Genomic DNA, 144,179 nt, shown 5'->3' on the forward strand with positions numbered 1-144,179 from the left:
CTGGATCACTGTCAGTGAATGGATTCATTTCAAATCAAAACTGATTTGCTGCCGCCTTTTCTTTGATTTACTAGTATGTTTGTCTGGCTGGAGTAATTATTCACCCTGACGAATGTGTACAGTAAGTGAAAAAAATCAGAAGAAAATAAAATAAAAAGCTTTTGTACTTTTGTGTAGGGTTTATGTTAAAGGTTGTGACTTGATTTTTAAAACTCGCAATTGAAAATAATAAATACGAAATAAGTATTGTAAGGAACCCGCTATAATCGGTCGTGAAGCCGGTTCTAAACAGCAGTTATTTTATTAGGTGCATTTTCAGAGTCGCACAACAGCTGGACAGGACTTTCTCAGCACTTCTCTATCCCCTCCACCCAGAGTAGCTTGCAGGCTCTCCTTAAACCCCCCCAGTATACAACAGCTGCAGCATTTTACACGCTACAAGGAATAGAAGCATTTTTGTTTTGCTTTATTATTGCTATCTTACATATTGGACATTATATTAAAACCTGCTAATAATTGTTGGCAATAACTTACTGGTGGATCGCCGAGCCCGTTGAGATGCACCAAAATGGATCGCAGTGTTTGGTGTATTGGCCACCACTGCACTAATGAATTCCATGCGGAGCAGTCTCTGCGGCTGTTGCAAGCTCCTGGGTCCCGTGTGCTGAACATGGTTGAGTCACGGGGCAGTCTACTGGAATTTCACAGGCAAAGCTGCAGGCTCCTCGCACCACTCAGCTCTGCAACGAGCTCAGAGTCCTGCAGTTCCAGTGCGCCTTTTGAACAGTCTCGCAATGCAACACAGACGTAGCGCGAGCGTGTGCTCGTCGTTACAGTATTTTGAAAAGAAAATTAAAAACCTGAAAATGTATTTGTGTTGTGTGGGGTTTTTTTTTATTTGACATAGAGTAGTCAACGCATATAGAAACACCCTTGTTGTGAAACACATTTTTCGCCAATGGAAATGCTCCGCCTAAGGAACAGGAACTTTGCTTAAACAAACACCTTTTTGGCACCGATAGCGATTCGTTACTGATACAGTACTGTTTTGACTGTCCTTCCAAAGGTACCACCAAATCATTCCTGTCGTTTTGTATTCTTTCCACGAGTGCAAACTTCATCGCTACAGCGAAACAAAAAGTTGGAATTTTGTTCGAGCTCCAGAAAAAAAAAATCATTCTGTTAATATTTTTGTGATTTTATTGCTCCTGTACTACTGGTATTAAAAAATAAATCTAGAGCTGCTGCAGCATTTTTTTTAAACGTGTGCAAGGGGGGGCTGTGTTAATTTCATGACAGTTAGTTTATTAACGTTAGTTTGTCAATTACTTTGTTATAGTTTATTAACATACACTTGCCTATTGCTTTTCTCTTATTCTATTGATTTCATATGCCGATGCATGTACGTCAAGACAAGTAATATTGTGTGTTATTTATTTATTTATTTATTTATCGATTGATTCAGATTGTGTCTAGTGGTCAACTCTGTCTTCAAGAGTACTTCAAACACAAGAGAACACTTTCCTTCCTTCCGAGGGGTGCTTACTTACTTCAGTATAATTGGGTCTTCTGATTTTCTGTTTTAACTGATTAAACACTGATAAAACACCCCTGATACAAAAAACAAAAAAAAAATATTCGGTGTATATCCAATAAACACAGGAAAAACACTGGTAATGGTTACTCAATTCACGTTGACACTCCTTCCTGACATATCTAGCATTGATTTGTTCTGAATATTTTAAACCCACCCCAACTACGGAGTGCCAGCAAATTCCAGCATTTCTATTGGAGGCAACAGACAGGGAGGATTGTAATTTGCTTGTGATATTTAAGAGATTACAGTTTAATATGGAGGTGTGTTCTTGCTCACGGGGTTTGGATTTACACTTTCGTGGGATTTAAAACAGAAATACAACTTGTGGCGAAATTAAAAAAAAAAAAAAAAAAAAAAAATGCCTGGACACACAAAACCCCCAGAAGAAAGTGCCCGTGCCCATTACGATTTCGTTGTGGAAGACAGCAAAGGAAAGAAGGTTTGGGGGGAGAGGGGGTTGGGGGGGAGAGGGGGTTGGGGGGGAGACATTTCAGGGCAACCTGAATACTGCATCCTTCATAGGTGTAGATGTCAGGATATGCACAAAGTGATGTGCGGGTGCAAAACCTCCATAAAGCTGCCATAAATCGTGTTTAGCTGCTGTAGAGTCTGATTTTACCGCTCGCTAAAAATGCAGCGTATGTAAAGAATGGTGTTCACCTGGCATTCTGCACCTGCTATCAAATTTGCTCTTTGCCATGTTTAATCCATTACAATTATATTGAATTGCATTCAAATGAAGAAAAGAGCATGAAATTGTACGGGATCTGGATACTAAGTGAGCACAAACATTATAATGTGATAGAAGGATTTTGCCTGGCACTTAGGCAGTTGCTCACCTTCCAAAAACTTTACAGCTGCAGACACCTGTCATTAGCTTCAGGATGGCTGCTGTGTTACACTTCCTGATGCAGCGACACTTGGCTCTTGTTGAGGAGAGGCAAGAACACGTTCAGAGGAGAGGGGCAAGACGAAGAAGACCTTGCATATTCAATCCCAGGGTCACTTTGTTTTCGGATGCCAGAGGATGCAGTGCTAAAGCGTTATCGTCTCACTCCACAGGTCATCCTAGACCTAATAGCTGAATTGAGGGCTGAGCTAGACCCCAGCATCTATCTAAGGACTGCTATCCCTGCACATGTGAAAGTGCTGTGTTCTCTCCACTACTTTAGCCTCTGGTTCCTTTCAGACTACAGTTGGAATGTCTGGAGGGATCGCCCAATCCACCTTTTCTAGAGGGCTAGGCAAATTTCTGGATGTCATGCTAAAAAGGGCAGGCCAATACATAACATTTCCTAAGGATATTTACACGTAATTTTGTTGCGCATGGCCCTTTTTGTGTCGCCCCTTCCCAGCGATCAAGCAATTTGAGTCAGCTAACTTGTGCTCTCTTGCAGGCTGCTTAGCTTAGGTAGTACCGCTAGTTATATATATATATATATATATATATATATATATATATATATATACAGCTCTGGAAAAAATTAAGAGACCACTGCAAAATTATCAGTTTCTCTGGTTTTACTATTTATAGGTATGTGTTTGGGTAAAATGAACATTTTTGTTTTATTCTATAAACTACTGACAACATTTCTCCCAAATTCCAAATAAAAATATTGTCATTTAGAGCATTTATTTGCAGAAAATGACAACTGGTCAAAATAACAAAAAAGATGCAGTGTTGTCAGACCTCGAATAATGCAAAGAAAATAAGTTCATATTCATTTTTAAAAAACACAATACTAATGTTTTAACTTAGGAAGAGTTCAGAAATCAATATTTGGTGGAATAACCCTGATTTTCAAGCACAGTTTTCATGCGTCTTGGCATGCTCTCCACCAGTCTTTCACATGTTGGGTGACTTTATGCCACTCCTGGCGCAAAAATTCAAGCAGCTCGGCTTTGTTTGATGGCTTGTGACAATCCATCTTCCTCTTGATCACATTCCAGAGGTTTTCAATGGGGTTCAGGTCTGGAGATTGGGCTGGCCATGACAGGGTCTTGATCTGGTGGTCCTCCATCCACACCTTGATTGACCTGGCTGTGTGGCATGGAGCATTGTCCTGCTGGAAAAACCAATCCTCAGAGTTGGGGAACATTTGTCAGAGCAGAAGGAAGCAAGTTTTCTTCCAGGACAACCTTGTACTTGGCTTGATTTCATGCCAAAGCTGCCCGATTCCAGCCTTGCTGAAGCACCCCCAGATCATCACCGATCCTCCACCACATTTCACAGTGGGTGCGAGACACTGTGGCTTGTAGGCCTCTCCAGGTCTCCGTCTAACCATTAGACGACCAGGTGTTGGGCAAAGCTGGAAATTGGACTCATCTGGGGGTGCTTCAGCAAGGCTGGAATCGGGCAGATTTGTCTTTGTGAAGGACGCATGAATCCAGCCAAGTACAAGGTTGTCCTGGAAGAAAACTTGCTTCCTTCTGCTCTGACAATGTTCCCCAACTCTGAGGATTGGTTTTTCCAGCAGGACAATGCTCCATGCCACACAGCCAGGTCAATCAAGGTGTGGATGGAGGACCACCAGATCAAGACCCTGTCATGGCCAGCCCAATCTCCAGACCTGAACCCCATTGAAAACCTCTGGAATGTGATCAAGAGGAAGATGGATTGTCACAAGCCATCAAACAAAGCCGAGCTGCTTGAATTTTTGCGCCAGGAGTGGCATAAAGTCACCCAACATGTGAAAGACTGGTGGAGAGCATGCCAAGACGCATGAAAACTGTGCTTGAAAATCAGGGTTATTCCACCAAATATTGATTTCTGAACTCTTCCTAAGTTAAAACATTAGTATTGTGTTTTTTAAAAATGAATATGAACTTATTTTCTTTGCATTATTCGAGGTCTGACAACACTGCATCTTTTTTGTTATTTTGACCAGTTGTCATTTTCTGCAAATAAATGCTCTAAATGACAATATTTTTATTTGGAATTTGGGAGAAATGTTGTCAGTAGTTTATAGAATAAAACAAAAATGTTCATTTTACCCAAACACATACCTATAAATAGTAAAACCAGAGAAACTGATAATTTTGCAGTGGTCTCTTAATTTTTTCCAGAGCTGTGTATATATATATATATATATATATATATATATATATATATATATATATATATATATATATATATAAAACTATTTTATTATTATTTGAATTGTAATATTGCTATTGTTTTCTGTGAGGTTTTCTCATGTGGTGGTGGTGGGTGTGTGGGTGTGTTTTTTTTTTTTTTTGCAGAAACACAAATGAACGAAATACGCACTTCGGCTGAGACCGCTTGCAGTCTCTGCCACAATATTTCGCTGCCGTCTTAGTGACTGCTTGTAGCATCATTCAAAGGCTGTCAGGGCTCTTAACAGCAGGCTTCTCTCAGTCTTGTATGCGTTCGGACTGTTTGGGTTAGCCAAAAGCTATATAGGTGGGCACCCCTGTATACTGCTTCTTGCAGTAACGCGAAGCATGTAGACCTGTGGGTCACCGACCCATTCCGTTCACAACCTGGCACCCGCCGAACAGGGATTGAGGTTATCACACTGGTACCATTCAGACTCGGTGCAAGTCACTGCACGTGTACCGTACCAAGGGCACCGTACCGACCCGCTGCAAGTCACTGCACGTGTACCGTACCAAGGGCACCGTACCGACCCGCTGCAAGTCACTGCACGTGTACCGTACCAAGGGCACCGTACCGACCCGCTGCAAGTCACTGCACGTGTACCGTACCAAGGGCACCGTACCGACCCGCTGCAAGTCACTGCACGTGTACCGTACCAAGGGCACCGTACCGACCCGCTGCAAGTCACTGCACGTGTACCGTACCAAGGGCACCGTACCGACCCGCTGCAAGTCACCACATGGGTACCGTACCACCCGGTGCGAAGGCACCAAACCAGTACTGAACCGACCCTGCACCGTCCCGGTTCCATCTCCGTTACATACCGTTTGACTCGGTGCAAAGTCACCGACCCAGTTCCCACCATCCCTGGTCTAGTACCAGATGACTTGGTTCGAGTTTTGAACTGCCTGTTAGTTTTTTTATAGTACTGTACACTGTGCTGTTATATACAGTACTGTACATTACTGTGCAGCAGCGTTGCTGTTTGAGTAGACTGAGGCAGCAGTTTTTACGGTACTGTACACTGCGTTGCTGTTTGCATCATGCCGGGGTTTTATCTCTGTGACATATGCAAGGCCAGTCTCCCTGTGGAGGATAGCACGGCAGCTGCTCTTCCTGTCTGGGACCAGAGCAGGCAAAACAAGCACTCACTGACCGCAGCTTTGTGAAGCTTTGTTGTCTCAACAGAGTGCTTACAGTAGTGGCGTTCCAAAGGGCTTGATGGCAGAAGCTTCCCAGACCCTTCCATTGGGTCGCCTGCACATGCGCCCTCTGCAGGCCTGGTTCAGCAGCAGGGTTTTTCAGCCCACGTTGAACTGCAACCGCATATTGCAAGTGTCTCATTACTGTCTAAAGGCACTGTCTTGGTGGAAACAGCCGGCCCATCTACGCCTAGGCATAGAGCTGGTGGGTGTCACCAGAAGAGAGGTTGTCACCACGGAGGCATCCAGTGTGGTGTGTGGAACCCCCCCTTGGCAGGGTCTTCACATCAATGTTTAAGAGCTGCAGGGAGTTTACCTGGCCTTGCAGAATTTTTTGCAGTAGGTTCGAGGGAGACATGTGCTTGTCCATAGAGACAACACAACAGTGGTGGCTTACATCAACCGCCAGGGCGGTCTCAGGTCACCCAGTCTCCATTGTGTGGCCCACAGACTTGTGCTGTGGGCGCACAAGAATCTCCTCTCACTGGGGGCAACATCTGCCCGGGGTGTTAAACTGGGCAGCGGAGTTCCTCTCAAGGAGAGTTCCCAGTAGCTCAGAGACCTCTTTGCCTCCCAGGAATCAATCCACTGTCCCCTCTGGTTCTCCATAAAAGGGGAGATGGTGACCCATTGGCAATAGATGCCTTGGCACACAAGTGGCTGAGGCATCTGTTATATGCCTTTCCACCACTTTCCATGCTCCCACTGTGTCTGGAGAAAATCGGTCAGGACCAGGCCAAGGTGCTGTTAGTAGACCCATATTGGCCCAGGAGAATCTGGTTTTCAACTCTAATATTGACTTGGTCTCCCCAGGAGATCACTTCCTGGCAGGGCAGTTTTTAAAAGGGGCTTGGCGGCTTTGTCTGCCTGTGAAGGACCTTATTCCTCGCTGGAGGCTAAACGTGGTGATTAATGCACTCATGAAGCCTCCATTTCAGGCTCTGCATTCAGCTCAGCTGAAATTTAAAGTGGCTTTCTTGCTTGCTATCACCTCTGCAAAGCGGGTGAGTGAGATACAGGCATTTTTGATAGCGAAAGCCTGATTCATTTTTACAGAGGCCAGGACTAAGGTTACGCTCCGTACCAATCCTGCCAATTTGCTGAAGAGTATCTCTGTGTTTTCATGTCAACCAGTCTGTGGATTTGGAGGTTTTCCATCCACCTCCTTTCCAGTCTGAGCGACAGCTCCATACGCTCCGCCCAGTTCGGGCCTTGGCGTACTATGTTGCCAGGAAAAAAAGTTTGTTCAATTTTTGGGGGCTAAATCCCATGGTCAAGCCCTGTCTAAGCAGCGGCTGTCAAAGTGGGTAGCAGACACGGTCAGGACTGTCCAACTTGCCCCCTCCAGAAATGCCCACTGCCCATTCCACCAGGGTCATGGCAACTTTTGTGGGCTTTATTCCAGGGTGCATCAGTTGGAGACATTTGCAATGCAGTAGTGTGGGCTACTCTCCATACCTATACTAGCTTCTACAGACTTAATCATCAAAACCCTGGTTTTGGAACTAGTGGTAAGTGTTCTCAGTCGACCCTTACAACACAGGCATAGAGGTGAGTTCTCCCTCAGTTTTTTCACCCTAGCTACTTGTTACTGGGGTTCCGTATGGTAGAGCACAAGGCAGCCTCTTGGTCGTTGCGTCCATGATTGCAGCAGTCTTGAAGGAAAAATGATGCTGGTATCTGTGTGTGCAGTCTTCTTATGCCCTCGGGGGTGGGACATGATTGGTATACAATATTCAGGTTTCCGGTCTTTATTAGGTAATACGGTAATGGTTACATTTCTATTACAGGGAACTTTCCTTACTGTGTTCCAGCTACTCTAACATTTTAAAATATTCAAGAATGCAGTCGGTTATCTATCGTCAAAACCTCGAACACCACATGCAGGATATTGGGGTGAGTAAAGAAGTTCAGCTTGCTTTGGAAATCGGTGCATGTTTTCCTATTTAATGAGAAATCAAGGCAGTTTTCTTACTAACATTATAACTGCATCTCTGCTGGTTTGTGGTGCTTGGGGTGGGATATTTGTCAATTTTAACCTCGAAACTCTGATCTTTTATTTACTAAATATCATCTTATCCTTAAAATAGATAATTTTCTTGTTTTCAAATAAAATATGCAATGCCTTTGATACTTATGAAAGCAGAATGACTTCTTTCTGCACTGGCGTGCCAAGACTGGCCAACATTCAATACGATACCTGTCGTGGTAGTCACCATTGCAGTAAGACATATTTTAAAACGAAGTAAGATTGACCCACCCAGTCATTCATATAGTGCATGTTTATTAAAATATTTTGAAGAGAGAACGATTATCTCTTCACCAAGATAATTAGATAACAATGGTTCTGAGGGGGATTAATGGGGACCCTTCGTCCTTCATCATTCCTAGTAAATGGATAACATTTTGGATACCGCTGCTCTTGTATCATAATTAAGTTTAATTAAAATAATGTGCTTATATTTGAAGAGGAGTTGATTTATATATTCAGGGATAGCAAGATATTTGGGCAAGCGGCTGAGTTGTGTAATAAGAGGAACCTCCCCCCCCCCCCCCCAGCAGTAGGTGTGATCATCACATTTCCTAGAGCATTACTGATAAAGCTATAGGTAACTGGTCTCTACCCACATCCTGTGAGCACAACCTGAACTGTTTTACTAACCGTGGTGTATCACCACAAAGGAAGACAATGTCACAGCACAGTTAAAACGAAAGACTCCCCCTGCCCCCAGGCTTAAGAACATTTGACTTCTGCAAGTTACACAGGAAGTGGTGCACATGCTAATCCTTCCTACCAAGTTCTTCATGACTCATTCATGACTAGTTCCAATTGAGATCAGCAGGTCTCTAGTAATCCAAGGTTCGATATCCGCGTCCGTCACACATTGTGTATTTCATTTTTAGAAATGTTTTAAACTGTGTGAACTCTATGGAGTTTGAGAAGTAGCCCTGCCATATATGCATTAGCAAATAGATACAAAGGAAACTTAACATGGTACAATTATACATGTCATGACTGAAGGGGATATAATCAAATGACTTCTGACAGCCTAGGTTCTTTTCTGCCTTCTGATTGGGTGAGACTCGTATGTCGCTCCCAATCACAGTACAGCAATGCTTCCAGGTGCATTAGATAGGCAGCATCTGCCATGTGTGCTCACCTACGGCCATTTTGGTGCTTACTGTACTGTAAACAGCAGAGAGGGTAGAAAATAGCTATGGTAACCATATAAATCACACCCAAAATAAATAAGTGACAGTGCAGGTAAGTTTCTGAGGGATGTTACTAAAGCTGTACTGGTTTTATATGTCTTTAAAACATTTTACAAAACATCTGTTTTATGGGGATCTTGCATTAATTTTTAATTTAAAAAAGAAAAGGGTTTAATTGTATCTTGATGCATGGTAACCCTGATTTCAATTATGCATGTGAAATGGTTCATTTTAAATTTAAATAAAATGTTAAGATGGGAATAGACTCTCCTTTGTCACTGTAAATATCTCTGATCGTTTAAGAGGTAAGAAGGTTTACTCTTCTATGAAACGGTTTGATTTGAGACATGTGATGTTGCCAAAGGTCTACAAGATGATTTTCTTTGTTTTTCTCTCGGCCAAAAAAACAAATTTCCAAACATTCCTGTGTAAGAGGCAGACGGGCCAGGCTCCCTGCTCCCTCCTCCCTCCTCCCTGCTCCCTCCTCCCTCCTCAAGCTCACAGTTCCAGTGACAGTGCTGGCTCTCCTCCCACACCCGACATGTAATCTCAGCCTTGTGAAGAGGAGTTCAAGCTCAATGTGTGAACGCAACAAACAAACAAACAAACAAACAAAACTGAAAAACGACTGTACTGGTAGTGATTCAAGTTTAAAAAGAACAGTCTGTGGGTGAATAATTGTCTTGGCTACTCCTAAAATGTACATGTTTTACAGTGCCTATAGTAAGGATTCACCCCCCTTGGACGTTTTCACAGTTTGTTGTGTTACAACCTGAAATCTTGATGCATTTAAATGGGATTTTTTTTTTCTTTTGATTTACACAACCTACTCAACACTTGAAGAGGCAAGATAATTTTTATTGTGAAACAACAGTTAATGAAAAATAAAAAACTGAAATGTCTTGGTTAGATAAGTATTCACCCCCCTGAGTCAATACATGGTAGAACCACCTTTGGCAGCAATTACAGCTGTGAGTCTTTTGGGGTAAGTCTCTATCAGTTTTGCACATCTGGATCGTGCAGTATTTCGCCCATTCTTCTTGGCAAAATTGTTCAAGCTCTGTCAAGTTGGATGTGGATTGTGGGTGAACAGCAATCTTCAAGACTGGGCCACTCTAGGACATTCACTTCCTTGTTTTTAAGCCACTCCAGTGTCTCTTTGGCTGTGTGCTTGGGGTCATTGTCCTGCTGAAAGGTGAATTTCCGTCCCAGTCTTAGGTCTTTTGCAGACTGAAGCAGGTTTTCCTCAAGGATTTGCCTGTATTTAACCATCCATTTTGCCCTCTACCCTGACAAGCTTCCCAGTCCCTGCCGATGAAAAGCATCCCCATAACATGATGCTGCCACCACCATGCTTCACAGTAGGGATGGTGTTACCTGGGTGATGTGTTGGGTTTACGCCAGACATAATGCTTTGCATTTAGGCCAAATAGTTTAATTTTTGTTTCATCGGACCACAGAATCTTTTGCCACATCTTTTCAGAGTCTCCCACATGCCTTTTTGCAAATTCCAACCAGGATTTTTTTCAGAAATGGCTTCCTTCTTGCCACACTTCCATACAGGCCAGATTTGTGGAGTATCTGAGATATTGTTGATACATGGACAGTTTCTCCCATCTCAGCCAGGGAACACTGTTGTCATTGGCCTCTTGCTGGCTTCTCTGACCAATGCCCTTCTTACCCGGCTGCTCAGTTTGGGAGGACGGCCTGCTCTAAGCAGATTCTGTGTGGTGCCGTATACCTTCCACTTCTTAATGATTGACTTGACTGTGCTCCAAGGGACATTCAATGCCTTTGAAATCTTTTTATACCCCTCCCCTGATCTGTGCATTTCCACAACTTTATCCCGGAGATGTTTTGAAAGCTCCTTGGTCTTCATGGTAGTATGTTTGCTTTGAATGCACTACCCAACTGTGGGACCTTACAGAGTCAGGGGTATTTAATCTGAAATCATGTGAACCACTTTTATTGCACGCAGATGGACTCCATTTAACTTATTGTGTGAATTCTGAAGGTAATTGGTTGCACCTGAGCTTATTTAGGAGTGTCATAGCAAAGGGGATGAATACTTCTCTAATGATGACTTTTCAGGTTTTTATTTTTAATTGATTAGTTCCCCCCCCCCCCCCCCCCATTTTTTCACACATTGAAAGTGTTGAGTAGGTTATGCAAATCAAAGGGGAAAAAAAGTCAATTTAAATGCATCAAGATTTCAGGTTGTAACACAACAAACTGTGAAAACATCCAAGGGGGGTGAATACTTACTATAGGCACTGTATATACATTACACATACAGAATTAAATATGTCACAGCTTTAACGTTGTATGCTTATTGTGTCCTTTTTAGTTTAATTGTAAAATATGTGACAAAAACAAAGGGAATGACTGAAAACAGGGACTATATAAGTACATTTTGTTAGCTCAATTGTTCAGTTACACAAACATGTGTTACCTGTAATCTAATCCTGGGTGCAAGGTTCAGTTAAATTGTAATTACTGTCAGGGAAGCTGGACCTTGGTCTGCTGTAAGCATCATCTCCAGAGATTATCTTTGAAAAAGACCTGGTAGAATCGAATATATTACGTTTAATACATTTCTTTTCTGGTAGAATTGAATATATTACGTTTATTACATTTCTTTTCTGGTAGAATTGAATATATTATGTTTATTAGACTTATCTTAGTCCTATAGCCAAGTACAGAAGAGAGCTGCAGAGAATGAGCGAATGTTTTCTTGTGTAGGGCGTGTGTCGAATGACATTTCATTTAAAATTTCATTTTTCAAACCCGCCGTGGGCCAAAAAAACACCTTCTTGATGCACCTTCTCTGAAAAGGATTATGGGAAAAGCTGCTTAAATTGTCGGTTTAATGTGTCCCACAAATCAGTATTTCAATGATTTTTTTTGCAGACCAGGGCTATGTATTTTAACTTCAAGAGGTACCCCAGAATTTGTCATAACATGGTGACCCTTCTGAAGTTACAAATATATGACATTAAAATATTTGTGCGTTATCCAATGAGAAACCCTCTTGTGCCTGTCCGAGCCAATCAGTAATGCAAAAAGAAAGGCATCTCATTGGCCGTTCTATCAGGTGAGCCCTGAACGCAGTGTCTTTTCTTTGTTGTGCAATGTCCCGAGGGGGTTGGTGCTTCCACTCTCGTCCCAATCACATGTCTGGCGGATGACATCACAGGAAATCAGGAATCCAGAGGGAAGTCTTAGGAAGCACATGTGGGCTACAGTACAAGGGAATCTAGTTTGAAGTCTGCCCCTTGGTTTAACCCAGTATAGTAACATGGCCCAGTAATGCAGTGCTTGAATTCAGGAGGAAGCTGCCGGCAAGAAGGGTGGCTTACTGAATACAGCGGTGGCCCTGCCAGACTGCATTTATAACTGAGCACTGGGAGGCAGTGCATATCCTTGTGTTCGAGCTGAGGGACTGGGATACAAGCAGTGTGTCCCAGTGGATAGAGCTGAGGGACTGGGATAGAAGCAGCGTGTCCCAGTGGATAGAGCTGAGACACTGGGATAGAAGCAGTGTGTCCCAGTTGATAAAGCTGAGGGACTGGGATACAAGCAGCGTATCCCAGTGGATAGAGCTGAGAGACTGGGATAGAAACAGCATGTTCCCTTCTCTGGAGGTTTCAGCTCAAGTACCCCTTTACAAGTTTCTCTTTTTACTGAATGGTAACACAGTAGACATAAAAGACAGAATAATCTGAGTGACAGATTACATCTTTCCTCGTATATTGTAATATATAATTTGTCACAACAGGGACTCTGTATAGCATTCTGTGGCTTTGCACTTTCTGTAGACACTTGTGTTTTCTTCCCTTTTTGTTTTTGCAAATAAGAAATGTATCCATTTTTGACTCTAAACCATACACAGGATAATCTGGATTTACACTACTCTGCAAACACCGAAAACACTTTCAACCAGCTGCTATTGCTGTTAATAAAATGTAGTTGCGTCTCATAAATAAAATAAAAGCATTGTATTGCATTGTGATTGTTTACCTGAGCATTTATACTTCAATGCAAATAGGCCGTGCTTCACTGATTTAGCATGCAATTATACGAGAGTTGAAAGTTGAAGTTCATGAGCAATGCAGAGCTCTCCATAAGCAGAATCGCCAAACGCCTGCTTCACCCACCCTAATATCAGCGTGGAATTCCGCTCAATCGAAATCATGCAATGCGTACAGGTGGATGATCATTTTGAAACTACAGTATAGTCCAACTATAACCTTTGAGCTGCTCAACAAAAATGAAATGCATGCACAGTGGTTTAGTGATATAAGAAAAAATTAAGGATCTTTTTTATTTTTGCATTTCGTCCTGCATACCCACTGACTCTTAGAAGTACCCCCGGTTGAAAACCTCTGTCCTGGTGGATAGAGCTGAGGGACTGGGATATAAGCAGGGTGGGCTAGTGGCCATTACTAAGGGGCTGGGAGACACCATGGCCTAGTGGTTAAAGTTAAGGACTGGGGTGAGGTATGCATTGTGTCCAAGTGGTCAGAGCTGAGTGAGAGAGAGAGGGCTGTAGTGGGCCCTGATTAGAAGTGAGATGGAAGGCAGTCCAGTCATTGTGCTTTGGACCTCCATAGCCTGTATTTTTGTGCAAATTAGAAGCCAAGTAAGGAACTCTGGGAGTGGGAAGCACTCCATGATGTAATTTTAATTTGAACGTGTCTCGCAGTGCAGTGCAGATATGGTATGAGACTGTATGAGAATGCGTTAGTATCCCAGGCAAGATGGGGTGCAGTGTTTTTGTTATACTGTATTGAATTCAATTGTTTCAGCAGTGGTTCTGTGCCAATAAACATCTGTGCTTACGTTTCTATCCTCACGCGCGTACAATGCATTTACATCACGAGACGTTTGCATGCTTCGTTGGTTCGATGACAGCGAATGCCATTGGTAGGCACCAATAATGGAAAATTACACAGTATGGAGAAAAATGTATGACAGGGAGGGTGCGCATTAAACACCACAATCACTTCAGGTCGTGTGTGTGTGTATATATATATATATATATATATATATATATATATATATATATATATATATATATATATATATATAATATATATATAATATATATATATATATAATATATATATATATATATATATATATATATATATATATATATATATATATATATATATATAATTTGTTTTTTTTAATGTAACTGGTATTTTTTTCTGTATCAATTTTTATAACTGTCGACAGGTGTCTTATGTAAGTAATCATTCTGACTTAAAATGATGTCGAGTATACAGTATGAGGTTATTTGTTTTTGGTTTTAAGAGATGTTAATCCTGTAAACAAACCAATACTGTATGAACATTGCAAATGTGTACTTCATAATATTTGTAAGATGTTTACAAATGTTTTATAGTAAAAAGGAAAATAACAATGAGGCCATATATAATCTTTTACCAGTTCCCTTTAAAAAAAATAAACACGGCATTCGAGAAAGCTGAAACGTCTCGGTTCCACCTTAAATGACGCTGCCTCTACTATTCTTCTGTGCGCTATCTCTGTCGATCCTCCTTAAACGCACGCTGTGGGCAACGCAGGCGTACAGCAAGGCTTCCGCTTCATTCCCAGCCGGGCTCGGACCGGATCGGAGCACCTTCGTCACGTCGGAGAAGAAAGCAGCACACCGCACACCTTAACCGAACCAAACGCGCCACCATGACCGAACCTAAATACCGGGAGTGGATTCTGGAGACCATAGACTCGCTGCGCTCAAGGAAAGCCCGGCCAGACCTTGAGAGGATTTGCAGGATGGTCAGGAGGCGACACGGGTCAGACCCGGACCAAACCCGGACAGAACTGGAGAAGCTTATCCAGGATCAAACCGTCCTGAAAGTCAGCTACAAGGGCTCAATCTCGTACCGCAACGCCGCCAAGGTGCAAAGGAAAAGCAGAAAAAAGCTGGTGGAACCGGAGGCAGGCGGTGACAGTGCAGCCGCTTCTTCAACTGGTCGGACAACGGGCGCAGAACTAGCCAAAAATGCAAACCCAGCTCTTAACAGTGCTTGCATTCCCGCAGAAATAAAGACATACAGCTGCAAGGACACAGCATGTCCTGGGGAGGTGCAGTGCAATGACCCCCATTCAAACAACACGGGAGAAAACAGCGTGAAGGATGCGGGAGACGTGGACCCGGGTAGCGGAAACAGTTCTTGTATGTGCTGTGGCGCAGCGGGCTGCAAAAGTGAACCTCACAATAATGGTACTGGTTGTACTAGCAGCAGCAACGCGAATGGCCCGAAAGACAAGAAGCTGCAACAGACTAGCGCTTTGAGTAACGACACGAGTACTCCTGTGAACTGTGGGAATAATATTAAAACACGGGGTTCCCGCGGGCCAGAGCCGGGCGTGTGCAGAAGTGCGTGCAGCTGCACGGATCATAAAACTTGCAGCCACCGGCACAACAAGCAAGCGCCGCTCAAGAAGTGTAGCAGCAGGGTCACTTACAAAGCCTGCCGCAGCGGCGCAGCAGAGGCTAAACCTGATTTAGGGGACCGGCTTGTGGCGTCTGTTCGAAGTCTTGCAGAAAAGAGTGGACCCTCCGCTAGTAAGACGAGTCACACACCGCTCGGTCTGAAGGAGATCCTGGGGTTCCTGAGCTCACAGGAGCGCCTCTCCCAAGAGAAGCTGACCCGCAGCAAAGTGAAAGTGGTCTTGGAGAGAGAGGTGGCGAAGGGGCGGCTGCGGAGGACGAGGTTCGGGAATATCACGCTCCCGTTGCGGGGAGAGGTGAGGAAGCCAGCCGCTAGACTGGTGAAGCCTCCGCAAGGCAGAGGCGGCAGAAAAATAAAGGTACATAATTCGAAACACGTCGGGTTTTATTTTATTTATTTAATTATTTTTATTTTTGTTTTTATTTTTAATTTGCATTTAATTAGCACAACACGTCGATATACAAGAAAACAAATAATTAACAGATCACAAAAGCAGCTGTTGTAATACACCAGCGAAGACCACAGAAACATAATACTCTTTAAGAATACATTTTCCCCCGAAACAACATATGCATGTGTTTTTATCCTGGTTTTATAAGTGTTCTGAATTTTTATAAATCAGTTTTAATTAACCTTAAAAATGATTTATATGACTTCAAAGTGATGCACTTTAAATACCCTACGTGACCATGACAGTCCGTTCATTTACATCATGGTTCTAAGAGGAGATCTACTGGTATCGTATTACGTGTGTGTGTAATATATATTTCTTCATGACGTATATTTAAGTCATTTAAATGACGCTGGTATAAAAACACACTTTTATGGAAGTCCACGTGCGATGTCCACAAAGGGTAGCAGATACTGTGGTGCTTAATTTAAAATAAAAATAAAAAAATAAACCTAAAGAGAAAGCCGCACTTGTATTAATTGTGTTAAGCACGCGTATTGAAGTACAGTGTCATTATTGTTCTATTGCACATTGCCTTGAGACTGTCTGTCTAGTATTTGCAGACCGGAAAGCTGCATTCAGACACGCTGTACTGGTGTGCGCAGGCAGCTGAGACTGTTTCAGACGCCTGTTCCGTTTATTTTTAGACGCTGAGGGAATTGCACTGGGTGTGTCTAGGGCAGACCGGCCGGCAGCATTTCTAGGTGAGAATGGCTCTAGGTGTATTGCAGTGGCAGTGCCGGCCAGCTGTGAATGGGCCTTTTAGATTGCTTAACATTTTCTACCGAATGAAATCCATAAATCTGAACAGCTGCGTTTGTTATGTTAATGGGAAAGAAACGCATGTTACAGCAAACACGTATAAGAGATATCTAGTACTGTATGTGTAACGGTTTAAATGCCCTATTGAATCATTAAAGCAGCTATTGGGTCATGTGCATGGCAGGTAAGAGTGATGCGATTATTTTATTAGCTGTCTGGTGACCGTGCCAGAGATCTGAGTTTTACATTCACTGAATTGTGGGCACAGTTGGGGCTTTTCATTAGCTAGATATTAAAAACGTCAGAAAGCAGCGTTTTTAAAGGAGCGCACATGCCCAGTTAAGCATCCCTCTAAAAGGTTTAGAGTTTTTTTTGTTTCCTCCACATTAGCAGTTTAGAGGCATGTTGACCGTCCTGTGGATAGGTAGAGGTGTCAATGCAGGGAGATAGGGAGAAGGTGTCAATGGAGAGAGACAGAGAGAGAAGAGAGGGTGGTGGGTGTCAGTGGAGAGAGGAGAGGATGGGGGTGTCAATGGAGAGAGGAGAGGGAGAGGGTGTCAATGGAGAGAGGAGAGGAAGAGAGGGTGGGGTGTGTCAGTGGAGAGAGGAGAGGATGGGGGTGTCAATGGAGAGAGGAGAGGGAAAGGGTGTCAATGGAGAGAGGAGAGAGAGAGAGAGGGTGTCAATGGAGAGAGGATAGGGAGAGGGTGTCAATGCAGGGAGAGGAGAGGGAGGGGGTGTCAATGCAGGGAGAGGAGAGGGGGTGTCAATGCAGGGAGAGGAGAGGGGGTGTCAATGCAGGGAGAGGAGAGGGGGTGTCAATGCAGGGAGAGGAGAGGGAGGGGGTGTCAATGCAGGGAGAGGGAGAGGAGAGGGAGGGGGTGTCAATGCAGGGAGAGGAGAGAAGAGGGTGTCAATGCAGGGAGAGGAGAGGGAGGGGGTGTCAATGTAGGGAGAGGAGAGGGAGGGGGTGTCAATGCAGGGAGAGGAGATGGAGGGGTGTCAATGCAGGGAGAGGAGAGGGAAGGGGTGTCAATGCAGGAAGAGGAAGAGGGAGAGGAGATGGAGTGGTGTCAATGCAGGGAGAGGGGAGGGGGTGTCAATGCAGGGAGAGGAGATGGAGGGGTGTCAATGCAGGGAGAGGAGATGGAGGGGTGTCAATGCAGGGAGAGGAGAGGAGATGGAGGGGTGTCAATGCAGGGAGAGGAGAGGGAGGGGTGTCAATGCAGGGAGAGGATAGGGAGAGGGTGTCAATGCAGGGAGAGGAGATGGAGGGGTGTCAATGCAGGGAGAGGATAGGGAGAGGGTGTCAATGCAGGGAGATAGGGAGAAGGTGTCAATGGAGAGAGACAGAGAGAAGAGAGGGTGGGGGGTGTCAGTGGAGAGAAGAGAGGGTGGGGGGTGTCAGTGGAGAGAAGAGAGGGTGGGGGGTGTCCGTGGAGAGAAGAGAGGATGGGGGTGTCAGTGGAGAGAGGAGAGGATGGGGGTGTCAATGGAGAGAGGATAGGGAGAGGGTGTCAATGGAGAGAGGAGAGAAAGAGGGTGTCAATGGAGAGAGGATAGGGAGAGGGTGTCAATGGAGAGAGGATAGGGAGAGGGTGTCAATGGAGAGAGGATAGGGAGAGGGTGTCAATACAGGCAGAGGAGAGGGAGGGGGTGTCAATGCAGGAAGAGGGAGAGGAGATGGAGGGGTGTCAATGCAGGAAGAGGGAGAGGAGATGGAGGGGTGTCAATGCAGGGAGAGGAGCGGGAGGGGGTGTCAATGCAGGAAGAGGGAGAGGAGATGGAGGGGTGTCAATGCAGGGAGATAGGGAGAAGGTGTCAATGGAGAGAGACAGAGAGAGAAGAGAGGGTGGGGTGTGTCAGTGGAGAGAGGAGAGGATGGGGGTGTCAATGGAGAGAGGAGAGGGAAAGGGTGTCAATGGAGAGAGAGAGAGGGTGTCAATGGAGAGAGGATAGGGAGAGGGTGTCAATGGAGAGAGGATAGGGAGAGGGTGTCAATGCAGGGAGAGGGAGGGGGTGTCAATGCAGGAAGAGGGAGAGGAGATGGAGGGGTGTCAATGCAGGAAGAGGGAGAGGAGATGGAGGGGTGTCAATGCAGGGAGATAGGGAGAAGGTGTCAATGGAGAGAGACAGAGAGAGAAGAGAGGATGGGGGTGTCAATGGAGAGAGGAGAGGGAGAGGGTGTCAATGGAGAGAGGAGAGGAAGAGAGGGTGGGGTGTGTCAGTGGAGAGAGGAGAGGATGGGGGTGTCAATGGAGAGAGGAGAGAGAGAGGGTGTCAATGGAGAGAGGAGAGGGAAAGGGTGTCAATGGAGAGAGGAGAGAGAGAGAGAGGGTGTCAATGCAGGGAGAGGAGAGGGAGGGGGTGTCAATGCAGGGAGAGGAGAGGGGGTGTCAATGCAGGGAGAGAGGGAGGGGGTGTGAATGCAGGGAGATGAGATGGAGAGGGAGAGGGTGTCAATGCAGGGAGAGGAGAGGGAGGGGGTGTCAATGCAGGGAGAGGAGAGGGGGTGTCAATGCAGGGAGAGGGAGAGGAGAGGAGAGGGAGGGGGTGTTAATGCAGGGAGGGGGAGAGGAGAGGCAGAAGGTTCCCGGTTCAAATCACACCTCAGCCACTTTCTCATTGTGTGACCCTGACTTAACCTCTTTGTGCTCCGTCTTTTGGGTGAGACGTAATTTTAAGTGACTCTGCAGCTCATGTGTAGTTCACACACCCTAGTCTCTGTAAGTCGCCTTGGATAAAGGCGTCTGCTAAATAAACAAACAAATAAAGAGGGAGAGGAGAGGGTGTTAATGCAGGGAGAGGAGAGGGAGGGGGAGAAGGTGGGGTTGTTCATGCAGGGAGGGAGAGGAGAGGAAGGGTGTGTCAGTGTAGGGGGAAGAGAGAGAGAGAGAGAGAGAGGGTGTCAATGGAGGGAGAGGAGAGATTGGGGGTATAAATACATGGAGAGGAGAGGATAGGGAGGGGGTGTAAATGCGAGGAGAGGAGAGGAGAGGTGGGGGCATTTTGCTTGTCTAACCCAGTCAGTCCACCTGCATACTACATCACATGGTATTCCTGAATAGGTGTTCCCCTTTTCAGAATCAGGGAAAGGATTTCAATAAGCAAGCTGTCAGAATGTGCAGAATGACAGCACGGATGTCTGTTCTGGTAGTAAATGGCTAACATTCATCACTCCAGGTCTTTGTGCTAACCATGCCTTTAATAATTCACATGAAAAAAATAAATCCAGATTATAAAGTGTTAAATCATTTAATTATACAGTAAGACTTATACAACTGTGTCAAATGCACAAATGTTGGGCTACTGCTGCCGTCAACATATTTAATAATAACATTGTAGGAGTATTTTGATTCGAGTTAGGTATGTGTAGCCTGTGGGAGCTGTGTGTGAACAGCACCCATCATTGTGATCAGACTGTGATAGTGGCAGGGATGGGTGGGGGGGGCGGCAGGGATGGGTGGGGGGGGGGGGGGGGGGCGGCAGGGGTGGAGGGGGGGGCGGCAGGGGTCCTGAAGAAAAGGAAACTAAATAGGAAAAAGGAAAAGAGAGAATTGAAAGTAAAAAAAAAAAAACTTGCTTTAAGTAAGGAAAATCTTTTACTGCAGTGTTGTGACTTTGTTAATTCGGTAGGGATAATGTGACGTGAACTGTGCAATTAATTCTTGTTGTTTTTGTTTACAATCGTCAGTTGTCCTACAAGCAAGGACAGAAGTGGATACCTGCTGTCTAAATCAATGATCATATTGTGAGAAATGTAGTGAGGCTGGTGTAGGTCTGGAGGTGAAGCTACTGGTATTGTATCTGTGCTTTTGTTTTCAATTGTACAATACCTGTTAGTCTGTAATGGAGCTCACGGTCTGGAGTTGCCTATCCCTGTCTTACACAGCACAGCACACAACACTCTCCACACAGGGGTTTATCACCCATAGAACAAACAAAGGCAAGACTTATCATTGGACTGCTGTCCTGCAGTGTTTAATTCATTTTCTTTTTTCAGGAAGAGAAAGTCATGGAAGGAGGAGAAGAACCAATGGAAACTGAACCAATGGAAACCGACTCCTGCGAAGAGGAACCAACAAGTGTGTCTGGAGACCAAAACCCAATCAAACCGCCTTCAGAGGACCAATTGGAAGAGCCGAAAAGTGATGTCACCGGCACAGAGGAGTGTAACACAAACCAGGTTCCCCCTGAGGAGGACGACATTAAAAGTCTTCCCTTGGAATCTCCTGCTGCTGAACAAAGTTCCGCCTGCCAAGAGGCAGCACCAGTACAGGTAGTCAACCCCTCTTCCCCTCAGACAAAGGAGTCCAGCTGTGAAACTGGTCAGTGCAATGAGGAGCCAGAGGAAGAGAAGAAAGCTCCTGGCAGTAACAATATTCCTTCTGAACAGAGTGCGGAGTGCCTCCCTTTAAGCAACATTGTGAAACCATGCAGCAGTGAAACAAGCCCCCCTGAGGAGTGCCCCACCGAAGCCTCTAAAACTGAAGAAATGCCCCTAGAGCTGCTGGACAACACAGGTAAATAACCCTGCTGGTTGTGTACAATGTGTGCGATTCTCTCATTACAGTGGCATTGGCTTGAAAAATGTATTTGACAGTGCAGCCCTCGGCAAAATGTGAACCCTTTATTTATGGAGCTTGTTTTGTGTTGAAGACTAATAATCCCTGCTGTGGCTAAAGGAACTTGAACCCAGGCTACTGAAAAGCATGCAAGATTAGAAAGTTAGTGTGCCTTCTGTGCAAGTATTTTATTTACTAATCATCCATTCTGTGAAAATCGTATATCTCTTGCACTGACAAGCCTATCGTTGTGATGAGGGCTTTGTCCCAACACACAGAAATGTAATCATTGGAAAGTAAACTCTGATTTCTGATTTATCTGAACAACCCCTTGGTAAGCCCTCTTGTTTGCTTTTCTAAGCCTCAGTCTCTGCTATTTACAGAACAGTTCAGTACTGTATGTTTTCTTTTCAAAGGTAAAGTGCTGAACTGCATCTATTTGGGAGGCTTCTTGGTTGGGAAAGTCATATAAAACAGTCTGTCAGTTAAAAGCACAGTTTGATAATCAGAACAGCCCCTGCTCCCAGTTAGTTCAGATCCGAGAGGTTTTGCTGTCGTTTGATACTGACGTCTTAGTCAGAAACATTGTGCTGGTTACATGTGTGGTCGGAGGTGCCGTGTTTTTGTTTTCTGATTACTGCTTGATTGTATCTTCAGAGGAAGCAGATCCCAGCCCGGTGGAGACCGAGAGAGAGGCAGTCTGCCTCCCTCTCCACCGAGCCGTCCAGAGCAGAGAAGAGGAGCTGCAGACTGAGAGCAACAGTGTCCCTGCGGGCACTGCAGTGGAGGTGAGACGGAGTGTGCTTCCCTACAGCAGGGTGCAAACTAGGACCGCGAGACATTTATATCCTTTATATACCGACCTGCCAAATAGAAACAATAGGCACTCGTGTGTGAAAATGTTAGACCACTTTGTGCTTTAATTAAGCATTTTAACCCTTTGTGGTCGCAATTTTCCCTTTCCGGTCCAATTTCGGACCCTGTCCGACATCATCAAAAAGACGCAAAAAACAGGTCTCCAGTAGTTTTTTCTTCTGAAAAAGCAGAGAAAACCATTCAATGGCCGAGTGAGACGGATAGGAGCCGAGAGAAGTCGAAAAAAAAAAGGGCGTATCTCATGAATACTGATAGACCCGGCATCACATAGATAACACGGACATAAACAAACAAGATAGCTGCTACCGCATCCAGCGTGCAAAAATGATTTCCATTACATGAGAGTAGATGTTAAAACTTCATGCTGATTTGAACTCGGCTCTCGCCAAGATAAGCACCAACTAAGACGTAGCTTTACAGTAAACTAATGTGATCCATATGTGTCTCCATCCATTTGCGCTTCCTTCCATATGATGTAGATGTCCTTCTGTCTGGTGTTGATGGCTGAAGTGTAATGCTGGCTCCAGGGATCAGCTTATTTTGTCTCCCTAGCGCATCAGCACACACAACGGCTGCGATGCTGGCTCCGGGGATCAACCACAGTGCGGTCTCCCCAGCGCATCAGCATGACAACCGTCTGGATTGAGCTAAGTAGGGTTCATCTCTGGGGTCTTCAAGTGGGCACCTTCCATCCTCGGTGTTTCGTCGACTAGCCCACGACACCTCAAGAGGGCTCGACGGTGATTCTGGCGTCCCAGCATCATCCCCCTCCGGCCCCCACTCAACTCAGCCCAGCTTACTTACCCGTACATCAGCGTTTCTTTCTTTCTATTGTGCTTGAGATCCCCAGCCAGAATCTTTCCGTCTCAACCACAGCCAGTTGCTGCTCCTCTCTGCTGCTTCAGATAAGTTCTTCACTGTGCAACGCAACTCTTGGCCACTGAATCCGACATCTCTGAGAAACCGGGTTGTAGAGTGTGCCACAAATCCTCGACAACCCACCTCCCCTGGGAAAACCGGGACTCTCCATCCTCGCTGTTCCGCTTCAGTGGCTAGTTGAGCATACCGCAGTTTCTTCCTCTCATACGCCTCATCTACAGCATCCTCCCATGGCACTGTTAACTCTACAAGGTGAACAAGGCGTGCTGATCCAGACCACAAGACAATGTCTGGTCTAAGGTTAGTGGTGGCAATCTCAGGTGGAAAAATAAGCCGTTGCCAGCATTTTCCAGTCTAGCAGCTTCCAGTTGTCCTGGACAAGGATTGGTTTTAACACCTTTTCTTGGTGGTTGCTCTCCTGGGCGGAGGAATGTTGTCTTTTGTGTGTAATGTTTTGATGGAACAGGTGGCAACTTATTGGTCATGTTACGCTTGTCTTCCAATGCTAAGGCCAAACATCGCAGCACCTGGTCATGGCGCCAAGTAAACCGTCCTTGGCTAAGAGCCACCTTACATCCTGTCAAAATGTGCCTTAATGTTGCAGGTGATGAACACAAAGGACATGAGGGATCCTCTCCTACCCAGAGGTTTAGGTTCTGTGGTGATGGGAGAACATCATATGTTGACCTGATGAGGAAACTGATCCTGCTCGGTTCCATTGACCATAGGTCTTGCCAGCCAATCTTGCGTTGTTCCACACTCTCCCTTCTCATCCATTCTACCTGCTTGGCCTGGGAAATGGCCTTTATACACCTCATCCTCTCCTACTGCTTTTGCACCTTGTTGACTACCAGCTTCCTCCGTTGAGCTGGGGCTGCCTTGTGCCATGTAGGAGGAGTTGAACTGAGACCAAGACCCCCTCTTCCATGCTGAACTTGCCCCATGATATCACCAATTCGAAGGGCAGCCTTTGCATTCTCCACAGCTTTCTTTGCCGCCCACTTTCTTCCAGTTTTCAACACAGGTGCTGCCTCCCTTATGCATTTGTCGCGTGACTCTACTAATGTCATTTCCAGTCTGACCTTGGTGCACTTAAACTCCTCGGTTAGAGCGGAGACTGGTAGCTGCAGTATTCCTTTACCATAAAGTCCCACTTTGCTGAGGCAGCGTGGAACTCCTAACCATTTCCTGATGTATGAACTGATTAAAGCTTCCAGCTTCTATACTTCAAAGAAACCTCGTACACAGTCAGTGGCCACAGCAACCTCGGCAGTAGACCAAACTGAAAGCACCAGAGTTTTAGTTTGCCTGGTAAAGCGCGGCTGTCTATGCTCTTCAACCCTTCCACTGCTTGTCTAACTTCTCCCACACGAACTGTGTCCTTTAGATCCCCGTCGTACCATCTCCGAAGACTCTTCACTGGCTACTCAGACACTGTTGGTATTGCCTCACCATTAATGAAGAACGTTTTATCTACTACTTTACCTTTAATTATAGAGATGCTCCTTGATTTAGTGGGCTTGAATTGCATTCATGCCCATTCAATGTTATTGGTTAATTTGCCTAATAACCGATCAGTGCAGGCTACTGCTGTAGTCATGGTTGTCATGTCATCCATGTATGCTCGAATTGGTGGTAGTCGCATTCCAGAAGCCAAGCGCTCTCCTCCCACTACCCATTTTGATGCCCTAATGATTACTTCTATTGCCATGGTAAAAGCCAGTGGAGAAATGGTGCATCCTGCCATTATTCCAACTTCTAGGCATTGCCATGTATTGCTGAATATCACAGACATTTGCAGAGCTTTTTTTAGATGTTGTAGTAATAAAATAATGACTTGGATCGCATTATTGAGGAGTTTGGTGATAAAACGAGTGATCAAGAGATGATTTATCGGTATGCACTATTAAGAGTTATTTGAAAAATATAGCGAACGAGGGGTGGGACGAGGCTGGAGATGCAGCACTGAGTGTCCTGTTGATATGCAGTGCCTTTTAAACCTGTTTTACTGTGAAAAAAATACTTTTAAACAGCGCGTCTAAAATAAACTGCACGTGTGAAAATAAATTGGACGCGCCTGACAAGCGCTGAATAAATGGACCGCTAAGGTTTAAACAACGTCTGAAAAATCTGTATTTTACCATTTGTGGCTATGTGTTCCTTTTCTGTTTAGTATTTTAAATGAATTGCATGTGTGGCCTATTAAAGTCATCAATTAGATAATCACTAATTTGCCTATTTTTGGTTACAGTTGTTTGATTTCATATGAACTCAAAACTACAGAAGCATTGGGGTGTTCTAAAACGTTTGCACACAACTGTATAGCTGTGGATGAGCTCAGATCATCCTTCACTTGAGCTGCAGCAACTCATAGATTTTACTAGTTGACTAGTTGGTGCCAGTAGTTGAGAGATACCTGACTAATGTGTTTCCAATTTCAGAAGCTACAGCTTTGTGCTCTGCAGTTGAAATTTTAAAAAGTAGCTTTTGGGTTGATTTTGTTTTAATTCAACCCACTAAAATCCTATATTTATTTCAAATGAATATAAAATTAATGAAACACTGGGGATATTAGCTTTTTTTACATACGTAATTTTTTTTTCACAATTTATGCACACCTTTTAAAAGAAGGCGTTTTAAATCGTAAATCAGAGGCCTAAACAAGTTTAACTGTCTCTACTTTCGTATAATAAACGTTCTCTAGCAGAAAAGCTGACAAACACATTTGCGTGTCACCCTCGTATTTCACGTGACGTTGGTTTCTTGGTAAATTCAGAGACAGAGTGTTGCCCTGCAGTGTGTACTGTAGTTTACCATAGTGTAACGGGCATTCATTTGCATATTATTGAGGATGATGGAGTGGTGTGGGGAATGCATCAAAGAGTGTTATCTAAAAAGAGTGTTGTCTAAAGCCCCTTTCACACTGGCACTGCTACCCGGATCCTGGCTACCCGGGTCACAATCCCACGTTGAGTGAAACCACGTACCTGGGTCGAGCGAGACAAAAATGCATGATGGGCATTCGTAAGCAGATGAAGTAACCAACAGCCTCGCCTGCGTGGAGGTTTCACTCCCCCAAGGAACATTTCTGTTTATTCTGTTTAGCTATATTTCTGTTGATTGAGACACACCATGAGCCAGATTGCAGCAGGGATGAAGAAACATTTGCTCCGACGATTCTGAACAGATGAAAGGGTGGTCATGTGAACGTTGGTGTTCCGGAGCATTGCGTATTACGGACTTGCATCTTCAAAAAGCAGCGTGAAATCTCGTTGCGACCCGGGTAGAGCATGCCAGTGTAAAAGATTATGATTCGTTTTTTAAATTTGCTGCGTTTCCTGTGAATGTGCTAATACCATATTGTTTACAGTTGATGTCCTGTCATACTGGCCAGTTCTTGAATTAACTGATTTTAAGGAAGAAAAAGAAAAAAAAAAAAAAAGAAAACGCTGAATTTAAGCACATTGCTGAGCTCATTGTTCGTGTCTACAAGCAGATGATCCCGTTTCCTAGGTGATCAAAGACATGCACTCTGGTTGTCTCCAGTCTTTCGTGTTACATTGACTTATACAATAGATTATAACAGTGGTTCCCAACCTTTTTCAATGTAGGGACCACCTTGGTGTTTGGATTTTTCCAACGGACGACATGCACACATTTTTTCACAACAGCATTTCTAAATGAATGTTTGTGTATACAGTGCCTTGCATAAGTATTCACCCCCCTTTGGACTTTTCCACATTTTGTAGTGTTACAATCTGGAATTAATGGATTTAATTGGGATTTTTACCATTTGATTTACACAACATACTTAACACTTTGAAGGTGCAAAATATTTTTTTTATTGTGACACAAAAGTTAATTCAACAAAAAAAAAGACATTTGTTGGTTGCATAAGTATTCACCCCCCTGAGTCAATACTTGGTAGAAGCACCTTTGGCAGCAATTACAGCTGTGAGTCTTTTTAGGTAAGTCTCTACCAGCTTTGCACATCTGGATCCTGCAATTTTTGCCCATTCTTCTTGGCAAAATTGCTCAAGCTCTTTCAAGTTGGATGGGGACCGTTGGTGAACAGTAATTTTCAAGTCTTGCCACAGATTCTCAATCGGATTGAGGTCTGGGCTTTGACTGGGCCATTCTAAGACATTCAGGTTCTTGTTTTTAAACCACTCCAGTGTAGCTTTGGCTGTGTGTTTAGGGTCATTGTCCTGCTGGAAGGTGAACCTCTGCCCCTGTCCCAGGTCTCTTGCAGACTGAAACAGGTTTTCCTCTAGAATTTCCTTGTATTTGGCTCCATCCATCTTGCCCTCAATCCTGACCAGTTTCCCAGTCCCTGCTGATGAAAAGCATCCCCATAAAACGATGCTGCCACCACCATGCTTCACCGTGGGGATGGTGTTCTCAGGATGATCAGCAGTGTTGGCTTTGCGCCACACACAGCGTTTTGCGCTAAGGCCAAAAAGTTCAATTTTGGTCTCATCAGACCAGAGAACCTTTTTCCACATGTTTGCTGTGTCTCTCACATGCCTTTTGGCAAAATCCAAATGGGATTTGATATGGGTTTTTTTCAGCAATGGCTTTCTTCTCGCCACTCTTCCATAAAGCCCAGCTTTGTGGAGCGTCCGGGTTATAGTTGTCCCATGGGCGATTTCTCCCATCTCAACTGTGGATCTCTCCAGCACCTTCAGAGTTACCATTGGCCTTTTGGTTGCTTCTCTGACTAATGCCCTCCTTACCTGGTCACTGAGTTTTGGTGGACGGCCTTCTCTAGGCAGAGTTGCGGTTGTGCCATATTCTTTCCATTTTTTAATAATGGATTTAACGGTGCTCCGGGGGATGTTCAAAGTTTAGGATATTTTTTTATAACCAAACCCTGATTGTTTGCTTCTCCAGAACTTTATCCCGGACTTGTTTTGATAGCTCCTTGGTCTTCATGATGCTGTTTAGTTAGATATGCTCTCTAACAAACTCTGGGGCATTACAGAAACAGGTATATTTAATCTGAGATCATGTGACACTTTAATTGCACACAACTAATTATGTGACTTCTGAAGGCAAGTGGTTGCACCAGAGCTTATTTAGGGGTGTCACAGCAAAGGGGGTGAATACTTATGCAATCAAGACTTTTCAGTTTTTTATTTGTAAATAATTTTGAAAACTATGTAGATTATTTTCCCCACTTCGACACTATTTTGTGTAGATCAGTGACAAAAAATCCTAATTAAATCCATTTTAATTCCAGTTTGTAACACTACAAAATGTGGAAAAGTCCAAGGGGGGTGAATACTTATGCAAGGCACTATACATGTAGAAAGTAAAGTATGTATATAACATACATAACTTAATGAGATTCCTGGGCTTAAGTCTTTGCTATCAGGTCAGCAGGAATGTTGGCATTTTGCACATTGAAAGTTGCTGATGGCAAAATTGTTGTGTTTTTTTTTTAAACTTTTTTTTCACATTCCGAATGCTTTTTAGATATAGCGTCTCAATGTTGCAGGTTTAAGAGTTTTGTTTGACAGATAATGTACTGGGGCTTTGGGTTGTCCTCGGATCCAGTAAATGTAAATATCAGTGCTGGTCCCTGCAACCATCGATTGGAGAGTGTACAGGATGTTTCTTCCCACTTCTTGTGGGCTGCGATGTGTAAATCGAACAGGATTGGTGGCACACAGCATTGTAGCATGTTGCGTCAAGAACACATTATTTCCAGAAGTAGTGTTAATAGAATTTGGCATGTAGTCTTGTGAGATGTTAACCTGGCTGAATAAACCCATATAATAACATGGAGCTCAAATCGATCATTCACACTACGGTACAGTTCACAAGTCAAGCTACAAATGTAGCCTCTTTTTGTTTCACATTAACTTCTGTTACTATATGCAGCTAACCTCTCCAAAAACATATGGAGATACAGGTCTATTCCTATATCCCTGGCAACACTGTAGCACATGTTTCATATCGTTGAAAATGAAAAGTAATTTATTCATTCCAACCGGGTTCGGAATATCCAATGAAGTGCGCTATTTTTATGCAGAACGAAAGGCTGGGAGAAGCAGATTATGTTTTTTTTTTTCCCTTCCCTGAACAGTGGACACATCGCAGTAGATAGCATGAGCACAGATTAGAAATATGTGCATTTACATGAATGCTACATGTAAACACATTTAAATAATGCTGGCTAAAAAAAAGTAATCTTGACAGACAAATGTGCCTTCATAATGTGTAAGTTATTTAGTTAGTATTTGTTTTGCATTAGAAAGCTGTTTCAGTGAATGGCGGCTTTGAAGGCGACGCTTGGTATTGCGTCAAAGGGAGCCGTAATGTTAATTTTATAAACACACCTGTAATAAAAGAAAACAGATAAAGGGGAAAATGCAGACTACATACATATCTTAATTATATATCACGTGGTTAAAGGTATATGTTGTGTTGCTCAATAATATTAGTAGCACAACGTGTGATTGTGTAGAAATGGGTTTTTGCATGAACTGCGTACCTGAATTTCAGTAGTTGTTTGCGGACCACCTGGAGTTTACTCACGGACCACAAGTTGGGAACCACTGGACTATAACAATGCTGGCAGGGTACTGTGCATTAAAGATAGGACATTGCATTACATTGTATTTCAGTACAAATACAATATTGTTGCAACACGGTTTGAACATGCATGTGTTTCGATTTGTTTTTTATAAAACTTGATGCAGTTTTAAAGTTTGCAAATGTTAGAAGCAACGTAGTACACACTGGGCTGTGTTAAAGTGTAGCAGGACCACTGTGGAATAGAGATGGTGGTGCAGGAGATCACTGCACTGCAACACAGTTCTGTGGCACAGCTTTATAAATACATAATGTATACAAAAACAAAGCCAACTAGTCAACTGCTGATTCTGCACATCGGCTTCTCCTCCAGTCAACTTGTCCACTTTTCCACCAGTTGTTGCAGCTCTACCTTTCACTGTCATGCTGACCCTACGACACCCAGCTCATAATATCAGCACGAGCAGAATGATCACAGAGGGACATTGGGTTTTCATGTTTGTTTGTTTGTTTGTTTGTTTGTTTTTTCGAAATGCAAAGGAATATTCTTTAAAATGTTAGGACACATTATTTTACTGTGCCTTTTGAAACCTGAGCCACGTATTCATGTAGGTTTCACAGCAGTGTTTTGGGTCGCAGTATAATTGCTTGATTCTGTTTTGTATTTTAATGTAATTTTACTGTGCTGTCCCTCCTTTAGGATGAGAAGATGCTCCATAGAGAATGTGACACGCTGGCTGCCTCGGTCCTGTCAGTACCGATGGAGAGCTGTGAGTATCTATATCAAATCTGTAGTATGTGGATGTTAGCATGATGACCCTGACGTGATACTGGAGTGGTGGTGGTGATGTGTGTTCCTGACATACACGTCGCACACTCTTACACTTGGCACAATAAGGATGCTGCCTGTTCAGCTCACAGGAAATGCACAGCACTTTAATCACTGTGATCTTGATTAGCTGGAGTATTGGTATCAAGCTCCGGAGGGACTCATTAACGAGAATAAAGGAAGGAATCTGTCCAAAGAAGTCACTGTTTTGGAAACAGCCTTAAACTATAGAATGATTTAAAGACGTGCTTTATAGCCTCTAAATTGTCATACGAGTTGAATTTCTTACCTGTTTTATCAGGGTTACTAACTATTCAAGCAAAACTTCCCTTTTTAGTCCACTTCTTAAAGTACACATAGCTAACAAAATAATTCCAGTAACTCTTTTCTAAAACATCTTGGCATCACTTCGTCGATCACGCATATTCCTATATGAAAGAAGGCACACATGTTAAACGTGTATTTTATTTTTACGTTTATTTAATCTCATTCATCTTTCCCATGCGGCGCTTCTCGTTAAAGGAACGAATCCGACACAGTTGCTTCTGGGAGTTTGAGTCCTTGTAGGAAAAACGATTCAGAATGTTTCAGTTCTTTATACAAAGGCTTCCTGAGAGCATTTCTTTAATGCATTTCTCCAGAAAAAAAAAACAAAACATTTGAAATGTTTGCCATTCATTTTCTTTTAAAAGAACTTACTCACGGAAGGTAGACGCATCTGTGTTTCCGATGACTGCCGTGTTTTCCAGTTGACCGGGAGTACAGCATTGAGCTCTCTGCAGTGAGCGTTGATGAATATTCTGCTCTTCAAGCTGCCTGTGTTGCTGTGTTCCCTCAGGTGGCTGTGCAGTGGAGGCGGGCGTGGCTCCGTGTTTGCTCACCCCCTCCGCGTCGCCGGGGGAGACGGTGGGGACCGAGCAGCGAGTCCTCAACGGAGACGTGTGAGTGGATGCTTTCACTAGCAGAGCGAGGCACTGGGAGTGTCATGCAGAACCATTCTGCTGCATCACAGAGCAGAATGGTGAAAACAGTGGTTAACCAAGGCAAAACAAGTTCAATGTACAGCATTAGCAGCAAAATTACCTTGCAAATGTAACTGGGTCAAATGTGTGAAATTATCCTTCCCCAATCTATTTGTCACCTTTCATCCCAAATGGCTGGTTTCACAGACCCAGATTAGCTCGAATCTTGGACTCCCTCATGTTGTCTGAGATCAGTGCCAACTGGGCTCTGTGAAGCGCATACACTATTGGTCGAAAGAAAACATTCAATAAGAACTGTCAACGCTCCTTAAAATTGTTATAGCAAAAATACGTTTTGGTTGTGAACAATTTAGGTTCAGAGTCTACAGTTCAAAGTAGGTAAGTGTAAGAAAATTCCACCAGTTAACACAGGGTTCTATTTTTATGGTTTGAATGAAGTATTTAATTGTTTTTAAAGCTGAATTGATCAGTTTCCGTCAGTACCGTTCAGTTGGTAGCAGCAGCCTGTGTAAATGACACATGCCAGAAGTCCATCGGTTAATAGAGGGCATTGTATCTTACAGGATCGGACAGGATTAGTTCTGCTGTATTTTTTATATTGCTAGATCTTTGGTATTCTCATGCCCTGTGTTTTCTAATCCTATTACTTTTAAGGTGGTTCAGGGTTCTATTTTAATGATTTAAACAGTGGCAGGTCTCAGTACTGCTGTCTAATGTCATTTCTGATGGGTCTAGATCTACACCCTTCCATGCTCCACATGCTCCCTCCATATTTCCTGTAAATTGCCTTTCTCTACAGCAGAGACAGTCTATGGTTTTGTTGAAGCATGTCCAGTCAAAATGTAAATTGATGCGTTTTTAAACACATAACATGATTCCTGAGCACAGAACATTTGATTCTCGGCCTTTTTGGATTTAGGAAACTAATCCTATTTACAGTTTATTCCAGTTCCTGTGATTTTCTGTTTCATTATGCGCTTCATTGTCATCAGTGTGTCTCTTTTAGTAAATCAGGCTGGGCAGCTCCTGTCCAGATAATTACACTGGGCACCAGCAGAGTTAATACATCATGAGAACATAAAGGCTTGAATGTTCCTGGGGTTTTTAGAGGCTACTTCGTCGTTTGCATAAGAGATGTCCTCTCGCGCTAAAACTGTGCAAAATGACAAGAAGAGACATGGAACACACATCGCATGAACTTATAAGAAAAACAAAACAGATTGTACTCGGGAACTACAATTAAACAGAACTGTCTGGTTTCACAAACCCCACTTAGTCCTAATCTTGGATTACGTCATATTACTATAGGTGTGGTAGTCCAAGATCAATGCTAATTAGGGTCTATGAAACTAGCCAAAAGTGTTGTTTGTTTTTAACTTTAAAATCGTACCTTCGGTTCTGTGCCTGGGATGACCTCTGTAAACAGGGTAAGATGTACTGAAGTTCTGACAGGTCCTGAGTGAAGATTGGTTTATTTCTCATATGTGGTGTATTGTTTGTGTCCTCTGCATGCAGCTGTGTGAAGGTAGAGAAGTGTGCTGTGGACCCCGTGGACTGGAGCGTGGCGGACGTGGTGAGCTACTTCACTGCAGCCGGATTCGGGGAGCAGGCCGGAGCCTTCAAGAACCAGGTCAGTGTCTGCAGTGCAGACGTAGGTCACGTGATTCACTTTGGTACTAATAGCACCAGGGGATGAACGTCACCGACAGGTTGTTGTGGGTGTTTGGATTGCTGCTGCTGGCCACAAGAGGGCAGCACACACACATTACAATTCATATTGGTATGATCATCATTACTGTGGGTAATCGCAGTTCCACTGTATGCAGTGGCCCTGCTCTCCAGTGGAGGACAGAAGCACACCTTTTCCTTTCAGTTCTACAGTACCATGCCGAAGTTCTGTGGTATGGGGTTTTCTGAGTTGAAATCTAGGGATCAGGTAGCAGACTGGATTGTACACCCAGAACTTTAAACACCCAATCATAAGATTAAGTAGAAGCAAGTACTAAAAGAAACTAGGAGAGTGACATGGTCCGCATTCCTTCAGGGCTTTCTTTCCTGTCAGTAACTAACAAGCTGCTTCCCCTTATGACCAGCATGCTTTCAGTCACTAACAAGCTTTGACACCGCTGGGGTGAAATGACAAAACCAGTAAAGCAGTAACAGACTTCCTGGAAGGGAAGGCAAGCAAACTAAGAACTTTCTCTCACTTAGTGTTGTACCAGATGTCATGTTTTAAAATGAAAATGCATGTGTGCTATATCTCCACTTCAGGGAATGAAAGGCACAACAGGTGAGATTTATGACATTTTGTGAGCTACAACCACTATAAAGAAACATTTGTGAACTCAACCCCTCTGTTCTGAACCCAACAGGAAATCGACGGCAAGTCCCTCCTCCTGATGCAGCGCAGTGACGTGCTGAAGGGCTTGTCAATCAGACTGGGCCCTGCCCTCAAGATCTATGAGTTTCACATCAAGGTGTTGCAGAGGAGTCACTTCCAGGTGGAGAGCGCCCTCTGCTGACAGTCCAGGGGAATGAACAGGGACACTGCTGCAGAGGGAAGCCTGGACACCTTAAACTCTTTATACCAGCGGGATGCCATCGGCGCAGAACCATTTTTTTTTTTGCAGTTGTTGTTTTGAAACCCTGCAAGCCGTCATACACCAGCAGAATCTCCTCCTGTTTACACTGACTCTGTTTACAGACTCGCCCGCTAATCTGGGATTACGCAGCGGACAAGCGTGCTCAGTAATGCTTTTCAAATACGAAGACAAAACGATAATAATCTAAACATCAGCGACTCTGAATACAATAAAAATACAACAATACATCCATTTTAAATGTGTTAGTGGTGTTAACATCTGCTGCTGTTTAGACAATTACAAAATATCCCAGATGGTGTCATTCCAGGCTTTGTCAGGGGTATGTAAAAAGCTTGCACCCGTTTTTGTACGACAGAGAAATGCTTCACCCTTGACGTGCGCAGTCGGCTTCCGGAACCGTGATTTTAAAATACGGGCTGATTTTTATTGATATATAAAAATGTTCTTTTAAACTATGGAATTAGTGTTTGTGTCAGTAATGCTTCTTTTTGAGAACTCAAGTGATCTCTGTGAAATATAAAAACAGCCAACGCCCATCCCCCTAAACGACCTGGGCATTCGCTGCACAGACCTGCCGCGTGTGGAAGAGAAGGGGGTCACAGCTCAAATGGTAGAGGATGCAAACCCATTAAAGGTTAGAGAAAGTCACATCCAGACTTAATCATTTTTCTACAGCATGTACAGAGGGCTGACTCTTGCTAGTTTTTTTTTTTTTTTTTATTGTCGCTGCTATAAACAAACAGTACCTATGCCAGAGAAACGTTAGGATGCCAGGGACTGTTAATCAGAACATGTTTGATTTTCCAATGTCTTCCATCTTCATACAAGTTCAGTTTCATTCTCACAAATCCACGACCTTCCCTTCGATAGCTGCAGGGCAACACTGTAAGAGAACCCCCCTTTTTGACTGCGTTCACACAATAGCCTTTAACCCCTGTTGTAATTTGGTAGGAACTTCTAGATTAGTCAGTTCATGAATTCAGAAGTTTGCGGGACTCGCTACACAATTGGCCCCTGTGGTGTGAAGAGGCACAGTCGCGTTGGGGGGCTCGAGTGAGTACCTGCATGTGGGGAGGGCTGCGAAACAGAGTTCTACTATCACAGAACTGAAACCAACAGTGACACAGAGGGCAGTAGAAGTGGTACTGAAACCTTAAGTGACTTTACACTTAAATAGAAACAAACCAAGCACAACGAAACAGTAACGCGAGGAAGCCAAGTTCTCCTGAAGCTTCCATATTGTCCTTAAATGTTTTAAAAACATTTCCTACCTTTTTGTTATAGCAGCATTATCATTGGTCCCCATTTATCATTGCGCTGAAGATCCTCTCGTCCTTTGCTTGATTTTTTCTTCTTTCAAGTACTGCACGCCATGTATGCTGTTTTAAATGCCTTCACCCCTCCCTGTACTGTAACTGATCTACAGTGGGAGTACGGTCTGATCTTGGGTGTAGAGATGTCCTGCAGCCTAAGAAGTGATGAGGTACCATGAGGGATACCTTTATGTTTTTTAAAAATGAAATGTCGTATATGTATAATGAAAATGAGAGTATACAACACAGATGCTAGAGGAGTAGCAGTAATGTTGCTTAATACTCCTAAGTGTTTAGAAACGTGTTAATGGAGAGGGATTTAAAGCACAGCATTTTGAAATGCTCTCTTTGGGGAATGTTTGTTTTGTTTGTTTCAGTGCGTTCAACCCCATACTCGTCCTGTCGCATTATATTTTGTAAATGAGCTGCTTTTTGTTTTAACATGTTCTGAATCTCTTGCCCCACAATGCATTGTTAAGAAGACTGCAAGCAGGGGTACCGTGACAGAGACTGCGAACGTTCTCAACAGAGACTCAAATACCTTTCCATTTATACTCGTGAAATTATTCATTAAAGTTGTTAACTGTTGTGTGACTTGTTTCCCTGGATTTCTTTATTTTATTTGTAATAAATAAATAAATAAACAAAACAAAAAAAAGCTTTTTAATTCAAATCTAATTGAAATAAAGGTAAGTTCCAGATGAACGAAGTATTGTTTATGCTTTCTGAATTTCTGAAGTGTTGTATTTGAATAATCTACATGTCCTTTTTGAAAATCCAAAGCGAGCAGAGAGTGTTGTATTTGAATAATCTAAATGTCCTTTTTGAAAATTCAAAGCGAGCAGAGAACAATACTGTGCTAGTTATAAGATGTTAAGCATTTTGGGAACAAGAGAAGCCTGTTCAACTGGCAAGCACATCATTTGCTTCATTTAGGTGAATCAAATGACAGCTGTATTCATAGAGCTGAATCTTTTTATTTTTCATTTTCTTGTGTTTTTAGATGTTACTATTCGACATTGTAAACTCTTCTATGAATTTATAACTGCGTAAAACAAGAATTGTTTCACTGAGGATGGATTAGACTCTAGATTTGGAATGAGAGGCATATTGAGAAACAGCACTTGAGTTTTTATATTCATTTAAACGCTCTCTCGATGTGGGAAATATGCATTTGGCCAAGTATTCCACCTTCTTGTTAGGTTATCTGATTCCTTTGTGTTTTTTTTCATATGAAATGCTGTAAATTAAATTCCAGCCAAGAAAGTACTACTTAAATAACACCGACTTGATTTCAAAAGACTGCAGAAATCAAGACTTGTTCACTGCAGTAGAAGAGTGGCTTAGCAACCTGAGCAGCATCTGTAAAAGTTAGCTCGGGGGAACGTTTTATCGTGGTGTGCCATGCCGGGAAGAATGCTGATGGTAATTCCAGGCCTGAAGCCAAAAAAGTAAAAAAACAAAACAAAAAAAAAACCTTATATATAACGTATACAAATACATTTGTAACGACTGGCACCCTAGATAAAGCCCAAATGATCCACATCAGAAATGAAAGCATGCTTAGAATAAGGTGTGAAATCTCTAGTGTTACTCTCGTGGTATGTGAAGAGACACCAAGACTATATTAGAAGAACCTAGGGATACTAGTGTAACCTTAGGGGAGGATGTGTCTTGCAGGTAACTGAAATATTTTTTTATATGGAAAACTACAGTGGTAGACAGAAGTATTCACCCCCTAGCAATAATGTCACATTTTGTTGAATTACAAATAATGTATGCACAGTTTTTCAAACAAACTTTTTATTCAAAGCTGTAGTGGTTAAACTGAACACCTCTATGAGGAGGAGGTTAAATGTCAAAAAAACTTGCAAAGAAAATGTACAAAATGAAATTTACTGGTTGCATAAGTATTCCGCCCCTTAAGTCAGTACTTGGTAGAAGCACCTTTTGCAGCAAAGAGTCTTTTTGGATAGGTCTCTACTAGCTTTGCACAGTAGGATGGTGACATTTTTGCCCATTCTTCACGGGAAAATTGCTCCAGTTCTGATAAGTTTGTTGGGGATCGTCGATGGACTGCAATCTTCAAGTCTCCATAAATTTTCGATTGGATTCAAGTCAAGACTTTGACGGGGCCACTCAAGAACATGAATTCTCTTCTTATTCATCCACTCCATTGTGGCTTTGGCTTTGTGCTTCGGGTCATTGACCTGCTGAAATGTGAATTTCCTCCCCAGTTTCAGAGTCTTGGCTAATTCAAACATGCTTTCCTCAAGGATTTGCCTGTACTTTGCACCATCCATTCTCCCCTCAATCCTGACAAGCTTCACAGTCCCTGCTGAAGAGAAGCATCCCCATAACATTATGCTGCCACCACCATGCTTGACAGTTGGGATGGTGTTGGGCTTGCGCCAGACGTAACGCTTGGAATTTAGACCGAAAAGTTCAATTTTTGTCTCGTCTGACCACAGAACCTTTTTCCACATATCTGCAGTATCATCTTCATGCTTTTTCGCAAACTCCATACGTGCTTGAAGATGAGGCTTTTTGAATAATGGCTTCGTTCTTGCCACCCGTCCATACAGGTTTGTGTCTCAGACACAGAACTTTGCAGATCTCTCAAGGTCATTGTTGGCTTCAGAGTAACATCTTGAACCAGTTTCCTGCTTGCCCGGCTGGTCAGTTTGGGAGGGCGACCTGATCTGGGTAGTGTCTGGGTGGTATGATGCATCTTCCACTTCTTAATGATGGACTTCACTGTGCTGAGAGGGATAATCACCTTTGAAATTTTCTTGTACCCTTCTCCTGCTCTGTGCCTCTCTACCACTTTATCCCTGACTTGTTTCAAAAGCTTCTTGGTCTTCATGGTTGCTTTGTTGGTCACTATTTGAGTTGTAGCTTGAAATTCTTTATGTACCTGAGGGAAATTATCTACAAGTTAAAATACTTTGAGTACACACAGGCTGAAACTATTTCACTATTTTTGTGACTTTTCAAACAAATCATTTGCACCTAAGCTGATTTAGGGCTGCAGTAGCAAAGGGTTTGAATACGTATGCAACTGAGATTAATCTGTTTTTTTTCTGTAAATCTTATTTATGTTCTATATGCATTTTTTTACTTTATCAATGTGGAGTAGTTTGTGTAGATTCTACATGTAAGTCTAATTTGAAAGCATCATGGAGTACACTCAGGTGCCAACAAAATGTGAAAACTTTGCAGGGGGTGAATACTTCTGCAAACCACTGTATATTAGCGTAACATTATTCAGCAGGTTTCATTCGACTTTATGAAGCAAAATTAGTTAATTCTATAGGGTGATGCAACACTTTGGCTTTAGCTGTGCACTGGGCAGTGGTAGCTCATGCAGCCAGGTTTGTTCTAATGCTATTGCTGATCAATGTGGTTTATAGTACAGCTAAATGGCTGATGAGAGACTATCCTGTGTAAACGATTATAGTTTTGCTTTTTCAGAAATAAATGTTGTCTAATTGGAGCGAAGTGCCTCCTCACTTCATTTAAACGTGCAACACTATGCTGTGAAACTGTTTGTATTTTTACTGAGATTGACATGGCACCGTTTTAAGAGATGGCAATTGAGAATTGTAAAAAAAAAAAAATGAGATAGCAGTGTTGTTGACTTTGGAATAGTAAAACTTATTTTCATTCTTTCATATAAAGTGTGGAGTATTGGTTAGGGCTCTGGACTCTTGACCGGAGGGTCCTGGGTTCAATCCCAGGTGGGGGACACTGCTGCTGTACCCTTGAGCAAGGTACTTTACCCCCTTGCTCCAGTAAAAACCCAACTGTATAAACGGGTAATTGTATGTAAAAATAATGTGATATGTTGTAACAATTGTAAGTCGCTCTGGATAAGGGCGTCTGCTAAGAAATAAATAATAGTAATAAAATGAACCCACATGAGCCCTCGGACATACTTTATTATTTTACACACTTTTTTTACATTTATTATTATTATTATTATTATTATTATTATTATTATTATTATTATTTAGTCATTTAGCAGACACTTTTATCCAAAGCAACTTACAGAGACTAGGGGGTGAACTATGAATCAACAATTGCTGTAGAGTCACTTACAATAGGACCTTGGTTTTACATCTCATCCGAAGGACTGAGCACAAGGAGGTTAAGTGACTTGCTCAGAGTCACACACAGTTAGTGGCTGAGCGGGGATTAGAAACAGGGACCTCTTGGTATCAAGCCCTTTTCTTTAACCACTGGACCACCAAGCCTCCTTAAAATGTACAATTTACTAATCATCTGTATTACATTATAACACATACAGTATGTGCCTTTGTTAAAAAAGGTGCCTTAGACCCCGTTCACACTATTGTGCTGGCCCAGGGCTGCTGCATATTTAGCGCTGCAACCCTGTTCACATTTGAAATAATTACCATTCAATATTGATCCACTGCCATGGCTAGCAGAGCATTCAGCTTTCGCGCGCATGGGAGTACAGGGCGGTGTAAACAGATTGGTCATGTGATACGAAAATGCGGCCCTAAGTCTGCTTTGCGTTCATACATATGTAAAGGCCGGCCCTGGTCCTGGATTGCAGGCCCTGGGCTGCATTGAAACGGTGGCCTAAATCTAGGCCGGCCCTGGGCTGCCTTTTCTTTTTTAGAGCGTTCACATATGAGAAAAGGTGGGCCTGAGGGAGCCCGCAAGTGTGAATGGAGTCTTGGTCTCAAAACCTTGATTTACAAGAAATGCATTATTTGTGCTGTTTGCTGTGTCGTCCGTATCGCAACAGTATCTTTTCAACACAGTCCTGACTGCGCTGCTATTTTATTCACATGTTAAAGGTAAAGCCACGAGGGAATTACTGTTGCTTCAGAACGTTCGCCAGGAGAAAGAAGAAAATAACTGTAAGCATCGCAGTGTATCCTGATCATGCTGGTGCTCCTGATTGGAACAACACAGAACACAGCAAAGGTGCTTTTCTATAAACACTGCAGGGGCTTCTGGACTTCTGGAACACCGAGTACAGTTTTAAGCAATGGGTTCTTGGTTTTTGTTTTTTTCCCCACTGTTTGAGTGGGGTTATTAGTTTATTCTCATTTTTAAAAAAGTTAATAAAGATTCTGGTAGCCTGGTACAAGTTATTTATTATTATTATTATTATTATTATTATTATTATTATTATTATTTATTATTAATAATATGTACATTTTGAATGATTGAATTTACTGTGCTGTTGAAAAATTATTATTTTTATTAAAGTAATTATTTCCATTCCTATGAAATATATTTTAGTGCTGATTTTGTATTGCAGGTTGCTGTTTTATAGCAGTTCTTCATCAGTCTGTGTTTTCTGTTTTTCAACCATCTTGACACTTAAAGAAAGGGAGAGATGAGTTACTGAATGATGCACAGGCATCACATAAAATACTCAAAGCCTTCCTTTCATGATCTTACACTCTCTGGCTTTTATTTTGTATTTCAACTTAAATCAATGTTCTCAATCTTTTGCCCTGCCTTAAGCTATGTTGTTTAGGTAACAATGCGCGGTTTAGAGATTTACTCAAAAGTAAGTTTACCAAGCTTTCGAAGGACTCCTCATTGTCTGCAAAATCTTACTTGAAACATTTCAGGTTGGCCCTGCCTGAGCCCCTATACCACCACGTGGCAGCAGGGGGTGCTAGTGAGCTGCCAGTTCTGCCTGTGTCTGGCAGGAGCTGCTTTCTGAACGCAGGTGGTAACCTCCATTTCTCACTGGCTGCCTTGCTCGCTTGGTCCTCAGGCAGCCTCTTCTGGGTCATGTCTTCTCTGTTCAACCTCCTCTACCTGTCCTGACTGTGAGGGCCATCTTGGCTGCAGGTTTCTGAATATATGTACTTGCATGGATTTAGTGAAAACTCAATATCCCTATAAACGGTGCAGCTAGGAAACTGCAAACTGACAAGCCTTGATTTCATTACATCCTGAATGGACATGGAACCCCTTTATCATACAGCCAAACTTCCACCCAGTCTAATAGGTTGAAACTCACACTGCGCAAACGTCTTAACCACTGTGCAAGCCAGGCTCGTCTGCAGGGGTGCTTACATTAAAACAAGAAAAAAAGAAAGATGTACTCGTGAAATAATCAACATAATAGTTGCTATGGCATCAAGATCCTACAATTCACAGAACATTGTTTATAAGAATGGAAAGATCAGTATCTCACTGAAGCATACAACTAAACACAACACATAAGGGAGGGGTACAGAACACTTATTTATGACTGTATGGGTAAGACCAGTCTCCTCTTTCCCAGTACTGTAGTAGCAAAAGTATTTTTAAATAGTCACTTCCCTATAGTGGTTGAATAACTGGCAGTATTTGTAATTGGAGGAGTTGTAGTTGTTGTGGTTTATTATTGGTAAAGAAACAGGAACTAAAAAGGAAAAAACATAGTTTGTTGCCAAGGAGGTAAACAATAAATCTTGTATAAATCAGAAAAGATCATCAAACTCTTTCCTGATGCCACTGTTAAATTGTTTAATATCACTGTAAATTTTATATTCTCAAAATCATATGTTTTTTTTTCTAATTAATTTTAAAACCTACCCTCTTGTTTATTAATGGGGAAACAATATTAATACAGTATAACAATATACAGCAGAAATCCATTTGCTGGTTGGTTTTACATTTCTGTATAAAAGATACAAGACGGTAAGTATATTTTTGATTTTTTTTTTTTTCAAAGCTATTATTGGAAACGTGTACTGATCGCTCTTTCAAGATATTGTATTGCTTCACTTCGGGAGGGTCAGGTATTCCACTTTTACAGGTCTAATGAAGGAGCATAATGGAAACACGCGAGCCATAGAAACAGCCAGTCTGTGAGGCTGCTGGCACTTAGAACCTTCTTCTGGGAGTTCTAGAAGAACTCCAAGGTTCCAAATGTTACAAAGTGCAATACAAGGACCATCTGAAGTGTGGCAGTGCGGATATCCGCAAGGTCAGCGATGCTAAATGTAAAGCTTAAAAAATAAATGTGGGATTGTGAAAATGATGCCAATACATGTTTTTGCTGACAATATAAGCATTTGGGTGACACAGTATGTGTTCCCTTGTTTGTAAATCAAAATGTGATTTTAATGCTATTAATAAATGAATCCTGCAGCACGGTTATTGGAGCAGTTTTGAAGTATTCTGTAAATATTTTACAGTTATGGGACTCTCGTTTTGTTTTCAAAAGATGTGGGCCCTGACATTGTGTACAACACCAATGAAGTACCATGTGGGTGTATATCAATAGAGATACATAGCAAGAGAGAGAATGCATGCATGTCTCCAGTCATGTGGTTTTCACAATCACGTCATCGTCTAGCCAAAATTGTAGATATTAGTACTGCCATAGCGTTATTTTTACTCCCCATTGACGCTGTACTTTATACATCCAGGGTAGGCCAAAAACTCCCTTTTTTTCGGATGCGACCTCCTCCATTGAGATGTGACGATCACACTGGGCAGTGTGTTCAGGTAAGATTTAGTGGAATGATGTTGTTTGGTCTGTACTTCAAAGAACTTCCCTTTAGCATTTCCACTTAAAAAGCCCAATACCAATCCATAGAGAGGGTCTGTAGTTCCTATGAGCCAAGTGAAGCAGAAGCACGAGGAGAAAGAGTCGGGTTACATCCAAAGGAATCATTTACAATTCAGACAAAATTTCACTTTTAACAAGACTGATACAAAATAAAGACTGTATCTGTAATCCGCAACAACAAAACCCTGCTCTAGATTCCTGGTACCGAATCACTGCTTCCAGTGACTGGAGTGGCTGTGACACACAACACACAAACAGATGAAGTACCACCTGCTTTTAAACTTTCATGTTGGATTGAAAGATCTTCACATTAAATAAGCAAGCAAAAAAGGTCTTTGGTGCAAGTAAATCAAATTCTGAAATATAAAACTGGTCAATAACCCAGATTTCTAATATTCTCACCTCTTATTAGCATGGGCAACTTTAGCACACAGCTTCCCAGTCTTTCTGTTCCTATACTCATTAGCAAAAGAGACAATACCCATTCTTATCTTTTTTATGAAAAGGATCATTTAGAATTGGGTTATTTTTGGGTTATACTCCCTATGCAAACATAATATTTTAATGAGAATTTGCCTATCTACATACAGTACAGTACATGCTTTGTGAGGGGACTTCATTTGTGTAAACGCGCTGACAATGGTACATGGTGGGTATTTGACTGGCCAGATGGTAAACTATTATTCTAATTTATTATGATTCACACCTGTGTCGTTCTCTAGCCTTACACTGTATTGGGTGTATCTTAGGCCATTATAGTAGACTATGCATGTTACATAACATTTGCATTTACTGTCTGCTTTACATGCAGACCTTTTTAGGATTTCTTCTAAATAAACATATTTACCTTTAATAAAACCTTTGAAATTATCCAATGATCTCTAATGGCAAAGCAGAGGTTCTGTAGTGTCTAAGGTGCAGCACAAGGCCGCAGTTGGTAGAATGGCACTACATTGTCATGTCTGGATATATAGCAACAAAAGCTGTTTGGAAGCACATTTTTCTGCTGCAAAACTAGCAAACAGCACTAATTCATTATGTAGACATAACCTTTCCTTAGCTCTAATCACACCTAACCCTAACCCTAACTCCGAGATTAAATCTTGCCCACAATTCTTTGCAGAAACGATACATTTCTATGGACCTACAGCAAAGTGAAATTAAAACGATTTGACATGAAACCGATAAAAGAAAGGGAATACAACAAATGATGATAAAATGTGAGCGGTTTTAGAATAGTTTGAACACAATGTCTAAAATCAATAGAGCCTTGTGTTTTATTCACTGTTTTTTCACCCCATACGACACATATTGCCAGCAATAGTTGCATTGCCGTTTGTGTCAGTGGGCAGACATGCTGTGAATAAAACACACTCCCTGCGTACACTGAAGAAGTCTTAAGGGTAGTCTTGACTCAGAACAAATGCGCAAATTCACTGGCTGGGAAGAATGGTGATTTTAATTCTGGGATGGCAGCTAAGAATGCAAAGCTTTAGGGAAGATCCAAGTTACCCAAAAATGTTTTTAAGTCCGAACGAGTTGTGAATGTTATTTCAAGTGAAACAATCATCATTAAGAAACTGAATATATTTTTTAGCACATGTGCTGCTTTTATACAGGAAATATATTCATTAATTGAATGGGTGCGTATTTTTCTGGAACACATATTATTGTATATTGTAAATAGTTTCTGCACACAAACAAAAATATTTTCAAAATAAATACATATAAAATATCATGTAGGGTGCCGCACGATACAAGCCGATATCTACTCCACAGGAGGACTTGGATAAAAATCAGCTTGTACACTATACTGCACCCTGTGCTACTTTACAAAAAACATACTTAAACACAAATGATTAAAATGTATAGATCATTTTATCCCTCTGATAAATCATCTGATACAAAAGCATTTCACATAAATATCAGAGTCTGCTATTTATTATAAAGACATTTTCAGATGGCTGCATCACATCAATATCAGAATCTGCTATATATCAAGAGGAGCGGTAGTTACAGTGACTATCTATATGTAAGCGCCTGTTAGGTTGAGTGCCGTACATGCGTGTGGAATGTAAAGTTGAAACGGGGGCGTGCGCGGTACTTAACTTGGCTTTAAATTGGGAACGGAGACAAAGAGTCAAAAGAGCAGTGCAGGTCGAGCGCAGACAGACAATCAAGGCCAAGGGAGTTCTGGACAGATGCACACCCATTGTTTACTAGGCCCCGTTGATGGAGGTATTGGTTCTTCGTGAGCTTTTCTTTCGGTCCAAACTATTGTTCGTAGTTGAAGCATTGTGTATGGCGGTTAAGCAGTCTGTGGTTGTAACCAACCTGTACATGCTGAGTGGAGAGTTGTTGGTAACTTGGTGTCTAGTACTCCCTAGGGAAGTTTGTAGACAATCTACAAGTAGTTGGGAGACCGTGGGTGGAGTTAAGCTTATGGACTTTTGGTCCTGAGTTGTGTGTGTCCGTATACCTGAAGTCTTGTCGCTGCTCGTTTTAGGGGGGAAACATGCATGTTTCGGCTCGATAGAGGATTGAGGTATGTAATGAAATATTGTAAAATAAATCCAGTAACTTGGTGCTGCTAGATTAAAGCACACACTCAGTGAAGGATAATAATACTGGGGACCAGTTGAGTGGTTTGCTTTGTTGTGTTTTTTTTCTGAATTTTTTTGCTTATTTTTTTTGTTATACGCCACCCCCTCCCTCTGGGACGCTACAACTTACTATATACTAAATGAACGGATCAAGCTTATTAGGATATTTTGCAAAATCAGATGAAAGCTTTCAATACAATCGGGGTAATACATAATCCTTATTTACAAAATCTTGTTTGTCTATTTTTACTTGTTAAAAACTGTAACGTTACATGCAGGATTTGAACCGTAGCTAGTCATACTTTCACTCCAACTACATAACCGCTACACTACACAGATTCACATCTGTGGCTACTGTTTACATTTACCCTATCCAAATGGCAATACATTGCCTCAATATAGGGTGATCAATTTTGCTATTCCTGTAATGAATGTGTGTGTGTGTTATTATCAGTAATGTGTTAGAACAGCTAATTGCTTCTGCATTTCACATTGTTTATCAAGTCACTTCTGTAGGAACAATTCAATAATTGATATTTAATGTTTATCTGGGTTGATTAGTTCTCTTATTAATAATATTTAATTGATGTGTTACAAAGATCGAGGATTTACTATGAACACACATTCACGCGCAGACACAAGGAATTTTAATCAACAGTAGTATTTTATTAAGTACACAAATAATAAACAGAAATCAGAAAAGTCTGAAAGTAAATCTCTTCATCTCTAAGCACAAAACACAATCCAAACCCTCACTGCACTCATGCTGGCTAGCAGGCAATTGAAATATGACACCGCCTGTCTCCTCACACCTAAAGCAGCCACTGCAGCAGCTCAAGCAAGCTGTGACGTAGCTAGTTGCTTGCTCACATACACACACACCCACATACAAGCACAGCCTCAACTGAAATGATGCAGACAATCTTAGAATATATCACATTAAGCTTATTAATGGTATATAGATTAAGGATATGGCAAGTTTACTTTTAAAGCAATTCTTCATACAATACGAGATAGATTACTTATGGCAGCTAAGAATGCACCAAGTTTCACTAAAAGTTATTTCACACGCAAAGTGTGCAAACTAAATAATTAACAGTTCAATTCTATGTGAATGTGTTACAATTAATTAATTTACAGTGCCTTGCATAAGTATTCACCCCCCTTGGACTTTTCCACATTTTGTAGTGTTACAACCCGGAATTAAAATGGATTTAATTGGGATTTTTACCATTTGATTTACACAACATACTTAACACTTTGAAGGTGCAAAATATTTTTTTATTGTGACACAAAAGTTAATTAAACAAAAAAGACATTTGTTGGTTGCATAAGTATTCACCCCCCCCCCCCCCCCCGAGTCAATACTTGGTAGAAGCACCTTTGGCAGCAATTACAGCTGTGAGTCTTTTTGGGTAAGTCTCTACCAGCTTTGCACATCTGGATCCTGCAATTTTTGCCAATTTTTATTGGCAAAATTGCTCAAGCTCTGTCAAGTTGGATGGGGACTATTGGTGAACAGCAATTTTCAAGTCTTGCCACAGGATTGAGGTCTGGGCTTTGACTGGGCCATTCTAAGACATTCAGGTTCTTGTTTTTAAACCACTCCAGTGTAGCATTGGCTGTGTGTTTAGGGTCATTGTCCTGCTGGAAGGTGAACCTCCGCCCCAGTCCCAGGTCTCTTGCAGACTGAAACAGGTTTTCCTCTAGAATTTCCCTGTATTTGGCTCCATCCATCTTTCCCTCAATCCTGACCAGTTTCCCAGTCCCTGCCGATGAAAAGCATCCCCATAACATGATGCTGCCACCACCATGCTTCACCGTGGGGATGGTGTTCTCAGGGTGATGAGCAATGTTTGCTTTGCGCCACACATAGCGTTTTGCGCTAAGGCCAAAATGTTCAGTTTTGGTCTCATCAGACCAGAGAACCTTTTCCCACATGTTTGCTGTGTCTCCCACATGCCTGTTGGCAAAATCCAAACGGGATTTGATATGGGTGTTTTTCAGCAATGGCTTTCTTCTCGCCACTCTTCCATAAAGCCCAGCTTTGTGGAGCGTCTGGGTTATAGTTGTCCCATGGACGGTTTCTCCCATCTCAGCTGTGGATCTCTCCAGCTCCTTCAGAGTTACCATTGGCCTCTTGGTTGCTTCTCTGACTAATGCCCTCCTTACCTGGTCACTGAGTTTTGGTGGACGGCCTTCTCTAGGCAGAGTTGCGGTTGTGCCATATTCTTTCCATTTTTTAATAATGGATTTAACGGTGCTCCGGGGGATGTTCAAAGTTTGGGATATTTTTTTATAACCCAACCCTGATTGGTGCTTCTCCAGAACTTTATCCCAGACTTGTTTTGATAGCTCCTTGGTCTTCATGATGCTATTTGTTTAGATATGCTCTCTAACAAACTCTGGGGCCTTCCGGAAACAGGTGTATTTAATCTGAGATCATGTGACACTTTAATTGCACACAGGTGGACTCCATTCAACTAATTATGTGACTTCTGAAGGCAATTGGTTGCACCAGAGCTTATTTAGGGGTGTCACAGCAAAGGGGGTGAATACTTATGCAAATCAAGACTTTTCAGTTTTTTATTTGTAAATAATTTTGAAAAATATGTAGATTTATTTTCCCCACTTTGACATTATGGACTATTTTGTGTAGATCAGTGACAAAAAAATCCTAATTAAATCAATTTTAATTCCAGGTTGTAACACTACAAAATGTGGAAAAGTCCAAGGGGGGTGAATACTTATGCAAGGCACTGTAGTTCTATGAAAGGAAAATGCAACTGGAATTAAAACTCAACGGTTCCTTGAAGCTTAGACTTTTGGTCCGCTGTTTTGGAAACTCAATCTGTTGAAATGTCCTGTACAAAAGGCTCTCCTCTCATCAACAAAGTCTTCAGTCCCACGTTGGATCAAACTTGGCAACAAAACTTTCAATTATCGATAGAATGAATAAACAGCTGCAGCAAAGTCTTCAGTCCTCGGCATAGGATCCACAACAGCACCCATCCGCTCCGTCCTCTTCGCTGAATCTTTTACCTACGCAGGTAGGAGGGCACAGTTTCTTTTGGATACTGTGGTTTTAGGTGTACAGCAGACCCAGACTGGTTTGTCTGATATCAGTCTATGTAAGTTTTACGGCAGTCCTCCAGCCGGGCCTCAGTCTCGTTGCTTGTGGTCGTTGACCCGGAGTCCCGGAGTTGCAGCTTTGCTTAACATTCAATGTGGAGCGCAACATGTTTAGTTTTGCTTGGATATTTATAGTCTTTTTACTCTGCTGAGTAGCTATTTTCATGAGGTCATTTGTGTATCTTGTCTCTTTAAACTCCCAGACCTTTGATGTTTTAATGTACTTTTCTACTGGGATACCACTAGTTTATGTCTTCCTTGCATCCAAACAGTTGTTTGCACGTGTGAATTATCTGCACATAATTCAACTGTCCTTTCAGCCTAATCCAGTTCAGGCACCACCTGGCCCCGGTCCCTCGTTTAGAAGGTCACAAAGTTCACTATGTCTGCAAGAAAGAGGCTGTCTTCTCAAGACACAGCAGTTTGCCCTGTTTCTCAAGACACACAGTTTCATTAATTAAATCCGTTACATTTCCAATACACGTTCATGTATTATCATACTCAGGGAATATGTCCCACACTTCTCCAGCTGTGCTTGAGAGTGCCATTTTACCAGACATAACGTGAAAGTTCTTTGTACTGTTATGTTTTGTTTTGTTGGATTTTATGTAAACACCAACTGTTTAAAGAAAATACTTGTTTCATTCAGTCTATCACCAATCTGTCCATTGGATTACATTACAATTGATCACCGATTCTTCTATGGGATTAATGCACGCTTCGCAAAGTTCTGAATTGCACACAAATTCAACGAGGAACGGCCCTCCGAACCAATTGAGCTGGTCGTACAGCAAGTACAAATAATTATAGATTTTTTACTTTGCTGCATTCCAATCTGATATTACAATGTTATGTTATAAAACATTTTGTTAAACATACTGCAACACTGAGGGACAGTGCTTAAAGGCTTTATACCAGAAGCCCAGTTCAAATCCTGGCTCAGCCACTAATAATTGGTGTCTAAGTTTGGCTATATTTCTCAAATGATAAAAAAAAGATACCTTTAGTAACTATCCTAATAAGAGTCTCAAACGATAGGTCAGGCTCAAAGATGACCCCCAAACTCTTAATTTCTAGTTTAAGTTTTGATGAGAGAGTGCAAGGGTCGAGTTCATGTAATTCCACATTTCCTTTTAGTTGGTTCTGTGAGCCCACTAGCATAACATCTGTTTAATCTGAATTTAACATTAGAAAATTCTGTGACATCCAATGCTTAATGTCTGTAAGGTAAGTAGCTAATAACACCCAGGCAGAAGAAATTCCTGGCTTTAGGGACAAATATAGCTGGGTATCATCAACATAGCAATGGAAGTTGACTCCGTGTCTGCGGATAATGTCACCTAACGGTAGCATATATAATGAGAACAGCAAGGGACCTAGAGTGGAGCCCTGTGGAACACCACAGACAACTTCTGATACCTCCCCAAAAGAGACAAACTGAAACCTATCAGAAATATAAGATTTGAACCAGGATAGGACCAGGTCAGACAGTCCCACTGTGCTTTCAAGATGATTCAGTAGGATGGAATAGTTTGTGTGTGTGTGTGTGTGTGTGTATATAATATATATATATATATATATATATATATATATATATATATATATATATATATATATATATATATATATATATATATATACACACACACATATATACACACACATATAATGTATTTTTTTTTAAGGAGGCCTTTATTTAACCAACTCCAGGTGACACTGGCTCCTGATTTAAACTTGTTCCTGTTTGGCCGGTTTTTCAAAACTTTGGTAATCGGATATCTGCTTTTGATCTGGATTATATTGTGACATTTGGTTTTTCAAAACATTGAAATACGATCAGGATTACTGCGATCCGGATTTGGTTTTGGTAAAACGATCTTAATCACAATTAAATGTTGCAATTGGGTTTTTCAGAATTTAAAGAGGAGATCAGGGGAAAGAGGGATTACTTTAATCCAAAATACCAGGATTACTGCGAACCTACTGCTGAAGTGGATTTAGCTTTTATTAAATGATCATAGAACAGCGATAGTTTGTTTGAATTGTCATAGCAATCACACTCTATGTCCAAATAGAGTGTTAGAATGCAGTATTTACATATTTATTTAAGTTTTGTATCCATGCAAGCAAAAAGGAAAACGTATTTAGTGGTATAGCTTTAATAAAAAAAAAGCATACACCTCCTTAAAGCTCGTCTGAGAGGAAACCGATGAAAATGTCTAAACACATATCTTTTTTTCAAAAGTTTTATTTTTATTCCATTTAGATTTAGTTATTTAATTTCTGCCAAGTAGGCATAAATAAAATAACCATTATTTGCATACGTTATATGTGCACTAACATTAAAAGTGATTTTGATTTTGTTATAAAACAAAATAAATAGTTGTGTATTTTTCATTATTACCTCGATCTTATTTCTTTTGTAAAATTAGGTTATATCATGAATAAGACCTCTTAAAAAATATTAAGAACTAGCCTATCAAAAAACTGGATTTCATAATCGTGATTATTTGTTATCTTGATAAATGTAATCCAGCAGTGACTTTTTCTGAAAAAAACTGATCAAAATGATCCAGATAAAAGTAATATCGATCACAAAATCCAGGATTCCAAAATCCAGTTCACTTTGATCCAGAAGTTTTGAAAAACCGGCCCCAGGTGACGCTGGCTCCTGATTAAGCCCGCTCCTGTTCGGTTTCATAAGCTGCTGTCCAAGGTGCTGATCCTAAATTTCCATCAGCATCCCCTAACGTAGCTGTCCAAGGTGTGCTGAACAATACTGACTCTCCTACAACAGCGTTTGAGAAAACAAAACTAAAACTCATTTGCATTGCTTTTTAACTTTATTTTTACTTAACAGTAAAAATAACAGTAAGTGCTCCCACCCCATGAGCTACATACACACATGTAGAAAAGTCAAATGTGTACACATCCCCAGATTTAAGTTTTATCATTGGTAAGTGGCATAATTGGTAGGTGGTTCACAAAATACGTTGAAATGTAAGTGTTTAGTGTGCAAACATACCCTTATGAAAGTTTATCACTGTCACGTTGCAGCTTTCTCACATTTTCCTCAGACACACTATACATTTACCATAGTTTATATATATATATATATATATATATATATATATATATATATATATATATATATATATATATATATATATATATATATATATATATATAATAAGCTTCAACATACCTCTCTGGACTTTACAATGCTTACAAATACTTTAGTATTCCTTTATGCTTTATTACACTTTATGGGGGTGCTATTAAACTATTATACCTAACATAAGGTAAAGACAAATCTCCTTGTATCTGAAATAATTGCAGACATACATACATTTAGAAATACTACAAGAAAATTAAATCAATCACAACTGTTGTGACTAGAAGCTTTTTCAGTGTCTCAAAAATAGACATTTGCCATTGAATTTAAGTTTCTTTTAGTAGTTCTAAATTCAGCACTATCGAGTGTTTATAGTTATGGATTAGACATATGTAAGACATACATTTTATATCCCCAGACACTCTTAACCACATCTGTTGGATAAGTGACTCTGCTTATAGTCTTGGTTTTTAGACAGTTGTATGTAGTTTATTTTTACCCCATGTTTTTCTTCAGCTGTCTTCATCTGTGTGACGGGGTACACCCTGCCCCTGTGCTTATTTGTATTTTGTGTTGTATTATTATTATTTAAATGTACTGTTTGATGTTTAAAACACAATGTTTATTATTATTGTTTTACAGCATGGGAGGGGTTAAAATCCCCATCCAGCTAAAACTCGTGCATAACGTGGCCATCTCCCAAATTCATCATGTACAGTCAGCACTCGCATATCCGACCCTATACAATTTAGACTTCAGTGATGGTTAAACGAGTGTGACGTATATCTGATTATTTCATTTTGGCCCGTTCCAATCCTTCAGGGAACACAAAAATAAATGGCTGAAAGTACTGTGTTTTAAAATAAGTAGTCTTCCATTTAGATCTACTGTAATTGGTTTTGTTGGTACAGTACTCAATTTTCAACAGAAGTAGTATTGTAATTTAGAACTATATGATTCTGAAAATATCACTTGCCAAAAGAGATGACTGGACACTTGGACTGTAATACAGTACATACTTTTAAATCCGGTACGTATTGTAGGATTATGTAAAATTCCTCATTAACAACCCAACAGCAAAATTAAATAAAAATGTTACCCATGCACAGAACTGCGTACAATGTAAAAGGCAATGCAATTTAGCAAGATTAAAAAAAATACCACCAGTTTACAGAAATAAAACAGTATTCAAAATTGCAGAATTTAGTGCTTGATAAGAACACAGTTCACTTGCAAATGAAAATGCAGAAAAGCAACTAAAGATCACAGATTTAAAAAAAATGCATCACAGTATATAAAACTGTTCAATGATTAACTTTTACATTTCCGTCTTGTTCACTTTGTTTTTGCTGCATTTTTGTCGTGAAATTGAAGGAAGCGTTGTGTAACTAAAGACAGACTGATTTGGAATGCGAGAAAACGCGGGCTGTGACGGATAAACAAGTACATTGTAACATTGTAGCTTTGTATCAGAAAACTGGTGACGGGAAAGTACATTAATTTGTTACATTATATATATATATATATATATATATATATATATATATATATATATATATATATATATATATATATATATATATATACACACACACTGTATATGGGGATTGATTTTATTTTTAATATAAGGGTGGTAAAACGCGACCCAGTGCTGACTGGAATTACTAATTGGGAGTTGGCCACGTATATAAAACAGCCGCTCATATAGAGTTGATGAGAGTGGAGACAAAGTGACAGCAAGATAAAACAATTAAAACAATTAAAACAATTGCTACGTGTGCAGAGTCAAAACCAGCACGATACTTGTTTGTTGTTTATTATTTGTTTGTTTTGGACAACGTGCCTTTTGTTTTGTTCAGTGTTTCTTTTGTTTAAATTGTTTGTTTGTTTGGCCATCAAGCCCTTTTTTTTAATGTATTTAATTTAAATCATGCGATCACAGCTGCGACTCACCCCCCAGTACTTGTGCCTGTGTTTTCCTCAGACTTTTTCCCAAAATAAACTTGGACCGCAGTCGTCTCCAGTCTTTCGTATTTACAAGGTACTGTACATTTAAAGGTAGGAAATTGCATTATTGTTTTTATTGTTGTACAAATAAAATAGAAGCATGGATGTGTTTGGATTTTATTTATTTATTTTTAAAAAGCGTGATGCAGTCTTAATGTTAGAAGATACATAGAGCGTGTTGTTCATAACAAGCAGAGAGATGCATTTAAAAATAAAATAAACATAAAATACATCAAATATATTTCACATCAAGTCAAAGTTTATTAAGTTTGATTATATCCATTTTAAGATACAGCTGTGTAGACGTGACTGATTATTGTGACATTATTTTGCACCTGGATAAAAATGGTCACGTAAAATAATGTAATACAGTTATTTAAATAGAATGGTTCTTGAATATTAAATCATTGGACATAAGTGTTTTGATTACTCATCTTAATGTACAATATAATTGAACGATCTGTAAAACACAGGGAAATAATGATTTGTTAATACGTTATTTACCAGTAATGTTAGAAAAGTCTTTGAGAAAAGCTGTGTGATATGAAAAAGCATGATATTTGAACTCCTAAGCTTATTCTAGTTGTTGCATTCAATCAGCCTGTGTTTTGAATCAACATCGTACCATAGAAATGTATTGGCGCTTTTCAAATATAGTGGTGGTATTTTACTCTTAAAGTGCAATAACAAAATACAAATAAAAAAATTAAACAAGAAGTCGCATTTAATGTCATTTACCTGGCCGTGCAGGGAGAGAAATGGCAAAAAGAGGGAGGCGTCGCATTACATTTAAATCTAGCCTTACTCTTCATTTCAAATAGCATTTTTTATAAGATACATATTTCACTGAACAAAATCTAAAAATCTAAGTGCTCCATAGTGTGTTACAGACTTTAAACGTGATCTGCTGTTTCTTGTGTGAAGGCAGAGTTAGTAGCTGACTGGATTGTTTGTTGCTGTGTCTGGTATGCAGAGGAATGTAATGTTACCGGGGTATCCATAGGAAAGTGCAATACAACAAACTCATGACAGGAATGATAAGAAGTGTGTGCAATGCATCGGAGAGCATGGTCCACGGTTACATCACAGATTTACGGTATTTTTTTATTTATGAAAGTAATTTCCCATGAAATATATAAACCCTACATAAATCATACCCCACACGTGTCAATTAGTTGGTTAAACAAGCCAATGAATTATTTTAGAACAGCGTTGAACCAGTCTGCTGAAATCAAATGTCCCGATGTACGCTGAAGTATAAAATGACTTTTTAGTTGTTCCTCAGGCTGCATGTTGTAGTTTCTACCATCTTGAATTTGGATTCAGGAGCAGTTTTACCCTTCAATAAAAAGAGAAGAGTTACTGACTGCTTACTACTTATTGATATTTTTTGTAATTCAATTTTAACAGATGTTCTGTTCTTCCTTGTCTAGAAACTAGCACAGAATGGGATTCCCATGAAGTTACCAAGCTTTAAAAATGACTTGTTTGAAACAGGTTGGCCACTCCTGATCCCCTGTTTCACACAGTGCCTGCAGGTGGTGCTACTGAGAAGAAGTTTAGAGTTTACGATTATGCTCCCCCACTCAGCTCAGGAGAACTGACTGAAGATTCAGACGTTGTCCTCGGATCCCACGACCGAGCCAGCTGCCTCTTTCACACCCAGAACTCGAGAACAGACTTAGTTGTACAATACACCAAAACCTTGCTGAAGGACGTAGAGACTGACAATCAATGAGCAAGTACTCCTGCAGAATATCGAAACACCTTACACATGTGTCGAGTCAAACATAGTGCTATTATTACCTTTGAGGTGCATCCAGCAGACTTCGTGGTAATGCTAAAGGTATTCCTCCGTCTGCAGAGAATGGTGAGCCATTTCCTGTATTCTGCTCTCACCTGGAAACGAATAGTAGATGCTCTCAGTAACATGTGAGCAAAAGAATTCCCTTACCAAATTCAATAAGCACTTCTGTACATGTATATAAAATATATGTCTAACATGTATACATAAAGACAGGTGCTTCCATGTATCCCCAGATTAAGAAATAACTTTTTAATTCCCTGACAATTGAATAGGACGTTCTGTAGATATATGTCATATTAAGGTACAGGTTGAAAGATCCCTCAGTACAGTGGGGTGTGGCTGTTCATACACCTGAGCCTCAGATTACAGCGTGCCTCCTGTCGCTGATGGAGCTGCAAGGCAGCAATGGAGAATTTAATGAAAAGCCTTGAATCAGCAGCACTTCATTCAGTCACATCACAACAGAACATTCAAAACTTCCCGTCGCCATGTCATAATGAATGGGAACTGATCAGATTCATAGAGTTATATTTGTGTACGTTATTATTATTTTTTTTATTTAAACCAACATTTAATGTTGTGTGTTGACGTCTTCTCCGTATGATTACATGTCAGAACAAAATGTGTCGTTCAAAATAAAAAGCCAGAGTTCTATTCTCAGCCTAGATCATTCAGTTTTAAGGAAAATGTATAATTTGGTTGCTGTCTGATTATACAATGTATCAAAGGCAATGTATCCTTTGCTGTAATGTTAGCGAGTGTATCTGACACAAAAATAAAATACATAAATAATAACATTATACACTTCTGTGACAAATAAATGACTGATTCAGCACCATGGACATTTGTATACTGTATTTAAACTGCTGAGCGCAGAGGTGCTTTTGTTAATTGTAATGTGACGTGGCCGAGGGCAGTGTAAATGATCAGGCTGGAGTCTTGATTTACATATACTTTGACTACTTTACTTTTTGGACAGTATAGTACTGTAACAAACAGATCTCTACTTGCTCTCTTTTTTGTTTTTCTTTCTTTCACTTCTGCTTCCGCAATGCACGCATGCTTCCACTTACTTACTCCTCTATACCTCCATCACATAGCTATCGGCTAAGACCTTTTTATCGAGCTTCGTTAAGGAAACAACTATGGATTTTCCAGATACATGCAGGAACTCATGGCATCTAGTGGTCAACCCACTGCACTGCAGGGAACAAAGCGCTTCTCATTTCCTAACTGGCATACTGATTCTGCAGCACTAATCATAGCGGTCCGCTTTTAAGAATCAACTGCTTATAAGAATCAGATATTCCGGGACGGATGTGATTCTTATAAACTGACTGCACTGTATATAGATTGTTTTCCATTGTAACATGAATTTCAGCGTGCGACACCTGCTGGCGAACAGAAGCACTTCAGTTATCATTACTGAAATTTCTAGTCACATAGTGCCATCTAGTGTGGTAAACACATAATTGCTGGTTAAATAACTGGCACATCGCAACGTCAATTGTGCTGAAAATTCTGCTGGAAGAATCTGCTTCACTGTGGTCGGAACACGGGGCTCCCACAGTATCTCCTCTGATACTCCATCTTGTACTAAATATACACTTCCCATGTTCATCAATGTTGTGTGGTTGTTTGGCCCCACCTGTTGGGAAAGCTCACAGTACAGGCTGGATATGTGCTCTTTTATTTGAATTGTCACCGAGCACTCTGTCGTGTAAGGATTCGGAGTGGCTACCTTACCTCTCTGTTCAGCAAGCAATGCACAATGAAAATAAAGGACCCCTGCTGAGAGTTGAGGATGACGAACAACAATCTGAACATTTGATCTTGCACCATAAACCCCAGGACCCAGCTACAGCCCATGATCAAAAACTGCGCCAGGGATTTAAAAACCAGCAACCTGGAAAACAAAAAAGGAAACTTCTTTAAACCAAAATGTTTGTGTATATAAGATTACACCCAAAATACATGCGACATTGAGAATAAGCATTATCCCGAATCCGTATATGTGTGTTTGTGTGAACTTGGGACTCTGTGATGTACCAGCATACTGCGTTTGCATAATGTGGTCTGCATGCAGCCACAGATTATAAATGAGCTAGGTAACAAGGATATTTTATAATGTGGCTTCTTGGAACCTTCAAGTGTAATCAGTATTGTAAATGGTGTCTATTTTTCATAGACTTGTGGCTATGTAACTTTCTGTTTTATAAATAACAAAGAAAATGGTCATAAGTTTTTGTGATCTGCATTGAATCTGGACCCACCTAGTATCTTTAAGTTTGGATACGTCTGCATTCAGCACAGACAGTGTCGTTTTCAGAGTCCACAGAATTGCAATAAAGAGAAAGATGTTAACCTGCAACATACAGATGTATTGTGTGAAGAAAATGGTTCATTTGAAAGGTTTTATTCATTGCTTTTTTTTGGATGGATATTTAAAAAGTTATATATTTTCTATAAAGAAAACCTATAGCATCCATTTATAAAAATGCAATAGACACACTTAGGGGTTGACAGGTTCTTCCATATGTTCTACAGTTTCTGATACTCAAACCTATGCTAAATAATGTCTTAACCAAGTTTAATTGCAATTGGATAAGGAAGTTCTGACTTGTTGTAAAAACCTTATGTAAAATTGTGAAATGTAACTAATCTATTAAATAAACCAACTTACTGCGATTATGAAATATATGGGGCCATGAAAACTCCAGCGGAAATCCCGTTCATTCTTCAGCCAGCATCTGGAATAAAAAACGTTGATGTGAATATGAACAGCATCGCGATCCTCCAGCTCAAGACCTCCAGGTTACGACAAACAAAAGCACACTGTTATGCTAAGTGATCTTCTGTGTTAAATAAAATCTACACCCATTGACTGTAGGATAGGCTGCCAGCCAATACAAACTGTTAGCTGTTGGTACAGTATTGAAATGTTGTAACAAATGCTATAGCACAGTACAGCATATAGAACGCAGCAATGAGGGTTACATCTTTTATGTCTAATAAATTGTGTTTTGTAAGAGTTGTGTGGGATGTTTTTACCATGATCTGTGCTTGCAGATTGATATTTGAATTGTCTAATGATGACATAACATGCTGTGTATTTAGTGAGAGAATCAATATTTATTTCTAAATTGTATGAAAATGGTGGGGGTTGGGTGATCATTTTTGAAAGTTTTTAAACTGGGATACCAAATCCATGTCCTTCCGGTGGATGGGGAAAGACTTTTATTGAAAACTAAAAGGAACACAGTCTTACATTTCTTTATCCCCATATCCATCTGGAAAGACTCCAGCAGACACAGCCACGATGACAGCAGGAAGGCCGTACCCAGCCAGCAGCAGGAACCTCCTTCGCAGCGCCTGTGTCTTGCTCTGGCCCACCTCCCTCAGCTTTCTCACCAGCAGGAAGAGCTGCACTCCCTCCAGGCACATCCAGGCAAAACTAGCCATGAAGAGGTAGTGCAGGAGCCCAGCTATGACTGCACACAGCACCTGAGAAAGAACAGGCAGGGGGGCAGGTCAACACTGAAGAATAACCCCTGGACCTGAACCACAAGCAGTCTGCCTGGACTACAGGAACCCAGCTGCACCACAGGTACTACCAGAACTACAAGAACCCAGCTCCTAAACCAGTTGCACCAGAGGGACTACCAGAACTACAGGGACTCTACCGGAACTATAGGAACCCAGCTGCACCACAGGGACTCTATCGGAACTACAGAAACCCAGTTCCTTGTGGTGCAGCTTGTTTTGACATGGAAATCCCTTCCTGTTGGCTCTTATTGTACCACAGTTAATTGTATTGGATATTTACAAGGCCCTAAACAGAGGCAATCCTGTGTAGAAACCTACATACAAATAGTAGCCAAGATTTAGGAGGGGAAAAACAAGATCCCACACAATTTTGTCAGTGGTCTTCAAGCATGGCGAGCAGCCAGGCTGAGTCAATTTGAGAGTCCTTCCCTTTGTACACTCTGAACCCATGAGTGTACCCAGTGGAACTCTCACACAGTTTGCACTGTTTAATCCCATACAGGCACTGTTATGTACTGTTTAAAGAGAAGCCTCCCCTTGAACAGCAGAAGGGACTCATTCACAGATATATTCTGACCAGATGTAGATATCTCTTCATATTTATGCTTCAGATGGTCTAGCCGTAATTTGAAGAGCCTGTCACTAAGGATGGTCCCTCGGGAGAGCCTTAGCATTGTTGCTTTAATGCAAAAACCTTAACATTAACTGGAATCTGCCCCGGCTCTTTGTGGACGGGAAAAGGGGGCCAGCAGGGATTGGGTTGGTGGACCAAAATAAATCAATTCTAGGCGTATCCCCAAAATTCAAAAAATGTCATGAGTGATGATCAACTGGACAAGGTTAATTGGGATAAACCCAGCTATGTTCACACTGCTACCCAGTATGCCATAAAAAGGAGATATTTGAGGCTGGATGATGTTGGGGGGGCTCCAGTGGTAGAATGGCTGAAAATTCCCACCCATCAGTCCAGGCCCACCTTCTGTACTGGGTTCACGCAGGTGCTCCGGCTGTTTCAATTGGCTCCTCTTCCTCACCACTGCTGATCTCCTCACTGGAGGAAGTGTCACTCGGCTCATATTCGCTGCCAGTCATCTGGCACAAAATCACTCCCTGAGCCAGACTCCATTAGGAGCTTACAGCAGCCTCTGCACTGAGCTGCCTTCTTGCCATTTTCTCCCCAAAATAACATCCACTGCCCAGTACAAATAAAATGATTAATGAAAAAAATGCAATAATAAAATGAGATCCTATTCAATTACTTGTGTTGTGAGGGGAGGAGATACAGTAATTCAATAACAAAAGCAAATTAATAATAAAGCTAAGTGTTTTTTTTATCAGAAATAAAAGATCAATATATATTTGTAATGTTTTTTTGGGAAGAGGAAATAGAAATAAAATGAATCAATTTTATTTCATATCAGATATATGGGCAGAACTGATGAAAATATATGTTGCTGCTTTTTTTGAGTTGGTGGTTAACTGTGTGTTATTAGGTTACTATGTGTGACAACATGTTACCTGTCCAGAATCTAAAATACCTACCTTGCTCTGTAGTGAGAAATATAAAGCTTTGTGTTGCTGTTGAGTGCTTAACTATAAGTAGGGGGTGATTTGTTAGTGTTTTTAGAAACTGTTAATTGCTGCAATAGTAAGCATGGTAAAGTCATTATCAGTGTATTAAAAAAAAAAAGTTGTCATTATTAGCATAACTGAATGTGTAATAGTTATGGTTAAAATAAACAGAAACGACCAAAGAGAATTATACAGAACTATATTGGGACAATATGATATGAAGTATCCCATTAAGCAATTTCAGCATTCCTTGTATATTTGGGCAATCCTGTCCCATGACATACCTCATACTCTACTTGGAGCGCTCCAGTTAAGAAGAGAAGGTGAGCCAGGAAGAGACTGATACTCAGGTGCAGGTGAATGGTGTTGCTGGCTCTCTGAATGCACTTTGTACAGATGAATGTTGTAATTGCAAGGGCGAGACATAACAAGGCTGCCCCCACTGCAATATAGCTGATCAGCTGGAGCAGCAGGTCTTCCTTATACTGCAAAATAAAAACATCTCAGAGTCCTGGGGACAAGTGCTGTGGGTTCTGTTCAGGTTAGAATACATTTGAGTGCAGCTTGCCTGGCTAACAGTGTTTTCAGGAAATGTCAACTGGCATTCAAAGACACGAATAGGGGTTTGAGATCAAATGTAATATTTGTTTCATTAAATACAAGACCTAAGGGATTACATTACAGTGCTGCACCCAACAAATGTAAACCAGCCCTACACTTGCTTAACAAATCCTGTTGTGGTTAGCAGTGTCTAAAACGTAGAACAATCTCAGACAGCAGACAAAAGTCACAGTGCTGCACCCAACAAGTTCAATACAAGAGAGGCAAATGGTCCATTTAATGAGACACCCTTTTGGAAGTAACTAGATACAGCACTATTTGCTCTTACAATGCGCCTCCCATATTGAATCATAGTGTTTCTTTTGGATTCCCCTGGAACCCTTGCAGTGTTTGGGTTCTATGTAGAACCATTCTTCTATACATATAGTACTACAGACATTATTTGGGTCTAAATAGAACCATTTAATTCAATAGATTCACGATTAGTGGTTCCAAATTGAATGCTTCATAACCGTACACCTCAATTAAAGGCTCCATAAATTAAGGATCAGATAGTCTATAGATATGTTCAGCACATACGGTTTATATTTAGACCCTAAACACTACTAATGTTTCACTGTAGAGAACAGCCAGGAACCCTTTTTATTTTGTCCCCTTGATCTCATCCTTGTGCAGGCTCAAACTGCACATGCAGCTTCCATTAATGGGACTGCTTTTAGGAGAAATGATCCTCACAAACGTGACAGCACTGGTACTCACTCTGGCTCTTCGGGTCTATTCCAATCCAGGACCTTGCCTTACCAAGAGCAGAGACGCTCACTGAACCCATAGGCTCTGTTAAAAAAATGAAAGACCTAGCTAGAGCACTGCTCAGCACTGTGCAATACAATCATTGAGACAAGATCCTGGACCACAACGGACTGCAGGAGCCACAATTGAGAATCACTGCATTATAGCATAAGACCTTGATACAACTTCTTTCAGTATGTGTACATACCTAGTCAGAGAAAGAATCAATCAACTCATATTAGGCTGACATACTTGCATGTAACTACAATTAAACAGACATACTTTTCATTATTCTCTTTAATGCCTTCAGACCTGGGTTGTTCTTAAAAACAGTCCCTGATGCCTCTGTCTACCCAGGTTAGCAAATCAGCACACGATAAAAATCACAATCTGATATATCAAGGTATAACCGATTTGGAAATGTCTAAAATATTGCAGAGTGCACGGGGGAAGGCAGCAGCAGGGCTGGTAGGTGACGTAATCACACATGAAGACATAGGCCCGATGTATGCTCCTTTTGCCGGCACTTTTGTACAGCGGTATCAGCGCTATGCTTTAGTGTGAGAGATCCATGGTTCGCACCCGCCCTCCGCATGTGTGTGGATTGCCTCGCCCTGTGTGATGTGCCTGCCTGCTTTAACCGAGTTCGCTACAATATTTACAATCCTGTGAATATTTTGTGAGTGTATTTTACAATCCTGGACCGGTTTCATTAAATTAATTACCGTCTCTCTTTGCATTATGACAGCGAAGGTGGAGAGATGAGTACAGCTGCAGACTGTGTACGTTTCATTAAACTGCACTGTCTTACAGCCATCCCGGGACCACCATTTCTCATCTTTCAAATAGACGCAGATCAGCCTGTCATCTTTTCTTGTTTCCTAAAAATAAATAAAGAAATAAATAAAATTAAAAAAATGGCTATCCTGTTACATCTGAAGTTGAGTAAGGATAGGAGAAAGGTTTGTTAAAATGCCTCAAATTCCTACACTGTCATGAGAAAAATTACAAAGTAATGGCATGTTACAAAAAAATATAAAAAATAATAACAACAATAATCGGGTCTTTAAAAAAAGAAGTTTTAAATCTAATTGCAGTTAAAAATAAATAAGTAAAAAAAATTATAGAAATTACATTTGCTTTTTAACTTAACTTTTGAAATTGTTATCCCATGTTGACCTCATTTTTTATTATTTTGTTTAACATTTTTATAAATAATATGTTAGAATAGAGAGATGTGGTTTGATAGTTCCATGTTGTGTCGGCTTCTTTCAGTCTCAAATGAGATTATGGGATTGCAGAACAAATGGAGGGGGTACTACTTTCAGTGATTTATTTATTATATTTATTAACATGCCCCAAACAATCCATTTATGTAACTGTAGTACTGATACCAGTTACTGTATCAGCTTTACATGCTCACTGAGAAAGTTAGAATTCTTTGCTCACAGTGTTTTTTTCCCCCTAACATTACCACAGCGTTAACTCAGAAAACCGGTAAATTAATTATTTGCACCAATTTTCACCCAGTTTCAGTTTCACATTGGTAGGTTATTTCAAATAAAATAAAAAGGTGCATTTTTAACTAAGCAAACACAGAAATTCAGTGCAAGTTTACCATGGTAACTCTATTCCAACTTACATCTTTGTTTTTGAAAGTGAACTTCACAGACTCGAGGTTCGCTGTGTTTTCTAAAAGAGCTGAGATGACTCTTGAATTTATTTGGATCATTCCAGACTCCTCTTCAGGTCCCCTCTGGTAAAATGTATGGTCTAAAACCAACTCCAGCCCAATATAAGAGACTAAGCCAGCTGCTGCAAAACCTGGGGAAGAAATAAACCAGACACAACTGAGTCTAACAAACAAGGCTACAAAATACAAGCAGGCTGGGGTCAGTGGAGGACCACTTATCACTGCCATCAGACTTGGTTAGACCATTTTTTTGAGAGTAGAAAGTGGGGATACAAGAACTTGTATGAAGAGAATCATTATGCAGCATAGTGAAACTTGGCATTCGTACCATTTGTCTATTCACATTTACAAATTACTTTTGTAATGACTGAGTATTATTGTAAGTATTTCTGGGGTTTACATATGCAAATTATTCTCTTGCCAACGTGTCATTCATTTGATTTGTTTTCCAGTTTCTGTCTTCCCTTTGTTTCTCATCACATCCTATATTTTTAAAGTTCTGTTTTTTTTTTTTGGTCAGTACAAACTATAACACAGAAACAGTCAATCTGTTTTAATTAAGAATTGAAGAACAATGGGGTGCACGTTATTGCAAATCTGAGAGGAATAGTACAACCATAAATTGAGTCCTTCAAATTGGTTTTGCTCTCCGCAGATCACAGATAATGCAATGAATGCTATTTCAGTTGAGGTACCCCTGCCCTTAAATTAGGTTTCAGTTAAGTGGAGAGGCTGACTGTAGGAAAGCCATGGGTAGGGGGTAAGATAGCTGCCTTCCCCGTTAGACAAAGCCAAAAAAAGCAGGTGGAGGCTGGGAAGGAGGAGGCTAACTCTGGCGCACAGCGGGGACGTAATGGATTGAGGAAAGATATAAATCCTATCCTTGACAATCAAAGCACACTCAGGCACACACACAAAAGCAAGGCAGTCCAAACAGCAGCAGTGTGGGAGAAGCGCTTCGTGGAAAAGTGCAGAGCAGTTTACAAACAGTTTGAAAGCAGGTTGACAGCTGCAGAAACTAAACTTAAACTTACAAAAAAGAAATTAACATGGTCTTCAAGCCAGTAAACAGTGACACCTGCATGATGTGGGAAATCCGACAAAACCCAGCAGAGCTAAACCAAGTGTGTGTAAAGTGCTGCACGATCCAGGACTTGCTTAAACTAGTAAGTATGCTAGAAATGGAGCTGCACAAAATAAGACAGCAACAGGAGCTTGAGGAGCTGGCACACCCACAATTCATGGAAGTTTGCACCCCTAACAGACAGAAAGCCACCAGAAAGATAGAATAGGGTTGAAACAGCTGGGTTCAGATAGGCAGAGACAGGGAAAAAAAGAAACATAGTCAAACACAACCACCAGAAATCAAAATGTCAAACAAATCTGACCCACTTCAAAATGTTGATGATCAAAACCAGCATCAAGAGAACAAAAGGAACAACATCCAGGACCCCATAAACAGTGCTGGCCAGGCAGCAAAAGAGAGCGAGGTCATGGTTATCGGGGACTCCATACTGAGAAACACAGCAAGTTCCCTGCGCAGTCTGGACCCCCTTACAACAACAGTGTACTGCCTTCCAGGAGCCTCTGTCATGCACATCACTGAGAATGTGGACAGGCTCCTAGAACGAACAGGAGACGACCTGTTAGTAGTCGTCCACATCGGTACAAACAACATTGGAAGAGACAGACCAAGATCCCTGCAAAACAAATTCAGAGAGCTAGGAAAGAAATTAAAAGACAAGATCAAAACTGGTATTTTCTGGGATACTGCCGACACCTTGCAAAGGTTCATGTGGACATCTGGAAATAAATAATCTAAATGCATGGCTGAAATCGTGGTGCACACAGGAAGGCTTCACCTTCCTTGAACACTGGGCCACATTCTGCAACAAGGACTATCTATATAGGCGGGACAGATTATAAAAGGAAGATGGGGAGGGATGCAAGACGTTTATAAAAGGAAGATGGGGAGGGATGCAAGACGTTTATAAAAGGAAGACGGGGAGGGATGCAAGACGTTTATAAAAGGAAGATGGGGAGGGATGCAAGACGTTTATAAAAGGAAGATGGGGAGGGATGCAAGATGTTCATAAAAGGAAAACGGGGAGGGATGCAAGACGTTTATAAAAGGAAGACGGGGAGGGATGCAAGACGTTTATAAAAGGAAGACGGGGAGGGATGCAAGACGTTCATAAAAGGAAGACGGGGAGGGATGCAAGACGTTTATAAAAGGAAGACGGGGAGGGATGCAAGACGTTCATAAAAGGAAGACGGGGAGGGATGCAAGACGTATATAAAAGGAAGACGGGGAGGGATGCAAGACGTTTATAAAAGGAAGACGGGGAGGGATGCAAGACGTATATAAAAGGAAGACGGGGAGGGATGCAAGACGTTTATAAAAGGAAGACGGGGAGGGATGCAAGATGTTTATAAAGAAGGGAGTGGGTGAAACTACTAAGAGATAAAACAATTCAAATCAAAACAAATCAATTTTCAATCTCTTTCTTTCACTCTAAAGAATTACTTACAGATAAAAGCAACGCGACTCGCTCCATTGCTAACAGGTTTATTGCTTTGTATCCCCGGATTGCAATTTAAATAGCACCCCTTTTAATGCAAACACATAAGAGAATTAATACTTCATGTCATTTCTTTGTTAATTCTACATTTTGCTATTTGTTACATTTAACAAGCCGTGTGTATCCAGACAGGCAACCTGGTCTCTCTAGAAAAACGTCGACTCAGTAGTGCAGTTTGTCTTCCAATTTACGTTCCTGTGAGCTCGCATTCTTGCCGCTACCAACAATGCATTGCGGCTGTTTTTACCATGGAATCCTCCGATGTACTGCCAAATGAAACGAAAATCAGCCATTTTCCCCGCCGTTTCTTACACTACTGCTTGTGATCTGGAAAATTTCTAGGTAACTATATTTTAATTCATTTTCTTTTCAGAATTGTATATGACAGTATAGTATCGTTTCATCCAAGGCTTGGCCGGAATGTGTCATGTAAAATGTGAATAAAATATTAATAATACGTTAAAGTGAGAGCTATATGAATGATTTCACAATGGCATTTTACTGTTTAACGAAAGTTTTCATTTTGTATATCGAAGGTAAGAATAGCTATATGAATGATCTGGATTCATGTTTTTTTTTGTGTGTTACCTAGAAATTTTCCATAATTGCAAAGCACATTATTATTATTATTATTTGTTTATTTAGCAGACGCTTTTATCCAAGGCGACATACAGAGACTAGGGTGTGTGAACTATGCATCAGCTGCAGAGTCGCTTACAATTACATCTCACCCGAAAGACGGAGCACAAGGAGGTTAAGTGACTTGCTCAGGGTCACACAATGACTCAGTGGCTGAGGTGGGATTTGAACCGGGGACCTCCAGGTTACAAGCCCTTTTCACAGCCTCCTTGACATGGTTTATTTAGATTTCCAGAAAGCTTTTAGACAAAGTCCTGCATAAAAGATTAATTTTCAAACTGAACGCAGTAGGGATTCAAGGAAATGCATGCACATGGATTAGGGAGTGGTTAACATGTAGAAAACAGAAAGTACTTATTAGAGGAGAAACCTCAAAATGGAGCGAGGTAACCAGAGGTGTACCACAGGGATCAGTATTAGGTCCTCTGCTATTCCTAATCTACATTAATGATTTAGATTCTGGTATAGTAAGTACACTTGTTAAATTTGCAGACAACACAAAAATAGGAGGAGGCAACAACCAAACAAGCAAGATGGGCAGAATGGCCTCCTGTCGTTTGTGACCTTTCTTATATTTTTTACTTGAGTTGGATTACAAACACGTTTTGATTTTTTGTGCTGTTTCTACCTCTATGGTTTTTTGCTGCTGGACTATTTTTTGAGAATGGTTTTACAGGACTATTAATACGGGACATTGTTTTGTATTGCCTGATCACTATCTCTTTATTGCATCTACAGTATGTGCAGACTGATACGTTGTTGGAGAGTGAAAGTGGTCACGCTAACGTTTTGTTTTCTTTCTCTTTGTGGTTCTTACCTGTGCCTCAAGCATTCTATTTCTTTCCAACCTTTGTAACCTTGGTTACAAAATTACTCAGGTAGCAAGTATCAAAGTTCTGTGTGTGGTTTGGAAATTAAATGTTTTGCAATCAATGAACCTAGCAATCCTGTTTTTGCTGTCAATCTGCCTTTCTGCCATCTACGTTTTACAGTATTATTTAATGGGTTTTTGGCAGTACCCTATTCTGATTCTGGGAATATTGATTGTTACAAAGTCATAAACCTCCAGTTTCTTGTCTTAATCAATTTCAAGAACCCACTTTCAATTACCTTGTTCTTCAGTGAGGGGCTTCAGGTTAACTTCCATTGTGGTTTCTTGTGCTTTCAATGAAGATCCATTCTTCAGTGTTATTGCTAAAAGGGAAACAGACCAAGCTGTGAGCATGAACTCACTGGAAGTCCTCAGCACAACCTGCCAGCTAAAGCAGGATTAACCAATACTTCAGTATCCATTGTCTTACCTCTATTAGCTTGATTAACATCGGAAATGGGAAATCAGTCATTAAACATGGGCTATGAGCAGCCACTCTCATTCTGGCAGTGTTTGTCTGCTGTCCTTGCTATATCCTTAATCTATATATCATTAATAAGATTATTATGATATATTCTAAGATTGTCTGCATCGTTTCAGTTTAGGCTGTGTGTGTATGTGGGCGTGTATGTGGGCGTGTATGTGTCAGCAAGCTCCTAGCTACATCACAGCCTGCTCGTGTGCTGATAACTGCGGCTTGGTGTGTGAGGGTATAGGTGGTGTCATATTTCAGGTTTTTTTTGAAAGGCAAAGTGAGAGCTTTTGACTTGCGAGCTTTTGATTTTGTGCTTAGAGACTAAGATATTTACTTTCTGACTTTTCTGATTTCTGTTAAATATTTTTGTACTTAATAAAATACATTCCTTGTGTCTGCGCGTGAATGTGTGTTCATAGTAAATCCTCGATCTGGTAAAACAATTAAATATTTTTAATAGGAGAACTAACCAACCCAGATAAACTCTAAATTATCAATTATAGAATTGTTCCTATAGATGGTAAGTCGTGGGGGTTGACGTCTTCACACCTGGGGTTAAATCCTGCAGACCAATGATGGACATTCTTTCTTTCAATAGGACCAATGCGAGATCTTTACACCTGGGTGTGGAGCTAACAACAAACACCCAATGTATAAGATTCCTCACAAACCTCATTAATCTACATTAAGACCTTGATAAAGATTTATAGTCAACGTTTGTCAGTTTTACTAGATTATGTTAGTACGTCAACATAATATTAATCCTAATACATACTTGAAACTTTAAAATGGATAATTAATTATGTTATCCTAATATTTAATGCATTATCCTTTATGTTCTGTATAATTCTTTATTGACTACGCATAGATAATTATTTGCCAGGCTAACTCATCAATTCCATCAAAAAAGAATTTCCAGCAAGACTCCTCAAGACTAATTGCATGGTGGGGAAGCATATAGGTGTTGCACAGGCTTCAGTGCCTGTACAGCGCAATGCTAATATGCGTCGCCATCATGATTTAGAAAATTAGCCCTGTGGGGTCTTCAGAATGGATTTTTGTCCATTCTTGCTAACATAACAGACTGTGTAAAATGATCTGTGACCTGGGCTGAAGGCTAGTTCTAAAATAAAGGCTGAAGGAGATTGCTCGATTCCATACCCAGATATTGTGTTTCCACAGTCAAAGGCTTCCAGTCATTTGCTGGCTCCAGAAAGGTTTTGACCTGGCTCTCAGTAGTGTTCAGAAAAAAACTTGCTGCTTTAACGGTCTCCTCCATGGTCAACCCACTCCAAAGCTCCTTAACATTCATAAGAGAGTTTAAAGAACCAGCCACACCCTGGAAGAGAGTTACAAGAGGTTACTGTAGGCCAGGGGGAGTCAATAAGGAGGATGTGGTCCCAATTCTGACAAACATTACATTTTGACCGGACGCCAAGTCATGTGCCAATCTGTTTTTACTTGCATTCACAGTAGAAATAGTTCTTATGAGAGTGTGGTACACAAGGGTACAGTAGGTGTCGCTGTAGCAGATACAGAGTGTGCATTATGAATGAAACCAAATGTACAACAGTATTAGCAGCTAAAATGAAGTGACACTGCTGTCGTGTGCATTGGCTGCTGTAGTGTGTGGCAAGCGTCAGCCTTTCCCTTCTCTATGGCTAATAAAACAACCATCATTGGTACAGTAATCCATCATGTATCCGCCCGTCACATATCCGCCCTAACTGTTTATCCACCATGATCAAGCTCTTCAGCAATGTTAGTTTAGAATTGAAAAGAGTAGATTAGTTCAGAGATTGTAGACCTGTGGCAGGACGGCTTGCAGTGATGAGGTGTGGTGACGTCACGGACCAGGAAGTAACAGAACCAAAACAGTGGATGGGCGGGTGAAGCTGAATGCTGCTGCGCTCAGCATATGTATTAAATCATAAAACAAAACAAAAGATTTAAACAAATAACAAAACACAAAACAAAAAGGCACGTTGGCCAAACAAATGGAAACAAATAAGCGTGCTGGTTTTACCCCAGCACGATACTTAGCAGTTGTTTTATTTTATTTTCCTCGCTCTCTCCGCTCCCCGTACTCTCCTCTGTACACTCCTCTCCTCGCAGCACGGACAGCTGCAGGTTCTTATACTCTGGCCGAGGGGTTAACTAGCTGTTAATTATCTTATTACCCCTCGGCCACAGTCTGCACGCGTTTAGTAAGGATGTGTGACTGTCAGCTAGTTAAATAATCAGTAGCTGATCAGCCACGCATCCTCACAAGGTTCTTAAAATATAAAAACAATAACAAATACGCGGCGCTTTGAACTGCGCCGCAAACAAAAATACAAATAATAATAAATAAATTGTGATGAGTCAAAGGGGTTTCGGTCTGTAATTCAGCCTCCCGACAGTAGAAGGCATCAAACCAACTCGGGACTTCCCTTAACAAGGTCTCGTGACCATGACGAAAGTCATCTTTATGAGGGGCGGCACCTTGGTGAGGGGCGGAAGTACGAGTATGTAAATTCCAGTCATTGGAGTCAAGTGAGTTGTAAGGACACTTGTCAGTTGGGGATTGGTGTTCCACTGACTACAGAGGCTGGACGTTGCATACTAAAGGGAACGTACTACTGTGTTCAGGGTTGGTCCTGAGGGAAAATAGGCAGAGTAACGGGTGGAGGGAAAAACGAAAGTTTGGTGGTGGTTTTTTTTAATCTCTGGAGATACGATTGGAAACTGTACTAATATTTTCTTTTATGTTTTATTCCTTTTTGTTTTATGTCTGGGAACACCGTGAAGACGAATAAGGACGTTTCCACTTCTCTTCTTTTTGATTATTACTCCAGCACCCCCTCCCTCACGCCGTTCTTTTTTCTTTGTTGATTATTTTTGTTGTGTAAAGAAAACTAATAATAAAACGGTTTATTCCTTTACACACAAATTACTGTCTGGACATTCCATTGATACTCACACACCTCACATAAATATATAGGGGCGGGACACTCCGCCACAAGACCCTACCAACGTTTTCATATAGGGTGTTGTATGTGCTCTGTGCGCTACCATTGCTGGCAGTGTCACGTGGGCTGTTCAGTGTGTTGATATGTAAATAAATCCTGTTCGCCTGCGGGGCACATGAACTTCAACCTCCGTCTCCATCTCCTGCCTGTCACTCAGCAGCGAATGCATGCACCCACACGGCAGACGACTACCCTGTCACAAGCATTAATAACCTCTATCTTTCTAAACAAGGGATTTAGGGGAGCTCCCTAATAAAAGCTGAATGTCAAAACAATAATTGTGTGAATATAGTAATTGTTACAGCTGTGTATAATGGTATTTTAAACAGGATTCAGTTATCCACCTTTTTACATATCCGTCCTTACTCTGGTCCTACCACAGTCATATTACTGTGCGTTATTTGCAAATACACAATTAAGACACAATTTTCAGTAGGAAAATTGCACTTATAAACAAAACTACAAATATCGGTACCACAAAACCATTTTTTGTTAAGTAGCTTTTCCAAGGTTACCTAATCTCATTAAACTGCCAATTAGTTTAATCTTCATCACAAAACAAACACCATAGCCTTTGCTTGAGAGAGACCCAGGACTGCTTGCTTGTTGTAGCAAAATGTGTCTTTTAATAGTAACATGCTTCCTAATGCTTCCAATTGATTATTATAAATACTGTATACATTTCTCAATAGCACAAGAAGTCTCTCTGGGTGTAAAATAAAACGTCTGTCAATAAAATCCATTACTCACCGCAAGCCTGTCCGAGGTGCTGCAGTTGGTGCATGTTTTCTTTCTCAATTCCGTCGTAATATTGCCAATTAAACAAAAATGTGTCTACAAAGAGATTTTAAAAATAATGAATTTTATAAAAATGCAAAAACAGCAAAATGAAAAATGCACTCAACCCTAAAACCCTGAACCCTGAACTGTAAACGGTATCTGCAGTAGTGAACTGGGGACTATATGGGAGAATGTCCCAGGGCATTGGCCTGCTTTGTATTGAGTATTACATATACATCAAAAACATAATCTCTTAATATACAAAGGCAGAAAATCTATTTTGCACTACATTTGTTTAATCTATATTTATCTAGAAAAAAGCCAGTTCAGAACCGTGCGATGCTGCTACAAAGGGGTGATTTCTGCTGTGAAGGTGCAGGGTTTGTAGGGTCCCTGTGACAGTTCCTACAGCCCTTTCCTTTATTTTGGTTCTTGTTTAAGGATGAAATTGGAGCTAGCTCTCCGGCTCAGCTGAATCCACTGCAGCTGAGTGCAGGAGAATGCTCGGAATGTGGCTATTGATGTTTGTGTTCTCGCACCGTTTTGTGGTTCTTCTGAGTTGTAGGGTTAGTTAGTTAGAAACATTGTTAATTTCCCCTAAGAGAATCGGAGAGACCTATAGTTCTAAATGTATTTTAAATGTAGAAATCATTGCGCTGAAATAACACTAATATGTTTTGGGTAGGCTACACATTACATGATGTAAAATGTTAGGTTACAGATGTAACCCTGGTTCCCTGAAAGAGAAGACGACAACCAACCAATACTTTTGGGGTATGCCTGCCACAGGTCAGGTTTACTGAGCATTTTATGTCAGAGCTGCCAATAGGCCCCTCCGGTGAGTGACGTCCTAACTCTGCCGCATCTGCTGTTGTGTGTGTTTTTCACCTGCTAGTGCAGCTAAAAAAATAAATAAATAAAAAAACAATAGACGCATTCTTTACTACCGCAGCTCTTAAGCCAGTGCTATGCGCTGCCGTGGTTGTGTTTGACTGCACGCGGTTCAAATCATTGCCCATGCTGCACCTTGGTGCAGCACCATGTTTTCTGCACTGCTCCCGTGTGCCTAACTGCAGCCACCAGAGTTTGTGTATCCACCCCGGCGTATGCTAGGCGCTACCCCAGGTTGTGTGACTACACAAGGTTAAGACTAAGCACCTGCCCAGTACCTTGGTGCCTTGGTGCTTTGGTGCCCTCTGTGCTTCAGTGCCCCTGGCGCCCTTGGTGCATGTGCCCTTGGTGTTGGCGCCCTCTGTGCTGAAACGCTCCATGCCTTGGTGCTTCAGCCCCAATGCGCCCTTGGTGCTTCGGTGCTCTCTGTGGCTCAGAGCATGTCCCTGGTGCCCTTGGTGCTCGGTGCTCGGTGCTTCGGTGCCCTCGGTGCTTAAACTCCCCAGCACGTCATAACCATCTGTGGCTAATTTCCACGCTTGCACTTCCTGCAAGGACGTTCTCCTCTATTTGTGCAGCATTCCAGCCTCGGGTGCTATGCAGGAGGCTTGATAAGTTTACTGGCACTACATCACCTGCTCCTCCCTCGCCCCTCGCAGAGCATTCCCTGCGCTCAGGCTCGGTGCCTCGGTCTCGCACCTAAGTCTCCAACTCAGAGATCAAAGCAGGACAAACACTCGAGACGTGTGCAGGACATTACGGACTTGAAAAACCAGATGGCCCAAGTCCTTGAGTATTTGGCCAAGCAGCAGGCTCAATGGAGTTGACCCTGTATTCATTGGTGGTCCACCTGGGTGTCCCAGAGCTAGATGTCAGCATGGCTGACGAGGACCAAGATGCAATCTTGATCGCTGCTTCTTGGGAGGGTAGCTCCCTCCATCAGGAGGAGGAGGAAGGACAGGTCCAAGAGCTGACCTTTGAGACGGGCCCAAGCTCAGAGATAACCTCTGACGCTGGGGTTTCCCCGATCTCAAGCTCGATCCCAGTGCTGGTGGAGCGGGCCTCCAAGTTCCTGCAGGTGTCTTGGAAGGCAGCGCCCGAACAGTGCTGATCTGTTTTTAATATCCAGCCTATTTCACGCCTCCAGCCCTTCCCAGTGTTCCGAGACTTCTTCGAAAAAGTACTGTCCACTTGGAGCCACCCGCCTTCGGCACCGAATGTACAAAAGAGGGCAGTCCCGCTGGCCTCCTTAGTCCCAGATGAGGACGAGGACAAGGCAGTGTTGCTGGATGCACTGATATCCCACAGCCATACCTTTGGGCCGGCTGTGGAGGAGATATTGCAGCACTCTCACTGAGAACGCGAGGCATCACAGCAGATAGCCTCAATGCTCCATTCCCGTGCTTTGGGAGAGAGTGAGACGCTGGTACCCTCCCACGACATGCACGGTTACTCGGACGGCCCCGATCCCCACTGCTCCCCACTTGAGGCATCACCTTGGCTTTCGCGGCAACTAAAAGCCAGGACAACCTGCAATGATGGGAGGATGCCAGGCATGGGATCTCATCAAGGAGGGGTTCTCATCAAGGTATTTTTTGGTGCCGAAGAAGGAGGTTCCAATGGTCACACACCATCACATTCTCCAGTCTGTCTGGCCGGGCGACTGGTTTACTACAGTGGACTTAAAGGACACGTATTTTCACGTCCCTATACGTCCCGTGCACAGGAAATATCTCCACTTTGCCTTTCAGGGAAGCGTCTTTGAGTTTTCTGTGCTGCCATTCGGCCTCTCTTTAGCCCCCCACACGTTCTCAAAGTATGTGGATGCCATCCTAGCCCCCTTGCGTCTGCAGGGGCTCAGGATGTTGAATTACCTGGACGTCTGGTTGGTCTGCTTCCAGTCGCAGGAAGGAGCAGTGGCCCACATGACAATCATGACGGAGCTGGGTCTCACCCTCAATGATGCCAAGAGCCAATTAATCCCGGTGCAAAGTATGGTTTACTTGGGACTCCGGCTGGACTCCCTTACAATGCGAGCCTACATGTCAGACTGGCCGCCATTCAGAAGTGTCTATCCCTGTTCCAACAGGGATTGATAGTGCCTGTGGTGTTGTATCAGAAATTGCTGGGTCTGATGGCAAGACTCCCACATGCACACACATGTAAGCATGGGGGTGATCCGCAGCCATCAGGTGGTGATGACAGAGGCATCCAGCTCAGGTTGGGGTGAAGTCTGGGAAGGCAGAGGAGTCCACTGATCCTGGAAGGGCTGCTGGACATCCCTGTATATAAATGCGCTGGAGCTGCAAGCAGTTCACCTTGCTCTCCAGCAATTTCTACCGGAGACATGTTCTTGTCCGGACAGACAACATGTCGGTAGTGGCGTACATCAACCGCTAGGGAGGACTTCGGTCCCTGGGGTTGCATCACATAGCCTTCCTGCTATAACCTGGGCACAACAGAACGTGCTATCGCTCCGGGCTGTTCACCTTCCCGGAGTGGTGAATTGGGCGAAGGACCTCGTCTGTAGGGAGGGTCCTCACCCGTCAGAATGGCGACTCCACCCTCAAGTGGTAGAGCGCATATGGGAACGTTTCGGGAAGGCAAGGGTTGATCTCTTTGTCACGGCAGAGATGACTGACTGCTCCCTATGATTCTCCCTCCACCACCACTGTGGCGGTTCATTAGGCATCGACACCCTAGCACACGAGTGGTCCAGGAAACTCTTGTACACATTCCCGCCAATACCATTGCTCCCAGGCCATCTTAGAGAAGGTCCGGAGAGAGAAGGCAACAGTTCTAATGGTGACCCCCAGATGGCCCAGGAGAATCTGGTTTTCAAACCTTTGCCAGCTACTGCAAGGCCAGCCCTGGGAGATCCCACTATGCCTGGATCTCCTCAGTCAGGTGAAAGGCACTCTCTGGCAGACTCCAACTACGGGCAGACTCCAGCTACGGGTCTGGCCCCAGAACGGGACCGTCTGTCCGCCTTAGGGCTCTCAGATGCAGTCGTTAGTACACTGCAAAACACGAAGGCCTTCTCCACAAGGTCGTTGTACGCATACAAATGGAGGTATTTTCAGGATTGGTGTCTGACCAGGAGTCATGACCCTATCTCTTGCCGGATAGTGGTCATTTTACAATTCCTGCAAGAACTGCTAGAGGAGGGTAAATCCCCCTCTACACTGAAAGTGTACTTGACAGCCATATCTGCATGCCATGTCCCCATAGGCTTAGTGTCCCGAGGCGCTCATGTCTTGGCGACACGTTTTCTCAAAGGACACCCTCCCCCAGTGGAGTCTAGATGTGGTTTTGGAGGCTCTCACTAGGCCCCGTTTGAGCCTATGCATTCCACAGAGTTGAAGCATCTCTATGAAGACAGCCTTTTTGTTTGCCATCCCCTCTGCTAAGCGGGTCAGTGAGCTCCAGGCTCTGTTGGTGCACAGCTCCTGTATGCGTGTTTGGGATGATGGAAACAGGGTGTCATTACGAACGAACCCTACTTTCCTCCCTAAGGTGGTTACAGCTTTCAACTTGAATCAATCAGTGGAACTAGAGGCTTTCCATCCCCATCTGTTTTCTTCGGTGGGGGATCGGAGACTAAACTCCCTCTGCCCGGTTCGGGCATTGAGAAGCTATGTTAACAGAATGAGAGCTCTGCTTCAGTCAGACCAGCTCTATGTCTGTTATGGTGCAAGGACCCTGGGTCAAGCCCTCTCGAAGCAGCGGCTGTCTCACTGATTGTGGACACAGTTTCGATTGCGTATACTAATGCCGGCCTACTCCCACCTGGGCAGGTGGCCACGCACTCTACCTGAGGAGTGGTTACTTCATGGGCCCTCTTTAGAGGAGCCTCATTGGCTGATATATTTACTGCAGCTAGCTGGGCTACTCCACATACTTTCACCAGATACTACCAACTTAATGTGGTAGATCCCTCTATGCCTTCATTGGGCACAAGGGTCCTTGAGGTTGCACGCTCGCACCACAAACACTAGTCCCTCGTCTGATGTCTCCGCTCATGCTCCCTCACAATGGCTTTGGTACACTTCTTCCCAAAAGTATTGGTTGGTGTTGTATTCAAATTGAAAGGGAACATTACGTTACGGATGTAACCCTGGTTCCCTGAAAGAGAATACAACCACCAACCTGCGAGGTCGCATCGGTTGCTTCGCGGGTTCGATGCAAAAGAGGAAGTGACCTCCGTGTAGTGACTATTTATTCTCTCGGGAGGCGGGACCGAGGACGTCATTTCCTGGAGGGGCCTATCGGCAGCTCTGACATAAAATGTTGCGCAAACCTGACCTGTGGCAGGCATATCCCAAAAATATTGGTTGGTTGTCTTCTCTTTCAGGGAACCAGGCTTACATCAGTAACCTAACATTTTACATCGTCTACCCAAAACATATTAGTGTTATTTCAGCACAATGATTTCTACATTTAAAATACATTGATCACTATAAATGAATGTGTGCGATTGCATTTAATAATTTTTTTAAAACCCAACACCTCCTTATGTTGGACAAGCATGTCCGGTTTAGCGAGGGGCCACTGTATGATTATGAAAAGCTTTTTGATAGAAACACATTTTTATTTTGGGGTGAAATGGTGGGGGCCCTACTATAGAATCTGTTGGGATTAAACTGCCTCTCGCAATGCTAAAGATCTCACTAAGATGATGCAACAAATATTTAAATTAGTATATTAGTATACTGTATACGAAAATGCAAATTGCAGTATGTTTGCGCTGTGACTGGTCCATCTTAGTAAAGATATCAACCAGGACATTAAAATCAAGTTTTCTTTACCAGTGATTTTGAATTTGCCATTACAAGCAGATCACTCAGACAAGGATTGGTCATGGAATTTTGTAAATAGGTTTTAACCAAACATAAAACAGATGCTCATTGCTTGCAGTTGTTACTGGAAGAGTGATGACTACTATGTAATAGCAAGTACCCTTTTAGAGTTGTACCAGCTCAAAAAAAGAATAAAAACTACTGGGTGTGCGAGTTTAGCTTTTCATTCACCTCTTTGACTGAGTAACTTCTTAATGAGTTAAAATGGCACTGGGTATTATCAGGGCCGGCACCAGGTCTTTGTGGGCCTCAGGCAATGGACCTCCAGTGGACCTTCTTTTGTTTTTACTGTAGCTTACTTAGTACACAATTACCAGAAAACAGAACACAAACTTTACAGAAATATATATTTTGGAAGATTTGACACTGTTCTTACTGCAGTTGTTTTTATTTTTTTATTTATTTTGTAGTCTTTTCCTTCCGTTTTTGACATCCAGATTTGAGTTTCTTTTTATTTGGAGGTTCCAGAGGTTCGGCAGGTTTCATTTTTGATGGTTTAAAATCGTATTATAGTAGGCGTTTAGGTGTTATGATTTCCATTACACGAGAGTAGATGTTAAAACTTCATGCTGATTTGAACTCGGCTCTCGCCAAGATAAGCACCAACTAAGACGTAGCTTTACAGTAAACTAATGTGATCCATATGCGTCTCCATCCATTTACGTTTCCTTCCATATGATGATGTAGATATCCTTCTGTCTGGTGTTAATGGCTGAAGTGTAATGCTGGCTCCAGGGATCAGCTTATTTTGCCTCCCTGGCGCATCAGCACACACAACGGCTGCGATGCTGGCTCCGGGGATCAACCAAAGTGCGGCCTCCCCAGCGCATCAGCATGACAACCGTCTGGATTGAGCTAAGTAGGGTACATCTCTGGGGTTTTCAAGTGGGCACCTTCCATCCTCTATAATAATAGACGTTATGATAGTGAGGCTCATCAAAATGCTTGTCAAATGAAAGTCTTGATTGTTGGAAAGTAAATTATAGGATGTCTTTAATTGGCACATTTGAATAATGTATGTCGAGCTCAGCCAATGGCTTTCGGCTTTACAAGAAAAGGGGGGAGATCTGAAAAGTTTCACTGCACTGCACGCATACAGTTTAGTTGAGTGAAAACAAAACGTTTCTAGTCCTAAAGGCTGCTTGAGTAGCATAGCTGGCATTTTTTATTTCTGTATGTGTGTGGGGCCCCCCTCTGGCATCGAGGCCTCTGGGCTGTTGCTATGACTTTTTTTAGGCAGAACAATTTTAAAACACAGTAGCATTGCAGCTTTTAGCAAGAAAGAAAAGATAATGTTTCATTCAACAGCGTTGCATTGTCAGGCTAGTCGCTGCGCTTTCGATGTCCCGAAGCATGAACACTTTCCTTTAAGCCTTTTAACTTTTCACTCCCCCTCCCCCTCCCCCTCCCCCTCCCCTTAAATGATGCCCCTGATGCACACATGTAGTTAAAATGTAACTAGCGTATTTTAGCTAATTAATGGTTATTGTTATTCCGCATATTTGGAACAAAACCACCTTGGCAAGTTCCAATTTTTACTCCGATGTGTAGTTTTCCTAACAGTTTTAAAGTTGGTCACTTACTGTATGCAGTAAATCTGGGCATTTCACATTGCCTAGTTGACTCAATATGTCTGAAAAGAGATGGAGATGCAGAAAGAAGGTTAGAACTTGTGGATCTTTTGGTCCATTGCAATTTAGTGTAATGGAAAGGTGAGGTGAGGTGACATACAGATGTGTTCCAAATTATTCCAAACCTTTATTTACAAAAAGGATGCTTGGTTATATAGTGAAGAGTACAAATCAGAAGAGGTTATGATGAGGTTGTACGATGCACTGGTGAGACCGCACTATAGGCCCGGTCACACAAGCAACTTTTGACGACGGTCATTCGACTGAAATTTATTGCACACCTATTGTCTTGTAAATACTGTGGTCACATGAGAGACAAGCCTGCTGTCGACAAGGTGCCAACATCCTGGCAAAAACTTAACATGTCCTCTGGCAATACTGACAAGCTTAGATAAAGAAGTTACTGACACTAGTCTAAATATAAAAGTGTCATTTCAATAAATACCCAGGTGATCAAATACGGAATTGATTTCAGTAAATACCCAGGTGATCAAATACGGAATTGATTTCAGTAAATACCCGGATGATCAAATATGGATTTGGTCTACCTATATTCAAAAGCACAAATCAATTTAAGATTTAACATACCAGAGAACAGCTCCCCCAATTCCTGGTATAACTTTTGAAGGGTGGCTTCTTTAATGTCTCTTTTGAAATAGTCCTAGTGCTTTGGATGCCATAAAAAGCATTTTTTTTGTCAAAAAAATTAAATAAATCAACAGTTAATCGTATTGCTCTTTTTTTTTTTTTTTTAAGCATGAGGCACTATTATGAAATATGATTGACTGGTAGTGAGTCCTAAACTGGGCAACACGTTGTGGGCTTGTTGCCAGCATGTTGACTGTCCTGGACACACAAGGCAGCACAGCATGCAACACCAGTCTCCCTCTTGTTGCCAGCAACAAAAGTTGCTTGTGTGAACAGACCTTTAGAATACTGTGTTCAGTTCTGGGCACAACATTAGTAAAAGAGAGAGTCCAACGCAGAGCAACCAGACTACACTGTAAACCCCAAAGTCCTTCTAAATAAATTAAATCAAGTTACATTAACTTGATTCAAATTTTATTCATAACATTTTAAGTTAATTGAACATTCAAATTTACTTTAGTTGTTCAAACGTAAATGGTTTAAGTAGAATCAGGGGACTAGATTCCCATCAGCCCTTGCAGGACTTGTACAATTTATTTTTGGAATTGTTTGTTGTTTATTGTGTTGTAGTTTTGTGTATGTGCGGTTGCACATGTGTGTTGTGTTTGCTTGTCTCTTGCGCCGCCACCTGCTCCCTTACATGTGTTCTCCTTGTGTTGTGTGTGACCTCCCTCCCTTCTCCCTCTGTCTTCATCTCTGCAACTGCCTGGTTCCAGCCCTTGTAAATGCTGCCATAAGCACATAAGCAGAAGGGCTGCACTGGCGGCTAATAAAATAGCTTGTTGATTGCACATTCTGTTGCCTCTGCTAACTTTTTATTGTCTAAATGAAATAAAAATGTTCAAACTAACTTGACTATTAAGTAAACTAACTCAAATAATATCTTTATTTTTATATAGCGCCTTTCATAGGGGACCCCCATCACAAAGCGCTTTACAGAGGTAGGCTGTGAACTGTGCATTATATGCAGAGTCACTTACAATAGGACATTGATTTAACATCTCATCCACAGGATGGAGCACAAGGAGGTGAAGTGACTTGCTCAGGGTCACACAGTGGCAGAGGTGGGATTTGAACTGGTGACCTTCTGGTTATAAGACCTGGACTTTAACCACTGGACCACACTGCTTCTTAGTGGATTAAGTTACATGAATATACATGTTATGAGTTTAGTCAGCCCCAGCGAAAGTTGTCGTAACAAAAAATTAATTGTATTAAGGCAATGAGTTTACTCAATTTTTTTTTGTAAACTTGACTTACAGTGTTTACAGGGTTTACAGTGTAATCCCAGGGGTTAATAAGCAGGAACTGAATTTATATACCCTAGAACAAAGAATCAGTGGGGTCCTTAAGACCTGGATGCAAAGTGCAGTACAGGCATTTGTCAGTATTCAGTGCTGCAGTTAATCATGTTTGTTAAATGTGCATTTAGCTTGTTTAGGAGTTTTAGCAAATGGGTATATAAGCCCTATTAACTTATTTATGTTTCTGTTTTTATTGAAGAGTGTTTAGAAACACTGTTAGGTTAAACTAACAAACCCTCTCAAGGTTTTGTGAACCGCAAACTATTTAATTAATCATGGTGTTTAAGATAGCTCTTAAAATACAGTTTTTAAAGTTTTGTGATTTAGGACGACATGTTGAGTATTTTCAAAATCACCCTTATCACACACTGCACTGATACAAAGCCAAAAAGTTGCAATACTAATATTTAATTAGCAATTCCTTTTTCACGTAAAATAGAAACAAATGTAGCCACACAATGCATGAACTTTGTGGAATATTGTATGTGGTTATGCATAGGTGCCTAACCCATGGGGCAGAAGGGGCACGTGCCCACCCCCTTTAAATATGGGGGGAGGGCAATCTATACAGACGTGCTCAAATTTGTTGGTACCCCTCCACAAAAAACGAAGAATGCACAATTTTCTCTGAAATAACTTGAAACTGACAAAAGTAATTGGCATCCACCATTGTTTATTCCATATTTAACAGAAATCAGACTTTGCTTTTGATTTTTTATTCAACATAATATTGTAAATAATAAAACAAATGAAAATGGCATGGACAAAAATGATGGGACCGCTAACCTAATATTTTGTTGCACAACCTTTAGAGGCAATCACTGCAATCAAATGTTTTCTGTAGCTCTCAATGAGACTTCTGCACCTGTTAACAGGTAGTTTGGCCCACTCTTCCTGAGCAAACTGCTCCAGCTGTCTCAGGTTTGATGGGTGCCTTCTCCAGACTGCAAGTTTCAGCTCTTTCCATAGATGTTTGATAGGATTCAGATCAGGACTCATAGAAGGCCACTTCAGAATAGTCCAATGTTTTGTTCTTATCCATTCTTGGGTGCTTTTAGCTGTGTGTTTTGGGTCATTATCCTGTTGGAGGAGCCATGACCTGCGACTGAGACAGAGCTTTCTGACACTGGGCAGTACGTTTCGCTCCAGAATGCCGTGATAGTCTTGAGATTTCATTGTGCCCTGCACAGATTCAAGGCACCCTGTGCCAGGCGCAGCAAAGCAGCCGCAAAACATAACCGAGCCTCCTCCATGTTTCACTGTAGGTATGGTGTTCTTTTCTTTGAAAGCTTCATTTTTTCGTCTGTGAACATAGAGCTGATGTGACTTGCCAAAAAGCTCCAGTTTTGACTCATCCGTCCAAAGGACATTCTCCCAGAAGGATTGTGGCTTGTCAATATGCATTTTAGCAAATTCCAGTCTGGCTTTTTTATGTTTTTCTTTCAAAAGTGGAGTCCTCCTGGGTCTTCTTCCATGGAGCCTACTTTCTCTCAAAAAGCGAGGGATGGTGCGATCAGAAACTGACGTACCTTCACCTTGGAGTTCAGCTTGTATCTCTTTGGCAGTTATCCTTGGTTCTTTTTCTACCATTCGCACTATCCTTCTGTTCAATCTGGGGTCGATTTTCCTCTTGCGGCCGCGCCCAGGGAGGTTGGCTACAGTTCCATGGACCTTAAACTTCTTAATAATATTTGCAACTGTTGTCACAGGAACATCAAGCTGCTTGGAGATGGTCTTGTAGCCTTTACCTTTACCATGCTTGTCTATTATTTTCTTTCTGATCTCCTCAGACAACTCTCTCCTTTGCTTTCTCTGGTCCATGTTCAGTGTGGTGCACACAATGATACCAAACAGCACAGTGACTACTTTTCTCCATTTAAATAGGCTGAATGACTGATTACAAGATTGGAGACATGTGTGATACTAATTAAAGAAACGAATTAGTTTGAAATATCACTATAATCCAATTATTTATTATCTTTTCTAAGGGGTACCAACAAATGTGTCCAGGCCATTTTAGAATATCTTTGTAGAATAAGCAATAATTCATCTCTTTTCACAGCTTCTTTGCTTTATTCTATGACATACCAAAGGCATGCAAGTATACATGATCAAATAGCTTTTAATTTCATCACTTTTCAGGAGGAATGAAGCATTATTTCAATGAGCTGTAAGGGTACCAACAAATTTGAGCACGTCTGTATATTTTGCCCCTCCACTTTTTTTGTTCATTATATACACATTATACTATGTTTAACACTGTTTTTGTTTTAAAAAAAGGTTTAAAATAAAATCTAAAAATTGAAAGGTGTTTAGACAATGGACCAAATTTATAAACACTGACAATCAATTCCCCCACAGCTAACAATTACAAAAAAACAAACAAACAAACAAAAAAAACGTTATTTATTAAGGTAATGGCGGGAACGGTGGTCAAGAGAGATGTTTTTTATTTATTACTACCAAAAACTCTGAAAAAAGGAAGAGAGAGTATCAGACCGTTATTAAAAATGAAATCAGAAGTTAGCAGGTTTATGTTGCCGCAGGGCCATGAAAGAGTTCAAGTTCAATTCCCACTAAAATCTTTTTTTTATTTTTATTTATTTATTTATTTATTTATTTATTTATTTATTTAACTTAGATTAAGTAGTAGTAAATATAGCAAGTGGCATTTAAAAATCATATAAGCCTAATTTTACTTTAGTGAAAAAGTTCAGCCTTTATATCGAAACTTGTGTACTTGCTAATAATTTAAACTCCCATTCATTTAATAATAAACATTTACGGTACATTATGTCCATAAATTATTACAAAAATGTTGAAATAAAAAAAGTAACTGATTGTTTACAATTATTTGGTTGTCCATTTTCATATCATAAACAAGTTATTATGCATTGTGCAAAAGACTGAATGAATATTGTTTGCATGTCTCTAATCTGTTGTTGAAATTGATTTTTTCTGATTTATTTAGCCTCGTTTAAAACACTGCTCGGCGTTTGTACAATACACGCAACTGTCAGCCTTCTGAATTGTTATGTCATTATCTTTTCATTGGGGAAAACACTTGTTTATGTTTGTTAATATTAATCACGTACTTAAAGTTTGCAAAAATGCACAGAATTGCTTCATAAATATATAACATGTATATTTTTGTTCAGGTGTATCTGTTGTTGACAGTCGCTGTTATGAAAGTACTGTAGTGCTATGGAGCTGTCGTGAATCATGCTACTTTCACCTTGTGTACTGTATATATTTAAGCTATTTCAGTTTGTTGCTATTTACATAGGTTGAAAAACAAAAGGTTTAGCATCACTGGAGGTCTGCCGCTTAATAACATAACAATAACAAATTTCAGATAGTTATAATGCTTGCAGACCAGCATAGTAGGTAGTCCAATGCTATTAATTTCTGTCTAAATGAGTCTGCTGAAATACTTTGCAGCCCAAGTCAGTAGCAGTGGAGAAGAGCAGGTGCCTCAACATGAGGCAGAAGAATCTCAGGTAGGGATGGGGATTTAGGTAGTTAAGTAAAAGTAGGTATTGTCAAATGGTTTTGGACACAAAGTGACCAGATCTTACAATCTCTTCTTTTAAATCAGAACAGGGATTCAGTTAACCCAAATTGGTTATATGAAAAAGGGATTAATTTTCAGATTTCATATAAAAATGTGTGTACGTACTAATAATTTAAGCTCATCTTCGTTTAATAATAAACATTTAGGTATATTATGTACCTGAACTACATTTTTTACAGTCAAAATAATGCTGATTTATAAAAAGGACGACTCAGTATTTACCAATGTAGCTCATTATGATATACTGAAATCTCTTAGGTCGGGGGCAGGTAATTTACATACTTGGCGCATCCATTTTTTTCATTCATTTATTTATTTATTTTGGTGCCTAAGGATGCGGGAAGTAGGAGAACACACAGCTGTACTCTTTCTTGTTAATGTATGAGCAGTGTATGGTTGATCTGCCCTGCCTGCAAAGTCATGAATTAGCTCTTTCAACCAATTGGCATTGCTGTGTGAAGGCTGGGATTTAGTGTTTCAACCAATTAGCACTAAGCATTGCCATGTGAGGGCGGGTTTGTATTGTTTCAACCTATCAGCACCACATTGCACTGCTATAGAGAGTGTTTACTTTCCAAAAGTCTCGTTTAAAACTTGACATACATATGCCAATATATCTATCAATAAACAAGCCATATTATAACATTTTGTACATGTTATTGTTTGTTTCGTACTTCTCTTTAATAAGCTGCATGTTGTAATTATAGGTGCCGTACAGCATTATGCAGATATGCCACTGGAGCTGGTTTTGCCGTTTTGGTGCTACTTGTGTTTGTACTTAATAAATGCTCAGTTAGTAAATAGTATATATTTTATGTTGAAACACCTGTTCAATTTTGTGGGTTTTAAACAAAGTTAGGCGCCCCTGTGGTTATGCCATATTATGCCATAAGGAGTCTGTGTGGTCCAGTGGTTAAAGAAAAGGGCTTGTAACCAGAAGGTCCCCGGTTCAAATCCCACCTCAGCCACTGACTCATTGTGTGACCCTGAGCAAGTCACTTAACCTCCTTGTGCTCCGTCTTTTGGGCGAGACGTAATTGTAAGTGACTCTGCAGCTGATGCATAGTTCACACACCCTAGTCTCTGTAAGTCGCCTTGGATAAAGGCGTCTGCTAAATAAACAAATAATAATAATAATATTTCTTTGCAGTAACTATACTGTCTGTCTCTGGGTTTTGAAAGGGTTGGTTGGTTTAGACGTCTGTGAAACGCCTGTTGACATACTGTACCTGTGCACTGCGTCTGGCCTTCAATCCATGCAAGTGTGGTGGGCTGGAAGCCAGGTCTGCAGGAGCAGCCACATCTTCCATTCGTTTTGGTCCATGTTGTATCGGTACCGCAGCTTGGGCACTCAATGTCTATTTAAAAAATACAAATACAAAATGTTCAAACTAATTGTGATAATGAATAGCAGGCAACGCTTTCAGTGGCCAAGTAAAACCATCATCCCCTGGCAGTGTTAGGTAATCTTAATCCTGTACTGCCCTTTGCTTGTAGCACATATAATATGCTTCAGAGGGTGGCAAAGTATAGCACTGTGCTGACTGTGCAGCCTCAATAGCCTATATTCAATAGCCTACATTTTCAAATGCAATCCATTGTGTTGCTAGTCACATCTCAATCAGGCAATCAATCAGTCAAATCCTTTATTTATCCAGATGAGTCAATTGAGAACAAATTCTCATTTACAATGACGACCTGGCACTAAGTCACAACACCACAGCAAACAACATATACCACAATAAATAAGGAATAAAAAACACAAATCAATCAGAAAACATAAAACTCACCAGCAGCTTGGCAGGTGCAGGTTAGTCAGTAATGAGTCGACTCTATGGCAAAAGCCACCTCAGATAACTTGTACAACGAAGAAGAGAGCTCCAGTAAATTACGCAAGTAACCAGGTGTCTCCCCAATTAAGGTTAGGTAGCTTAACATATACAGTACCAGTGTTTCAGTCGTTTTGTATGTATTATTATTATTTGTTTGTTTAGCAGATGCCTTTATCCAAGGCGACTTACAGAGACTAGGGTGTGTGAACTATGCATCAGCTGCACAGTAACTTACAACTACTCTCACACGAAAGACGGAGCACAAGGAGGTTAAGTGACTTGCTCAGGGTCACACAATGAGTCAGTGGCTGAGGTGGGATTGTGACAGGGTAGCATCACAGCCCAAGCTGTTACCGGCATGAGAGACTCAGAGACAGAAAGCTGCAGTTTAAGCACTGGTGTGCACGTTTATAACCAAAACAAACACAAAAACAGAAATAAATTAAACACAGCACGAGGGCCAAAATAAAAGGTTTAAATAAAAGAATAACTACATGTAGGCTGGGCATTAGCCTTCACTACCACATTTCAAACCAGTACAAAAATCACAGCATAAACACTCACCCCCCCACCCCTCCCCCCATCCCCCCATCCCCCCATCCCCCACCCCCCACCCCCTCCCAAGAAATGTGGAGGAGGAAACAGGCTACTTGTGCAATTTTCTGCTCAGCATATTACTTGGCTCAAAACGACTGACCTTTTTCAGATCACTTTGGTTTGCTGGAGCTAGAAAACGAAAAATTGGGTTGATATAGGATTTGGGCTGCATTCCAGATGAGGAGGAAAATTTGTAAACACATCCAAGCTTTCAATACTTATAGATGAGTGTTACCAGAAATACAATGATTCTTGGATGTAAATCTCCCTCCCGACCTGTGAGGACGCTAAGCAGCGAGAACAGAGTTCTCCGGACGGGCTGGTCTACAGTTCTTTCCCAGGGTTTCAGGGAAGTTGGCCAGCCTGGAAGGGGGCGAGACTCTGTTGCAATAACGCATTAACCCGGAAGGGAAATGATTGGAGAGGCATTTGCACTCGTTTACCAAGGTGTCATGTGTGACGGCATACAAGGGGTCGGAGAATCGCAATCTGTTCCTTCATTTTGGTTTGAGCTTTAACCCTTTGCGGTCCATTTATTCAGCGCGTCTCAGGCGTGTCAGGTCCAATTTTTTTTCACAGTAAAACAGGTTTAAAAGGCACTGCATATCAACAGGACACTCAGTACTGCATGTCCAGCCCCGCCCCACCCCTTGTTTGCTGTATTTTTCACATACCTCTTCATAGTCGTGCATACCGATAAATCATCTCCTGATCACTCGTTTTATCACCAAACTCCTCAATAATGCGATCCAAGTCATTATTTTATTATTATAACATCTAAAAAAAACTCTGCAAATGTCTGATATTCTTTGAGTGCTGGATGCAGAAGCAGCTATCTTGTTTGTTTATGTCCGTGTTATCTCTGTGGTGCCGGGGCTATCTGTATTGGTGAGATACGCCCCCTTTTTTTTCAGCTCCTATCGGTCTCACTCGGCCATTGAATGGTTTTCTCGGCTTTTTCCGGAGAAAAAAACGACTAGAGATCTGTTTTTTACGTCTTTTTGATGATGTCGGACAGGGTCCGACATTGGACCGGAAAGGGAAAATTGCGATGTCGGACCAGGTCCGACATAGGACTGCAAAGAGTTAAACCTGTAAAGGACTGTGAGAGACCCCGTGAGAAATAACGTTTCGTGAGTGTTTTGTTTGTTTGTCTGTAATTGCCTTGTTTTGTAAATTACTAGACGGCTGACACGATTCTGGAGCTGTCGCCAAGGGCCAGCACGAAGCCGGAACAGCACTGCACGATTGTCACTAATAAACTGTATCACCCACCACGAGCACTGCTGCACGCACCCAGGACTGGTGACCGTATTATTGTGGAGCGGATATCTGTTTTTATTGTTTGGGACTGCAACCCATTGTTATTTATGCTGTGCAATACACATTGTTGTGTATTGTCGGGGTCTTATTATTTGGTCACTAGACCTGGATACAATAAAATTCCTTTCCAACTGGATTATAACTCTCTTTGTCTGGTTTTATCATGCCCTGCATTACTCCTGCACCACCCACTTAACCACAATGAGTCAACCAGCCTTAGTAGCAAAACAGCACAACTGTGTACCTTAAATGTGAAAGTGATAAAAAAAAGACTTGAACCACATTTCATGTTTTTAGATCTCATTGAACTTCCAGATCAAAAAGCTGACACAATTGTTAAACATCTACTTGAATATCTAGCTAAACACGGTTTTGACGACTCGTATCTGAAACACCTTGTGGCCTTCACTAGCGATGGTGCCAGTGTTATGCTTGGTGACAAATCAGGCGTTGCTCTCAGACTTTTGGAGCAGTACCCAAATATTATTGTTTGGCACTGTTTAAACCATAGGTTAGACCTGGCGGTGGGTGACTCGGTCTCAGAAGTTGGTGGAGTGAACCATTTTTATTCATTTATGGACAAACTTTATTCATTTTATAGTAGATCTCCTCAAAATCAATGGCAACTTGCAGAGTGCACTTCCGAACTAGAACTGCAAATTTCAAAGATTGGTCGTGTTTTAAGCACAAGATGGGTAGCAAGTTCATTTCGAACTGTGTCAGCGGTGTGGCGTAACTAGGAAGCATTGTGTGCTCACTTTAATTTTGCTATGAAAAGATGGAACAAGGTCAGTGTCAGACAGAAAAACCTAACAAGGTCTGTCTTCAAAGCAGATCCTTCTGGATTTTTATCTCATGTGCGACACACTGAATGAACTTGCCTTGCTCTCAGAATGTTTACAGAAACGTACCACAACAATTGTTTACGCAGACAAACTGATCCATCGCAGCATATGCTTTTTGGATGGACTGAAATTGCAATTGCAGAAGGAAAATTTGGAACTGTTTTGCTAACTAGTAACAACAAGATTATCAACATTAAATCGTCAGCAATTTCTTACAAGGCTCATTAATAATCTGAAACAACGGATGTTCACGGCATCTCAGGCTCAATCCAGCTATGCTTCTCTAATCGAACAGATGTGAGTTCTTAACTCTGAATACTGGCCAGCTCATATGCCTCCAGGGTATGGAGAATTAGAAGTAACTTCTCTCTGCAAGTGGTTTAAATTGCCATCTACTACTGTGATAAACGCATACAGAGATTATGTCGACGAAGTTGGGCAATAAGTTCCACAAGAATTGCAACCTTTGCTGAATCAAAACTAATTCCATGCAGCTCTGCAGAACGTGAGCGCGGATTTAGCCACATGAACCTAATAATATCTCCAACACGCTCAAGAATCCTAACCAATCGGGTATCTGCACTTATGTTTTTAAGACTGCCTTGACTCCCACTTACAGAATGGGATCCCACAAGTTACGTGCTACTTGGTTGCAAAGTCACCGCTCAGCTGAAGAGTGGCTACACCTACTGTGAATGACGTACTGGACCCACTGTGGAAAATGTTGTGATGCTTCGTTTTCGGGGAGTAGCCTATCGTTTCAGTGCTTACTTTTAAAATATTATTACATTTTTTTTTTATAATGTTATGCAGTGAATTTAATAAGCGGTTGTAAAATCTGAACTTCTGAATCTGAATATTCTCTTCCAGCATCTTAAGTAATTTATTTGAAGTTTGCAGACTATTGTTGCTAACACCAAAGTTGAAGGAGACTCAAACTATTGTATATATCTAGTACCCTGTTGGACTTTTTTTGTTTTTTGGATATTCCTTGCTGCTTAATTGTGTTGTGTATTTTCTGTTGGTAAAATGTGAGCAGTCAATTTATTACTAATGTAAGTAGTTTCAAATAATTAGTGCTGCATATATTTTCTTTATTTAAAATAGACTCGCAGAAATGGAAATTAGGTTTTGAATATGAGATTTTTATTCCGATGGTGACATCACATCTGACAAGTTTTGAAGCACTTACCTTGAGTAGTAGCATTAGCTTTAATGTGAATTGCAGTTGTAGATGTGGTAGCTGGAGTTGTGGTTGGAGGAGTCGTCAGGGGCCCTGCTGCAGTTGTAGATGTGGGAGCTGGAGTTGTGGTTGGAGGAGTCGTCAGGGGCCCTGCTGCAGTTGTAGATGTGGGAGCTGGAGTTGTGGTTGGAGGAGTCGTCAGGGGCCCTGCTGCAGTTGTAGATGTGGGAGCTGGAGTTGTGGTTGGAGGAGTCGTCAGGGGCCCTGCTGCAGTTGTAGATGTGGGAGCTGGAGTTGTGGTTGGAGGAGTCGTCAGGGGCCCTGCTGCAGTTGTAGATGTGGGAGCTGGAGTTGTGGTTGGAGGAGTCGTCAGGGGCCCTGCTGCAGTTGTAGATGTGGGAGCTGGAGTTGTGGTTGGAGGAGTCGTCAGGGGCCCTGCTGCAGTTGTAGATGTGGGAGCTGGAGTTGTGGTTGGAGGAGTCGTCAGGGGCCCTGCTGCAGTTGTAGATGTGGGAGCTGGAGTTGTCGCCGCTGTCTCAGTGGTAGCTATTGGCGCTCCTTCTCCAGAAGTTGCCATAGTGGGAACGAGAGTTGCATTAGTGGAAAGTGGAAGGGTAGCAGTGGGAGCTGGAGTTGTCACCGCTGTCTCAGTGGGAGCCATTGTTAATCCTTCCCCAGAAGTTGCATTAGTGGGAACGGGAGTTGCATTAGTGGAAAGTGGAAGGGTAGCAGTGGGAGCTGGAGTTGTCACCGCTTTCTCAGTGGGAGCCATTGGCGCTCCTTCTCCAGAAGTTGCATTAGTGGGAACGAGAGTTGCATTAGTGGAAAGTGGAAGGGTAGCAGTGGGAGCCAGAGTTGTGGTAGCTGGACCAATGGGAGTGGTAGGAAGAGTAGTGGTAACTGCTGGAGTAGTGAAATTTGTAGATGCAGTTAAATCATTGGTAGATGATGTTGCTGTAGAGAGAGAGGAGAGAGAAATTAGTACTAATGACAGCTATGTAGTGCCTTTGTCAGACACAAATTTTGTAGGCATATCCCCATAGCTCACCCTAACAATTTAGAGTAGAACAGGCATTGTAATACATTCTACTATATGTCCTACTGTATTTAAAGTACTGTGGAACTGAAACAAAATGGTTTTGCAACTCATAAATGACTTTTAAGAATGCTGGGTGCCTTTCAATCTGTTTTAGATTTGCTTTGCCTTTCCTGTTTCCTGTACAGTGTAAGTTATTGTTAAGCTACATGCTTTCTTTTTTACACACTGATTTAGGTCTTGAAATGACACTCGACTGACGGCTGATGAGAGGTTAAGCCTTTGAGCTTATTGAAGCATGACGGCAAAAGCCGATATTATTTGTTATTGTTTTATCTTTTTAAAACCTCGAGAGGATGCGTGACTGATCAGCTACTGATTATTTAACTAGCTGACAGTCACGCATCCTTATTAAACTCGTGCAGACGGTGACCATCGCCCGAGTTAATTCATTGATTAATTGTTGCTAAATTGGGAGATGGTCACCTGTATATAAACCTGCAGCTCTCTACCCTCGGGAGGAGTGTACAGAGGAGTGTACGGGAGAGCGAGCAAGGAGAGAGATTAAAACATAAACAACAACTAAGCGTGCTGGTTTTTACACCAGCACAATACTTATTTGTTTATTTCTGTTTGTTTGGCCAAAGCACCTTTTTGTTTAGTGTGTTTGTGTTTGTTTAAATCTTTTGTTGTGTTATTATTTAATAAAACGCTGAGCGCCGTTGTGCTTCAGCTTTGCCCCGCTACTTCCTGAGTCTGTGTTTCTGGTCTGACGTCACCACTGCAAGCCACCTGATCACAGTTCCCTATATACACCAGCAGCTATGTGAGAATACAAGAGACAAAATGGTAGGAACAGCTGCCTCAGGAGGAAAAAATCTGTTGCAACATGTTAAACATAGTTAATATTACAGTATGAAGAGTAACTATCCAGACAATACTGTTTTATTTTGCATGGAAGAAATCAACATTGTAACCATCAGGCGCAAACATATCTATTAATTTATTTGATCTATTTAAACCCAGGTCAGGTCCTTATTCTCTGTCCTGCTTTTTAGTTTTGTCTTGGCTTTTCGTTATGCTCCATGAACAGACCCTAGCTTCAACTTTAATACAATTTAGACAATAAATTGAACAAATCCAAAATCGCTATCATAAACCGTATTATTTAATTTACCATACTAAAACTCTAGACAAATATATGAATCAATTGATACCTGCATCACCCTCTGACATGAATTTGAAATTTCTGATGCCGGTATCATCCCTCCAGCAAAGTAGCCCAGGAAAAAGCTGTGGAATAATCCACTCCTCGTAACTTTTTAAAAAACCACTCGGTTCTGGATCCACGACTTTCATTCACAGCCCCTTCACTTCAATTGGCAGCATCATCTCAGCTGTCCAGGGTATTGAATCTTCCAGGAGCGGCCTTTATCTAAACCAGCCTCTAGAGGGTTTCCTCTCTGAGCTGCTTCCCTCTACAATACGGACTGACTTTCTGTCAAAGACTGGCCCACCAACAATCCCTGCTAAGCATTTTAAATATGGCCTTGAAATCCCAACGGGAAGCCATCGGAATTCTCTGTTTCTTCTCTGCCACTCCATCATCACCGTTGTCTTCCCCCTCCTCCTCCAGCACAACATGGAAACCAGCCACCGGAAGTCCAGCCCAAGGAACACAAACACGCTCCATCCGGCATTCCTCCACGCTCCGTCCCCTACAGGACCTGGTCTGTTTCTGCTCCTACTCCCTGTGACTCCATTGCAGCTGCCCAGGGTATGAATCTACAAAATCTGTGTATTTTCTAACTGCGCCTTCATATTATTATTAGCTAAATAAATCAATTCATCTCCTCTTTGCCATGGGGGTAGAAAGAAATGAAAAAGGTTGAAAAAAAAAAATCACAGCAGATATTTAGCCTCCTCCACCATGAATGACTCCTTGGAATCTGATGCACATTTATTAGAACCTGCTTCTCTTCCCCCACCCCCACGCTCCTACAGAACAGTCTCATACATTCTTGCTACAGCTTGAAGAACTGGTCCTTTCTCCACGGCCTACCTCCGCAACACAACATAATTGGAGCCTCAGGATCCATGTCTATTAATTCTATCAACCTCGACGATTCTTCACAGTCTCTTCTGTTACCCAGGATCTGCTTTGAGAAGACATATGTTTATTTTTCATTGTTGGGATTGTCTTTAGGTAAGGCGGATGTCGCTTCCTCCTATTCCCAGTCATTGAGCTCCATTATCCAGTCTTTCCAGATCTGCGGCACAGCGTGCTATACCTTCCATACAAGCTTGCTCCTAATAGACACCTCCTCAATAGGCATCTCCGGCTAACTCGGCAGGGGACTCCTCCAGCAGTGCTTCTACTCCCTCATCTGCAAGGACCAGGCCTCTTCTCACTTCCCTTTCAGCAATGCAGCCGGCAGAGGTTCCGAGCTGAACAAAGCAAGTTCTCCAATCAATTCAAGGTATACCAATCCACTGTTCACTCTGCCTCTCTTCGCTGTCTCCTGGAGGGACCAATATCTCTTTGCCACCCAGGGGTCAATTCTTTTCGCTAACCAGCTTGCTTTTGGCTGTCACAGCAGCCTAAGATTTTGACTCCCTCGAAGCCCTCTGCTGGATCCTGCTCATCCATCATCACATCCCCTTCATCCTACTTTTGTTGAACGACCTACTCCCCACCCCCACCCAATGCATTGGCCTCTTCACCTTTAGTGGAGGAGCCACAAGCAGGGTCGATGAGGTCAGGATAATGCGTAAAAATAAATTCCATATTTTCAGTTGGACCATAGCATATTAGACTTATACAACACTTCTACTGAATTGCTTTTATGTATTTTTTCATTTCTTTTTTTCAGTTTAAATCAGGGCTATGTCGTGTCCTTCCGCAGTCTGCAGTGATCTGTTGGTACGTCAGTGTCTTGCTTCGAACAGAATACAGTATGTATAAAAAGACATGCATTTGTTAGTCTAGTGTGCTGTCTGCTTTCAGAGCTGTACGATTTGCGGTTCCAGTGCCTTGTTCACGGGTTTGATATCATTCTCAGTTTTTTGTTTTGATGGTTTCTGTATCACTTCAAATGTTTGCAGTTAGTTAATGTTAAGTCTTTGTAAATGTTTCACTTTTTGCAAAAATAAAAATAAAAATAAACACAGTAAAACTAGGCTATAAATATATTTAATTAAAGTAATTATTTTCAAAATCTTTTTGTTATTGCAGGAATGACATAAATACCACTATGTTGCAGAAATCAGTAATTTCCTCTTTGAATCTCCATACTGTACACCCACAGATACTCCAGATTTTTGAATATAGACAACTCCCTATAGCTCTGTGTGACAGGCTAGCTCTAGGGGTGACGCCAGGCCAGAAAGGAACACACAGACAGGCAGTACTAATGAGTGAAACTGAGACGCAATGACTGCGCTCAGTACGTTTATTAAACAAACAAAAATAAAAGGTTGAACAAAACAGAACACGGCACTTTGGGCCAAAATAAATAGACGAACAAAATGACAAAACAGTAAACAGACAACAGACACGGTGAGCCTAAGCAGCTTATATTTACTTTACTTTTTATTTTCTCCTTCTCCACACCTGTTCTCCACTCACCGAACACACAACTCGAGTGAATGAAACGTGCATCTGTATATACAATTGTGCTGGGATTCAATTACCAATTAATTATTCACTTGAATCCCAGCACGTGAACTAAATCTGTGCAACCCCGTGCTTATATATTATTAAATACTTTAAATGCTTCGAACAGAATACAGTATGTATAAAAAGACATGCATTTGTTAGTCTAGTGTGCTGTCTGCTTTCAGGGCAGGGCAGCAGTGTGGAGTAGTGGTTAGTACTCTGGACTCTTGACCGGAGGGTTGTGGGTTCAATCCCCAGTGGGGGACACTGCTGTTGTACCCTTGAGCAAGGTACTTTACCTAGATTGCTCCAGTAAAAACCCAACTGTATAAATGGGGAATTGTATGTAAAAATAATGTGATATCTGTATAATGTGAAATAATGTATAATATGATATCTTGTAACAATTGTAAGTCGCCCTGGATAAGGGCGTCTGCTAAGAAATAAATAATAATAATAATAATAATAATAAATGCACGTGAAGTGAAGTGCAATCCCCGTGCCTAAATACAATTATACATTTTAAATAACTTGTGCTACACACACCCATTGCAGCAACTACAATACACCAACATTAACACACCACACGCAACATATAACACAGAAATGCACACAGGGGCAGGGCACATTGCCACACTCTGTTAATGGGGATGTGAATCCCCCACAGGGAATCAACTATGTTTCTGGTCCACTGCACGCAATGCAGACAAGACAGGGGTATAAATATTTTTTTTTAAACGAACTACACAACGATAGACAATCACTTCCACCTATAAAATATGTTAAAGGAAAAGTGTATTTTTTTAATGGAATTTCTTTTAAGCAATTTATCTGGACTCGAGCACCTCTTATTTGAATCCTTGCAAGATTTGTTTTGTTAGCTTGATGCACTTTACAGAACTCCCCTAAATCAAGGAGAGCTTTAAGGGACATTTGTACTTGCCAAGGATAAGGCCAATCCATAGAGATCTTCCATGGTATCCATGGGCCAAGGGAAACACCAGCCCTGAAGAGAAAACAGTGAAATTAGAGGAAACCAGTATGACTATTTCAACTAGAAAACACTTCAGACAGAAACCAGATTTGTGTCTTCTTAAGAGTAGGATTTTAGGTCCCCGAGTGGCCCACCTGGTAAAAGCACTGCCATGTGGTGTGCTGGGTCAGTCATACAGTCAGGTGAGCACAGCTTCACATGCTGACTGTGCGAAGACACCGGTCTTCTGTGGGGATGTCAGAGGGAGCGTTGCATTGGCTCTAGCACTCCTGCGGGTTAGGGAGGTAAAACCGGAAGGGAGTTTCTATTCACACTCTACAGCAGACCCTACTCGCCAGGCGCCTAGTTAGCTCAGTAGGACACCTGCAGGGCTGGTTTTTGTCCTGCAGAGGCAAGTAGCTTGCAGACAACCACTCTCATTCCTGGGTGTCAAAGAGGAAGCTGGTTTGGTCGTGGGATCGGAGGACGGCCACTCAACCTTTAGTTCTCCTGAGCTGCTGTGGGGTATTGCTGCTGTGAGGAAACATAACTGGGCATTGTAAATTGGTGAGAATGTAACTCCATATATTAACATGTGTTTAAGTTGTTTTCCTGATCCTCCAGAAATGGCCATTCAGTTTCCTCTGTTTGTTTAAGAGCTTCATAAAAGCTAAAGTGCATTAAAATATAGTAGTTATGTTTGATGCCTTTAGGAATATGTAAATCTTTGTAATTAAAACAATTGCAGGTTTTTTTGCTTTTACTGACCCTGCAATAACATCCTTTTATAGTACCACACAGGCTTACATTTACATACTCTGCTTCCATTTATGCCCTCTTGTTCTGCTCTCTGGTTATTTTAGAAGTGCTGTAGAAGGCCCTCGCACCAAAGTCAGGTGTGCGTCAGTAATCTGCATGGTATGGTAGAGTTTTGTGCACGCCTACCTGATCACTAAGGGGTCAATTTACATGTGATCACTGTGACATTACATCAGACCAAGCAACATTGAAACTGCCACGCCTATCCAGAGAGTTTGATTACATTTTCTAAGGCGGGATATTTAATCATTTGAATGTTAAAATTGCATATATGAGCCTAAAGAAAATAATCAAAGTAAAGGGAAATAGATATATACAAAGTAAGGGTAAGCTTGAATGTACCTGTATTTTGAAAAAACAAGAAACGAAGTTTGAAAAATTGGCAAAGCACCTACCCTGACTCCATATACAGAACTGAACTTTGTGGGTAAACTAGGGTATCACAAATATCCTGATTGTTTAAATGCAATTCTACTCAGGTTTCTGTACCGATCTAGAATCTCTTAACACAACATGCAAGTTCTTCAGCAACATCCATGGATTCACACTCAATCAGTGGTGGATTCTTGCCACACCGATCTTCCAGTGGCTGCTCAGGTTGAGCAGCTACAAAACGTAGCTGCAAAAGAAACATCGATGCAAGCAGGTTTTCTTGCATAATAGTCACTAAAGTTGCCATACCACAGTAATTCTCCACAACAGCTCAGGAGAACTGAAGGTTATGCCTCTTTACACCCAGGAACTTGAGAGCAGATGTCAGCGAGCTACCAGCCTCTGGAGGACAAAGGCCAGCCCTGCAGGTGTCAGTTTGAGCTCACCAGGCACCTGGCCAGTAGGGTGCGCTGTAGCGCAATGAGGAGAGTCCCTGCTGGTTTTAATCTGCAGGAGCTCTAGAGCCAATGCGATGCTCCCTCTGGAATCCCCAGTGAAGGATAGTGACTGTGCTTCTCTGATTGTTTTGGTGAGCCACTCTGGGACCCTTGAAGATGTCATTTATACAAGAATGTTACAATAAAAGGTCATTGTTTATTTAAACGTACCGTTAATGTGAAACGTTGGCTGGTAAGTGTTAGCAGTGATTTCATTGAGGATGCACATATATTCTGTTTCCACATCTTTTATTTGTGCACAACATTCCAACACCACAGAATGCTATTTACGTGTTATTATTTACATACTTAGTTTCTTTTCGTCTCTTCCATTCTTGCCTACGTGAATAACTAGCCTCTCTCAGAACCTGTAAATGTCTGACAAAGCAGCACCTGGGAAGTATGAGTGTGACACTGAAAAGCAGAAACACAACAAGCACAGTCGTGAGGAAGATAAGTGAAACAAAACACCAACACTGTGCTATTTTAATACAGTACCAACAAATGTATGTAAAGGTACCAGTACTTCGGAAAATACATTGGAGAGAAAACAACAGGAGGAAACGACCTAGGTTTATATGGATTACAGTGGGGCAATCTCCACGGAAAAATAAAACTAAGTCTCACCTTTTTCTCACTCTGTTTTGGTAGTAGTTTCAGGTTGTGTGTGTTTCCATGTAGTTTTCTTTTAGACTGAGCAATTCTCGTTCCAAATGCAAATACACTAATTCATACTAAAATACGGGAGGCTATGTTTATGCCAATTTTGCCTTGCGTGACTTCATGTATCGTACAGCTTTCTTAAACCGGGTTTCCATGAAGTTTTTAGGTTGTCTTAAAACACAGCCTGCCTCATTTGGCCCCCCAAAAAACAATCAATAAATAAATAAATAAATAAATAAATAAATAAATAAATAAATAAATGAATAAATGAATAATAATAATAATAATAATAATAATAATACAAAAATATGCCATTCCTGTGTGTGAGTCTGCAGTTTGCATTTCCCATTTTGTATTTGAAACTGCCAGTAACTAATGCTGTGGCCAATGCTCATTTTCAAAACTGGAGCTAATTCAAACATTGAATCAGGAAAAATATGGATCAGCTAAGACTGAATATAATTTGACATTAATGTTAATCGAGTGTGGTGGTAGTAAAACAGTAAAGGGAAGCAAATGAATATGCAAAGAGGGCCCCCAAAATGATAACAGCCCCGGGCCTCCGTTTAACTTAATCAGGCCCTGATGTTAATACCAAGTGTGACAGTGCAGAAGCCTTGTCCATGTAAATAATGTTTGAGTATAAATAAAGTTTATATCATTTTGAATTTAAGTTTGGCAGGGATGGGGTAAAAATCTCATCTCTGCAAAATCCATGTGCAGAATGTGGCTGGGGCTTAATTGATTAATTGAGGATCAATGAAGCCCAGCCACATGCTTTGAAATAAGAGCCAGCTCCTTTGTTCTGGGGAGGTTAGTTCAGGGAGAAGGCTGGGGAGCAGCAGGTTGTGTGCCTTGTCTAGCAGTGATAGCTGTGCTCTTTGGTTTGTTTTAACCTTTTGTTTGTTTTGGTCATTTGATAAAAGTGCACAAACAATGGCCAGACTTGACCGCAACGCTACTCTACCACACCAAGTTTCATGACAATTGGATAAGAGGTTCACCAGATATGTGGTAAAATTAAGCAGTACGGCACGAGAGTTGTGCTGGATATTGTCAATTCTTGGTGTGTTGTTAGCCACGAGACGCAGTCGAGTGCCTGCAGCCAAGCAAGAAGTGACAATATCCAGCACAACCCATGCCCTCAAGTGCCTTATTGCTTTTATAAAACAAATTTGTAAACGTTTTATAAAAAAAAGGAGAAATCTATATAGTTTCTAAAGATTTATTAACATTTTGAGGTTTCATTTTTTTTAATAGAGACTTGAAATAATTATCAAAAAAACCTTGCTTAGTTGTGTGTCTGTGAGGTGCCTGCCTTCCTGTATATTCTACGTAACTTTGTTGCTGGGTAATTCACTCCCATTGGCTCTAGCGTACACCAAACAGTGCCAGAGTTTAAGATGCTTTGCTGGGGTGAAGCTTATTAATTATTAGGTAATTAATTTAAAGTCAAATTATAAATTATATATATATATATATATATATATATATATATATATATATATATATTTTTTATGGCAAATAAAAAAAAAGTACAAAATATATGTTACAATCAAACAGGACTTCAGAGATTATTTTTTCTCAGTGGAAGGATAAATAATATATTTCTTTTTTTTTCCTTAAAAGTTTGTATAATTAAAAAAAAAAAAATGTAGCCATTTTCTAAGTGAAATAACCCACTCCAGGTGTGCGGTAAGACAATTATTTCCGCACTTCCTGGGTGGTTGAAGGGACTCGACCTGCGGCCTTGTGCCTCACAATGCACCCAGGGTTAATTGTCTTACCGCACACCCTGTCGTGGGTTATTTCTTACATGTAGTATAGAGTCAGACTCGAAACTTGTTGTTGGATGCGGGGCATCATTCAAGCTGGCAGGGAGTGGATTGGCTGGTGCGGAAAGAACTGAAACAGGGTTGGCAGTTTGACTGGCTGGTTTGTGGGCAGGGTGTCGTTTGGATCCAGCTGATGACAGAATTGTGGACCAATCGTGTCTTTCCTGTTGATTTGCTGTCCAGTAGCTTTGAATTGAGCCTTCATTACTGTGCCCTGTCACAGACATGATTTCCCTTGTCTCTAGACCAGCGTCAGAAATATGTGCAGATTGATTTAAAATTTAATTAAGTTAAGCACTTCAACGTTCTATGCAAAATAGAAGCCAGCTAGATCTGGAAGCTGATTGGTTGTTCGCACTCAATCGTTTTCTAATAGACGGTAGAGGCCCTCTGGAACGTCTGAGAACCAGCTATGAATCTAATTTAAAATCAATCTGCGCAAGTGCTGGCTTTTTCTTTTTTGACTTGCTGTATTTTTTAGCGTAGTTCACATCTATTGGACAGCAAATACAAAACAAAGACACAATTGGTCCAAATTAATTTTATCATCCACCAAAACTAGCCAATCAATACTTTGCATCAACGAAAGCAACAAATCCTGTACCTGCAACTGCAGAGAGAGCCAATCACAGACTGTCAGCTCGACTGGGGTCACAGACAGGGCATCTTTCAACAATAACAAAGTGAGATGCGGACAGTTCAGTAATATTGCTCTATTCATATATAGATTCAGGAGAAAAAGGATTTGGCTTTAGGTAGGAACATGGTGAGTTAGGAGGCATTTTAGAGTGGTATTTAATGAGAGATTGTATTGGTAGTTCAGACTCCATCATACATGGACTGTCCAGTAATTAATTTCTCCATTCATTCCTCAGGCAATGTCCTGACTATAAATAGGGGTTTAAAACCCTAACAAGTTAATTAAAAAAATAATTAATTTACTAAATAAAAACTCATTGTTTTTCACGTTTATATGTATGTCACCCTTGTTCTTTATTTAAAAAAATCTTCGGGACTATTTTCTTATAACATCTTTACTCAGTGGAAAGGTACCCAACAAATCAGTACAACTGCAAGGTAAATCTAGGTTTTAAGATTTTTTTTTAAAAGAAAACAATGGTAAAAATCGTTTTCTAATAGTGATAGTGCCCTCTCGATGATGGCTCTACGGTGTGATAGTTGACCTTGACTTTTGTTAGTGCCCTCGCCTTCGGTTCGAGACGCATAACTCCCGTCGCGGTCAACTATCACACGGTAGAGGCATCATCGATGGGCACTATCGCTTAAGTGTATCATATGCATGTACCACTGCCAAGGTTGGTACAGCATTCAATGTGGTATTAGTATTGGCAGTCACAGAAACCACTTGTTTAGGATAAAATGAAGAGCAAAAGCCCTTCCTTATAATTTCTGTATTTGTTCCTATTACCACAGTATCTGTATGCCGTAATGGAGACTATAATAATGTATGTCAGACCCGCATCATTCTCTATTTTAGGCCTGTACGGTCAGCTTGCTTCTTAACTTAGCATTTGCATGTGTACTGTCTGCTTTACATGCAGTATTTGTTATGATTACTTGGAAGTAACAGATATCTGTATTACCAACACCTGCTTTCATATTGGACTACTTTACCTCAGATAACATTAGTGAGTCCATGATTAGTGCTACTTAGGGTCTGTGAAACCAGCCCAATAATGCAGATCTTTGAATTAACCTTGACCCACGGATCTTCAATGGTAATGAATGCAGATTACAACCAGCACAAATTGTACTCTATTAAACTTTAGGGTTACACAGACTAGAATAGAAGGCTGTCATTTTTATGTTTAATTTATAAGATGTATGCTGGAAATTCTTCAAATTATTATTATTATTATTATTATTATTATTATTATTATTTATTTCTTAGCAGACGCCCTTATCCAGGGCGACTTACAATTGTTACAAGATATCACATTATACATTATTTCACATTATTTTTTTTACATACAATTACCCATTTATACAGTTGGGTTTTTACTGGAGCAATCTAGGTAAAGTACCTTGCTCAAGGGTACAACAGCAGTGTCCCCCACTGGGGATTGAACCCACAACCCTCCGGTCAAGAGTCCAGAGCCCTAACCACTACTCCACACTGCTGCCCTGATGTAAATAGATGTAAATTACCTTACATCTATGTTATAGACATGCAACTCTATCAGTGCACTAAGATCAAATGATGTGCCTGCTTTTAAAATCCCTAAATTGAGATCTAATATGGGCCAACGTGCCTTTGTATATCAAACATCTCATCTTTGGAATTCATTGCACTTGAACATAAAAACAGCCTATTCACAATACTTTTTTAAATCACTCAAATACATTTTAAATCTGACCAAGGTTGCAAATCCTGTAAATACTGACTGTGACCAGGAGCATGTACATTGGAGTTGTTCTGTTTGCTGTGCTTTTATTTTGTAGTACTGTTTTTATGAATGTTTTAAGTGTTTTTGTCCTGTTTGAATGATTTGTCTACTTTTGCCATTGATTTTATAATATCATGTCTTGCTGCTTTCTCCTGCCAGGACCCTCTTGTAAATGAGATGTATATCTCAAGGGGTCTTCTCCAGGTTAAATAAATACATTTGAAATGCATCTGTGGCATGACCATGACAATACTATGGTTCTGTAATGTCATCTGAGAGGCAATGGTAGCCCAAGGGCACTATTGGTACCAAACTGTCATATTTTTTACATAGAAATAGAAACACAACCTTTAATCCATTGCAGGTACCACATGAGGATCCAAATCCATTTGTGTTGCCATTGCTGGTTATGTTATAGTTATGGATTATATGTAGAAATGTGAAGTCAGAAGCATTTATATTTTAGCATTTGCTACTGCTAAAGTTTCTGCTAAGGTTTTATCAAGATATTATGTTGGTATTATATCAGGATCAATGAGAATTTTAAAGAGTCAGTATCACGTCCTATCTAAGTTACAGCAATACCTGTGCAATGTATTGGACCTTTATGTGTCACTACTTTTTTGGGATTAGAACAGTTTTGGGCAGCTCTGATCTATTATAAAGCACGGTTGCAGTGTTTACATTCATGCTGCTACACGAGAATTGGCAGTCATGGATGATTGATTTCCATTACATGAGAGTAGGTCTTAAAACTTCATGCTGATAATGGACTCATCTCTTGCTGAGATAAATACCAACTAAGACATAGCTTATTTTACTGTAAATGAATCCATCTACTTTTCCTTCCATCTGATGATGTAGATATCCTTCTGCCTGGTGTTGATGGCTGAAGTTTAATGCTGGCTCCAGGGATCAGGCTATTTTGCCTCCCTGGCGCATCAGCACACACAACGGCTGTAACGCTGGCTCCAGGGATCAACCACAGTGCGGCCTCCCTAGCGGATCTGCATGACAACTGTCTGGAATGAGCTGAGTAGGGTACTTCTCTGGGGTCTTCACGTGGGCACCTTCCATCCTTGGTGTTTCGTCGACTAGCCCACGACACCTTAAGAGGGCTCGACAGTGATTCTGGCGTACCAGCATCACCCCCCTCCGTACCCCACTCAGCTCAGCCCAGCTTGCTTAGCTTCCTTTATATCAACATTTTCGTCACATTTTTGTGTTAGGCCGATTTTACCGAATGTATGTATGTATTTATTTATTTATTTTATAAATTTTGATCCAGCTGCTAGATACTGAATTTGGTACTAGACTAGTATATGTTTAGAAAATGATCACGGGTCATGAAAACATACATGACATAATACATTTAAAAAACATTAATAAATACATTCATGTGTGATTCAAGTGAGAGGCAAAGAAATTAGATTGTCACTATTCATTTGGGAAGCAGCTAACCCGAGTGCCATTCTCCTCTACTGACAAGGGAGCTGTATTTGAGTGGCAGGTTCCTTCTATTGCAGTGAGCAAGCCAACTCTCTCATTATTTTTCATGAATACTCTGAATTTGGGAATTTTACTTTCAGCTTTTTAAATAACTATAAGAAATGTATCCGGTCACCCAGCAGGAGACGGGTCTGTCAAACAGCACAAAGACCTGCTTGAGTGAGGTCAGATTGTTCAGAATGCATGTACAACACTGTAAATGATCAATTCAGATACAGGCTCTTCAAACCTTATGTAATCCTCTGTGCAGATAATGAAACAGCTTTCCTGTTTTATAAAGACCTACTTTACCAATTCCCTTTACAATTACCAAGCTCTATGGACTCCTACCCCCTGTCTTAAACACAGAAACCAGGACCAGAGGACACAGTTGGAAATGAAAGGTTAAGGTTAACTTTGTCAAGATTTGAAAGACTTCAATCAAGACCCCCCCTATTTCTTCTTGGCTCAAGGCTAAATACATTCAGTTCTTTCAGCCTGTCTTCATAGTTTATTCCTTAAAGCCCTGGGATCAGTCTGGTTGCTCCTCACTGGACTCTCTCCCCAGGGCCACAATGTCATGTTGGTCATGTGATGACCAGTTTTGGACTCTAATATAATATAATCATGTTTATGTTATGTGTCGGTTCATATTGTTTTGTAACTTTTTTTTAGTTTTTGTTGTATATGTACAATAGTTTAAAACTGCTTGGGAAATTCTGGTGAAAACAGAACACAGCTATGGCCAAAAGTACCCTATAGAATTAACATAATTTTGCTTCATAAAGTCAAATGAACCCTGCTGAATAATGTTACATTAACATATTGAATTACATACCGCTTTGTAGTTTTCCATATACTTAACGAAAAACTGACAAACCTTTTGAAATCTAACATGAAATATTGTACTACTATATGGATTCCGGGAGAATTTTGCAGTTTCTTTGATTACATGATGTTAAATAAAATATCTAAATTATGCCTCACTAGCTTTAAAATGTAAATATTGTCAAGTAAAACTCATTGTAAAACTAAAGTGCAAAAATCGTGTCACCCATTATCATTTTTGTTCTACGTTATTAGATATGTATTTTTTATGTTATTGGAAAAAGTTATATAATATGTAACATGCAACAGATTGCATTTCGCAGCCAGTAATCAGTATAAGTACTATGTCAATATTTTAAATATATATCAATACTTGAATTATTATTTTTCCACATATACACTGTATAAGTACTTACTCAGAACGAGTGCCAAGAAATGCCTTCTGTTCATTCTGACAAACCCCCTCCAGCTTAGTGTGTTGAATATGGAAAGATTCAGATCTCAGTTAAAGAGAACATGAAGGCAAGTTCAGCCCACTGCTAATGTATTTTCACACGTCATTTGAATTGACATACTGTTTTAGACCTTACGGTTAGCAAATTAGCATCTATATATAAGTCTCTCATTTGACTACTGCAAATGTTGTATGTTGTTTATATTTTATTAAGCAATGGGCTAGCTACCTCCTGCCACAGCTGACGGGGGAGGCGCTGGCTGTCATCCTCAGCTGAAAGCTGTCATCCTTAACCGCGTGGGTGCGACTCCAGAGGGCTACCGCCGCAAGTTCAGGGAGGTGAGCTTCTCGGCTGAGGAACACCCCCCAGGCCATCGCGCATCGCTTGCATGATTACGCCCGTGGATGGTTAAACCCGGGAGCTACTACCGCTGCCAGGTTGGTGGAGCTGGTTGTGATCGAGCGGTTCCTGCAGTGCTTGGCTCCGGGACCCCATGTGTGGGTACAACGGCAGGCACCCGCCACCCTGGATTTGGCGATCCAACTAGCGGAGCAGTACCAGGCAGCAGAACCAACACCTGCTAAGCTGCCTGGGAACGGCGCTACCCCAGCATCACCCCCTCTACGGGCCCCAGGGAGGGCGAAGGGACTTGGGGGAAGGGGTCACCAGGTCTTTGGACGGAGTGTGGCGGTGGGAGCTCCCAGCCCGAGAACTGGGGCAGAGTGGTGTCACCCACGGGCTGCTGCAGTGTTGGACCGTGGTCTCGCGCGGCCACCCTGCCGTCGAGCCCCTTTGATGGCTCCTGTGTCTTTACCTCCTGCTGAAGCTTCCTGGTGAGAAACCAGTTCACTGATGTGTGGAACAAGCTGGGAGGTGAACCACATCGACCGGGTTTACCCCGCTATGGGATGTGACGTCATCCGACCAGGTAAGACTGTTCCATTACATCAGTCACTCCAGCAGACAGGTTTTGTGATTCCTGTGTCAGTGGATGATCCACAAACCCAGGCTCTCTTAGATTCAGGGTGTAGTCAGTCTCTGATACAGGAGAGCTTAATCTCACCGGGGCATAAACAAATAACGGCACAGGTGCATATTAAATGTATTCATGGTGATGTGCGCACCTATCCCAAAATGTATGTGAATTTGAAAATTGGCCAGCAGGTGACGCGAGTGCAATTGGGTTTGTGTCCTCGATTGCCGGTGCCTGTGGTTCTGGGACGGGACTGCGAGCAGTTTAAAGATTGGTTGGCTGCTGTGACAGCCCCGTCTTCCTTATTGGCAAAGAAAGAGGAAGTAATTGGCGAGATCTTTCCCTTTCGTGACCCGGACTGCTATTGCCATAGATTCAGACCCCGCAAAACTAAACGGGAACGCCGGGCCGCTAAGAATGAGGGCTGGCAATGGAGGGAGCCCGAGAGGTTTCAGATGGGGGCGGTTGGGGAAGAGTCTGAGGGGGAGGCCGTGGAGTCAGCGCAGGGGTCTGGCTCGGCTGCCTCCGCTCGGGACCGACCTGATCCCGAGTTGGAAGCCATGGGAGCTGATTTTTTAGCTCGTTCCCGTGACTTCCGACTTGAGCAAGGGCGTGACGACGTGCTGGGCAGGCTCTTTGACCAAGCAGCGGTGGTAAATGGTCGTGTGGTTGAGCCCAGACGTGCCGCCACGTACCCTCACTTTGAAATTAATCGAGACCTGTTGTACCGTGTTGAAAAATTGCCCCAGACTGGGGAAGTGCGTCACCAGTTGTTCATTCCTCAGCCCTTTAAAGAGGATTTGTTGCAGCTTGCTCACGCTATTCCCCTGTCTGGTCATTTGGGAAGGGACAAGACTAAAGCGAGGCTCGTGACACGGTTCTATTGGCTGGGGCTGGACGGTGATGTCAGACGTTTTTGTGAACGATGTGGGGAATGTCAGAAAGCTAGCCCTAGAACTGTCCCACGCGCGCCACTGGTGCCATTGCCCCTAGTGGAGGCTCCGTTTGAGCGTATTGGAATGGATATAGTGGGTCCGTTAGAAAGGAGTGCGGCAGGATACACACACCTATTGGTCATTCTGGATTACGCTATGCGTTATCCAGAGGCCATTCCCCTCCGATCTGCATCTGTTAAATCTGTTGCCAATGAGCTCGTGAAGGTTTTCTCCCGGGTGGGGATCCCCAAGGAAATATTGACCGACCAAGGCACCAACTTTATGTCCCGGCTAGTCCGCAGAACATGTAAACTTTTGGGGATTAAGACCATTAGAACCTCGGTTTTTCACCCTCAGACTGATGGTCTTGTGGAGCGATTTAATAAGACCCTCAAAAACATGTTGAGCAGATTTATTAATAGTGACGTGCGCTACTGGGACCAGCTGATTCCGCCCCTTCTCTTTGCTATCAGAGAGGTACCCCAGGCTTCCATGGGTTTTTCGCCATTCGAGCTACTGTATGGACGGAGACCCCGGGGTGTACTCGATCTGGTCAGAGAGATGTGGGAGGAGCAGCAGGACAATTCGACCAATACTGTCCGGTATGTGCTGGACCTGCGCAAACATCTTGAGTCTGTAGGAAAGTGGGCACATGACAACTTGCAGCAGGCTCAGCACAGACAGGAGACCCAACATAACAGGGGGGCCCGGTTGCGCACGTTTCAGCCGGGGGATAAGGTGCTTCTATTGCTACCCAGAGTCCAAACTTCTGGCGAAGTGGCAAGGGCCGTTTGAGGTTACACGCCGGGTTGGGACGGTGGATTATGAGATCTGCCAGCCGGAGCGACGGAGAGAAAAGCACATTTACCATATCAACCTGTTTGGTTACAGCTGGAGGCTTTGTTAGTGGCGCAAGCAGATGGCGTCACAGACCTGGGACCTGATCTTTCTGTGTTGGCGGAAAAGGGGTCGGTACAGATTGCAGATAATCTGACACCAACACAGAAATGTCAGGCTCGGGCGCTAGTGGCGGAGTTTCCTGATGTGTTTTCTCCCGTCCCGGGGCAGACTCGAGTAGCCCACCATCACATTGAGATTGAGCCGGGGGCGCTAGTTCGCCAGAGGCCGTACCGCATACCTGAGCGCAAAAGGCAGGTAGTGAAAGCGGAGATTGATGAGATGCTTAGACTGGGGGTAATAGAGGAGTCCCAAAGTGACTGGAACAGTCCGATTGTTTTAGTGGATAAGCCGGATGGGTCAACTCGATTTTGCATTGATTTCAGGCGAGTTAATGAAAAGTCGAAGTTTGATGCTTATCCCATGCCCCGGGTAGATGAGTTGCTGGAGCGTCTAGGCACGGCTCATTTTATGATGACACTGGATTTAACGAAGGGGTACTGGCAGATACCCCTGACCCCAGAGTCCAGAGAGAGGACGGCGTTTTCGACTCCCTTCGGGTTGTACCAATTTAGGACCATGCCCTTTGGGTTGCACGGAGCACCAGCCACTTTCCAGCGGATGATGGATCGCATTTTGCGGCCCCATCAGCAGTACACCACTGCTTACATAGATGACGTGGTTATCCACAGTAAGGATTGGCCGAGTCATCTGTGTAAGGTAGCGGCGGTATTGCAATCCTTGCGGGAGGCTGGGCTCACAGCTAACCCAAAGAAATGTGCCATTGGGAAGAGTGAGTCTGAGTATTTGGGGTATCGAGTAGGGTGCGGCCAGATCAGACCGCTGATTGCTAAGGTGAAAGCCTTGGCTGACTGGCCGGTCCCTGCGACCAAAACCCAGGTGCGCTCTTTCTTGGGACTAGCGGGCTATTACAGGAAGTTCATCCCGAACTTCGCCACGCTTGCTACTCCTTTGACAGACCTCACCTGGAAGGCTGCCCCAAATATGGTTCAGTGGACGGAGCCGTGCCAGAGAGCCTTTCTCGCTTTGAAGCGTAGGCTGTGCAGCAAGCCAGTGCTGTGCAGTCCTGATTTCAGTAGGAGGTTCACCCTGCAGACGGATGCGTCAGAGACAGGTCTCGGGGCAGTGTTGTCTCAGGAGGTGCGGGGAAGCGAGCACCCGGTTCTGTACATCAGCAGGAAGCTCCTTCCCCGCGAGAAAAACTACAGTACCATCGAGAAGGAGTGTCTTGCAGTAAAATGGGCTGTCGAGTCACTCCGGTACTACCTCCTGGGGCGACACTTCACCCTGATTACGGATCATGCCCCCTTAGCATGGCTTCACCGGATGAAGGATAACAACGCCAGAATCACGCGGTGGTACTTGGCCCTGCAGCCCTATGCCTTCAGGGTAGTCCACCGAGCAGGGAAACTGCATGAAAACGCAGATTCTTTCTCTCGGGAAGGCATGGGGTTGTAGGATTTTCGAATGGACCGGTGGTGCCATTCTGAGGGGGAGGATGTGTAACAGGGGAGACCTGTACTGACTATCTGGCACATGCGTATTGCTGCAGGTAGAGGGCAGCAGTCTCCTATGATCCGCCTGTCAGTCATGGCGATGACACGGAGAGGTGGGGAAGAGTGTGTTTGTGTGCTTTCCCTCTCTCTGAGTGGCTGAGAGGGGGGCCTTGGGAGATTGCTCGGCCCTTAAGAACGGTGCTTTAGGTGCACTCGGGTGGCCGGATTGGGGAACACACCGTGACCCTGACCGCAGACGTCAGGTGTTAAAAAGGAGGAAAACGAGGCAAGTCTGGCTGAGGGTAACAGCCGGCCTGAAAATAATTAAACGAGAAATCAAAATACATAGCTACACACCCAAGGGGACGGGTTTAGTTATACGGGGGAACTCCGGCCATCCCAGTGTAAAGCAAGCGAGCGTAGGACGGAGGCTCGTAAGCAAAACTTTTGTTTGTAGGTTTATTACTGTGTTTTATTTTCCCTTTTTCTTTCGCCTTTGGTTTTCATTATTATTTACAAGCACTTGTTGTGCCCTTGCTTGTGTACCTGTTGTGGTACAAGCCGTGGTGCTGGTTACTGTCGCCAGTATCCAGACCACGGACAACAACGCCATCTCCTGGACGCAATAAATCAGTGCTCCTGAGCGGCGTTTCAAATAAAAGTACTGTCTCCTGGTGTCAGTGAGTTGCCCACCACCCTCCCTCTTACTTTTGGGATATTTTTCAACTTTTATACAGCATTACATATAATGTATCTAAATCTTGAACGAATATCCGAACATGTTTGTCCTAGCACTAAAAAAAATTGCAAAATATAAATAGATACAGATCTTTTTTTTTTTTTTTTATTATTATTTAGCAAACTCCAAAAGATAAGTAGTGACCAGAGGCGGACTGGCCCAGGATTCTTAGGATGCTATTGTGTTTTGTTTTTTTTGTGGCAGGAAAAAACGTGCATTGCATTGCAGACTGAATAGTGTATAGTGTAATGAGAGTGCAAAAAATAAAAATTCTGACGATCCAACGATCAGATCGTAAAGTTAGATAGTGTCATTCTACTCAGTTTGGTGGGTTTGATTTTGAGAGCAGACAGGCAGAGACCTCGACGGTGTTTTGGGGTCTCATGTAGTGGTGTTTTGTCATGGTCTTGTTGTTAAAAGGAACCTGAAAGTTGGGACCAAGCAGAACAGTATCTTGTTCAATATTTATATACTTAATACTTTTTTTCCTCCCAGTAACTGGAATTACTAAAATACATCTCAGAAAATATATATCTGGCCATATTCATGAAGCATTTTCCGCCACCATATGTTTACTGTACTTTATGAATAAAGCGAAACAACTATCTTTTATGTTTGTGACAGGGTGACTGAGTCGGTGACGTCAGACAGAAGCAGGAACGTAAAAACACTGACACCAGGGAAGTACTGCAGGTAAAGGCTGGCTGCCGTTTTTATTAATCAAAACAAAAAATAAAATATTTAAACAAAAAGAACACGTGCTCACAGAGCAAAAATAAAAAAGTAAACAAAACAAATCTCGAACACAAAATACTACATAAAACACAGGTCAGGCTGGGCAGGTTGCCTTCACTGTTCCTATGTTTTTACGTTTAGTTTCTTTTTCCGCTCTCGTTCCTCTCGCTCACTCCGCTCCTAAAACACCCCACCCCGAGTGCCGAGAGCTGCAGGCTTTTATAACAGGTGACCATCTCCCGATTAGCAACAAATTAAATCACTTAACTAATTCGGGAGATGCCACCTTCTGCACGAGTTTTTTAATTACAATGTGGATGGGGCTTCCCATCCACGTTACTAAATAATAAAATAAACAAACGGCTACGCTGTCAAAATACATAAGCCCCGCGGCGCTCGCCGTCATATACAATAATAAATCATAATAATAATAATAATAATAATACAAAATAACACAGGGGCGGAGGGGGACCCCGATCTAAAAGTAAACAAACAAAACAATGTACAGGGCACCTCGCCCTGTTACAATGTTTTAAAAAAAAAAAATCCTTTTTCTGTTTGTTTTATTTTTATTCTCTGCTCCTGCGCTATTGGAGTGTGGGGGGGGGGGGGGGGTATTTTTTGTTTATTTATTTATAAATAAATAAATAAATTTGTTTGTTCAAAAAAAAAAAAAAATCCTTTTTCGCTTGTTTTATTTTTATTTTCTGCTCCTGCACTATTGGAGTGCAGAGGTGGTTATTTTTCGTTTTTTTTTTTTTAATAAATAATTTTGTTTGTTCAAAAAAAAAAAAATCCTTTTGTTTGTTTTACTTTTACCTACCTCTGCACTATTGGAGTGCAGGGGTGGGTGTATTTTGTTTATTTGTTTATTTAAAAATAAATAAAGAAAAAACTTTAATAATTTTATTTTCTTCCAAAAAAAACTATTGGAGTGTAGGGGCGTGTGTGTGTGTGTGGACAGGCTCCACAAGCCCCCAAAAAATTGGCAAAGATGGCTGCAGGGGAGTCTGCAGCCCCTTTCAAAAACATTACCAGGAGGCACGGGGTCAGGTGCCTCCTGAAGGACTCCCTCTCAATCGAGGGCTTTGTCAAGGCCACGGCCAAGGTGGTGGGGGTGGGAGAAGGCCCCCAAGGCGGCCGGACTCTCCATGCCTCCCGAAAGCGTGCTGGGGGAGAAGGCCGCTGAGTGGACCATCGTCACCCGCAGAAAAAAGGCGGCGGCGGCCAGGTCCACAGGGGAGGCCAAGCAGGGGACGTCAAAGCCCACTGCCGCACCATCTAGCACTGGGTCAGGGAGAGTCCCTGAAAAGGAGACTCCCTCGCCAGAACCCCCTGCGAGGCAGGGCAGCAAAGCCGCTGAAAAAAAACACCTCATCCCTGGGAGTGAGGAGAGAGATGCTACCGGAGGTGAGTTCCCCATTGCCCCGACAAGGCAGGGGACTGCCTCCGGTAGCATAAGGGGCAAAAGGAAGGCACAAGGGCACCTTACCACGTGTGCACGCAAGTACACACGTACCGGCCTCTTGGTGAGGGTCCCCGGGGGGGAGAAAGAGGGCCCCCCTAAACAAAAAAGACTGCCTCGGCGTCCACCCTCTACCAGTGACCAGGACCCCGGCCCTCGCGCTGCCACAGAGGGGGAAAAAGACCCATCCCCTGAGGCAGACGTGGGCTCTGCGGAGCCCACGCACATAACGGCCGCCAGAGCACAGAAGGGAGGGGAAGAACCGGAGAGGGCAGAAGGTGGTGCCCTTGAGGTAGACCCCCTCCCCGACGTGCAACGGGGCCAAGAAACCGGTCCCTGGCCCATCACCGAGGGGCTGGTTTCAATCAAGGTCACCGAGGGGGCGCGGGAGGAGCCCCCGAAAGAAGAACCGCCTCGGGCTTCCCCTTCTGGTGGCGACAAGGGCCCCAGCCCCGGGCTCTGCAGTGACGGCAGAGCCTGGTCCGGTGACCGCCGCAGAGGGAGGGGAAGGACCCGAGAGAGTGGATCCCTTCCCTCCGAGGACTGAGGACAGGCCTGAGACCATGCCTCGGCCCTTGAAAGAGGGACGCACACCGGGGACGAGACCATCTGGCTCGGCGGCGTGCACCAAGCGCCAGTCTGCACCCCCTAAGTCCAGGGTGCAGACGGTCCCTGCGAAGGTCCCTCCGCCGGTCTCTCCCACTGCGTCCCCTGGGGGAGAGTAGGTAAAAATAAAAATAAGACGCAACACGCTCACTCACCAACGTGAGTGCGTTGTGCTTCTCCATTGCGAGAGAACCGGAGGAGCGGGAGGAGGACTCAGAGTCCACATGTAGCGTGGGCTACACGCTACATGGATGTAGCCCACGTTCACCTGGATGGCCGTTCACGGACCACAACCTGGTGGCTGTAACAGTGGCCCAGGTGCCAGCGAGGCATGCCGCTGCCTACTGGCACTTTAACAACAGCCTGTTGGAGGACGAGCGCTTTGAGCGGTCTTTCCGGGACTTTTGGATGGTCTGGCACAGCAGGCGATCTCACTTCCCAATGTGGCATCAGTGGTGGGACGTGGGGAAAGCGCAGATCAAGATCCTCTGTCAGGAGTACACGAGGGGCGCGAGCAGATGGAGGGACTCACGGATCGAGCAGCTGGAAAGGGAGCTGCTCAATCTGGAGAGCCGCCTGGCTCGCGGGGACCCACTCGAGCAGAACGCGTATGAAGAGAAGAAGAGCATCTTGCCGGACCTGCAGCTCCAGCGGGGGGAGTTTGTGCGCTCGCGGGGCCAGTTCCTTCGGGAGATGGACCACGGCACCACTTCTACGCATTGGAGAAAAAGAAGGGGGACCGAAAGAACATGACCTCCCTCCTGGCGGACAACGACTGCCTTCTGATAGATCTGGAGAGCGTGAACAGGGCGTTCTACTCTGCCCCCTTCTCTCCGGATCCCGTCAACTCCGACGTGTGCAGGGTTCTATGGGACGGGCTTCTCACGGTCGGCGAGGGTGTCCGGGATGAGTTCGAAGGCCAACTGACCCTGGCCGAGTTCTCCGACGCCCTCAGTCAGATGCCCTACAACAAATCGCCTGGCATCGACGGGCTGACCGTGGAGTTGTACAAAAAGTTTTGGGACTTGCTGGGGCCTGTCTTTGCGTGGGTCCTGGCGGAAGCCTACGAGACCGGGGAGATGCCCCTTTCGATGAGGCGGGCGGGCATAACGCTGGTGCCCAAAAAAGGGGATCTCCCCTGCCTTAGAACTGGCGCCCGGTCTCGCCACTGTGCACAGACTACAAAATCGTGGCTAAGGCCGCCTCCCTGAGGCTCAAATCCGTGCCGGCAGACGTGATCCACCCCGACACTGTCCCGAACCGGACTATCTTCGATAGCATCTTCCTGGTTCGGGACCTCCTGCACTACTGCAGGAGTACCGGTTGGTCGGTCGCCTTCCTGTCGCTGGATCAGGAGAAAACGTTCGACCGGGTGGATCACGAGTATCTCTTCGGAACCCTGCGAGCATTCAGTTTAGGGCCGCGCTTCGTCGGCCTGTTCCGGATGCTCTACGCCTCTATGCCGAGTGTCTGTTGAAGGTCAACTGGTCCCTGACCGCGCCCCTCACGTTCAGGAGAGGAGTACGTCAGGGCTGCCCTCTGTCCTGACAACTGTACGCGCTGTGCATCGAGCCCTTCCTCTGCCTCCTTCACAGAAGGCTTACAGTGTTGGCGCTCGGGCACGTCGGACACGAGGGTGGTCCTGTCAGCTTATGCCTACGACGTGCTCCTGGTGGCTTCCGATCCGGTTGACCTGGAGAGGATGCGGAGCTGCCAGAGCGTCTACTCTGCCGCTTCCTCTGCCAGGATCAACTGGAACAAGTACTCCGGGTTGTTGGTAGGTCCCTGGCGGGTGGACTCCCTCCTTGTCGCGCTCCAGCAATTCCAGTGGAGCGCGGACAGCTTCAAGTACCTGGGAGTCCACCTGAGCCCCGCGGAGACCTCGGTCGCAGCCAACTGGGTGGAGTTGGAGGACAAAGTTGCTGTTAGACTGAGGTCGTGGTCGGGTCTGTTGAAACTGCTTTCCTTTAGGGGTATGGCTCTGGTGATCAACCAGCTGGTGGCATCGATGCTCTGGCATAGACTCACCATCCTGACGGACTTCTTCTGGGCCGGAAAGCACTGGGTCTCTGCGGGGGTTCTGTGCCTCCCTCTGGCCAAGGGAGGGCAAGGGTTGGTGTGCATCAGGAGCCAGATGCACACCTTCCACCTCCAGACCCTGCAGAGATACCTGTATGCAGACCCGGCCCCGCAGTGGTGCACGCTGGCGTCCCTCCTCCTGCGCCAGCTGCACGACCTGGGCTACGATTGGCAGCTGTTCTGGATCGACCTCTGGGGAATCCGTCTCCCCAAGCTGCCGGTCTTTTACCAGGACCTGCTCAAGACGCCGTTCCGACCGAGGGCAAAGGTCTCCTTCTGGGGCCCCTGCTGCACAACCCCCACCTAGGTGCGCAGGCGTTGGGGTCCCCTTTGGTGCAGAGCGTGCTGATCTCGGCCAGTATGACCAGATTCTGGGATCTCCTGGATCGCAAGTGCTCGGAGTGGCTGACTCCCGAGTCGCTGGTTGCCAGGGTGGCTCGGGGGACCGTCAGGACGGCCTGTCGAGCGATCCGGGAGTGCAAAGCAGCATTGCACCCAGACTCTGTCAGGTATTTCGAGGGGGTCCTCAGGACCGGGGAGCCACCTTCCCTCCCTACCCCCGGCTCTCTGGTCCTGCTGATCGAACCCAAGGCACAGGCCCCCCCTCGGCCTCCCCTCGAGAACAACCTGAGCAGGATCTCGCAATTCCGCATCGAGGAGGACCCTGTATGCAATGATGCTCCACTTCCTCGCCCTCGTCTCCCACCGAGACACCGCTTGGCGGGAGCCCCTCCGATCCCTGGAGGACGAGAGTCCCCAGTGGGAGGCCCTGTACTCCCCGCTGGTCCCCAGAAGAGCTGGGGACTTGGGATGGAGGGTGCTGCACGGAGCTCTCGCGTCAGTAGAGATCCTGCGTCACTTTACCAACTCGGACGCCGCATACCCTTTCTGCGGTCAGTCCGAGTCTGTAGTTCACATTTATTTTCTGTGTGCCAGGCTGCAGCCGTTCTTCATTCTACTTAAGAACATCCTGCTGCAGTTCTATCTGCATTTTTCTCCCACCCTTTTTATTTTCGGGCACTGTTCGTGGCTCCACCAGGAAGAGGGACCTCCTCGTGAATCTGCTCCTGGCTCTTGGTAAACTAGCCATTTATAAGACTAGGAAGCGTAAGATGACCGGGGAAGGTCTCTTTGACTGTGGGGCCATGTTCAGGGCCCTGGTCCGATCCAGGGTTAAGTTAAGAACATAAGAACATAAAGTTTACAAACGAGAGGAGGCCATTCAGCCCATCTTGCTCGTTTGGTTGTTAGTAGCTTATTGATCCCAGAATCTCATCAAGCAGCTTCTTGAAGGATCCCAGGGTGTCAGCTTCAACAACATTACTGGGGAGTTGGTTCCAGACCCTCACAATTCTCTGTGTAAAAAAGTGCCTCCTATTTTCTGTTCTGAATGCCCCTTTATCTAATCTCCATTTATGACCCCTGGTCCTTTTTTCTTTTTTCAAGTCAAAGAAGTCCCCCGGGTTGACATTGTCTATACCTTTTAGGATTTTGAATGTTTGAATCAGATCGCCGCGTAGTGTTCTTTGTTCAAGACTGAATAGATTCAATTCTTTTAGCCTGTCTGCATACGACATGACTTTTAAACCCGGGATAATTCTGGTTGCTCTTCTTTGCACTCTTTCTAGAGCAGCAATATCCTTTTTGTAACGAGGTGACCAGAACTGAACACAATATTCTAGGTGAGGTCTTACTAATGCATTGTAGAGTTTTAACATTACTTCCCTTGATTTAAATTCAACACTTCTCACAATATATCTGAGCATCTTGTTGGCCTTTTTTATAGCTTCCCCACATTGTCTAGAGGAAGACATTTCTGAGTCAACATAAACTCCTAGGTCTTTTTCATAGTTCCCTTCTTCAATTTCACTATCTCCCATATGATATTTATAATGCACATTTTTATTACCCGCATGCAATACTTTACACTTTTCTCTATTAAATTTCATTTGCCATGTGTCTGCCCAATTTTGAATGCTGTCTAGATCATTTTGAATGACCTTTGCTGCTTCAACAGTGTCTGCCACTCCTCCTATTTTTGTGTCGTCTGCAAATTTAACGAGTTTGCATACTATATCAGAGTCTAAATCATTAATGTAGATTAGGAATAGCAGAGGACCTAATACTGATCCCTGTGGTACACCACTGGTTACCTCACTCCATTTCGAGGTTTCTCCTCTAATCAGTACTTTCTGTTTTCTACCTGTTAACCACTCCCTAATCCATGTGCATGCATTTCCTTGAATCCCTACTGCGTTCAGTTTGAGAATTAATCTTTTATGCGGGACTTTGTCAAAAGCTTTCTGGAAATCTAAATAAACCATGTCGTATGCTTTGCAGTTATCAATTTTCAATGTTGCATCCTCAAAAAAGTCAAGTAGGTTAGTTAGACATGATCTCCCTTTCCTAAAACCATGCTGGCTGTCTCCCAGGATATTGTTACCATATAGGTAATTTTCCATTTTGGATCTTATTATAGTTTCCATAAGTTTACATATAATAGAAGTCAGGCTTATTGGTCTGTAGTTACCTGGTTCGGTTTTGTCTCCCTTTTTGTGGATTGGTATTACATTTGCTATTTTCCAGTCTGTTGGTACAACCCCTGTGTCAAGAGACTGTTGCATGATCTTGGTTAGCGGTTTGTAAATAACTTCTTTCATTTCTTTGAATACTATTGGGAGGATCTCATCCGGCCCAGGGGATTTGTTTATTTTAAGAGCTCCTAGTCCCTTTAACACTTCTGCCTCTGTTATGCTAAAGTTATTTAAAACTGGATAGGAACAGGTCGACATGTGGGGCATGTTGTCCGTGTCCTCCTTTGTAAAAACCTGTGAAAAGTAATCATTTAATATATTTGCTATTTTTTTTTCTTCATCTATGATTTTGCCATTTGTGTCTCTTAGACATTTAACCTCCTCTTTGAATGTTCTCTTGCTGTTATAATATTGGAAAAACATTTTGGAATTGGTTTTAGCCCCCTTAGCAATATTGATTTCTATCTCTCTCTTGGCCTTTCTAACTTCCTTTTTGACTTGTGTTTGCAGTTCCAAGTACTCTTTCTGTGTGCTTTGTTTTTGGTCCCTTTTAAACGCTCTGTAAAGTGCCTTTTTTCGCTGAATATTTTTTTTAATTGATCTATTAAACCATTTTGGCCATTTTGTTTTAGATTTAGATTTGTCTACTTTTGGGATGTAATTGTTTTGTGCCTCTAGTACTACATTTTTAAAAAACAGCCACCCTTTTTCTGTGGATGTTTTCTCTATTTTACTCCAATCTACTTCTGTTAGTCTCTGTTTCATACCTTCGTAGTTTGCTTTTCTAAAATTGTAAACCTTAGCTTTAGTCATTACTTTGGGGGTTTTAAAAAATATTTCAAATGAGACCATGTTGTGGTCTGAGTTTGCCAATGGCTCTCTGACCTCTGTTTTAGTTATTCTGTCTTCATTATTTGAAAAGACTAAGTCAAGGCATGCCTCCCCTCTAGTCGGTGCCTTGACAAATTGCGTTAGGAAGCAGTCATTTGTCATTTCCACCATTTCAATTTCGTCCGTCGTGCCCCCCATTGGGTTTTCCCATTTTATACGGGGGAAGTTGAAATCCCCCATTAGTATGGCTTCTCCTTTTCTACACGCATTTCGAATGTCATTGTATAACAGATTATTTTGCTCAGCGTCTGAATTTGGCGGTCTATAGCATGCTCCTATTATTATGCCCTTTGAATTTGCGTCCATTATTCTGACCCATATTGATTCTGCATTGTTTTCTTTGTCCTGATTTAACACCTGGGCTTCAAGGCTATTTCTTATGTATAGCGCTACCCCTCCACCTCTTCTGTCCTGCCTGTCTTTCCTATATAGTGTGTACCCACTAATATTATATTCGTCTCCATCACTCTCAGACAACCAAGTTTCTGTAACACCTATCACATCGTAGTTGCTTGTTAGTGCAGTAGCTTCAAGTTCTAACATTTTGTTTCTGAGACTGCCCACGCGGTTAGAGCGTGCCCACGCAGAGTCCGCTGGCGACATGACATCTTTTGTCGACCAGTGGGCTCTAGGGGGCGTACTCTGTACCACCTTCCCTTTTGTTTTACACATTTAATTTACAGCCCTTTTGATCCGGTTTTTCTGTTAAATTAGTTAAGGTACATCTTTTTTAGCACTATCAAGGGTGCTAACTAGAATTCTTTTCCAGCTGTCTTTTGACAGCTGGTGTAGCCCCAAATGTGCCTTAAAACAGGACTTTTACCTTCGGTCGCACTACACCAATCCAAATTTTTGAGCATTTTTCTACGATTAGTCAAATGGATCTGGCTAATATAGTTAAGAAGATGAAATCCACTGTATGTGCGTTAGGTCCTATCCCTACTCCACTTTTTAAAGAAGTATTCTCCAAAATAAATACCACAGCATTAAATATTGTTAATAGCTCCCTTTTTATCAGGCATTGTTCCCTACTGTTTCAAGACTGCAACAGTAAAACCACTGCTCAAGAAATCTACCTTAGATCACAATGTTCTTAATAACTACAGGCCTATTTCAAATCTTCCATTTCCGTCTAAAGTTTTAGAAAGGAGTAGTTACCGAGCAACTTAACACATTTCTTGCAGTTAATAACATATATGAGAAATTTCAGTCTGGGTTTCGGCCTTATCATAGCACGAGACAGCACTTATTAGGCTGGTTAATGATGTGTTGTTATCCTCCGATACGGGCACACCTTCGTTTTTTATACTATTAGATTTACCGTAAGAGCTGCATTTGACACTATTGATCACTCTGTTTTAATTGATTGCCTTGAAAATCTGGGAGGATTGTCAGGTTGTGTTTTGTCTTGGTTTCGATCCTATCTCTCGAACAGGTTGCAATTTGTTAAAATAGAGGAGACCTCTTTTTTTTATCAAATGTTACATGCGGGGTCCCACAGGGCTCAATTCTTGGACCAACTCTGTTTTCTTTGTATATGCTGCCTATGGGCAATATTATGCGCAGCTATGGGGTTAATTTTCATTGTTACACTGATGATACACAGCTATATTTATCCCTGAAATAGGGCAACACCTCGGCTGTAAATATTTTGAGCGCCTGCCTTGCTAACATAAAAAATAAATAAATAAATAAATAAATAAATAAATAAATTTGATGCTTGAAAACTTTTTAATGCTAAACTCAGTTAAAACATAAGTGATGAATCTGGGCTCTCCGAAACAACAAAGCAATATGACTTGATTTACTCCTTGGTGGCTTCTCTTATGAACTTGTAGATGAAATGAGAAATGTGGGTGTTATTGTCAACCCAAATTTTTCTTTTGAGACACACACCACAAATATTACTAAAATGTATTTTTATCATCTAAGAAATATTACCAAATTGCCAAAGTATTCTTCAGATACTGAGAGACTGATGCATGCTTTTGTATCTTCTAGAATTAATTATTGTAATGCCCTATTCTCTGGTACTCTTAGCAATGTGATATCTCGACTGCAACTTCTACAAAATGCTGCAACTAGAATTTTAACCGGGACTCAGACGAGATCACATTACTCCTGTGCTAGCATCTCTGCACTGGCTTCCGGTCCCATTCAGGAAGATGTTACTTTGAACTTGTAAGCCATTAAATAGCCTTGCACTATTTATCTTTTAATACCATATATTCTTGCTGCTGTGAGGGGGGGGGGAGGGGGGGGGGGGGGGGGGTGCCCTGCTGGTGCCCCATTGGCAGGCACAGTGGGAGGTGTTCTCCTGGTGCTCTCTGACTGTCAGCTAAGATCAGCCCCATGCACTTTTGGGATATTTTTCGAATTTTAATTCAATACAATGTATCTAAATATCTAAATCTTTAACGATATCCGAACATGAAAATTCCATGTTTGTCCTAACACTAAAATAAATTGCAAAATATAAATAGATACAGATCTTTTTATTATTATTATTTAGCAAACTTGAAAAGATAAAAGTAGTGACCTGGGGCGGACTGGCCCAGGCTAATAGCATCCTGGCCTGTGTTTTTTTTTTTTTTTTTGGCGGGAAATAATGTGCATTGCATTGCAGACTGAATAGTGTAATGAGAGTTCAAAAAATAAAAATTCTGACGATCCAACAACCGATAGTAAAGTTAGATAGTATCATTTTATTCAAATTGGTGAGTCTGATTTTGAGAGCAGACGGGCAGATACCTCGACGGTGTTTTGGGGTCTCAGGTAGTGGTGTTTTTTCATGATCTTCTTGTTACAAGGAGCCTGAAAGTCAGGACCGAGCAGAACATTCTCTTGTTCAGTATTTATGTACTTACTACTTTTTTCCCCCACAGTAACTGGAATTACTAAAATACATCTCAGAAAATATATATCTGGCCATATTCATGAAGCATTTTCCGCCACCATATGTTTACTGTACTTTTTATGAGTAAAGCGAAACAACTAACTCGTATGTTTTAAAAAAAATACGTGGCCTAGAGCTAGAGGTAACCGTTTTATGAATATAGCCCATCAGATCGTAATGTTTTTATTTTTAAAATATTTTACTTATTTTAGCAAATTGTTTCGGTTTTGCAGTTGGTTGTTTTGGATGACGGTGGTATTGAAAATCCAACATTTCATGCTGACTACTTAAGCCTGTAGGATCATTTTAGTAGAGCCTGTGAAACACACCCAAAACAAACCCCTTTCCCTTGCTCTTCCCTGCAACTGAGCGAGCGCAGGATATTATACATTGAACTCTTAACATTGATACGTGGAAAATGTATTGTTATTACAAAAAAGTACCTTGCTCAAGGGTACAGCAGCAGTGTCCCCCACCTGGGATTGAACCCACGACCCTCCGGTCAAGAGTCCAGAGCCCTAACCACTACTCCACACACTGCTGCAACCTCCTTGTGCTCCTTCTTTAGGGTGAGATGTTGTTGTACGTGGCTCTGCAGCTGATGCTTAGTTCACACACCCTAGTCTCTAAGTTGCCTTGGATGATGATATAATAGCCCTTAATTTTATACAAAACCTCTTTATTCTACAGGTGCTTATGATAAGTGCTAGAATTGATTTCCTTAGGTATCAAATGAAGTACTGACTGGTAATCATTGTATCATCTTGGCACTCGCATGTAATGTGAATACTTTTAAATGCCAGTAGGCTGTTATACAAAATGTTCCCATCTTTTTATGTGTGTATTTAGAGAAATACTGAGTTCAAATTATTATTTATACACTTTTTTAAAAGGACAGATTTATGTTTAGTTTTTTTGGCTGGATTTCAGTATTTGTGCTTTGTGATTTTGCACTTACGGTTTTACACTTTTGCTGGAAAAATGTCTAAAGAAAAGGAGATTTTGAATCTTGGAAAAAAAGAGGGCATCTGGATGGGAGATATTTAGAGAAGTAAAAAGGAAACAACTGATGAAAAATCAGAAGATAGTTCACAGAGGAAGCTTTTGTTTTGTAAACCTAGTCAGTCTTCAACAGAAGAGTCAATATGTGTATGTACTGATTTGTCATCTCCCTCACTTTCTGCTCTAAATGAAATAGGTCAATGCTGCCTGCATGTAGATAGTAACCCTGCCCGCAATCGTGATCGACACAGTTTTAGTGGTTCCACTGTTTCAGTGAAAAGTGTTTATGTAAAAATAGAAAAGGTTGCCATTCAAGAACTGTTGCTGGGTATTTGGTAGCTAGAAATTAGAAAAATATTGAATGTAAAATTAATAAAGAACTGGCAGAGCTACATCATCATCAAGCAAAAGAAAGATGACATTTTCTGCGCAGAATCATTGAAGCAGTTCTGTACATTGGAAAACAAGATGTACGGTACAGAGCCCATCGCATAGAAGCAGCTTACACACTTGAAAATTAAAAAACAAATCATGGTAATTTTTTGGAACTGCTTCTGTCATGGTCAAAATTTTATCCATTGTTAGATAATCATTTAAGGATGAGCATTGCCGGCAAAAAAAATATATATATATACAAGAAATCCATGCATGGAAAAGGTGGTGGACGAGGTTCACTTGTGACATTCCTGTACAGGACAACATTTAACAACATACTGAGTATTATCTGTGATTATTCAGGAGTCAATAGCTGAAGAAATAAAAGAAGCAGGTTACTGCAGCCTAATGGTAGATTCATCACAAGGAGTAACTGATCAGCTTTCATTGTGTGCAAGATATCTAAAGGAGAGTGAAGGAACAATTACTTAGCGTTTTGCCTATTACTACTTCAAGTCTCAGGACTTGTACAACTTAATACAAGCAGAATTAGAAAAACTCTGACGATCACTTAATTTTCAGCCATGCCTATGATGGTGCACCTACTATGAGTTGAGCAAAAACTGGACTTCAAAAACTAATAAAGAAAGAGGCACCCAATTCAATTTTCTCTCACTGCTGTAGTCATGTACTGAACCTGACTTTAACCCAGGCTGCTAATGTTAACCTATAGGTGAGGTTCAGGGGGCAGAGCTAGGCACCAACAACCTATCATCTGCTGTCATCAATTAAACCTACCTTATTTAAACATTAGTCACCTCTACCTCGCTGTCTTGTGTTTTTTCGTTTTTGGCTTAAACCTAAGCGATTTCAAGACCCATCTACATTTGCGTACCTCAATAATGGAGTACTTACAGCAGTTGTCATCGGATTCAGAGGATTCCCAGGATTTTCTGTCATTAACAGATCATTCTCCTTCAGCTTCAATCCAGGGTCCATCCAGTCTCCGTTTTTTCTCCCCTTCTGCTATTTCAGTTACATCTGATCAGGCTCCTGATCAGGCTCTCGACCAGGTTCCAGTACAAATGTTGCCTACCGTTCCTGCCACCCAAACATCGAATCTGCTGCGATCCAAGCGTCTTCGGCCTCAGGACGCCCCTCCGGATCGATTGTTTTGGAAGGACTGGCCCATGAATAAATTGATAAAAACCCTCCTTAAAAATGGTAATGCGATTCCGGCAGGGAGTGATAGAGAGTCTCTTTTCATTCTCTATTGCAATTCAGTCTCAGCAGAACCAGTCTTTCCTCCGAAAAAACATAATCACCCGCGCCCCGCCATTCAGCGTCCTAAAACAGACAGCAGGCAGTCTATTCCGGATCTAACCACCCCCACAACTAGCACCGCTAACCAGCAGCCAGCCATTGAAATCCAACATTCGCAAATATTCAACGAGATAAAATCATTTATGCAGCCTTTTTCCGATACTCTATCTTCGGTCAGTTCTCAACTGTCGGATTTAGAAAAAAGGGTATCTGTTATGGAACAGGGAAAACAAACAATCTACAGCGCAGTCATTAATTTCAGCATCAAATGCTGCAGCGCCGCCTACAGCTTTTTCCGGTCCAGCCCTAATTTCAGCCAGCGAAGCAGATCCTCCAATATACAACCTCGCTACTGCATCTACATACGGATCCTCCTCTCCAACTGCAGCGAGACGTCACACTATATCTCCACAAATCAGACGTGTCATTCTCGAATGTAAGGACATTAATCTTGTTTCACTATTAATGACGACTTCGGAATTCTTGGACCATAGAGTAGTCGATTGTGGAGAATTGGCGGTAACTCTAAAATTTATTTAATAGAATTTTTGGTGGTTTAAGGGCTAATGCATGTGGGGTCTGCGCTTCAACAGCTCATTCAACAGCCCTCTGCCCTAAAGCTGCAATTGCATCAACTTCTAAAGCACCCGGTTTCGCCGCTAATTCATACAGATCTTCAGTAACTAATCCTATACATTCTTCAGCTCCCCTCGATCAATCTACAAGGAAAGACAAATACGGGCGCAGTATCAGATTTTCAGGAGGAAGACAAATCTGCAACAATTTCAATACTGGCTTCTGTTCGAATAGGCAATGTAATTTTATCCACATGTGCAGCAATTGCGGTGACGCTCACGCTAATACAATCTGCCCTTTAAAACGCAAGTGACTTTCCCCGATGCTCACCGTCTTTACTCCTATAAACATCCTGGCGTTATCAAGTAAATTACAGAATCATCCCGACAGTAACTTAATTAACTACCTGATCGACGGATTAAAAAATGTTTTTTCAACCGGTCTTACTCAAATTCCTTCTTCCTCGTTCCAAAGCAAAAATCTTTATTCAGCGACTCACGATCCACAATCAGTGCAGTCTCTCATCGAAAAAGAAATTTAAAAAGGATTTATAGGTCGGTCCATTTTTAGCTCCTCCTTTTCCAATATATAGAATTAATCCTATCGGCATTGCCACGAGGAAAATGTCAGGAAAAAAGCATCTCATTATTGATTTATCAGCACCACGGGGGTCAAGCACCAGCAGCATTAACTCATTAATTCCCCAAGATCAATTTTCCCTGCATTACATCACTATTGCAGACGCAATACATTCAATTAAATTAGCAGGTCGTGGTTCCTGGTTAGCAAAAGCAGATATATCAGACGCATTTAAAGTAATGCCAATCCATCCTTCTCTCCGTCACCTGTTTGGTATATGCTGGGAAGGGAAGTTTTATTTTGCCACTCAATTGACTTTCGGCTGCCGCAGCAGCCCGAAGATATTTGATACCCTGTCGGAAGCATTATGCTGGATTCTTCTTAATGTCTATCATGTCCCATTCTTGCTCCACTTGCTGGACGATTTTTTAGTAATTTCTCCTCCTTCAGATGCACCAGCAGAAGCGATTTCCAATCTTAAAAGCTTATTTTCTGAAGTTGGCATTCCGCTTTCAGAAGAGAAATTAATCGGTCCCCTTCATTCTTTGGAATTCTTTGGAATCATTCTAGATACAGAAAAGTTTGAAGCCCGCCTGCCTGAGTCTAAACTTAACCATATTCGTTTGCTCATTCAGGATTTTCAGATCAGTAAAACAATTAAAAAACGGGCACTGCTTTCATTGCTGGGTTACTTTAATTTTGCAATACGTATCATTCCACAAGGGAGGACGTTTATATCTCGGCTGCTAGCGCTGGCATCAACAGCAAAAAATCTGGGCTCCTATTTAAATATCTCTTCAGAAGCTAGGAAAGACATTAAAATGTGGTCTGCGCTTATTCAGCACTGGAACGGTCTCTCTGTTTTATGATGATTTCATTTCAGCTTCTCACGATATGGCTTTATTTACTGATGCCTCATCTCTGGGATTCGGAGGTCTATTTAATAATCAATGGTTTTGCAGTACATGGCCTGAGGAAATCGAGAACATATCTCCACATCTAAAATCCACAGCTCTGCTAGAGATATACCCAATAGTAGCAGCGGCCCAGCTATGGGGTCATTTCTGGTCTAAGAAATCAATACTATTTTACTGTGATAATTCAACTACAGTGCATATTATAAATAAAGGACGTTCCTCTTCTGCTCTTATAATGCAATTGCTGCGGCGGCTAGTATGGATTTCAGTCTCTAATAACTTCCTAATACAAGCTCGCCACCTACCGGGCATTTTTAATAATGCAGCTGATGCTCTTTCCCGTTTACAGATTTCCAAATTCCACAGTTTGCTGCCCTCAGCTCTGCAATATCCAGCAGCAACGCCACAGTTCAATCAGCTGATTTTCAACTAAATCCAACTATTAATAAACTTCTTAATTCAGCTCAAGATTACATGGCATCAGCACTTGCCCCATCTACCAGATCCTCGTACTCTACAGGTTGGGCATGTTATGTAACTTTTTGTTTACAAAGCAGGATTAATCCTACTCCATTCAACCAGGACTGGATCATGGCGTTCATAGTGCATGCAAAGGACTCTCTACATTTGGCACCAGCTACAATCAGACTATATTTGTCAGGAATTCAGCATCAATTTCGCTTGATGTCCATCAATTCCCCAACTCTATTATCAATTCCAGCGGTTCGTCTCCTTTTACGAGGAATTTCCAAGTGCTCTCCGGCTCCTTCTGCTCGCCTGCCTATTTCTATAGACAGACATTCTCAGTAAATTGATTTCAATTCTCCGCCACGGCTGTTTTTCTCCATTTGATGATTTAACTATGGAAGTCATATGTCTATCTGCATTTTTTGGATTTTTGAGATGTTCTGAATATACAGTTCCTTCTATTGCCAGCTTTCCTACCCTAGGTATCCGCTGCAGTGACCTCAAGCTCATCCCAGATTCTCATTTCATCTTATTTCTTCGCATTTCAAAAACAGATCCACTGCGGCAAGGACAATGTATTCAGCTTTCTAAGATCAACTCTCCTCTGTGTCCCTTCACTTCCATGTTGAAGTACATTGCAGAACGCAAAGCCATTTCATCCTCAGACCCTTTGTTTATCAATTCAAGCCGGTCCATTGTATCAAGGCATTGGTTTTCAACACACCTTTCCACCGTGGTATCCAGAGCAGGTCTTCCTTCGCAATTCTACACTGCTCATTCTTTTAGAATAGGGGCAGCCACTTCAGCCGCAAAAGCCAACATTAACCAGCATTTAATTAAAAATATGGGGCGCTGGACTTCATCAGCAGTTGAAAGTTATATTCGTTCTTCATCATCTGAAATATCCTCCGCACATCAGTCCATTGCTAGTATGTCCGGAGTGGGGACGACCTTTCTGCCTGAGCCACCAAAGATTTCCCCCTAAGAAATAAAATTAAAGAAAGGGGTTTTTTTTCTTTCGCTTGCAGAGGGTCTTCACATAGTCATTAGGGTACAGTCTACTAACCCCTTTGTCACGTTAAGTGTTTGTTTTCTTTCGTCTAAATGTTTTCTCTTTTTCTTCTTATGCATTGACGGTTCTCTCTTTTTCTTCATGTTGCGTCAGCGGGGAGCCGGGGGTCCATTTTTTGGGGGGTTAGTGATTCCACTTTCTCCAACCTTTTGTTAAGCTCCGCTTCATTTACCTCATAGAGGAGGGTTCTCCATGAGTCAGAGGGGACCCCCGGCCAAACCCTTCCATCTGCATGTATGTTTCTTTTGGGATTCTTCTTTCAGGTCTGATGCCTCTATGTGAGGGTCCCCAAGCGGTGGCATCCCTCGTGTTTGTCGGGTCTCCTCAAAGATGGTGGCCCCTCTCCTGTTTGTCGGGTCTCCTCAGCGACGGAACCCCCCTTCTATTATGTTGGGCTCTGAAGAGGCGGAACACCACGCATTATATGTTTTAAGAAATACTAACTTTATGTTTTCTTTCCGGTTCGCGAGCCTCTTCGTATGTCGGGTAACCTCAGAGACGGTGCCCCTCTTGGTATGTCAGGTCACCTCAAAGACGATGGCCCCCCTCCTGTTTGTCGGGTCTCCTCAGCGACGGAACCCCCCTACTGTATATGTTGGGTCAGGAAGAGCCGGAACCTCTTTTGTGTTATCAATACTAATTCATGTTTTCTTTCCGGTTCGCGAGCCTCTTCGTATGTCGGGTAACCTCAGAGACGGTGCCCCTCTCGTATGTCGGGTCACCTCAAAGACGGTGGCCCCCCTCCTGTTTATCGTGTCTATCGATCAAGTAAATGTTGGGCCTGGAAGAGGCGGAGCCCCTCTCTCCATGTGTATATGTTTACTAACTCTGTCAATAAACACTATCAGGTGGCATAGCTCCGCCCCTTGAACTGCCTGTACAAGTGCTGGAAGTCTGTTTGGGTTACTTGAAAGGTTAACAACATTCTCTTCAGACTCTTACAAAAGAATGAATTTGTGGAAGAAAGCACTGAAGGAATCTGGTGCTGTTGGGAGTGAGAGTCTTCTTCGATTACAGAAGATAGGCAAAACTAGATGGTGGGCACGAGAAGTTGCCCTTGTGCATGTTTTTGATGGCTTTGCTACCTCTGCTTTCAAAGAAAACGGTTCAGAATCCTCAAAGGCACTGATGGTAATAAAAAATGGAACTGAGCAATTTGATGCCAAATCAAGAGCTGAAGCAAATTTCTTGATAACAATTTGATTAAATTTGATGTGAAACTCTTCTCACGGAGTTCTAGTGCTGCAGAATGCCTTCAGTCTTCACGAGTTGACTACTTTCAAGCATGGAGATCTCACGGGAACGTTCGGGATTGTGGACCAAAGTTCACAGAATCCTTGCTGTAATACAAGTATATGTGTATATATGAGAGATGTTTTTAATATGTAACACCAGCTCTATTTGATTATATTAAGCTGGGTCAAAAATATGTCCCTCTTAGCCGCATATTATGTTAGCTTTTCAGTGTGTTGTCAATGGGCCAGTTTAATTTCATATGTGTGTTAAAGTATGGGACAAAGACTGCCTTTGAATAAGCATACAGTGGTCAGTTCAGTTATTTTCATTTAATTTAAATTAAAACTATAGTGAACATGTTAAGTATAATAGCCATATTTAACTGTGCCATTCTCAGACTATGCCTGACCTCTGTTTCTAAAAGTTGCCTGCTCAAGCAGGCTTCAGACACCCTATTTTCATGCCAAGACTATTGTTTTGATTAATATGAAACACCATTGTAAGCACTTCTCCAAATTCACTGCATGAAGACCCAAACAAAGTTGCTACTTATTTGATAAGATCTGATACTGGACACAACTACCCTAATTCGTGGAATGTTTGCTTTGACTGGCAGGTTTTCTTATCATAGGCGGGTATACATGCAAGTTTTAATCGTGCTACTATCGTGCATTCATGAAGTGTCACGCACAAATGACGCATGATTGTGCTCGTTCCAAAAGTGCACGGCAAAAAAAAAAAAAAGTGTGCGACTTAAGTGTCATTACACTTTGGTAAAGCACGGTGAAGTGCGCGCTAATTGGCCTGATTAGTCCCATAGCAACAAACTCCACAGTCATGCAAAATATTTCACGATAGACTTTCATGAAAACACGATACCTCCTCCACTTCCCCTATATAAAAGAACGCTATTCTCTGGGAAACGTCTTTCCACCCTGTTGTCCTCCTCTGTAGCGCAAGTAAGATTTTCCTTATCCCAATCTTACTAATACAAATCAGTTAAATGTCCATCCATTACACCGTGTAACAATATTTTTTTTTTTGTTCCTGGGTAGTAAGTGTTATTTCCTAATTGCTTATGCCTAAGTATAGAAAATGGCTATTATTCCCCACAAACTTTGCTTTTGTGACCAGGACAGTGATATTTTGAAATTTACCTAATTTTCCAGAACATTCCAGATAGATTCAGTGCTGAGTAAACTTGGAGTAACTTCAAGAACTTTCTAGAACTTTCCAGTAATATAAATAGTAGTATAAATACAGGGGCCTTAAGCCCACCAGTTCAGTTTAGTTCCAGCTGCCTAAGTGGATACATATCTGCATTTTTCTGAGATGGCATCAAGAGGCTGCAAGCATCCGGCAGACGCATTTTGCTATGTCTGCAGCCAATTTATCAAAACAAGAGCGAAAAAGTACTCTGTGGAAGCATCTGCTAAGATGTGTGAGGCCTACAAGGCATATTTCGGCATGCCTGTTGGGGATCAAGACAAACCCTGGGCACCTCATTTCACCTGCGAGCACTGCAAAAAAACTCTGGAAGGTAAGATGGACAATTGTTGCTCGGAATTTTATGTTATAAAATTTGTTAAAATTTTTAAAATTGTAAAAGTTTTTAATTTTAAAATGTTTTACAATTTTCAATGTTATTGAAAAAATATATCATATATGAAAAATGTTGCGAGAATCTCTTACACATTAGTCATGGGTGAAATAAATGTATTTTTGTAGGATGGTACAGAGGGGAAAAGAGAGCCATGAAGTTCGCTATCCCAAGAATTTGGCGGGAACCCACTGACCACTCAAGCAACTGCTACTTCTGCATGGTGGACCCTTCCAAATGTCGGACTGGCAAGAATGCACCTGCTATCACGTATCCGGACCTTCCTTCATCCATCGCCCCGGTGCCACACTGCCATGAGCTCCCCGTACCCACTCCTCCGGAGAGAGAGCAGCCGTCTTTAGAAGAGAGCAGCAAGTCAGAGAGCGAGGAAGACGTTGTAGATCCAGATAACAATTTCAGAGGTGGAGCTGAGGAGAGAAACCCATACTACCCCAACCAAAAAGACCTCAACGACTTGATTAGAGATCTTGGTCTCACCAAGTCCAATGCCGAGCTTTTGACGTCTAGGCTCAAGCAGTGGAACTTGTTGGATGAAAGTCGCAGATCAGAGGAAGCGTCACCAACTTTTTTCCAGCTTCTTCACCCATCAAGATGGGCTCTGCTTCTGCCACAATGTAACCAGTCTGTTCGAGGCAATCGGAATCGCCTGTAACCAGAAAGAGTGGCGCCTCTTCATTGACAGCTCATCCAGGAGCCTCAAAGCCATGCTGCTCCATAACGGTAACAAGTACCCGTCTCTTCCCCTGGCTCACTCGGTGCACCTCAAAGAGGATTACAACAGCATCAAGACCTTGCTGGACACCTTGAAGTATGATGAGTACGGCTGGGAGGTCATAGGAGACTTCAAAATGGTGGCATTCCTGATGGGTCTCCAAGGCGGTTTTACCAAGTTTCCCTGCTATCTTTGCCTTTGGGACAGCAGGGACACCAAGGCGCACTAGCACAGGCGGGACTGGCCACAGCGGACCGAGTTCTCTGTGGGGAGGAACAACGTCAAGTGGGAGCCACTGGTGGACCCCCGGAAGGTGCTGATGCCACCACTGCACATCAAATTGGGCCTTATGAAACAATTTGTCAGAGCTCTAGATAAGGAGTCGGCAGCCTTCAAGTACCTTCAAGACTTCTTCCCTAAGCTGTCTGAGGCAAAGGTCAAAGCCGGTGTCTTCGTCGGACCACAGATAAAGAAGATCCTGGAGTGCAATGAATTCCCCAAGAAGCTCACTAGTAAGGAGAAAGCGGCTTGGAACAGCTTTGTCGCAGTGGTTCGGGGCTTCCTGGCCAATCACAAGGCCGAAAACTATGTGGAGCTGGTTGAGACTCTGGTGAAGAACTATGGCACAATGGGCTGTAGGATGTCCCTCAAAGTCCATATCCTTGATGCTCATCTTGATAAATTCAAGGAGAACATGGGAGCGTACTCGGAGGAGCAAGGCGAGCGCTTCCACCAGGATATACTGGACTTTGAACGCCGCTACCAAGGACAGTATAACGAGAACATGATGGGAGACTACATTTGGGGGCTGATTCGTGAAAGTGATTTACAGTATAATCGTAAATCTCGAAAAACTACTCGCTTCTAAATCTTTTGTAGTCATTTTTGTATTACTTTAGTATAAATACATGTTAATTTGGATTCATATGTTGTTTTTTTTCTGACTTTATGTGAACGAAAAGACACAAATTCGCCCGTTTTCTCATTGGAAATAGGTAAATTTCAAAATATCACTGTCCTGGTCACAAAAGCAAAGTTTGTGGGGAATAATAGCCATTTTCTATACTTTTGAGGCAAAAGCAATTAGGAAATAACACTTACTACCCAGGAACAAAAATTGTGTTACATAGTGTTACAAAAGAGAATGTGCATTGTCTGTATTCTGAGTTGGTAATTACGATCCTGTGAATTTTGATGTAATAATTGAGCGCTGCATACAAACTTCTTTGTTGTTTGTTTTAGACTTTTAGAGTAGCGTCTTTGTCCTGATTATCCTAACTGTAATTGTGTGTGTTTACAATGTATAGTTATGAGAGGCCTGTTAACTTTTGATTGCACACCTGCACTTTATACACCTGTGTATTAACTAAAATTGCTGCTATTGGAGGGTTTAAGCATTAGGCATTTTTTAGGTTGCATGAAGTTTTCTGTTCTATTTCTATGAAAATCACTGATTATTAGTTTTTTTTAAAGTGTGTTATTTAAGGTTTGTTATTTTATCGTTTGGGATTGTGTTTGTGGAAACCACTATTTGCTTTGAAGGTTGTTATTTAAAAGTGTTATTGTGTTGTGAATTCTCTTTATTTAGAAGCATTGGTGTGACATTATTTAGTTTAAAGTATCCTAGTGCTTAGGGTCTGATGGGATCGCTCTTGGTTAAAAATCTGCTGCTATAGTTTAAAGGGTGTTGCTATCAAATCTGCTGCTATAGGTAAAAGCTGTGATATTTTGTTTAAATAAAATTCTTGTTGTTTTTATACCTTGTTGTCCTCACTTTACACACTGTGCTGTCTTGATTTTTAAAGAACCTGTTATTTATTTGGAGTTATATTAGCTTCAAATTGGCGTAGTCATTAATTCTACTTAATTGGTTATTTAAAATAGTCAATTTAGTTATAGTGATAACCGAGGGGGTTATCCTTGGTTAACTATTGAACGGTGTTTTGGAGGAGGGCGCTACAATATACTTTCCATTTGTAGTTATTTTACTGTTTTGTACAGTGCTTTGAGTAGCCTATGTGAAATGCACTTTCTAAATGTTATTAATAAAGTTAATGTTTATATTATCTTATTTTAAAGTGTGTAGATAGTATTAAACAAATGGTCAATTCTGGTGGCAATTTAAGTTTTATATTTTGTTTCAGGGGCTGCTCAAGCCACTCGACGTCAAAGGGGGGGCTTGATAGAGACGTACCAGAACCATCTGTGACAAACTGGTTCTGTGACCACTTTTGTCGGTGTCTCCTTGCGCTGGGCTTCCTCCCGACAAACTACTCTGAACATTCGTTCAGGATCGGCATCGCAACTTCTGCCGCTTCCAGGAACATTGCTCCACACCTAATCAAGGCTATGGGGAGATGAACTTCCGGTGCATACAAACTCTACATTCGAAAGAATGCCTTGGACTTATTATCGGCTCAAAAAATGTTACGTGGCTAATTATGGACTTTTGGAGTTGTTATTTTAGAACCCGGAGGAAGGGTAACCCTTTGCCATGGATTCCCTAAGGTTTCCCCCTATTTTGGGTGAGTAGGGGGTCTTTTGTTACCTGAGCACTAAGTGGTTTGGATCTGCAGGGTGGGGAGGCTTAGGTCGCCTCATTCTTTTGGGGGAAGGTGGCCTGAGTGCCACTTGTCCTGCTGCTGGCATCCACATCCATCGTAAATACATATTTGGCAGCATCTTAGCTCCTTGAACCAGGCGGAACCAAAAAGTAATGATCATGCACTATTACAAACAAGCTATCATTCTATCTTGCATCATGTCGGACTGGGCTATTGGTCAGGTGCATAATTAAATTTTACACATTATCAGTGGACATTACCCTTGTTCCTCAAAAAACATGGGTGATGGTTAACTATGCAAACAATTGGCGACGGCCTTATAATTTTGGGAGAAGGTGGCCCCAAGTGCCACTTGTCCTGCCCGCTGGCCGAGTCATTCTTAATCAAGGTATTGCATTCATCTTAGCTCGGCCAGCATAGGGGCGGCTATCGAGATCCAATGGATAATGTTCCCATCAGGCATATCTTTCGCAATCAATAAATTGTTATTTTCTTCTACTAAGTGGACATCTCCTTTCTGAAACACCTATTTTGTGAGCAATCACATAGCTTGCCTTAACAGCATCACTTATGCTACAAGCATTAGTAAACATAGATTGCTGCTTTTTCAATGACTATGCTAATTCACAGTATTTATCTTCACGCAACTTTCCTGTATATTTATCATATTTCTTGCCATGGTTTGCTTCATAGCGTCTTTTAATGTTGTATTATTTCACAACAGACACATTTGATTACAAATTCAGCAAATTGGCTTTCCATTCATGCCCACAAAAATACGAAATTCCCCATTTCTCTTGAAACACCCAGCACTTGTGTTCCACCTTTCTCTTCACGGATAAAGACATGATGACACTACAGAACTTACAAATCAGAACTGAAAACCTTGTTCTGGTATCACTGGTCTCTACTGGAATCAGCCAACGCATTGCTGTCTCACCCACGTTGTTGCCGATTAACAACAAATCACAACAACATGACAATTTGGTCAGGTACAGGAGAAAATCTCACCTGGAAATCCATAGTTGTCAGGTGACATCTTGTTTGAGTGAAACTATAAAGCATGTAATAAAGCTGTGATTTGTAAATACAAATGTATTGTGGTTTGTTCTTTTTTTCTGCTGTGTACTGTACAGTGCTTTGCAATACTTTTGTATAAAAGGTGCTATATAATGCAATAAATAAAGAAATGCCTTATGCCTGGTTGTTTAATAATATATTTTACTGCTCTTGCCCAGACTTATTGATTAAAGAAAAAAGGAAACAATTAACCCGGAGGTGAAACTGTTCAACCCAGCTATTGCAGATCACCATGGCTGAAAACCAGCAGAGACATAGGATTATAGAGATCTGTGCCAGACACCTTCCACGTATGCTCCCAAGGCTGTCTGGATTGGGAGCAGTGGCTGTTTTCACGTGAAATATTGGTTTCCATGTGAAAATGGGCGTGGATTTCCTGTGTTTTACGTCATGCTCACGGGTAAATGAGATTTACCCTATCCCTCTCTGTGGCAGTTATTTTCGGCCATAAACCTGATTTTGTTGAGCTGTTCTCCCAAACATGCACATGCATTGCCACTTCACATATAAATAACCAGACATGGAAACTCCTCCATTAAGCCCTTTCCCACAACACTGCTCAAAAAGAGGTCATTTGAAATAGCTTCCATCTTACTGCAATGTTGTATGAATCATTTCTTTAGATTTGTGGAAATTTAAAAGGATTAATAACCAGGCTTTAAAATAAATTCCTACATATATCAAATTGAAAAAACTAAAAACAAGCAATGAATTTATAATTCAGTGCTGTTATTTCTGATGCTGTTAACAAGAACTGGAGCTGAAAAGCAGATCACCATGTACACGTGTGTGTAGCAGGGCGGTAGAAAGCCCTGCTGTTTAAATGTATTATTTATTTTTAGAACAGGGTCTCTCCTTCCGCCCCCGTGTTATTTTGTATTTGTTTTGTTTTATGATTTTATTTGTATTTAGATGACGGTGAAGCGCCGTATGTTTTGTTATTGTTTATTTGTATTTATGTATAGAGATGACGACGAGAGTCGTGTTTAGTTATTGTGTTGACGGCGTAGCCGAATGTTTGTTTTTGTTTGGTAGTGTGGATGGGCTTCCCATCCACGGTAATTTAAAAACCTCGTGCAGAAGGTCACCTGCATAAAAGCCTGCAGCTCCATGCACTCAGGGTGGGTGTTCAAGAGGAGGAGAGAGAGAGAGAGAGAGAACGAAACTTAAACTTATAGGGTCAGTGAAGGCGTTTGCCCAGCCTGACCTGGGTTTTGTTTATTTTGTTTTGTGTTCGTGATTATTTTTGTTTAAACCGTTTATTTTGCTCTGTGAGCAAGTGCTTTGTGTTTAAACCTTTTATTTTATTTTTGTATTTAAATAAAACTGCGCCGCCGCGTCTTTATTTTGAACTGCAGTATTTCCCTGGAGTCAGTTGGAAGTAATGTAACGACACATATAGTTTACACAATGCCTCAAACCTTGAAACTGTACCTAGATTCCAGGTATTGAGGCATCCAAATACAGATAGAAAGGATGTAGAATGGGAATCGAGTACCTCTAAACCCATTGTGTTTTTGGGGGATTCTAATCTCAGTACTAAGGTGGAGTATACTAATCCTAACTTGGAAATACAAAGCTTTCCGGGTGCTAAATTTTTACATGCAGCCAATCTTTTGGAACAATTGGTCAATATTCATACTCAACAGGTTGTACTGTCTTTTGGCATTAATAGAGAACAAAAAGTCAGAGAAACAGCTCTAAAACAATTACAAAGAATGTACAGAATAGCTACCATAAAATTCCCCAATGCTCAAATCAAAATACCAGTTATTAACTTTTCAGAACAATTAGACTCACAGCATAAACCAAATCTGGGAGAGATCAATAGATATATTATCACCAACCTTCCTTATCTCTCCTCTCCCAACTGAAAAGTGTCTAACTGGGCGGGATGGGATACATTGGAGGCCACAAACAGCACAACACATATTACAACATTGGCATGTCAGTTTAAACTAAATTACCCCATTAACACAACAAATCAAACTGTGAACGGGATTTCTAATATCTTAAATTTGTCTAAATGTTATAGATTAACAGTTGATCAAGTTACTCTCCTTTATAGAGGTCTATCATTTGTACCCACTCCTAAAACAACATCTACAATACAACGGAGGGCAGATATTCAAAGCTATCATAAAAAAATTAAAACTGTCTGATTATTCTGAAGACCAAGAGAACACTCACTTACCATTCTTATCCAAATCTAGTTGGGAACCTCGTTCCAAACATCTAGACCCTAAGATTCTAGAATTAATAATTACTGACCAAGTAAAACTTAATTTAAACAGGCGTAGAATACCTAGCAAAGACAATTTGACATCAGCTGAGAGAACAGCGCTACAACAGCTGTCTCAGAATAGAGATATAGTAATCAAACCGGCTGACAAGGGAAGTACTATAGTGATTATGGATAGACAGCAATATCTATTTTGAAGCTAACAGTCAACTACAAAATCAAGAGCACTATAGGGAATTAACTAATTTAATTTTCCAGGATTCTAGTTCTGAAATCAGGGAGATTTTAAAGGATCTTGTAGATAGGAAATATTTAAATACCAAGCAGGGAGAGTACCTGGTGGAGGAGGATATACCTAGAGCCCGCTATTTCTATCTGTTACCTAAAATTCATTAATCACCTGACACCTGGACTCTACCACACCAGATACCATCTGGAAGTCCAATTGTCTCGGATTGTGGTAGTGAATCCTACAGGGTAGCTGAATACATCGATCACTTTTTAAATCCTATTTCCCCAAAACACTAATATTGACATAGACAGGGGAATGGAAACTGTAACTCCATGCTTCCAGATCCATTGAGACCAGATAAAGAAATTTTGAAACTCTTACAAATTAGTCTCACAAAAAATGACTTTGAATTTAATGAGAACACACAGTTTGGCACTACTGCAACAGTTTATGGACATTCTGAATTCTCACCATAATTATATTAAAGTTAAATTCACTACACATGACACAAGTTAACTTTTTGGACACTTGTACCTATAAAGGACCACAATTCCAATACACTGGGATATTAGACACTAAAGTTTATTTTAAAGATAACGATACACATGCACTTTTGCACAAAACTAGCTAATCACCCTAAGCACACTTATCAGGGTTTAATTAAATCTCAACTACTCAGATTTTATAGAATCTGTGCACAACAGCTAGAATTTCACTGTGCTACACTGGCTTTATTTTCTGCACTCAAACGGGGTTATAGTAAAACATTTCTTAAACAAGTCAAACAGAACTTTTTACAGATTAAACCTAAAGAAAACAAAATGCTAATTCCTTTGATTACCACCTATTCTGAAACCAGTCTTCATATTAATGGTAGGATTAAAAGTAACTTTAATAGAAAACAACAGGAGACTGGAATATTGAAAAACTACAAAGTGATTTCTGCATATAGAAAAAATAAAAGTTTGCATAATTATCTTGTACATAGCAAATGTTCAAACAATAAAGTTGGACCCAGACCCCCTCCAAGGCACCTATACCAACTTAAGTTCATCATTAATTCCCAACTTATTACATACACTATAAAATCGACTATCACTCGTAATACTACTAATGTGGTATATGCGATACAATGTAGTATTTGCTCCGTCATTTATTTAGGGGAAACCAAAAATGAATTGGGAGCTAGATTAACACAACATCTTTACAATTTGAGGAAGAGTAAACAGACTCAAACATATCATCATTGGAAATGATGGGCCTGGAGTCTAACCAAAATTGGGTGGATATGACTAGAAGGAGAGTGGAGAGAAATTGGATAGAAAAATTAAATACAGCATTCCCATATGGACTGAATGAAAAAGATACTCCTAGCACTTAGTGTGTACCTCCCTGCTTGGTATATATATTTTTTCTGTAGTATTAAAATTGTTTGTGTATAATAATGATGTCTACTGCCAGTGCATATTGCATTATTGGGATGCATGTTCCTAAAATGCTATCTTCTAACTTGGATGGATATGGACAGTTGGAGCTTTGTCACATATTCAAAATCACTGCGCTGCCTCACAGAATTTAAGGTACCGGTAGCCATATTGTTTACAGTTAAAGATGTACAGTAAAGCTATAAAACTGAGTGACCAATTACCAGGAAAAAAATCCCAAAACGATTAAGTAGACATGCCGATTTGGATGAAGAACAATTAAATGAACTGGAAGATCGCAAAACATAAAAAATACCCACCCCAAAAAAATATCACTGTCTTTATACTCACCCAAATTTTGTCACTTCAGATAATGTATTTTTAGCAGTTTGTAAATGCGTCAGAAAAACACAAACACATTTCTGCACATTATCCACCCCTCTCCGACAAAGACCTTGAAAAATTACTAATTTTTTCCTTCTGTTCTGCTGAAAGAACGTCTAGCACTCACAGGAAAAAAAAATGAATTCAGTGCCATCACATCTCTGCCTCCTGGTGGATCTTTTCAATGGCAATGTACAATTCAATATTTACTTACTTTTGCACGTTTCAATTAAATCAATTTGTGGCGCGGTCATGTCCCAGCCCAGATGGTTTTGGCACGGAGAGACTCAGGCACAGAAAGCTGCAAGTTAAATTGCACTAAAGCATGGTTTTAATTCAAATAAACAAAAATACAAATGACAAAACATTTACCAAAAATACTTGCCAAAATATAAGGCACAAGGGCCAAAACAAAGGTTTTACAAAAACTCATGAAAATGCACTGCACAGCACAGCACCAACATCCATTCTATCTAACACCCGTGAACACCTATTTTATACACCTGAGCCTAATTAATCATTTACCCATTTATTCAATTGTCAGCTCCAGCCACATTCCCACATGTTGTTTTGACAGGGAGAAATTTAACCCCTCCCTGCCAACCTAATATTCCCCACACAAACACACACCTGTGCACGGGCAGGGTTTTCACCCTGCCACACATGTATAATTCTTTTGATAAGAGCCTGAAACATAGAGAAGATTTAAAGAAGTTCCAGGACTTCTGTCATGCTGCCCAGGAGAAAGTCCAGAAACATTCCCCACCCACTGGCTTTCTCTGGGGAAAGGACAGAACCATCTCATGGCCAATGACAAGCACTCCTTTCCTACTGAGTGTGAGTGACACCCACAAGTCCAAGACTATACTACTGGACAAGCTGAAAGACCCAGTGATGAATGTATGCCTGTGGCAGGGCGAAAGCTCAAATTGTATATTTCTGTGTGAATATAGGGTTGGCGGGAGGGGGTTAATTATTTTTGCCAGAAAACATGTGAGAATGTGGCTGGAGCCCTAAATGAATGATTAATGATTAATTAGGCTCCAGCCACATGGTATTTATAGGGAAGAAATCCCTTTGTTAGGGGTTGGTGTTTGAGAGGAGTGCTGGTGAGTTGTGTCTGTACTGTGTTATGGAGACGCTGGTCAGTGAAGGCGAATGCCCCGCATGACAGCCAGATTGTTTTTGTTTAACCTTTTATTTTGACCCTTGTTAATAAGCATGCACACCAGCACTTTCAACTGCAACTTTCTGTCTGAGTCCCATTCCTGACAATAACATCTGGGTCCTGACATTATCCCGTTACAATGCCTTTTTCCATCCTAACACTACCCCAGTTTAACTTGGTGTTTCGAAACAAGTGGCCTGTGTTGTACAAGCTACAGATTGTGTAGCTGAACTTCTGCATGACATACTTGATTCATTCAACCTGAGGTTCTGAGGCAACTTGGACAACTAACAAATAGCTACAGAGAACTGCAGAGAGCTAGCCTTGGGAACTGAAGAAATAGCAATGCAGTGCTTTGCAGTAGGCAGGGGTTTGATCTTTTGCAGATGTAAACATTGCTTGCAGGAGGAAGAAGCCAATTCTGGAAGCCACTGCACTGTGCTGCTCCATTTAGTAAATCCTACTATTTGTATGTATATATATATAGTGTAGTAACTCTGTTCCATTAGTGACTTCACAGTCCAAAGTTCGTAGCATGCACAGACAGAGCTGCCAGGGAAGGTGAAAGGTAGGCGTGCGTAGGAAGACGACATTACTTCAGTGAATATATCTGAGCATAGAGGATGAATACGAGTTAGCTGCTAAACAACAACTCTGTGTTTCTTTGCAACCCTAGTCCCCGCTATCCTACAGTATACTACGTACATTAATTGTTTTAAAATTTCAAATGACAATTCAGGCCAGAAAAAGAAAAATGAATTTTTCTGGAAGGGAAATGGAGCTCATTGTGGAGGAGATGGAGAAACAAAAACACATCCTTGTTAACCACTTCAATGCTGTTGAGACACACATTACAAAAAACAGTGCCTGGGTAAAAATACTCAAAAGGGTGAACGCAGTGACAACTTACCAATCAATCAAGCCCAGCCACATGGTTTAAAAGAGGAGCCAGATCCTGTGTTTGTTAGTTTAGGGAAAGGATTGGACTGGCAGCAGCAGGTTGTGCTCCCTGCTGCTACACTGAGAGCTCTGCTTAGGTGTGGGGGTTTGGTTTGTATTTCTTTTGTTTAAATGTTTGGTTTGTTTTTGTTATTTAATAAGAAGTGTGCAGCCACGTTGAGCTGCAGTCTTCTATCTCTGTGTTGGCTATTCCTGCCCTGGCCAGCCTTGACCGCAATGCTGCTCTACCACAACAATGTTAAATATATATATATATATATATGGTCCAATTTAAATTGCATTAAGAAATATGAACCTACGTACACTGCTCTGTATGAATTACAACAACAACAACAACAACAACAACAACAACAACAACAACAACAACAACAACGTGGACAAGCTCCACAGCCCACAAAGAGGTGTGCACAGGTAGCTGCAGAGCATGCAGCTCCCACAGGGTCAGGTCACCCTCTCAAAATTGAGGCCTTTGTACGGGAAGGCAGTTTTCTTCCTAAAATCAGAGGCCACGAACACTGCCATTGAGAGGGGTCTTACAATAGTGGGGATGATTGTCCCCATTTAACCCCTTGCGGGACTGGGCAAGGGGTTCAATGGGGAAAAACTAGTATTTTCGTTTTTGAAATCTCGATAGTTGTACTTGTAACTCTGCTTAAAAAAAAAAATTTCAGCGAAGATTCTTTTCAACCAAGATAATTCTTTCAACTAATTCAAACCTTGCAAAAACCTACCTGCTTCCAAAATGGGGAAGTCTCCGACTTTTGCTTTCCGACTCTGATTAGTCCCTGCCTCTGACTCCTCCACTGGCCTCCCTTCCATCCTCTTCCCATTCCCTGGCTGCACCAGCCCCACCAGCCGATCCTGCTTACACCTAGCCCGCGGCTCAGAGCGCAGTTTCGCCAGGCAGCCCCGGCTGCAGCTTCACGACAAAGACTGGACGACTCCTAAGCTGCTCAAATAATTATAATTAATATTATTATTTTAGATGAATAAAACATTCACATACAACCTTTTATGTTCTTATTATTTTAGAAAGCCCTGAAAAACCGCAAGGAAAGCCGTGGCCACACCATCAGAGGGACAAGGTTTAAAGGCGAGGAACCCCTTAGGGCCCTACAATAAACAACCAAAATCTGAAAAAAGACCTCTCAAAAGTAAGTACCTATTTATAAATGAAGCATTTTTTTTTTTTTCAAAGTTAAATATTTCATTAAGCACATGTTAATGTATTTTGGTCTGATTGTATATTTTTTTCTATTTTCATTTCTTTTAGAACGACCTGCTAGACCTTCTCTTATTGTGTCCAGCGATTCTTCAGAGGACGAAACACCAGTCATCAGGGACCCAAAGTCTAAAAGACCAAGTAAAATTTCCAGAAGGCTGTACAGTTCACCGATACCATGAGTCACCCCACCAGTCTTAGAAGTACCTCAAAGGCCAAACCCAGCGCAAGCCTCATCTTCGACTACTAGGTATCATAGCGTGGACCTCTTGAAGCATGTAGAATTGACTATAGATCAGATCATTTACAGACACTCTGCTATAAGGGCTCTGGTGTCTGACCCTGAGGTGGCTCAGAATATTCAGACTTTAATAACCCTGTTGAAAACTCTAGGCTTTTTGAAACACTAACTTGGGCATTGTAGAGCAATAATGAAACCCTTTTGAAAAACAACTTGTAAGAGAAAACATGTTGAAATTGCTGTTGTTGATGATGCTGTGACAGGTGTTCAAAAAAATTAAAAAAGGTTTCAATTGATCCGAGTCAAACTGTGTCAAATAATTCTGTGGTTAATTCTGCAATCATCCCCCAAAGTACTTTAAATAATGATATGGTTAACTCTGCAATCACTCCCCAAAGTACTTTAAATATGGATCCCTCAACAAGATCCCCTACACATACCAAGTCTCCAGCCCCAGATGTAAGACCAAGAACTGTTCACCCCACAAATTTAGGAGCTTTTGAGAATTTTGACTATCTAGACAAACTATTAAATGGTTTAAATTATAACTCATGTAATTTACTGTCAATCAAGGCTTTGAGGACAGATGTCCTCAAAAGGACGTGTTCCTGAAACACCAAACAGATACTCGACCA

The 144,179-nt window shown here is 41.9% G+C and overlaps 2 protein-coding genes across 3 annotated transcripts; one reads left to right on the forward strand and one right to left on the reverse strand.

Annotated features, from left to right (window-relative positions):
* Positions 1 to 14,656: 14,656 nt before the first annotated feature.
* Positions 14,657 to 36,124, forward strand: LOC117965666 (uncharacterized). 2 transcript variants are annotated; one of them, XM_059006807.1, is made up of 8 exons: positions 14,657 to 15,976; positions 20,835 to 21,110; positions 21,228 to 21,354; positions 22,054 to 22,184; positions 30,392 to 30,461; positions 31,359 to 31,461; positions 33,019 to 33,133; positions 33,876 to 36,124. In XM_059006807.1, the coding sequence occupies exons 1-8, from the start codon at positions 14,843 to 14,845 to the stop codon at positions 34,023 to 34,025; spliced, it is 2,106 nt and encodes a 701-aa protein (XP_058862790.1). In that variant the 5' UTR covers positions 14,657 to 14,842; the 3' UTR covers positions 34,026 to 36,124. The 2 variants fall into 2 exon arrangements, with proteins under 2 accessions (XP_058862790.1, XP_034766531.2); XM_034910640.2 differs by having other exon boundaries at positions 20,835 to 21,354.
* A 17,830-nt stretch (positions 36,125 to 53,954) lies between these two features.
* LOC131704990 (adhesion G protein-coupled receptor E3-like) lies at positions 53,955 to 91,796 on the reverse strand. Its single transcript, XM_059006808.1, has 15 exons — positions 90,857 to 91,796; positions 86,297 to 86,425; positions 79,494 to 79,543; positions 72,131 to 72,214; positions 69,531 to 69,708; positions 68,134 to 68,217; positions 63,752 to 63,933; positions 62,835 to 62,990; positions 61,044 to 61,244; positions 58,910 to 59,145; positions 58,325 to 58,391; positions 57,915 to 58,006; positions 57,388 to 57,547; positions 55,641 to 55,733; positions 53,955 to 55,173 (listed from the first exon to the last, which is right to left on the reverse strand). The coding sequence occupies exons 1-15, from the start codon at positions 91,617 to 91,619 to the stop codon at positions 55,105 to 55,107; spliced, it is 2,544 nt and encodes an 847-aa protein (XP_058862791.1). The 5' UTR covers positions 91,620 to 91,796; the 3' UTR covers positions 53,955 to 55,104.
* Between the last annotated feature and the right edge of the window lie 52,383 nt (positions 91,797 to 144,179).

The sequence above is a fragment of the Acipenser ruthenus genome, chromosome 34 (assembly GCF_902713425.1).
Source record: "Acipenser ruthenus chromosome 34, fAciRut3.2 maternal haplotype, whole genome shotgun sequence".
Taxonomy (NCBI): domain Eukaryota; kingdom Metazoa; phylum Chordata; class Actinopteri; order Acipenseriformes; family Acipenseridae; genus Acipenser; species Acipenser ruthenus.

Excerpts from the sequence above, each read along its gene's own strand:
- LOC131704990 (XM_059006808.1), bottom strand. The coding sequence starts at position 91,619 with ATGGCTCCCACTGAGAAAGCGGTGACAACTCCAGCTCCCACTGCTACC. Across the intron at positions 62,991-63,751 it reads TCACTTTCAAAAACAAAGAT|GAAACAAGAAAAGATGACAG; the intron begins GTAAGTTGGAAT and ends ATTTATTTTTAG. Across the intron at positions 57,548-57,914 it reads TCCAAACTTAAAGATACTAG|GTTGCTGGTTTTTAAATCCC; the intron begins GTGGGTCCAGAT and ends TTTGTTTTCCAG.
- LOC117965666 (XM_034910640.2), top strand. The coding sequence starts at position 14,843 with ATGACCGAACCTAAATACCGGGAGTGGATTCTGGAGACCATAGACTCG. Across the intron at positions 30,462-31,358 it reads GTCAGTACCGATGGAGAGCT|GTGGCTGTGCAGTGGAGGCG; the intron begins GTGAGTATCTAT and ends GTGTTCCCTCAG. Across the intron at positions 31,462-33,018 it reads CGAGTCCTCAACGGAGACGT|CTGTGTGAAGGTAGAGAAGT; the intron begins GTGAGTGGATGC and ends CTCTGCATGCAG.